This window comes from Daucus carota, chromosome 9, assembly GCF_001625215.2.
Source record: "Daucus carota subsp. sativus chromosome 9, DH1 v3.0, whole genome shotgun sequence".
In the NCBI taxonomy this organism is placed as follows: domain Eukaryota; kingdom Viridiplantae; phylum Streptophyta; class Magnoliopsida; order Apiales; family Apiaceae; genus Daucus; species Daucus carota.
The window spans coordinates 44,933,130-45,051,127 of record NC_030389.2 but is presented as its reverse complement, the minus strand read 5'-3'; the positions used below and the strand labels follow the sequence as shown (position 1 = coordinate 45,051,127).

At 34.1% G+C, this 117,998-nt stretch overlaps 16 protein-coding genes and 2 long non-coding RNA genes across 32 annotated transcripts in view; 9 read left to right on the top strand and 9 right to left on the bottom strand.

The window, feature by feature from the left end:
- The first annotated feature begins 241 nt into the window (after positions 1-241).
- On the top strand, positions 242-6,388 carry LOC108201776 (disease resistance protein RPV1-like). The gene is made up of 6 exons (XM_064084444.1): positions 242-350; positions 418-529; positions 1,641-2,185; positions 2,968-4,126; positions 4,427-4,729; positions 5,240-6,388. The coding sequence occupies exons 3-6, from the start codon at positions 1,650-1,652 to the stop codon at positions 6,050-6,052; spliced, it is 2,811 nt and encodes a 936-aa protein (XP_063940514.1). The 5' UTR covers positions 242-350; positions 418-529; positions 1,641-1,649; the 3' UTR covers positions 6,053-6,388.
- A 911-nt stretch (positions 6,389-7,299) lies between these two features.
- On the bottom strand, positions 7,300-15,218 carry LOC108201765 (TMV resistance protein N). 2 transcript variants are annotated; one of them, XM_017370055.2, is made up of 5 exons: positions 14,981-15,218; positions 13,274-13,818; positions 10,534-11,636; positions 8,935-9,236; positions 7,300-8,499 (listed from the first exon to the last, which is right to left on the bottom strand). In XM_017370055.2, the coding sequence occupies exons 2-3, from the start codon at positions 13,807-13,809 to the stop codon at positions 10,541-10,543; spliced, it is 1,632 nt and encodes a 543-aa protein (XP_017225544.1). In that variant the 5' UTR covers positions 13,810-13,818; positions 14,981-15,218; the 3' UTR covers positions 7,300-8,499; positions 8,935-9,236; positions 10,534-10,540. The 2 variants fall into 2 exon arrangements, with proteins under 2 accessions (XP_017225544.1, XP_017225543.1); XM_017370054.2 differs by having other exon boundaries at positions 8,935-11,636.
- LOC135149710 (disease resistance protein TAO1-like) lies at positions 7,477-9,204 on the bottom strand. The gene is made up of 2 exons (XM_064085511.1): positions 8,935-9,204; positions 7,477-8,499 (listed from the first exon to the last, which is right to left on the bottom strand). Exons 1-2 carry the CDS (start codon positions 9,202-9,204, stop codon positions 7,477-7,479), a joined length of 1,293 nt encoding a protein of 430 aa, XP_063941581.1.
- A 537-nt stretch (positions 15,219-15,755) lies between the features above and the next one.
- LOC108201763 (TMV resistance protein N-like) lies at positions 15,756-23,781 on the top strand (the record flags this gene model as incomplete). The annotated part of the gene is made up of 6 exons (XM_064084233.1): positions 15,756-15,846; positions 16,862-17,387; positions 19,886-20,396; positions 20,625-21,044; positions 21,373-21,669; positions 23,207-23,781. Coding segments are annotated over 6 exons (2,298 nt in total), but the record flags the coding sequence as incomplete, so codon positions are not given.
- Positions 23,782-24,377: 596 nt separating this feature from the next.
- LOC108201759 (TMV resistance protein N-like) lies at positions 24,378-29,865 on the bottom strand. 3 transcript variants are annotated; one of them, XM_064084230.1, is made up of 6 exons: positions 29,671-29,865; positions 28,459-28,957; positions 27,057-28,176; positions 26,659-26,940; positions 25,059-26,585; positions 24,378-24,903 (listed from the first exon to the last, which is right to left on the bottom strand). In XM_064084230.1, exons 2-6 carry the CDS (start codon positions 28,791-28,793, stop codon positions 24,523-24,525), a joined length of 3,645 nt encoding a protein of 1,214 aa, XP_063940300.1. In that variant the 5' UTR covers positions 28,794-28,957; positions 29,671-29,865; the 3' UTR covers positions 24,378-24,522. The 3 variants fall into 3 exon arrangements, with proteins under 3 accessions (XP_063940300.1, XP_063940301.1, XP_017225535.1); XM_064084231.1 differs by lacking the exon at positions 29,671-29,865 and adding an exon at positions 29,035-29,050; XM_017370046.2 differs by lacking the exon at positions 29,671-29,865 and having other exon boundaries at positions 28,459-29,028.
- Positions 29,866-30,038: 173 nt separating this feature from the next.
- Positions 30,039-33,721, top strand: LOC108201760 (TMV resistance protein N-like). Of its 6 annotated transcripts, none has more exons than XR_001802916.2 (6): positions 30,041-30,732; positions 31,248-32,349; positions 32,492-32,833; positions 32,915-33,037; positions 33,169-33,241; positions 33,384-33,721. XR_001802916.2 is itself a non-coding variant. In XM_017370048.2 (5 exons), exons 1-5 carry the CDS (start codon positions 30,221-30,223, stop codon positions 33,393-33,395), a joined length of 2,295 nt encoding a protein of 764 aa, XP_017225537.1. In that variant the 5' UTR covers positions 30,040-30,220; the 3' UTR covers positions 33,396-33,721. The 6 variants fall into 6 exon arrangements, 2 of the variants coding, with proteins under 2 accessions (XP_017225537.1, XP_017225536.1); XR_001802915.2 differs by having other exon boundaries at positions 30,042-30,732; positions 33,423-33,721; XR_001802918.2 differs by lacking the exon at positions 32,915-33,037 and having other exon boundaries at positions 30,039-30,732.
- Positions 33,722-36,095: 2,374 nt separating this feature from the next.
- LOC108201769 (ATP-citrate synthase alpha chain protein 1) lies at positions 36,096-40,372 on the bottom strand. The gene is made up of 13 exons (XM_017370059.2): positions 40,236-40,372; positions 39,969-40,084; positions 38,696-38,872; positions 38,421-38,582; positions 38,243-38,323; positions 37,997-38,048; positions 37,781-37,895; positions 37,592-37,673; positions 37,129-37,224; positions 36,917-37,018; positions 36,639-36,755; positions 36,404-36,520; positions 36,096-36,320 (listed from the first exon to the last, which is right to left on the bottom strand). The coding sequence occupies exons 2-13, from the start codon at positions 40,068-40,070 to the stop codon at positions 36,249-36,251; spliced, it is 1,275 nt and encodes a 424-aa protein (XP_017225548.1). The 5' UTR covers positions 40,071-40,084; positions 40,236-40,372; the 3' UTR covers positions 36,096-36,248.
- A 1,093-nt stretch (positions 40,373-41,465) lies between these two features.
- On the bottom strand, positions 41,466-46,798 carry LOC108201774 (uncharacterized). Of its 2 annotated transcripts, none has more exons than XM_017370066.2 (9): positions 46,657-46,798; positions 45,356-45,696; positions 44,872-44,905; positions 44,512-44,739; positions 43,968-44,057; positions 42,768-42,833; positions 42,558-42,649; positions 42,418-42,465; positions 41,466-41,864 (listed from the first exon to the last, which is right to left on the bottom strand). In XM_017370066.2, the coding sequence occupies exons 2-9, from the start codon at positions 45,679-45,681 to the stop codon at positions 41,768-41,770; spliced, it is 981 nt and encodes a 326-aa protein (XP_017225555.1). In that variant the 5' UTR covers positions 45,682-45,696; positions 46,657-46,798; the 3' UTR covers positions 41,466-41,767. The 2 variants fall into 2 exon arrangements, with proteins under 2 accessions (XP_017225555.1, XP_017225556.1); XM_017370067.2 differs by having other exon boundaries at positions 45,356-45,707; positions 46,657-46,793.
- A 294-nt stretch (positions 46,799-47,092) lies between these two features.
- LOC108201778 (uncharacterized) lies at positions 47,093-64,580 on the top strand. 3 transcript variants are annotated; one of them, XR_010287445.1, is made up of 8 exons: positions 47,093-47,276; positions 47,359-47,501; positions 61,704-61,777; positions 61,902-62,649; positions 62,751-63,239; positions 63,464-63,617; positions 63,701-63,840; positions 64,118-64,580. It is a non-coding gene; the product is annotated as an uncharacterized LOC108201778 (long non-coding RNA). The 3 variants fall into 3 exon arrangements; XR_010287444.1 differs by having other exon boundaries at positions 47,097-47,276; positions 61,902-61,998; positions 64,084-64,568; XR_010287443.1 differs by having other exon boundaries at positions 47,098-47,276; positions 61,902-61,998; positions 64,118-64,565.
- An 8,008-nt stretch (positions 64,581-72,588) lies between these two features.
- On the top strand, positions 72,589-76,217 carry LOC108201773 (BOI-related E3 ubiquitin-protein ligase 1-like). 3 transcript variants are annotated; one of them, XM_017370062.2, is made up of 4 exons: positions 72,589-72,771; positions 74,137-74,308; positions 75,001-75,359; positions 75,535-76,217. In XM_017370062.2, the coding sequence occupies exons 2-4, from the start codon at positions 74,203-74,205 to the stop codon at positions 76,072-76,074; spliced, it is 1,005 nt and encodes a 334-aa protein (XP_017225551.1). In that variant the 5' UTR covers positions 72,589-72,771; positions 74,137-74,202; the 3' UTR covers positions 76,075-76,217. The 3 variants fall into 3 exon arrangements, with proteins under 3 accessions (XP_017225551.1, XP_017225554.1, XP_017225552.1); XM_017370065.2 differs by having other exon boundaries at positions 72,614-72,771; positions 75,004-75,359; XM_017370063.2 differs by lacking the exon at positions 72,589-72,771 and adding an exon at positions 72,776-72,904.
- Positions 76,218-77,156: 939 nt separating this feature from the next.
- On the top strand, positions 77,157-85,707 carry LOC108201768 (RNA polymerase II C-terminal domain phosphatase-like 4). The gene is made up of 9 exons (XM_017370058.2): positions 77,157-77,216; positions 77,358-77,530; positions 79,605-79,687; positions 81,362-81,480; positions 82,716-82,896; positions 83,710-83,999; positions 84,316-84,504; positions 84,579-84,617; positions 84,842-85,707. The coding sequence occupies exons 2-9, from the start codon at positions 77,358-77,360 to the stop codon at positions 85,154-85,156; spliced, it is 1,389 nt and encodes a 462-aa protein (XP_017225547.1). The 5' UTR covers positions 77,157-77,216; the 3' UTR covers positions 85,157-85,707.
- Positions 85,708-85,769: 62 nt separating this feature from the next.
- On the bottom strand, positions 85,770-88,050 carry LOC108201767 (MDIS1-interacting receptor like kinase 2). The gene is made up of 2 exons (XM_017370057.2): positions 86,430-88,050; positions 85,770-86,319 (listed from the first exon to the last, which is right to left on the bottom strand). The coding sequence occupies exons 1-2, from the start codon at positions 87,640-87,642 to the stop codon at positions 85,976-85,978; spliced, it is 1,557 nt and encodes a 518-aa protein (XP_017225546.1). The 5' UTR covers positions 87,643-88,050; the 3' UTR covers positions 85,770-85,975.
- Positions 88,051-88,974: 924 nt separating this feature from the next.
- On the top strand, positions 88,975-91,764 carry LOC108201762 (putative pentatricopeptide repeat-containing protein At3g05240). 2 transcript variants are annotated; one of them, XM_064084192.1, is made up of 2 exons: positions 88,975-90,382; positions 90,477-90,616. In XM_064084192.1, the coding sequence occupies exons 1-2, from the start codon at positions 89,138-89,140 to the stop codon at positions 90,483-90,485; spliced, it is 1,254 nt and encodes a 417-aa protein (XP_063940262.1). In that variant the 5' UTR covers positions 88,975-89,137; the 3' UTR covers positions 90,486-90,616. The 2 variants fall into 2 exon arrangements, with proteins under 2 accessions (XP_063940262.1, XP_017225539.1); XM_017370050.2 differs by adding an exon at positions 91,437-91,764 and having other exon boundaries at positions 88,978-91,337.
- A 1,013-nt stretch (positions 91,765-92,777) lies between these two features.
- LOC108201777 (uncharacterized) lies at positions 92,778-94,248 on the bottom strand. The gene is made up of 3 exons (XR_001802919.2): positions 94,106-94,248; positions 93,533-93,607; positions 92,778-93,104 (listed from the first exon to the last, which is right to left on the bottom strand). It is a non-coding gene; the product is annotated as an uncharacterized LOC108201777 (long non-coding RNA).
- Positions 94,131-97,151, top strand: LOC108201766 (polygalacturonase At1g48100). Its single transcript, XM_017370056.2, has 7 exons — positions 94,131-94,541; positions 94,884-95,015; positions 95,306-95,533; positions 95,620-95,664; positions 95,751-95,958; positions 96,317-96,507; positions 96,636-97,151. Exons 1-7 carry the CDS (start codon positions 94,131-94,133, stop codon positions 97,026-97,028), a joined length of 1,608 nt encoding a protein of 535 aa, XP_017225545.1. The 3' UTR covers positions 97,029-97,151.
- Positions 97,152-99,734: 2,583 nt separating this feature from the next.
- LOC108201772 (galactinol synthase 1-like) lies at positions 99,735-101,448 on the top strand. The gene is made up of 4 exons (XM_017370061.2): positions 99,735-100,193; positions 100,300-100,617; positions 100,789-100,923; positions 101,021-101,448. The coding sequence occupies exons 1-4, from the start codon at positions 99,858-99,860 to the stop codon at positions 101,237-101,239; spliced, it is 1,008 nt and encodes a 335-aa protein (XP_017225550.1). The 5' UTR covers positions 99,735-99,857; the 3' UTR covers positions 101,240-101,448.
- Positions 101,449-102,810: 1,362 nt separating this feature from the next.
- On the bottom strand, positions 102,811-105,715 carry LOC108201771 (uncharacterized). Its single transcript, XM_017370060.2, has 6 exons — positions 105,563-105,715; positions 104,928-105,134; positions 104,691-104,849; positions 104,340-104,462; positions 103,824-103,967; positions 102,811-103,400 (listed from the first exon to the last, which is right to left on the bottom strand). Exons 2-6 carry the CDS (start codon positions 105,072-105,074, stop codon positions 102,939-102,941), a joined length of 1,035 nt encoding a protein of 344 aa, XP_017225549.1. The 5' UTR covers positions 105,075-105,134; positions 105,563-105,715; the 3' UTR covers positions 102,811-102,938.
- Positions 105,716-116,218: 10,503 nt separating this feature from the next.
- The window catches only part of LOC108202678 (probable nucleoredoxin 1), a 3,561-nt gene continuing 1,781 nt past the window's right edge, over positions 116,219-117,998 (bottom strand). The window contains exons 2-4 of the mRNA XM_017371193.2: positions 117,974-117,998; positions 117,388-117,867; positions 116,219-117,125 (exon numbers count right to left, since the gene is read on the bottom strand). The exon at positions 117,974-117,998 is cut by the window's right edge and continues 455 nt beyond it. Coding sequence (XP_017226682.1) covers positions 116,436-117,125; positions 117,388-117,867; positions 117,974-117,998 — 1,195 coding nt within the window. The 3' untranslated portion in view covers positions 116,219-116,435. The remainder of the gene's footprint in view (positions 117,126-117,387; positions 117,868-117,973) is intronic.

Genomic DNA, 117,998 nt, shown 5'->3' with positions numbered 1-117,998 from the left:
AGTTTTGAAGTAAAAAATTGAAGTAAAAATTATAAACAAGTTAAAACTTATAACTGATTAAAGTGTCTGGGAAAGAAGTAGAAATCATGAAACAAAAACTATTATTCCCGACTTTTTATAAGTGTTTTTTAACTTTTTACACAAACAGTATGAAATAAGAGTTTCAAACTTATAAACTCATAAGCCGACTTTTAAGCGGTAGACAAACGCCCGTATCCTTATTTTACTTGATTTTCACCGCAGCGTACAACCCAAATGCAAAGGTTTGGCGGGAGGGACCCGTTTTTGTTAATGGCCGTTTGGTGGGAGGGACGCGTTTTTGTTACTGCCCCGCACGCCGAAAGAGACTCGTATAACTCTAACCTAATCACTCTACTAATTATGTATTCACTCTACTGATTCAACTCTCATTCTCAGCTCTACTGAGTAGCGATTCACATTCACCTATCAAGACTCTCAGCTGAGTCAACTCTCATTCTCTCAAGTCGATCACTCAATTCTCAACTTCTAAGCGAATCAAACAATCGAGGTATATGTTTATATATTTAAATCGAGTTTGTGGCTTTGTAGCTATATGTTTGAATCTACTTGTGTATCTATGTCACTATGTGTGTATGTTACTAGTTGTTTGTGTGTCAATTTGGGTTTGATAAAAATTGGGGGAACTGCCCAATTGGGGATTTGATACATTGAAGAAGAGAGAGAGAGAGAGAGAGAGACTACAATTTATATTGGGGTATTTTGGTATATGTAAATTGTATTCGAATTAGAGATTGCTGAACAAAGAGAGAACTACATTGAAGAAGACAGAGTACATGAAATGACAGTACTGATAACAAATTTACCGACTACCTATCAGAAATAATCTCAAGAGTGACATCAGATATCAATTCTTTATGCTTTTCGTAGGCATGTACTTTCGTGGAATTTGGATTTGAAGCTTTTGGCTCTTCGATCCTGAAACCATGAGTCCATGACTACCCATAATAATATCAGTACAAGATATCAAAACTAACCAATCGATCAATCAATCAAAATGAGTGTAGCCTTTGACAAAATTAATACTCCCTCCGTCCCCCTGAGTTGTATACATTGGGGGACGGGGACGCGGCACGGACTTTAATGCTCCTGTAAAGTGTAGTTGTGTAATTTATTTTTAAAATTTTCTTTTTCTGAATTAAAGTTTGGATGTTATATTTTTATTCAGAAAAAGAAAATCTCAAAAATAAGTTACGGAACTATATTTTATAAGAGCATTGAAATGCGTGTCGAGCAGTTGAAAAGAAACGTATACAATTAAATGGGACAGAGGGAGTACTTCAGGATTATCCCTTTTAACCTCTAGTTTGTAAAATCCAAACATAGAAGAAGCAACATCTGAGCTCTCTCTAAACAGAGCTATATATTAAACCATTGACAGAACCCAGAGGCATACAGACAAACCAAAGGCCACCTAAATAGATCATTGTTAATATATTAATATAGTTGTTGAACTGTCCTGATTGTCAGTATTAGTGGACTTTTTTGGATTTATGCAAGCGATTAGTTTATCAAAACTTTTAGCCTATCTAATCATCTTCACCGCCTAATAATGTTTACAATCATTTCTAATTTTCTCATCTGATATCTTTGATCTGCAGTCTGAAAAAATGGCTTCACAAAGTTCTCCAACTCCAGTATCCTCTTCTGATCCATATTCAGCTCTTACTTGGGACGTTTTCTTGAGTTACCGCGGTCCTGAAACCGGGCCAAAATTTACGGCTCATTTGTACGCTGCACTAAATCGTCATGGAATTAAAACATATAAGGATGATTATAAGCTACGTCAGGGAGAAGTTATCCCAGAGGCATTGCTAAAAGCAATAAAATCATCCAAGATTTACATTGTTGTCTTCTCCGAAGAATATGCTTCTTCTTCCTGGTGCCTGGATGAGCTGGTAGATATTGTCCGTTTTCACGAGAAAGAGGAGAGGTTGATTATTCCTGTGTTTTACCATATAGATCCATCTATTGTGCGACGTGTTAGTATAGATAAAAAAGAAGAAGAAAGTAGTATATATGATAAAGCTCTTCAACTTCATGCAAAAGGGTATTACAAGAATGAAGAGCAGAGAGTGACAAGCTGGCTCTATGCACTGAAAGTAGCAGCTAACATTTCAGGAAATCACATATGCCAAAAAAACAGGTACCAGCTCCGTTTTAATTTACATTTACACTATTTCGAAAAGAGAAAAATGTTTCAAATTTTCCATTTCAACATTTAATGTTGTGTAATTTATTATTTTTCTTTTCAAGATCAACTTATATCAAATATTTCTAATTTATATTATCAAAATCAACTGTATTTTACATATTATACTTGATCAATGTAGTAAATATGACTCCAAATGAAGGTTTTTTTTTTATGAAAATTAAATCTCCATAATATGCATAATTCTGAAGGTGGACATGTATAAGAGTGGGGAGTAATTTTCTTTTACACACTCATGACTCAACAAGTCCCGCCCCATTTTCTTTTACCATGTATCTCTGTCTTTAATGTATATTATTGCATATCATCAATTATATTATAAATAAAAATATATGTTTTGTTGTCACATAAGTAGATCTTAAAATAATTTCTAATATTTTTGAACTGATTAAAATATGTGGTAATTTCTAATTTGATTAAAAAATTGTGGTCTCTACTGGATGACTATTATAATTTTATAACTAGTCCACTAGTTATCTTCATTACTTAGAGTAGTGGTTTTATATTCTCTATTTCTAATTATAATATAAATAATTCTTATAAAATATTTAATATATAAGAATTTTCTGAACATCCATTATAAGACAAATACATGTTTGTTGTTATAAACATATTCAACTTCTAGCTTTTGTTCAACTTCAGCAAAAAGTATTAATTAATAATACAGATTATATATTTAGCATATTCTATTTGATATAAGAAAGAATTCATTGCAGAGAGGAACCTGATGCAATCGAAAAAATTGTTGCTGAAATATTACCGAGGACAAAACCCAAGAGTTTTAATGAGACAACTGTAGGCTTGGATTGTAGTATTGAGAGGATAGAAGTAATGTTGAGCAGTGGTGCCACGAAAGTTGGTATATATGGTATGGGTGGAGTTGGCAAAACAACTCTTGCCCGAGCTGTGTTTGATAAAATACATCTCGGCTTCAAAGGCAGTTGCTTCCTGGCAAATGTAACCGCAAATTCAGGCACAGATGAAGGCATGAAGCGCTTACAGCAGCAACTTCTTAATGAAATTCTTCTTCAAAATGAAAAGGATGTTAATGATGTTGTTGATGGGAAAAGGTTAATAGAAACTAGATTAAAAGACCAAAAGATTCTAGTTGTTATCGATGATTTAACTGACTCTGGTCCATTTGAATCTTTGGGAGTAAATTCGTTTGTTCATGACAGTGTTGTCATCATAACTACAAGGCATAAAGATATCCTGGAATACTCTGGGGTAAAAACTGAACATCTACACATGGTAGATACGTTGGGTCGAATAGAGTCGCTCAAACTATTTCAAAAACATGCATTTGGATTTGGTTCTGAGCCAGACAACACTCTCAAGGAATTTTCTAACGATATTTTGGCTGATCATGGTCTTCCATTTCGATTTGATTCTGACACTCTAAAGAAATTGTCCAACGACATACTGGCATTGGCTGATGGGCTTCCATTGGCTCTGCAGATTTATGGCTCGGTTGTGCGTACAAAATACGAGGCTGACGAGTGGATAGAATACATTGAGGATCTGAAAGAAACTCCAGACAAAAAAATTGAGGATAGACTTGTAATTAGCTATAATGCTATTGATGGCTCTCAGCTGAAGAAAATGTTCCTTGACATTGCTTGTTTTTTCATTGGGTGGCAGAAAGAAAGGGTCTTTGAAATATTGGAGACTTATTATCCCTGTGTAAATGTGAAAATCAACAATTTGAAGGGAAGATGTTTACTAACAATTGATAATAATGAGTTGCATATGCATGATCTTCTCAGGGAGATGGGAAGGAAAGTTGCACAAAACAAGTCTCCAAGTAATCCAGCAAAACATAGCAGGCTCTGGCAGAATATTGATATAAAGCGTGTGTTGACAGAGGAGAACGAGGTAATTTTGGTAATTTTAATGTATGCATGTATGTGGTTCATTACCCTACTCTTTCTTAGTATTATAAATTTAATTATATATCAGTCACATTCTTCTTTTGAAGGAATAGTTAAAATCATTATTTTTAAATTTATTTTGAATGAAAATATATGATTAGTATTGTAAATTTAAAAAGAAAATTTTCAAAATAATAATTTTAACAATAAAGTCAAAACACTTGGAAATGTGTATCAAAAACAAAAATGGCATGTACTTCAAAATGGAATATATTAACATTTGTTCTCCAACATTAACATACAGTGTGCAGAAATGGAGGCAGTTGAAGGTATTTACTACCAAGAGGAAGGTATTTACGAGGAAGACGCGATATTAGAGGAACTCCAACTAACAACAGAAACATTCAAAAAGATGAAAAATTTAAGATTTCTTCATCTAATGGGTTTCCTAAATCCAACTGGAAGCTTTGATAAAACATTCAGAGATCTAAGGTGGCTATTTTGGCAGTGGTGTCCTTTACAACATTTTCCGCCTGATTTCAAACCCATAAATCTTGGAGTACTTACACTGAGATACAGCAATTTGATAACTATGGAGCTCCCTATGGTATGTGATGCAAAGATATTTATTTTAGTTTTCATATAAGTTATACATTAAAGTCATGATGGTACGGAACAATGAAGTTACGTAATCCTTCTTTATAAATTAATAATTTATCGACATACAAATTTATTATAATATTTTTTGAGTGACAAAAATAATTATAAAGTATAAATTTATTGATTATTAATATTATTAAAAATTCTTCGCATTACAATTTTGGAAAGCTAATGTTTTGTCTTCTTTTGGAAATAAGATTAATATATTATAATTTTCAGGGAGAGTTTAAAACTGCTTCCTCCATCTTAAATTAAATTAGATGAGTTAGTTAACTTTGTACAGAGTCTATTTCTTTAACTTACTTTTTAAAACTTTTTATAAATAAAATTTTCATACCAAATTCTTTTTTGAAAAAAATAATTTAAAAGTAAATTATATGGTTACTAGATCAATTCAGCACGCTCGAGTTTCATGTTTTTGGTTGGAGTTGAAACCTTCATTCATCGACTTTTACAGGTTTTCCAGAAGTTAAAGATTCTGAAAATGGAACGTTCTTACTATTTAGAGACGACTCCAGATTTCAACATGTTACCATCTTTGGTAGATTTAAGTTTTGGAAGTTGCGTAACCTTGAAGCAGATACACAGATCAATTGGAAGGTTGGCGGGGCTTCTTTCCCTAGATTTAGGGGGTTGTTGGGAGCTAGCAAGTCTTCCCGAAACTATTGGCAACTTGAAAGCACTGAAGCATCTTAATCTTCAGGAGTGTAGAAGGTTGGAAAAATTGCCTGAAAATTTGGGGAACATTGAATCTTTGGAAAGCCTCAACTTACGTAGTGCAGGTCTTAAAAACTTACCACAGTCGATCCATTTGCTAGGTAACCTTGTTGAGTTATATGCAGATTTCTCGGAACTTATAACTCTTCCGGACAACATTTGCAAGCTAAGATCATTAAAACTTCTGGATGTTACTGCATGCAAAAATCTGAAAGCATTGCCCCAAGATTTGGGTGATATTACATCCCTAAGAGTGCTACGTATGGAGAAAACAGGTGTTTCAGAGTTACCGGGTTCGATAGGAAATCTAAGTAACCTTGTTGAACTGAGATTAGATGGTAACCGCAACCTCGAAACTCTTCCAGACACAATATGCAGTCTGAGATCATTGGAAATCTTAAGTCTTGGCGGTTGTGAACAGCTTAAAGAATTGCCAGGCCAGATGTGGAAGATTACAAGCTTAAGAGAGCTAAATTTAAGCCGTACTACAATGTTAAAAGTGGAATCAAGCCAAATTCCAATATCATTAAAGACACTGGATCCTTTCTTATAATGCTTTCACCGCGCTGCCACTCGGTATCAGTCGGCTAGCGAACCTGGAATATCTTGATGTTGAAGGATGTAGTAAACTCTTGTCCGTTGAAGAACTTCCTCCAAATCTGAAAAAGCTATATGCACGTCATTGTCCATCCGAGTTTTAGTGGTCTAGAATTGATTCAAGGTTTATTTTAACGCACTTCTGTTAAAGCAATTCGTTTACAGAGTGCAGAAGACTTGTGCACTCTGTATATTGTGCACTAAATCAGTTACTGTACTTAATTAATCCTTGAATTTGATTTGTAAATTAGTTTCTGTTAGAGCAGTTGATTTAGTTCATTTAATTTTTAAATATAGCGGAGCTTTTATATTTTTCTTTGACTAGCGTAATCTTGAATATGATTTTCGTTGTTCAACTGTTTTTGTATGATAAATTCTACAACAGGCTTGTTCTAGATTCGAGAATGTTATAACAATTCATCTTGGGATCCATGGAAATGTATTTGCCAAAGTTGGATGGGCTAGTCCATTATATAATTTTGAATAAAGAAGAAAAGCTTGTTGACACCAAGTATGTGAAACAATTTTTTGGGTTCAATCCTCTGCTTATACAAAGCAACATCTATCATTTCGATAAAAGTTGAAATCTTGAAATGCTGATATTAAGTGATGACACTAATCTTGAAACTCTTCCGGACACTAAATACAATCTGAGATCATTTAAAAATTTTATAATTCTAAATTGTCGAAGCTTAACGTGAAATCAAGCCAATTTCATTATCATCAAAGACGGTGGATCAATCACAGTGAAAACATTCTGAGAAAGATCCAACGTCTTTAATGATAATGAAATTTGGCTTGATTTCACTTTAAGCTTCGCACAATTTCGAATTATTAAAATTTTAATTGATCCTCAGATTGTATGTTTTGTCTCGAAGAGTTTCAAGATTAGTGTCATCACTTAAAAATTAAAATCAACATTTCATGATTTCAACCTTTATTGAAATGATTGATGTTGCTTTGTATAAGCAGATGATTGTACCGAAGAATTTGTTTGATGTACTTGGTGTCAAATTTAGACGAGCTTTTCTTCTTGATTCAAAATTATATAATGAACTAACTCATCCAATTTGGCAAATGCATTTCCATCCCAAGATGAATTCTGATAATATTCTGGAATTCAGAACAAGTCTGTTGTAAAATTTATCCTAAAAAACAGTTAAACAACGAAAAACATATTCAAGTTTACCCTAGTCAAAGAAAAATATTAAAACTCCACCATATTTAAAATTAAATGAACTAAATCAACTGTTTTAACAGAAATTAATTTACAAATGAAATTCAAGGATGAATTAAGTTGAGTAATTGATTTAGCGCACAAATATACAGAGTGCACAAGTCTTCTGCACGCTGTAAATCAATTGCTTTAACAGAAGTGCATTAATCTACAATCACTTGTAGACCACTAAAACTTGTAAGCTTCAGTATCTCTAATTGTTTAAGAGTCATATATGGACAACCATATGCACATAGCTTTTCCAGATTAGGAGGAAGTTCTTCAATGGACAAGAGTTCACTACATCCTTCAACCTGAAGACATTCCAGGTTCGTGAGCCGACTGATACCGAGTGGCAGCGCGGTGAAAGCATTATAAGAAAGATCCAGCATCTCTAACGATATTGGAATTTGGTTTAATTCCACTTTTAACATTGTAGTACGTCTTAAAGTTAGCACTCTTAAGCTTGTAATCTTCCACATCTGACCTGGCAATTCTTTAATCTTTTCACAACTGCCAATACTTAAGATTTCCAATGATCTCAGATTGCATATTGTGTCTGGAAGACTTTCGAGGTTGGGGTTGCGATCTAATCTCAGTTCAACAAGGTTACTAAGATTTCCTATCGAACCCGGTAAATCTGAAACACTTGTTGCCGTCATCCTTAGCACTCTTAGGGATGTAATATCACCCAAATCTCCTGGCAATGCTTTCAGATTTTTGCATGCAGAAACATCCAGAACTTTCAATGATCTTAGCTTGCAAATGTTGTCCGGAAGAGTCATAAGTTCTGAGTTATGTGCTACATCCAACTCAATAAGGTTACTGAGCAAATGGATCGAATGTGGTAAGTTTTTAAGACCTGCCATATTTATGTGGAGGTTTTCCAAGGATTCCATGTTCACCAATTCTTCAGGCAATTTTTCCAGACTTACACACCGGCAAAGATTAAGATGCTTCAGTGCTTTCAAGTTGCCAATAGTTTCGGGAAGACTTGCTAGCTTCGAACAATCCACTAAATTTAGGGAAACAAGCCTTGCCAACCTTCCAATTGATCTATGTATCTGCTTCAAGGCTGTGCAATATTCAAAACTTAAATCAACCAGAGATGGTAACATGTTGAAATCTGGAGTCGTCACTAAATACTGAGAATATGCCATATTCAGAATCTTTAACTTCTGGAAAACCTGTAAAAGTCAGTGAATGAAGGCTTCAACTAAACCAAAAACATGAATATACTCGAGCTTGCTGAATTGATCCGGTAACTATAATTTATTTTAATTTTTGTTTTTACAAGTAAAAATTTAGCAAGAAACTTTTATTTATAAAAAATTTAAAAAGTAAATTAGGGAAATAATCTGTGTACAAATTTAGGGAAATAAGATGTAGTGCAATAAAAAGGTAACTCTTGTAAAAATTCAAATAAATATATAGTTATAAACAAAAAAAAATATCTAATCTACTTTGATATGTATAATATTATTATTTTTGAAATAATAAAAAATATTTAATTATCAATTAAAATCTATTTTATTTGTTAAGAAAAGATTGCATGACATAATAAAATTAAAGACACAAAAATAATCAAAAAATCAGAAAAAATATAATCTCTCATCACGTACCATGCTGAGCTCCATAGTTCTCAATTGGCTGAATCTTAATTCAAGCATTCCAAGATTTATAGGTTTGAATTCGGGCGGAAAGTATTGTAAAGGACACCGCTCCCAATACAGCCACCTTAGATCTTTGAATGAGTTGTCAAAACTTCCGTATGGATTTCGGAAATCAATTAGATGAAGAAATCTTAATTTTTTCATCTTTTTGAGAGTTTCCAATGTTAGTGGGAATCTCTGGTCCAAAATTGGAGCTAATTCCCATTTGAATTTCTCCATCCTGTGGTAAATACCTTCAACAGCCTCCAATTCTTCACATTATATGTTAATGCCCGATAACAAATGCAAATGTTAATAGGAATATTTATAAATATACTAACTTATTACAAATTATTTACAAAAATACTGTCTAGTTGAAATTTTTTTTAAAATACATTTTTTTTTTCAAATTATTTATAAAAATACGACTTGCAACTTCTGCAACCTCATTTGCAACATCAGTTTGCAACTGTTACAAATGAAGTTGCATAATTAGTTGCAAATGAAATTTCTCATTTGCAACTGTTGCAAATAGCGTTGCAAACAAGGTTGCGGAAAATGCAAGTCGTATTTCTTCCGGAAGTTGCAAATTAATTTCTCATTTGCAACTGTAGCATATGTTGTTGCAAATGAGGTTGCATAAGTTGCAAGTCGTATTTTTGTAAACAAATTTAAGAGGTTATGCAGTTATGAAAAAAGCCCTTAATATACTCCATTTTGAAATACATGCGATTTTATTTTTTAACACACATTTATAACTATAAGTATTTTGACTGTATTCTTAAAATTATTTTTTAAAATTTTCTTCCTTCAAATTATAATACTAATAATATATTTTCATTTATTTTTTAAAATAAATACTCCCTCCGTTTTCCTGAGCTGTATACATTGGGACAAGGACGCGACAAGCACTTTAATACTCCCTCTGTCTCATTAAATTCCGTACGTTTTTTCGTTGCTCAACATATAAAGTATAGTTTTATACTTATTTTTAAGATTTTTTTCGTGAATAAAAAATAAAATGTTAAGTTTTTACTCTTTTTTTATTCTAAATATAAAAGTTATGGAACTATACTTTATAAGAGCAACTCCAAGGGTGATATCCAAAATTATTAGCTATAATGATTATGTAAATTGATTATACAAGTTTTTTGCTAACAGGAGAGATATACACTCCAATGGTGTTATACATAGTAGCTTTCCTAGTTCAATAAATCTATTGAATCAAACATGATTATCTATATTCTTTTTGCTAAAGGGTGATGGTTGGAGTGTATTTTTTTTTTACATATCATTTAAAAGTGCCACTTAGATGACACATGGGATGACACATAGATATTTTGCTAAGAGTTTTTAACCCTTGGAAATGCTCTAAGAGCATTAAAATGTGTGTCGAGTCAAAAAAATGTATGAAATTGAATAGGACACAGGGAGTAATGATTTTAACTATACAGTAAAAAAGATAAATATGGGGCTTATATTTCAAAACGGAAGAAGTATTTTATAATTAAATCTAAAAAAGTAAAGATAGTTTAGTTGTTATTCTGGGTATGTATATATTGAAATTACCTTGGTCTCATCCGTCTAACACATGCTCTATATCTGTAGAAAGCCAGAGCCTGTTATATTTTTCTGGATTACCCGGAGAATTGTTACGTGCAACTTGCATTCCCATGTCTCGAAGAAGATCATGCATTTGCAATACATTTTTATCATCGATTGTTAGTAAACATTTTCCCTTCAAATCATTGATTTTCACCTTTACATAGGAATAGTAAGTCTCCAATATTTGAAACACCCTTTCTTTGGTCCACCCAATGAAAAAACAAGCAATGTCGAGAAACATTTTCTGAAGATCACTGTCAATAGCTTTAAAGCTAACTAGAAGGCTATCCTGAATTTCTCTGTTAGGAGATTCTTTGAGTCTTTCAATGAATTCTTCCCATTCTTCAAACTCGTATTTCGTACACAAAAAGGAGCCAAAAACCTTCAGAGCCAATGGAAGCCCATCAGCCAATGATAGAATGTCGTTAGACAATTTCATTAGAGCATCATCTACATAACCAAATCGAAATGCATGTTGTTGAAAAAGTATGAGCGACTCTTCACGACCCAACTTCTCTACCATGTATCGATGTTCAGTTTTTATCTCAAAATATTTCAGTATATGTTCCTCCCTTGTAGTTATGATGACAACACTCCCATGACCAAACGACTTTACTCCAAATGATTCAAGCTGATCAGAGTGGTTTAAATCATCAATAACAACCAGAATTTTTTGGTCCGCTAATTTAGTTTCTATCAACTTTTTCCCGCTGGCAACATCTTTAACATCCTTTTCATTTTGAAGAAGAACATCATTAAGAAGTTGCTTCTGTAAACACTTCATTCCTTCATATGTGCCAGCATTTGCCGTGACATTGGCCAAGAAGCAACTGCCTTTGAAGTCTAGATATATTTCGTCAAACACAGCTCGAGCAAGAGTTGTTTTCCCAACTCCACCCATACCATGTATACCAATTTTAGTGACACTTATTGAATGTCCGCTGCTCAATATTGCTACTATACTCGCAATACGACTCTCTAAGCCCACGGTTTTCTCATTAAAACTCTTGGGATTTATCTTTGGTAAAATTTCAGCAATAATTTTTTCTATAACATCAGGTTCCTCTCTGCAAACAATTTCCATTAATATCAAATATAATCTCTTAAAAAAATTTACCACGCTTTTAATGCTTTTTTCTTTATCATTATTATTTGTTGAAGGGGAAGAGAATTTGACACGTGGACAAAATATTTGTTTTATAAAAGATGTTTATAATTTTTCTTATATATAATTAAATATACTATGAAAAATTATTTTATGGCCGGTCAAACAAAAGCATTGAACTCTCATTTCATTTTATTTCCTAAACATTTAAATTCTTATATTAATTTGAGAATTTGAAATGATAAATCATATATTTCTAATTCATAAATTAAAATGAATTATATGTTTTCAAACACAATCTCATATTATTAAATTTTAGTAATAATTCTGGAGAGCCTACAATTTTTTGAAATTATTGTTTTTCTTTAATTAGTTTAGAGATCACCATAAACAAGCAGTTGCTTTTAATTTCTAAATGTAACACCATAAACAAGCAGTTACTTTTAATTTCTGAATGTAACAGCTTTGATATTAGAAAACTATTCATAATTATATTTGATATACAATAGAGTAAATTTCAGGGGTGTGGCTCCTTTTTACACCGATTCGCAAAAATGTGACTGAATTTTAAAATTCGCAAAAAAGTGGCTAAAGTTCGACTTCACGTTTCAAAATTTTGGCTGCCGTTAAATAGAGCTTAACGGGAGTAACGGAAGAGAGGGTATAATTGTAATTTATTAAAAAAATAATCAAAAATTCTTCTTCTGTGAAACAAAACTCTAACTTTCACATATTTCTCTCTCCTTCAATTCATAATTACACGCACAAGAGCAGAAGAGCTCACACACACAGACTTCAGCTCATATTCATCATGAATTTCAACTATTATAACCGAAAGAAACTCGACGCTCTGTCTCTTTTGTGGCATCTGTTGCGATAAAAAATCACCAAGAACAGAGAGGTGAGATGGGTATATTTTGTGGACTAATTGGGTATAAGGGAGTTGGTGGAAAGAGGAGTTCTTAATGTATGATTTGTGTTGTGGAGACATTGGGTGAATTGTGTGTGTAGGCGGCAAAGTCGCTGCCGATGGTGGTGATGAGGCAAGAAATATGAGGGAGTAGGAAGGGATAGCAAGTTGGGGGAAGACTGGGGGAGATCTCGTGTGTACATATCTGGGCAGAGAGTTCCATCCCAACAGCCGGCAGCGAGAAAGAGAGAAGTTGGCTGGGAAAGGGAAGAGAATTCCTAATTCTGCTTATTTTGTGTTTTTACGTAACTACCCATTTCAATTTTTGTTTTTTAAATGAGTTAACGGTTGAAAACTAACGGACTTAACGGTAGCCAAGATTTTAAAAGGCGGAGTTGAACTTCAGCCACATTTTTGCGAATTTTAAAATTCAGCCACATTTTTGTGAATCGGTGTAAAATGTAGCCACACTCCTGAAATTTACTCTATACAATAAGATATGTTTTTTTATTAAACTATACCTGAATTTTTGATATAGGTGAGAATCGAACCAAGACCTTAAGGACGAATGAAGTATAACTTTATCACCAAGTTACTCTCAACCCAATCAATAAGATATGTTTTAAAAGATCGAAAGAGATAGAGGGCAAAAAAAAAAAGATCAAACTTGTTGAGTGTGTAAAAAATACCTGTTTTTTTCGCATATATGATTTCCTGAAATGTTAGCGGCTACTTTTAGTGCATAGAGCCAGCTTTTCACTCTCTGCTCTTCATTCTTGTAATACCCTTTAGCATGAAGTTGAAGAGCTTTTTCATATACACTACTTCCTTCTTCTTCTTTTCCTATATTAGCATGTCGCACAATAGATGGATCAATATGGTAAAACACAGGAATAATCAGCCTCTCCTCTTTTTCATGAAAACTGACAATATCTACCAGCTCGTCCAGGCACCACGGAGAAGAAGCATAATCTTCAGAGAAGACAACAACGTAAATCTTGGATGATTTTATTGCTCTTTTCAATGCCTCTGCGATAACTTCTCCCTGGCGTAGCTTATAATCATCCTTATATGTTTTAATTCTGTGACGATCTAGTGCAGCGTATAAATGAGCCGTAAATTTTGGCCCGGTTTCAGGACCGCGGTAGCTTAAGAAAACATCCCAAGTAAGAGCTGAATTCAGAGCAGGAGAGGGTACTGTAGTTGGAGAACTTTGTGAATCCATTTTTTCAGACTGCAGATCGAAGATATCAGATGAGAAAATTAAAAATGATTGTAAACGTTATTAGGGGGTGAAGATGATTATATAGGCTAAAAGTTTTGATAAACTAATTGCTTGCATGGATCCAAAAAAGTCCACTAATACTGACAATCAGGACAGTTCAACAACTATATTAACAATGATTAATCTAAATGGACTTTGGTTTGTCTGCATGCCTCTGGGTTCTGTCAATCGTTTAATATATAGCTCTGTTTAGAGAGTGAGCTCAGATGTTGCTTATTGTTGCTTATTTTATGTTTGGATTTTACAAACTTGGAGGTAAAGGAATACAAGAGAACATAAAATAGCAAATGAAAGAGAACAAATCAGTGAAAGGTTCAGATGTCATGCTCTCTTGCCATTTACAAACTCTGCCGTCCAGATGAGCTGGAATTACAAATATCGTTGGCCGTGTTTGAAAGTTAGAGGTTTGGGGTAAAATTACAAGTTTGGGGTGTTTCAGAGATTTGACCATTTCAGTCCGTTAATGTTAGTGTTTAATACTTAGCAGATTGAAATATAGGTTTGGGCTCAAAAAGCTATTTTGAGGAGTTAGCAAACATTGCTAACTCCTGTTGAATGTCCGCTGCTCAACATTGCTACTATGCTCTCTATACGATGCTCAAACCATAACATTGCTAAAAGCTATTAGTTGATTTTTTCAGACTGCAGATCGAAGATATCAGATGAGAAAATTAGAAATGATTGTAAAGATTATTAGGGGGTGAAGATAATTAGATAGGCTCAAAGTTTTAATAAACTAATAGCTTGTATGGATCCAAAAAGTCCACTTGTACAGTCAATCAGGACAGTTCAACAATTATATTAACAATGATTAATCTAGATGGGCTTTGGTTTGTTTTTATGCCTCTTGAAGGGATACAAGAGAACATAAAATAGCAAATGAAAGAGAACAAATTAGTGAAATAGAGTGGTTCAGACTTGGTCAATTCTAAGAAAGACCAGTTATTAAAAACACAAACTTTAACAAAATCCCCCAATTCTTATCAAACCCAAATTGACAAACATAGTGACATAGATACACACATAGCTTCAATCATATAGCTACAAAGCCACAAACTCGATTTAAACATAAATACACAGTCGATACAAAATTGAATCGAGTTTTGTTTACCTCATTTGGCTTAGGAGTTGAGAATCGAGTGATCGACTGGTGGACTTGAGGGAAACAAGAGTTGACTCAGTTGAGGATCTTGATAGTTTGAAAGTGAATCACTACTCAGTTTAATTATAATTTATCAAAATATTTATAAGTTTTTCTTATTTTATATAAAACTTTAATGTTTAAATTTTTATTAAAAAGGAAAAATTTCAAAATAATTTATCAAATTAAATTTTATGATAGATAGGCGTAGTCTAATTACATCCCCTCTGTAGAGCAGTGATTCAGGTTCAACTAGGGATGTAGACAAACCAAAATTATTCGTGAGCTACTCGAGTTCGGCTCGAAAAATATTCGAATTTAATTCGGTAATAATCGAGCCGAGCTCGAGCTCGAGCTATTTGAATGTTTTACCAAGCCGAGCTCGAGCTTCAAATTACTCGGCTCGTAAGGTTCGCGAGCCTTATCGAGCCTCTATTATTTTTTAATTTTTTTATTATAAATATATTTTTACAAATATATTTAATATTTTATTTATAATTTATATATTTAATCGAATCGAACTCGAGTCGAACCGATCATATTTCGAGTTTTTGTCAATATTTGGTGACTCGATTCGAGCTTTCGAGCCGAACTCGAGCCTATCGAACTATTTACGAGCCGAGTTTTGAACTTGAAATTAAAAATTCGGTCGAACTCGAACTCGAAACCGAGCCCCGAACTTTTCAGTCGAGCTGAGCCGAGCCTGGCATGGTTGGACTCGGCTCGGCTCGTTTACGCCCCTTGAGTCAACTATCAACATTCTCAACGGAGTCGACTCTTGTTTCTCTCAAGTCCACCAGTCGATCACTCAATTCTCAACTCCCAAGCCAATCGAGGTAAACAAAAATCGATTCAGTTTTATAACGACTGTGTCTATATATTTAAATCGAGTTGTTGGCTTTGTAGCTATATGTTTGAATCTATCCGTGTATCTATGTTACTAGTTGTTTGTGTGTCAATTTGGGCTTGATAAGAATTGGGGAACTGGCCAATTGGGGGATTCGATGCATAGCTTCTGATTCTGACTTCTGAGCATTTGAAACGGTGATATTCGGCAGAGAATTTTGATAAATTTCGGTTTAGGTTAATCGGAAAAAAAATTCAGTTTCCGTTAGCAGAATGCACAACCTTGTATTAGTGGACTCTGTTTTTTGGATTGATGCAAGCGATTAGTTTATCAAAACTATTAGCCTATCTAACCATCTTCATCCCCTAATAGTATGCTCATTTAAAATGAATAGAACATGACATCTAAACCACTCTGCTTCACTGATTGGTACCCGTTGCTTTTAATCTAAGACTTCAAATTGCCCTTTTATTAAACCATGAGATGCTTCAAGGACTTGTCTAGTTGTGTATATTGTCAGTATTAGTAGACTTTTAGATTATTTGATTGTAATCAATCAAACAGTACCTTATAATTGACTATTTTTTTATTAAAAATAAAAATTAATTCTTTCTTATAATTTTTAAAAACTAAAATATTCATTTTAAAGCAGATCAAATATACTTCCTCATGATATGATTTATCATATAATATGTATAATTGTTGATCAATTTGATTAAGTCAAATCAAAACAAAACTACACCAAAATTATTTTGAGACAGAGAGAGTATTAGACAAAAGATAAACAGATGAGTCCAAAATTCATATCAGCACAGGATGCAACCATAAGATGCTTTAAGGAACTTGTCTTAGCTGTCTTCAATTTTAGTGGTAGTGGACTTTTAAGTTATTATTGGTAATCTATCAAATTTGTGCCTTATTTAATCATCTCCACCCCCTAATAGTGTTTACAGTCATTTCTTATTTTGATATCTTCCATCTGCTGTGTTAATCAATGGCTTCAGGAAGTTCTCAAACTCCAGCATCCTCTTCTGCTCCAAATTCAGCTCTTATCTGGGACGTTTTTTTGAGCTATCGCGGTCCTGATACTGGGCCTACTTTCACCGCTCATTTGTACAAAGCACTAAATGATCATAGAATTAAAACTTTTAAGGATGATTATAAGCTACGCCAGGGAGAAGTTCTCCCAAAGGCATTGAGAACAGCAATAAAAGAATCCAAGATTTACATTGTTGTCTTCTCCGAAGATTATGCTTCTTCTACCTGGTGCCTGGACGAGCTGGTAGATATTGTCAGTCTTCACGAAAAAGAGGAGAGGTTGATTATTCCTGTGTTTCACCATATTGATCCATCTACTGTGCGACATGTTAGTATAGATAAAGAAGAAGAAGAAAGTAGTATATATGATAAAGCTCTTCAACTTCATGCTAAAGGGTATTACAAGAATGAAGAGCAGAGAGTGAAAAGCTGGCTCCATGCGCTGAACGTACCAGCCGGCATTTCCGGAAGTCATGTATGCGAAAAAAACAGGTACTAGCTCCGTTTTAAAGTACATTTACCTTGTTGAAAAGAGAAAAATGTGTAAATTTAGTTTTCAGTTTCAACTTTCAATTTGTATAGTTCATAGTTTTATTTTCAAGATCAACTATATATACATATATCTAATTTATATTTACAAGATCAACTATATTTCACATGTTATATTTCATAAATATACTCCCTCCGTCCCAATGAATTGTATACGTTACTCTTTGACACGCTTTTTAAGGTTCTTTTAAGTTTTAAAGTATATAGCTCCACAATTTCTTTTTAATTTTTTTCTGAATAAATGCTTGATGTTTAAACTTTTATTCAAAAAAAAGAAAATTTTTAAAAAACATTATGGAACTATACTTTATTGGAATCTCGAAATGCATGCAAACAGTGAACGTATACATCCCATTGGGACGAGGGAGTAATAAATATGATTTCAAATTAAAAATTTATAAAAAATAATTTTTTTTAATATGCGTAATTTTGAAGTCGGACATGTTATCTCAAACAAACAACCGGGAGTAATTTTCTTTTACACACGCATGACTCAACAAGTTCGGTCCCATTTTCTTTTACCCTATATCTCTGTTTGTAATGTATATTATTGCATATCATCAATTATATTGTACCGATGCGGCCTCGATGTTTCAACTCGGCCGATTCAACCCTCCAAGTTTCACAAATGTACCTCTTAACCCTTATACTGGTATGATTGAAAAAAATGGTATAAATCTGAGGGTAAAGTAGACAAATCGGGTAAAGTTTAGGCATAAGGGTTGAAAGGTACATTTGTGAAACTTCGAGGGGTAAAAGGTCATTATGCCTTTTTGTTTTCAGAAATGAGACTGAAGCCGCTGGTAGTGACGACCCAGATTCTCCTTGACAATTGTTTTATTTGACTATTTCTATATTCTCTTTGCCAATTGTTTTACACACTATCTATATATTTAATTGTCTGACATTCATGCCAACAATATGTTTAACAAAAAATTATCAGCCAATCATAATTGGTTGTGATAACTAAATCATCAAGCTTTAATATGTTATAGAAACTTCTATGCACAGCTTTATCTTACAGCAATGTGCTAACCCAATGAAGTGATTCAGAACATTAGTTTGCAAGAATATAATACTAATTTGTACTCTCCTCGACAGCAAAGGCCATTAGGAAATATAAGTTGCACCTCAAACTTAGAAACTTACAGTAAAAGAGAGTGAACGGAGCACACTCCAACAAGAACCATGCAAACAATGCAGTCACCAAGTTCATAACAACCATAACGAGAAATTAATCAATTATTGATTCCTACACAACAAATTATATCTAAAAAATAACTAGTTAAAGATAACTTACCAGCCAAATTATCTGCCTCGTTTTCTTTCTCATCATCCAACAGATCAGTCTGAACCTGCAATTAAAGGAGCCAGATGAACATGTGTCACAAGATACATTCACTAAAATTCGGACAAGAGATCCCCATAGCACACCTGTTTCAAGCTGAAAATACAGAGAAAATCATCATCAGAAACAACTTTAGAGCATATTAAATTTGGGGGGGGGGGGGGGGGGGGGGGGGCGGCGGGGGGCACGGTTGCTACTGGCTCATCGGCAGGATCTTGAATCACAACTTTCTTCTTTTTCTTCTTTTTTGAGGGATCGAACGGGGCAATCTAAAATCAAGTGAAAAAATCAGTGGATAATAAGCCCACTTTTAATTTTAATCTAAGAAATACCAGCGGCTTTAGTTAAATACCAGCGGTCTCTTTGACCGAAGTCGCCGGTATTTAACTATATATTTACAATATAACAAATCATTTAAAAAAAATTAAAGTATTAAAAAAATCATTTTCTAAGAAAAATGAAGTATTAAGATTAGATAGTGTGTCAAAGTGTGTAAATCAATAGTGTGGCAGTTCTGAGCTATTTCTACACTCTCTTTGAAAATTGTTTAATTTGTCTGCTATAAATTCTATATCATTCATATTATTTCAGCATATCAGTGCTTCATTTGTGTTCTTTGATTAGTCATAAACCCCAGAACAAATCAAATCTCCAGACTACCACTATTTGTAACTTAGTCACTCGACCCTCGAAGTTTCACAAATGTACCTTTTAACCCTTATGCCCAAACTTTACCCACATTAGGATTTGTCTACTTTACCCTCCGAGTTATACCCTTTTTTCAGTCATACCGGTATAAGGCTTAAAAGGTACATTTGTGAAACTTGGAGGGTTGAATCGGCCGAGTTGAAACATTGAGGCCACATCGGTACAACCCTCCAAACTTTGAGGGCTAAAAGGTCATTAAGCCAATATTTAACTAAATATAAGAATTTTTTTGAACATCCTTTGTAAAACAAATGTAGTTCATATTTTTTTGTTATAAACATATCCAAGTTCTAGATTTTCTTCAACCTGAGCAAACAGTATTAATTAATAATAAAAATTATTTATTTAGGAGATTCTATTTAATATAAGAAAGAATTCATTGCAGAGAGGAACCTGATGTTATCGAAAAAATTGTTGCTGAAATATTACCGCGGACAAAACCCAAGAGTTTTAATGAGAAAACTGTAGGCTTGGATGGTAGTATTAAGAGCATAGAAGAATTGGTGAGCAGTGGTGCCACTAAAATTGGTATATATGGTATGGGTGGAGTTGGCAAAACAACTCTCGCCAAAGCTGTGTTTGATATGATACATCTCGATTTCAAAGGTAGTTGCTTCCTGGCGGATGTAACGGAAAATTCAAGCACAAATGAAGGCATGAAGTGTTTACAGCAGCAACTTCTTAATGATGTTCTTCTTCAAAATGAAAAGGATGTAAATGATGTTGCCGATGGGAAAAAGTTAATAGAAACTAGATTAAAAGACCAAAAGATTCTAGTTGTTATTGATGATTTAAACCACTCCAATCCGCTTAAATTTTTGGGAGTAAAGTCGTTTGGTCATGGGAGTGTTGTCATCATAACTACAAGGCAGGAAGATATACTGAAATATTTTGAGGTAAAAATTGAACATCGACACATGGTAGATAAGTTGGGTCCAAAAGATTCTCTCAAACTGTTTCAAAAACATGCATTTGGATTTGGTTCTGAGCTAGATGACACTCTTATGGAATTTTCTAACGACATTTTGGCTGATGGTCTTCCATTTCAATTTGATTCTGACACTCTAAAGAAATTGTCTAACGACATTCTGTCATTGGCTGACGGGCTTCCATTGGCTCTGCAGATTTATGGCTCGGTTGTGCATACAAAATACGAGGTTGAGGAATGGAGAGAATTCATTGAAGACCTGAAAGAAACTATCAACGAAGAAATTCAGGATAGACTTGTAATTAGCTATGATGCTATTGATGGCACTCAGCTGAAGAAAATGTTCCTTGACATTGCTTGTTTTTTCATTGGGTGGCAGAAAGAGAGGGTATTTGAAATATTGGAGACTTATTATCCTTATGTAAATGTTAAAATCAACAATTTGAAGGGAAGATGTTTACTGACAATCGATGATAAAAATGTGTTGCATATGCATGATCTTCTTCGGGACATGGGGAGGAAAGTTGCACAGAACAAGTCTCCAGGTAATCCAGCAAAATATAGCAGGCTTTGGCGGGGCAGAGATATAGAGCGCGTGTTGACAGAGGAGAACGAGGTAATTTTAATGTATACATATATGTGGTTCATTACCCTACTGGGCCTACTCTTTCTTAGTAATTTAGATTTAATTATAAAATACTTCCTCCGTGTTAAAATATAAGTCACATAGTTCTTTTGAAGGTATAGTTAAAATTATTGTTTTTAAATTTTGCTTTTCTGAATGAAAATATATGATTAGTATTGTAATTTTAGAAAAAAGAAAATCTTAAAATAATAATTTTAACAGTACAGTCAAAACACTTAAAAATTTGTGTTAAAAACAAAATTGCATGTATTTCAAAATGGTTTATATTAACATTTGTTCTCCTGACATTAACATCTAGTGTGTAGATATGGATGCACTTGAAGGTATTTACTACAAAGAGGAATTAGCCTGGGAATTAGAGCGGGAATCAGAGGAACCCCAACTAAAAACATTCAAAAAGATGAAAAATTTAAGATTTCTTCATCTAGTTGGTTTTCGGAAACCAATCGGAAGCTTTGACAAAACATTCAGAGATCTAAGGTGGCTATCTTGGGAGTGGTGTCCTTTGGAACATTTTCCGCTTGATTTCAAACCCATAAATCTTGGAATACTTGAACTGACAAATACGAGTTTGAGAACTATGGAGCTCAATATGGTACGTCATGCATTGATATTTATTTTACTTTTCATCTAATATTCTAGTGTTATACACTAAAATCTCTATAAATTAATAATTTATTGACAGACAAAGTTATTATAATATTTTTTATTGACATTATAATTATAAATTATTAATTTATTGATTATTAATATATCAAGATTTTATTGTAAATCATTTTATAGAGTTGTGATCAAGTAGTAACCCTTCCAAAACCCAAAACTTCCTCATTTCCCTTCATATCAGTCGTTAGTTTATATTTAATTGGAGATTATATTCTACTGATTTTTTTAAATCTCTTGGGTCTTAAATTTATTGTGCCGTGCAATCTTTTCTTAACAAATAAAATAGATTGTAATTTATAATTAAAACTTCTTTTTTTATCATTTAAAAAACTAGTATTATACATCTTTGGGGCATTTGGTTAAATTTAGAAAAAGTGTCATGCAATAAGTAAGAAAAGAATTTATAGGAAAGTAACTTTTAGTTTATGTTTGGATAAATTTATTGATATTTATAACTAATTTGATATAAAAACTATTAATATTATAATAACTTTTATAAATTATTTTTAGTGATCATATACATTTTTACGAAGTCAAGTTTTGAAAGTAAAAAGTAAAATCAGTATTTTCAATTTCACCAAAATTTCAGATTATAAGTCAAGTTGATTCTAATTTATTAGCACCAAGGGTTGGTTCCAACTTGTTATATATGATTAAGTATTTTATTCATATAAAACTCATTAATTATACAAAAAATTAATATTTTTAATATATAATCACTAACTATAAGGAGCAATGATAATTCTAAAGACCAAACATCAACACTAACATCAACAGTTTAGATGGTGTTCTACAACAAAGAAGAAGAAAACACAACGATACATCTCAAAAAAAAAAAACACCACAACGGCATATCTTTCTAAATTTTTATATTATAAATTAATATCTGATTATAAAATCTATATGATTATGTTAAATTTTAACTAATATTTTATATATTAATAAGTAAATGACAAAAACCAGATGATTTGGTACTTTAAATATTAATATTTAGAATAATCTTATAGTAACAACAATAATATAAAATATAAATTACAAATATATTTCTCTTTTTTGTTAACAAAATTCTTATTTAGGGAATTGTAGGAGTGAAAAATTCAATCTTATAAATTGAATTTTCTTTTCACTAAACTTTTGACCGGAAATTAAAAAATCCTTCTTTTTAAAATTTTGGGAAGATAATGTATTGTCTTAGTTTGGAGATAAGCTTAATAAATTATAATTTTCATGGATAGTTTAGTAATTACTTCCTCCATCTTAAATTTGATGAGTTATTTAAATTTGTAGACCGCCTATTTCCATAATTTATTTCTTAAAGTTTGTTATAACAAAAAAACCATACTAATTTTTTTTTTTGTAGAAAAAAAGATTTAAAAGTAAATTATATAGTTATTAGATCAATTCAGCAAGCTCTGAGTACATTCATGTTTTTGGTTAAATTTGAAGCCTTCATTCACCGACTTTTACAGGTTTTCCAGAAGTTAAAGATTCTGAAAGTGACATATTCTTGGGATTTAACGACGACTCCAGATTTCAACATGTTACCATCTTTGGTGAGTTTAAGTTTTCTAGCTTGCCCAAGCTTGACACAGATACACAGATCAATTGGAAGGTTGGCAGGGCTTGTTTCCCTAAATTTAGGGGCTTGTTGGATGCTAGCAAGTCTTCCCGAAACTATTGGCAACTTGAAAGCACTGAAGCATCTTGATCTTCAGGAGTGTACTTTCACTGCGCTGCCACTCGGAATCAGTCGGCTAACGAACCTGGAATGTCTTAAGCTTGAAGGATGTAGTCAACTCTTGTCCATTGAAGAACTTCCTCCTAATCTGAAAAAGCTATATGCAAGTCGTTGTCCAAATCTTAAACAATTGGACATACTGAACCTTACAAGATTTAGTGGCCTGGAAGTGATTGTAGATTAGCATAAAATATTCAGCATTTACAAAGTTTGTTGTTGGCATGTAAAAAGTTATGACATTGTGTAGTGCACAGAAGAAAAACAGCATAAAATCTTATGATTATAAATATAGTACTTTTTTCTAGATGTAAGTAGAGTAAGTATTTCTGATAAACAATAAGATAGAACAAACACGGCAATAAATTCAGCATTAGCCAGCTCACTTGTTCCTACAATTCTCTTCCTTTTCATACTCCAGTGTCCAGGTCTGCTCTGGATTCAGCTCTTACTTGGACGTTTTCTTGAGCTATCGTGGTCCGGATACAGATGCATTGAGAGAGGCTATAGAAGAATCCAAGATTTACATTGTTGTCTTCTCCGAAAATTATGCTTCTTCCTCCTTGGTGCCTTAATGAGCTGGTCCATATCGTCAAATTCAGAAGAACAGAACACAGGTTAATCCTTCCAGTGTTCACCATCTGTTGTGTGTCATGTCAGCAATGGTTTTAAAAAAGCTATCGAAGTTCATCAAGAACTACAAGGATCAAATGCAGCAGGTGGACAAATGGTGTGCTGCACTGAAAGAAGCTGCCAATGTTTCAGGAGAACATGTTTGTGAAAAGAACAGGCAACTTAAACTTCACTTCTTCAGTTATAAATACAATTTTTTTGTTTAATGTAATGTCGAAACTCTTGCATTAGAATCCATCTAGTCCAATTTCATAAAAATTGATCCCTAGTCAGAAAAGTATTAAATTCTCTATTGTAAAAGTTAATATTTCAATATAGCTTTCGGCTTTTTTGAAGCAATTGTATATACACCCTTTATTTTGAAATATAGATTCTCTGCTTCCGATATTTCTGTCTTCACCATTTTGTAGCGGATATTCAATCACTGTACAATAGATGAATAGCAAAAAATTCTCTTCCTGCTGCTGTGAATTCAATTCTGTGATCACTGTCTGTGACAGAGAAGATCGACTCTGGTACTATTATTATTAATCCATCAGTGTAATAGTTGTGAATGCTGCTGCTCCATTTGAAACCACTTCTGATGTTCTTAATGGAATAAGTGTTTTCGTTCCAATGGACAGATGTTGCTTCTTTGAAGCAAAGGATCGTCCCCAAAAAATTGTGTGACGTACTTGGCGTCAGATCCAACGACACTCTTCTTCTTGATTCTGAATCATGTAATTGACTTATCCAACTTGGCAAATACATTTTCACCCCAGGGTAAATTCTAATAACATTCCCGAATCCAGAGTAAGTCTGTTGTTTTATCGTGGAAAAACAAAGTTAGACAACAAAAGCCATGATAAAGCTTCTGACACAAAAAATTACTTGCGACTTCAGAAATTTATTAACAAAGTTTCTCAAGATGAAATCAAGGTTCGTCGTGCAACAATTTAAGAGATCAAACAAACCTGAAAGAAACGTTTTGTGAAAATGCGTTGAAGAAGAGATAAGCTGCAATCTTCCAAGCGAAGTTCCCTGATAGAAGAGAGTTCCTCTGAACCTTGAATCTCTGTCAAAGCACTACAACCTGTAAGGTCCAACATCTCCAAGTGTTTCAGATTGGATAGATCGGGTAAAATTTTCATAGACGAACAGCCATTGGCCTTCATCCATTCAATTGTAGAAGGAAGTTCTCCAATAGTCAACAAATTAGTACACATGTCGAGATCAAGTATTTTTAAGGAAGTGAGTTCCTCCAAGCCTTGAATCTCTGTCAAACCTACACATTTTCTGAGGTCCATTTTCTCCATGTGTTTCAAGTTGGATAGATGTGGCAGTCTTTTCAGAGATGAACACTGATATGCACTTAACAATTTCAGATTAGGAGGAAGTTCTGCAATACACCATAGTTGTCTGCACCATGTAAAATTAAATTCTTTAACAGAAGTGAGTTCCTCTAAACCTTGAATCTCTTTCAGACCACTGCAATATTCAAGGTTCAGTACCTCCAAGTGTTTCAAAATGGCTCGATATATTTTTACAGATGGACAATAAGATGCATTTAGCTCTTTCAGATTTGGAGGAAGTTCTTCAATGGACAACAGCTGCTTACATCCTTCAATATTAAGGTACTCTAGGTTCGATAGCTGGCTGATACCGGATGGCAGGGCAGTCAGAACACTCTTAGAAAAATCTAACCTTTTTAATGATAATGGGAGTTGGCTTAATTCCACTTTTGAAATTGCAGTACTACTTAAAAGTAGCTCCCTCAAGCTTGTAATCTTCTGCAGTTGGCCTGGCAATTCTTCTAGCCTCTCACAACTGTCAATCTCTAAAATTTTCAATGATCTGAGATTGCAAATTGTGTCTGGAAGAGTATTGAGGTTGGAATTATTACTTAATATCAGCTTAACAAGGTTAGTAAGATATCCTATCGAATCTGGTAAACTTGAAACTCTTGTCCCTGATATATCTAGCACTTTTAGGGATGTAATATTCCCCAATTCTTCAGGCAATGCTTCCAGATTATAACATAAATCAACTTTCAGAACTTCCAATGATCTCAGCTTGCAAATGTTTTCCGGAAGGGTTTTAAGTTTTCTGTTAAATGCTGAATCTAACACAACAAGATTATAGAGCAAGCCAATGGATTGTGGTAATTTCTCACCATTTAACCCCATTATTTTTAGTTCTTCTAAGGATTCCATGTTCCCCAATTCTTCAGGCACTTCTACCAGGCTCGGACAGTTAGAAGCATTAAAATGTTTCAGTGCTTTCAAGTGGCCAATAGTGTCCGGAAGACTTGCTAGCTTCACACAACCTCTCAAATTTAAGGAAACAAGCCTTGGTAAACTTCCAACTGATCTATCCACCTCCTCCAACCTTTTACACTCCTCGATATTCAAAGTTACCAAACAGGGTAACATATTAAAATCTGGAGTTCTAGTTAAATATATGGAATACGAGATATCTAGAGTGTGTAACTTCTTGAAAACCTGTAAAATTCAGTGAAATTAGGACAACTTTAAAAAGTCAAGCTCCTTGTATAAAGAAGCAGAGAGTACGTACCATGCCTGGCACCAGTGTTCTCATAATGTTACGACGCAATACAAGTATTTCAAGATTTAGGGGTTTGAATTCAGGTGGAAGACAGTGTAAAGGACATAAATCCCAATGTAGCCACCTCAAATCTTTAAAGGCTTGTTTAAAGCTTCCAGTGAGATCTTTGAAACCACTAAGGCGAAGAAATCTTAGCTTTTTCATCTTTTTAAATGTTTCCGTTTCCAATGTTATTTCGCAGCTGGAAACTCCCTTCTCATTGTAAAGAATACCTTCAATCGCCATTATTTCCTAGCTTCCATACACATATGCAAACAGTTGATAATCTATTAATCTTAGAAAAAATTGGAAGATACAGAAAAAAAGTATAGTTAAATTGTTTATCGATACAGAATAAATTTTTGTACCTCATTGTCCTCACTTAACACAGTGTGTATGTCTTCAGACAGCCAGAGCCTGCTATATTTTTCAGGCTCACCTGGAGAATTATTACGTGCAACTTCCCTTCCCATGTCCCGAAGGAGATCATGCATATGCAATACATCTTTATCGACCATATCCTCATAATGAACAGCCAGTAAACATCTTTTCTTCAAATTGTTAATTTTCACATTTACATTCGAATAATAAGTTCCCAATATTTTAAACACCCTTTCTTTCGACCATCCAACAAAAAAACAAGCAATGTCAAGGAACATTTTCTTCACTTGAGGATCATCGTCTATGGCATTGAAGCTAATTAGAAGACTATCCTGAATTTCTTTGTTGGGAGTGTCTTTCAGTTTTTCAATGAAATCTCTCCATTCTTCAATTGTGTATTTCGTACGCAAAAACGAGCCAAAAACCTTCAGGGCCAATGGAAGCCCATCAGCCAAATACAGAATGTCATTAGACAATTTCACTAGAGCGCTGTCAGGCTTAGAACCAAACTGAAATGCATGTTGTTTAAAAAGTATGAGCGACTCTCTAGGACCCAACTTATTTACCCTGTATCGACATTCGGTTATTACTCCAAAATCTTCCAGTATATCTTCGTGCCTTGTAGTTACGATGACCACACTCCCTTGAGCAAATGACTCTACTCCCAAAGATTTGTATTGATAAGTGTGGTTCAGATCATCGATAACAACCAGAATTTTTTTCTTTCTTAATCTAGCTTTTATCAAGTTTTCTCCTTGGGCAACATTATTAACATCCTTCTCATTTTGGAGAAGAACATCACTAAGAAGTTGCTGTTGTAACGCCTTCATGTCATTTACTGTGCCTGAATCTGAAGTTATGTTTGCTAGGAAGCAACTGCCTTCAAAGAGGAGATATATTTTGGTAAACACAGCTTTGGCAAGAGTTGTTTTGCCAACTCCGCCCATGCCATATATACCAATTTTAGTAACGCCTTCTTGGTTGCTCAACATTGCTTCTATGCTCTCAATGCTATAGTCCAAGCCAACAGTTTCCTCATCGAAAACTTTGGGATTTATCCTTGGTAAAATATCGGCAACAATCCTTTCTATGACATCAGCTTCCACTCTGCAATGCAATTTATTGAAAAGTATATGGAACCTCGTATATAGATTAATAAGACTATATTAATCAATCATGTCCATCTCTGTACTGTTTCTTGAGGCTTAAAAAAATTATAAATTTTCCGATGGACAATTTAATACTTTTCTGACTAAGGATCGGACAAAATCAGATCGAATGGATTCTAATGTAATAGCTTCGACATTACATAAACAAAAATTTAGAATTTATAACTAAATCTGATAAACAATATTTTGCATACCGATCAAAGAAGTAAGGTTAAGTTACCTGTTCTTTTCACAAACATGTTCTCCTGAAACATTTGCGGCTTCTTTCAGTGCAGCACGCCATTTGTCCACTTGCTGCATTTGATCCTTGTAGTACCCTTCTTGATGAACTTCAAAAGCTTTTTTAAAACTCTCGGTTACATGACGCACAACAGATGGATCAATTTTGTAGAACACAGGAATAATCAACCTGTGTTCTGTATTTTTGAATCTGACGATATCTACCAGCTCATTGAGGCACCAGGGAGAAGAAGCATAATTTTTGGAGAAGACGACAATGTAAATTTTGGATTCTTCTATAGCCTCTCTCAAAGCATCTGAGATATTATCTCCCATCCGTAGCTTATAATCATCCTTATATGTTTGAATGCCATGACGATTCAGTGCAGCGTACAAATGACCAGTAAAATTAGGCCCTGTATCCGGACCACGGTAGCTCAAGAAAACGTCCCAAGTAAGAGCTGAATCCGGAGCAGACGCAGATACTGGAGTTGGAGAACCTATGGAAGCCATTGTAAAAAAGTGAGGGGGTGAAGTTCAGAGATATCAGATAAGAAAATAAGTAAGGATCATAAACATTATAATAATGGTCCAGCCATGAAGTTTGCTCAGACTTTATCCAAAGTCAACAGTTGATTTCGTCTTGTTAGGCAATTGAGTGACTTGATATTGATTGGTCTGCTTATTCAATCCACAAGTATGAAAAGGAAGAGAATTGTAGGAACAAGTGAGCTGGATAATGCTGAATTTATTGCCGTGTTTGTTACTTTGTTTTATCTTATTATTTATCAGAAATACTTACTCTACTTATATCTAGAAAAAAGTACTATAATTATAATTATAATATTTTATGCTATTTTTCTTCTGTGCACTACACAATGTCATAACTTATTACATGCCAACAACAAACTTTGTAAATGTTGAAAAATTTATGCTAGAATTGCTTTGACAGAATGACAACATCAATTATCGAGAGCTTCGGTACAAATGGAATGGATTATGAAGCAATGAAAATCTTCCATTCCTTTGCATAAGCCAGAGGACTTAAGAGCATCTCCAAGGGGAGTAGCTAACATGGTTAGCTAAAAATAAAATATAATAACTATTAGTTAAAATTTGGGTGAAAATTATATATAGTTTATATAATTTTAGACAGTTAAGTCATCAAGTGTCTCGACTTTACACATCCTAAGCAAAAGTGTATAGTCAATACCTCTTTGAGCATTCCAAATCAACCCAAGAGATCAACAATGAAAGCATAATGCAATTGAATGGAAGATTTTCATTGCTTCATTAACCTTTCCATTTGTACCAAAGCCCTCGATGATAATCGATATCGCCATTCTGTCAAAGCAGTTCCAGCATAAAATTTTCAACATTTACAGAGTTGGTTGTTGGCATGTAAAAAGTTGGGACATATTGTGTACTGAGCAGAAGAAAAACAGCACATAAGCCAGATGCATCAAAAAATTCATTATTAACAGCCAGCAGACTATTCCCTACAACTGTCTTCCATTTCACACTAGTGCATTGGATAAGCAGACCCATCAATTCCAGAACTGGAACCACAGATTAATGGCAGGACCCTCTATTATTGTGTCAGTGTTAGTAGACTTTTTAAAGTCCACAGACAACTAGTTTAATTTTTTATTTTTTTTGTTATCTATAAAAATTTTACCCAATTTAATCATTATAATGGGTATAATTTTTCCTTCTGTTCTTATCTGATATCTCCGATCTTCACCTGCTTATTTTTTTTAAAAATGGCTTCCATAGGTTCTCCAACTCCAGTCTCCAGGTCTGCTCCGGATTCAGCTCTTACTTGGGACGTTTTCTTGAGCTATCGTGGTCCAGATACAGGGCCTAATTTTACTGGTCATTTGTACGCTGCACTACATCGTCATGGAATTCAAACATATAAGGATGATTATAAGCTACGCATGGGAGATGATATCTCAGATGCATTGAGAGAGGCTATAGAAGAATCAAAGATTTACATTGTCATCTTCTCCGAAAATTATGCTTCTTCTCCCTGGTGCCTTAATGAGCTGGTTGATATAGTCAAATTCAAAAGAACTAAACAAAGGTTGATTCTTCCTGTGTTCTACAAAATTGATCCATCTGTTGTGCGTCATGTAAGCAATGGTTTTAAAAAAGCTTTCAAAGTTCATCAAGAAGGGTACTACAAGAATCAAATGCAGCAAGTGGACAACTGGCGTGCTGCACTGAAAGAAGCCGCCAACGTTTCAGGAGAACATGTTTGTGAAAAGAACAGGTAATTTTTGTATATCCAGATTTAGTTATAATACTGAATTTTTGTCCATCAAATCCAATTTCTTAAAATTTGCTGATCCTTAGTCAGAAAAGTATTACATTCTCTATCATAAACATTAATATTGTCAATATGGCTTTGGGAAGCAATTGTCTATATATTGGAAAAAATTTATATTACTCATAATTTTTTTGGGCCGCAAGAAGACAAGAAACAATATAGATATAGACATGAATAATTTATTTAGGGGGCTTTTGGATTGTGAATGGGAATGAAGGGTATGAGAATGAGGGGTATTAGAATGGGTATCCCAAGGCGAGTATAAGGAATGATTTACCCTCTAAGTGGGATTGGGTTCCCATTTCATGTCACGAAATTGCTAATCCACACAATAACACATGGGTTTGAGGTTCCAATTGCCTTTAACCGGGCTCATTAACCATGAACCAAACTCCTCCTTAGTCTTACTACATCTATATATGAGGTTTTATATATATATTATAAAATTTGCATTGCAGAGTGGAAGCTGATGTTATAGAAAGAATTGTTGATGATATTTTACCGAGAATAAATCCCAAAGGTTTCGATGAGGAAACTGTTGGCTTGGAATTTCGCGTCGAGAGCATAATAGCAATGTTGAGCAACCAAGAAGGTGTGACTAAAATTGGTATATATGGTATGGGTGGAGTTGGCAAAACAACTCTTGCCAAAGCTGTGTTTACCAAAATATGTCTAGGCTTTGAAGGCAGTTGCTTCCTAGCAAACATAACTGATTCAGGCTCAGTAAATGACATGAAGTTGTTACAACAGCAACTTCTTAATGACGTTCTTCTCCAAAATGAGAAGGATGTTAATAATGTTGCTCAAGGAGAAAACTTGATAAAAGCTAAATTAAAAAACAAAAAAATCCTGGTTGTTATTGATGATTTAAATTACTCTTATCAATATAAATCTTTGGGATTAGGGTCGTTTGCTCATGGGAGTGTTGTCATCGTGACTACAAGGCACGAAGATATACTCGAAGATCTTGGAGTAAAAACTGAATATCGGCACATGGTAAATGAGTTGGGTCCTACAGAGTCGCTCATACTTTTTAAACAGCATGCATTTCAACTCGGTTCTAAGCCGGACAGCGCTCTAATGGAATTGTCTACAGACATTCTGTCTTTGGCTGATGGACTTCCATTGGCTTTGAAGGTTTTTGGCTCGGTCTTGTATACGAAACACGAGGTTGAGGAATGGAGAGAATTTATTGAAGAACTGAAAGAAACTCCCAACAAAAATATTCAGGATAGCCTTCTAATTAGCTACAAGGCTATGGACGGTGATCCTCAGCTGAAGAAAATGTTCCTTGACATTGCTTGTTTTTTCATTGGGTGGCAGGAAGAAAGGGTCTCTGAAATATTGGAGACTTATTATTCCTATGTGAATGTGAAAATGAACAATTTGAAGAGGAAATGTTTACTAACAATCGATGATAGAAATATTTTGCATATGCATGATCTTCTTCGGGATATGGGAAAGGAAGTTGCACGTAACAATTCTCCGGGTAATCCAGAAAAATATAGCAGGCTTTGGTTGTCTACAGATATTGAACGTGTGTTAACCGAGGAGAACCAGGTAAGTTCAGTGTATACAACTTATCCATCTTTACTTTTTGCTTCCTATTTCAGATTTATTTACAAAACATATCAACATTTCTTCTCGGCATTAACATATAGCTTGTTTATATATCCGTATGTCTGCATGTGGATGCACTTAGGAAGTAGAGGCAATTGAAGGTATTTTCTACGTTAAAGAGGAAGTAGCTGGCTTGCAAATTGAGGCAATTGATGACATTTTTTTCGGGAAAAGGAAATTCATGAGCACCAGCGGGCAAGTACCGTTGACAACAAAAATATTTAGAGAAATGAAAAATTTAAGATTTTTTCACCTAGATGGTTTCGAAACCCCAACGGGAAGCTTTGACAAAACATTCAGAGATTTGAGGTGGTTATGCTGGAAGTCGTGTCCTCTAAAATATTTTCCGCCTGAACTCAAACCCGTAAACCTTGGAGTACTAGTATTGCGTGGCAGCATCATGAGAACTCTGAAGCCAAGCATGGTAAGTGATGTATTCGATGTGTTTATAGTTGTGACAAAAGTTGTTTGATTGAAGTATTGTTTTCATTTACTATTTCTCCAGGTTTTCCAAAAGTTAAAGAATCTAGATATGGCATATTCTTCCTATTTAATCACAACTCCAGATTTTAATATGTTACCGTGTTTGGTAACTTTAGAATTTGGGATGTGCGTAAACCTGAAGAAGGTACACGAATCAATCGGAAGTTTGGCCGGGCTTGTTTACTTAAATTTGGGAAGTTGTGTGAAGCTAGCAAGTCTTCCTAAAACTATTTCCAGCTTGAAAACACTGAAGTATCTGTATCTTGGCATGTGCAGAAGTTTGGTAAAAATTCCTGAAGATTTGTTTAGGATGGAATCCCTGGAAGAGCTCGACATAAGCGGAGTTAAGGTAAGAACTTATCACATTCGATCAATTTGCTCAGTAACTTTTTTACCAAGTCGTGTCGAGGGTCAATTTGTTTGTTGTGCGTTTACAATAAAGCGTAGTTTGTCAAGCTGCTTAGTTTCGTAACATGATAGTTTTGTAACAGAAGCTAAACTAGTGGCATTGTTACCACGTCTGGTTACAGGGGCTCCAACTCCAACAAAGGCAAGTTGTGTTACAAAACATGAAGAATAAGCTGAAGCAACTACAAGAGATGAGAAATCAAGAATTAGAGGAGAGGAGATGAGAAGCAAATGGAAGAGATGAAGAGCCAACTTGCTATTGTTATTAGTAATCGGAATGCAAATTAGATATTGTGTACGAGACAAGCTAGCTTTTTATATGTTATGTTTGAATTATGTGTGACTTATGAATTATAACCTTGGATGTTGCTTTTAATTTATGACCTTTTCTTTTATCTAATGAAGTAATTTATTTTATTAATTGTATAATATAGGGATGTCAAAAAGATTTAAATGTATCAATTAAAATAAAAATATATAATTTTACCAACTATTTACCAACGGAATGGAATTATAAATAATTAAAATTTAACCTTTATTGTGGAATACAATCTGTAGGCACTAGGCATTCTGTTGGTAAAGTGCTATTACCAATGGAATGTCATTCTGTTGGCAAAGTTCTTTACCAACGAAATGGTGGCCAACAATTTTTGTTGGCACATTACCAACGGTTTAATGTCTATTGGCAAGTTACCAACGGAATATCCGTTGGGATATTGGATTTCTCTGAAAGTCAACAGCCTCCCGATCCGTTGTTAATCCATTGTAATATTATCATCGGAATGCATATTCCGTTGGGAAAACTTTACCAACGAGGATATTAGTAACAGTTTTTTCCGTTGGTAATTCGGTTGGCACTTCGTTTTAGCAAACGGGATTTTATCAGATTTTCTTGCAGTGTTATTATGCTGGAATCAGTATTTAAAAATAAACTTATAACTCTTCCTTACAACATTTGCAATCTCAGGATATTGGAATTTCTAAAGGTTGGTACATGCTATCATTTGTCGGCATTTCCCCGTACAATTACACCCCAAAAGTTGCAATGAAGAGCGTTCCAAAGTTATGGAATGTTCTTAAAACGGTGTATTCAGTTGGGATTATTTTGGACCTTTTTTTCATTCTCGAAAGTCGTGTATATTCAATTTGGATTTTGGAAAATGTATTATAATTTTAAGGTATTTAATTGAGATTTTTAATCAGCCTAATATTCAATCAAGATTTATAATCATGCTTAAAAATCTGATGTTATTCAATTAAAATTATTTAAAAATCATTAAAATCAGATGGTATTCAAAAGTTGATTTTTTTTTGTACTATATAATATGATGGATTTTGTGATATATATATTCGTTTCTAGAGATACCATCCTAATCTACGAGATTTTGAAGAATTGTGCTCAAATCTCAAGGACTCTGCATCAACTCGTTTCAAATTCGCTAGACACCGCAAAAAATATACAATTCCTCATTTTAAATTTTAAAAACAAAATATTCTACTTATAATTTATAATGAAATTACTATTGCTACTTCAATACGATAGTGTACACAACTAGAGCATATTACCTACTAATTAAATTAAAACCTAGCAACAGACTAAGCAATAAACTGCGAAATACATCAAAATTTCTATTTTTTTTACACATAACACAATGGCCTCAACCCAATTTACGAAACAGCCCTCTTGGTTTTGTCTAGACTCTGAAGGAAGTAACTAGAACTTTCCAAAGACCAAATCAAATGATAGTATGATACATGTCTTATCTCCTGTCGTCCCGGGTTCGATGCTTGGTTCCCTACTATGTAAGTTGTGATAATCATGATGTCTTAGATATCTTAAATAACTCACTTTTGATTTGAACATGCATAGTGCATAACCATTTGTATATTTTAGCTACGAATTTCTTTGTTCACAATTTCACATCCATAATTAAATAAGCATGCAACCAAACAAACAACAATGGACATAAAAGAAAGATAATTAAGTACCTGAGGAGTGGGAGCGGCGGAGGAGAGAAAGGCAGCTAGTGTCCCTCATAACATTGTTCGGGTTTCTTTACGGAATGAAACGATCCCTACCCCTGCTAATGTTGTGTTCAGGAGTCGGGAGATATAAAAGGGAAAGAGAAAAATTAATTTCTTCGAAACAACCGAGTGATATTTAGAAAGAAAAATAAATATAAAGTTTTGAAAGATTTTTTTTATATTTGTCTACTAAATTTAATTGAAAAAGAAAATTTACAAGTTTTTTTTTCTTACTCATAACCTGGGAAATAAAAATGGTGGGAGGCAAAAAAATCAAGTATATACCATATACATGTTATTTTAAATATTATTTAATTGCTGATATTAGATAGGTAATTGTATTGAGCAAGTTTGATATTTGTTATACTGAGTTAAAATTTATATTTAAATGATTCGATTCAGAGTTCAAGTCCGGCTTAATATATCCGACTCCATTAATTTAATTAATCGAGTTCAAATTTGTACATGACTTCTACATGAGTTTGAGTTGAGTCAAATTATACCAGTTCAAACTCGAACTAGTTATGAAGCCATTTAAATCAAATTACAATTCTAATTATTATGAAATTGTATGATGTCATATGTGAATGCGATGTTTAACAGCTTAAAATAGTAAATGTTAAGAGCCAATTTTAGACTTCCCTGAACTTAGTTAAAGATTTTCATATTTCATGTTGAGCATTTTGTAACTGCAGAATTAATTGATCTTTCACATAATACTCCCAGCAAAGTAGCAAAACAGGTACACCACATTTGTTAACAGAAAAAAGGAAGATAACGAACTGGCCCAATTTTATTGAACAAGAATTTGCATATCGAATCCAACACAAAGGTCACCGCAAGTGGCTAACACTGAATTAAACATACACGGATTACGACCAAAAAAAGAGCTCATATAAAGAGTGGTACAAGATTTGTGACATTCATGCAGCTGCGCTAATGCACTCTATTGCCTGTTTGCATATTCCCGTCATTGTTTTTTCCGGTCCATATACCTATAGAAGAAGATGGAACAGTTGAGATTCATTTGTGGCTCAGCTCAATAAAGAAATGCAAAATACCAGATTTGTGTTTATACCTCGATTGGAATGCCAATTTCTTCTCCAAGGGCCCTCATTTTTGCAAGACCTTTTTGGTAGTTTGGACCTCCTCTCCTAACATATATGTGCATTCTTGCGGCCTTAAGCTTTGATTCCTATATGATTTATGCACACAAAAATGAAGTTCACATACTGGGAAAGTAAATTGATACGCCACGGTAAAGTTATTTTCAATAAGCCACCCAACATGATCAGTAAAAAATATACACTCACCTTCTCCTTTAATGCACGGATGATGCCGTTAAATGTAGCAGCAACATCTGTAAAGTTGGCTATTCCACCACCTACTACAAGGGCTCTCTTCCGGCCATCAGGATCAGCGGTTGCACACTGAGACCAGAGACTCATGGGACAATTATCAGTTACGAGGGTAAAATTGAAAGTTTTCATATGCTTAAAACACATTCTGGAATTGATTGGTGTGCCATATAATGTACATGTCATTGTTTCCACAACAGTGAAAATTTAGACATTGTTAAGAGAGTCCTTACATCAATCACAACTCGAGCATATTGCAAAACCTCCTCTTCGTTTGGTGCTCCACTATATTCTGCATAGTTTCCAAGCTCTTCAGCAAAACCAAGATCTCCAACCTAAACAGAAAGATACTATGTCAAGGCTAGCTAATTTGATAGAATAGAAATTATTGATGGGATTATCAAAAGATCTCAACCACCCAAAAGCATCAAAATGGAAAACGAACCGTATCTGCATAGATGACACTGGCACCTCCTCCAGCGACCATAGTCCAAATACGTCCTTTTGGATTGAGAACAGTGAACTTCAGAGAGGCACTAGTCTGCAGAAGAAATTTATAAGGAATAATGTTTAGAACACCTGATTTGTCTACAAACAAAATTGCTCTACAGAGCTAGACCTTCGTAATAGTATCAGTGTATCACAGTCTTAAACGAGATTTGAAATTCAAATGCACTTTCTTCTCATATTCAGTATTTCAGTATTACTCTTATAGATATATATCGTCCCCTATTTAATCAATAAAACAGCTAAAGTACATGGTATTTAACATTATTTACATAGTCTAGTATCAAATTAACAAGAAACAGCTCAGATTAAATTGTTTTGAAGAAGAGAAAGAAGTTCTCCTCAACCTCAAGCAATTGTTAAGTACTGCTGGTTACAAAGGATGACACGACCTACAATACCTTTTCATCTAGCCCATGAATAAAGCTCTCGGTAGAACTCATAACTCTTCCGAAGGGCAATGGAAATTCAATATTGCCCCACCTACGAATGGAGACATGTAAGTTAACATTAAAAGACCTGATATTTGTCCAAAAAAATGTACAAGGATCCAAATCAGATCATCGCCAATATAAAAGGATGAAACACACTTCTTGAAGTTCTTGAAAGCAGCAGTGTCATCAAGCTCTCCTCTCATGTCTAAAGGATACGGCTTTCCATCAACCAGAGTGAAAGGATTCATTTCTAGGAAAGTGAAGTCCAAATCTAGCATAAGAGAAAACCCGGAATTTAGAGGGCAGAGGCCAACATGGGGGAGGGGGCAGAACATAAAACATTTTTATTATAGAACTTGTCATATATCATACCTGCAAATAGAATAAATATCACCTTGATAAACTCCTCGATTACACTTTTAATCTGCATCGTTTGAGAAGTCCAGAACAGCAAGTTCAGACACAAATTAAATGGGTGTTTTTAATAACCTTAAGCTCACAGACTACTACGTTAAGGGTACATTTACAGGCAAGGCTTCCTTTCATTCAAGGAAATCATAACTGATATTTAAAGAGTGAATGATAACAATTAAATGACGATTATGGTTTTAAGCATACCTCCAAGGGGAGAGTTGCAACCAGTGGAGCACAAATCTCAGGTGTCATGGACATGCCTGTCGGAACAAATATTGTTTTAACCTGAACAAGAGTAAGGTGCAGATCAAATTACAGCTTCATACAAATAATTAAATGCGGTTTTACCAAATTCTTTAGATCAATTTTACAGTCTGAGTACCTTATCCCAGTTCTCTTCAATATCAATTCCACCACACTCTGAAAAGCTTATGCTACATCCAAGTCGATCTGAGACCATATTTAGATAAAATTCTTCGTTGTGTGGAACAAATGGTTCAACAATGAATGTTGTAATGGGTCCTTTGCATCCTCCCATCTCGACCTAAACATCATCAATATAACATGATTATTATACAGATTTTTTTTTAGCCCTATCTATGTATAGGAAAGTAACAGTAATTCTTAAACTGATTGGAAAATGAGTGATACAGATACCTCCTTCCCAAGTCGCTCTTTCACGAAGTTGTCAACTTGCGCCAAATCCAAATTCAAAGCAACAAGCCCGCTTTTTCCACGCTTTCCAAATAACATATCTGGCTTAACAACTAGTTTGGAGGAGGAGAGCCAAGGTTCCTTTTCTACGAGCTCATTGATATTAGTTGATTCTGTAATCTGATTCAGTAAGATAAAAGTTATTATGTCATTCAGATACTAACTAAATACATATCCAACCCTAGCAATGTGGCATTAACATGTTTAAAATTAACTACGTAAGCTGATAAAATCAGCAAAGAGGAATACTGCCCTACAGTGCAAGGTTCTTGGCCAAATTTATTTTTTCCCCTTGATTTATAGTAATTAATCATTAGGTAATCCAGATGATCTGTGATCAAAACCAGATCTGTGATCGAAACCGATAACACATATTCACAGCATTCATAAAAATAACTTCATGTTACCTCTAGGCTCTAGATCATTACACTATTACCAATCCAACAAGTTCAAACATATCATAAATAAGGCTCACTCACAACAAGCTAGCCTTACATTAAGAATCCAATACACAAAGAGAAACCACTCCTTGACCAATTAATAACACTTCCTTGTCATAACGGATCATAATAATTTCATATATTATCCATAGATCATTACCCTATTACCACTTGTAGTCGCTCATTCGCTACAAGTCTTGAACAAGCTCGCATTATTAAATCCAAATCCGATACACAAAAAAAAGCCACTTCTTAACCACCTCAAAACCACTTCCAGATCACAAACAACGCCAATTAACAAATCAAACCGCCTTTACCTAATCAACTCTATCCTCATCAACTGCTCTGGCATTCAACATTATCAACAATCACATCCATTCCATCCCATTTATCGATACAAATACGATTTATCAATATAAAACACAAGAATAGAACATAACAGATCCAAACGCCTTTATTTAATCAACTCTATCCTAGTCAACTGCTCTAACATTTCACCACTATCACAAAAATCACATAATTCCTTCCGATTTATCTATACAACTCCAATTTATCTATTCAAACACAATAAGTGAACGCAACGAACCAAAACGCCTCTACCTAATCAACTCTATCCTCATCAACTGCTCCAACATTTCAACACTATCACAACAATCACATAATTCCATTTCCATCCGATTTATCGACACAACTACGATAAGTACACACATAATGCGATCTAAAAACAACAAAAACACGAAAGAACACGACACGAAAACTCGAATAAAACAACGTACCTGAGCGGATTTGATCCCGAGCTCATCACCACCAGTGATCCTCTTATAATGCTCCTTCAACAACCTCTTCGAATCGTACTCTCTGATCTTCTTTCGCGCCATTTCTCTCTTCACAACTACACAAATTCACACAAATCAATCACTCAAACACACACATTAACAAATCAATTGAGATCTATAACAATCAGTTGAATCACAAATCAATTGCATTGTTTCAGATCTGAGGCGTGTGCGTATATAAACATGTATGTATAGGTTGGAGATTACCGTTGAGGCGAGCACAGAGAGATGTATAAAAATGGTTGGTAGTTGAGAAGAGAGAGTGAAGCTTTGTATTTATAGTTGGTTGGTTTTGATTTTTTGTTTTTTTTGATAAATTTGTTTTTTCGCATCAAAGAGCTTTGAATTTGGTTGTTAGCTTTGATTCCTTTTATTTTCCTTATTATGTTACCGGAACTTGAGATTCCGAAATAATACGGAAATTATAAATTATTAATTGATAAAAGTTAGTCAATATTTTAAATTCAAATTTTTACTAATTTTCAACTGAAAAATATGTTTTACGGAATTTTTGAGAAATTCTAAAGTTAAAAAAAACTACACCAAATCGATAAAACGTAGTTTTTGAGAAAATTCTAAATGTATTACAATATTGGATTTGAACTAAAATTTGACATGTAAATCGAGTAGTTTAGAAATAACGTGAACATCGATTGAATATTGTAAACATTTTTTTAATGTCGACAATATAAATTGAAATGATATTTTTTTTTGTGATTTTATAGCAATTTTTTAGAAACAGAAAAGAGGATAACGAGGAAGAAGGCGCACACGTTGTACCTACCAACTATCCGTAGTAAAACGTTGTGTGCGTGGACGCAATGTACATAAGGTTTGTCTGGGGTCTGGCAGGCGCACATACTAAGCGCGGAATTTATATGTTTGAGAGGTTTGAGTGCGGAATTTATATGTTTGGGAGGTTTTGATTGGTGTGTTTGTTGCATTTGCGGGAGGTCCACTATTATTAAAATATGAGAGTCAATCAAAATCTCTCGAACTTCTAAAATTTCGCGCTTAGCATGTGCTCATGGGCACACATTAGAAAAACTGAAAATTTATTTAATTCACGTTCGTGTAACTTACATTAGTGTTTACAGGTCTGTTGTTTTCAAGAAATGCAGTATTCAATTGTCCAAGAGCTTGGATTTAAGTTGAACATTCGGTCTGGAAACTCTTTTTTCTATATCTGATAAATTAATGATTTTCATACGAAAAAAGTCCAAAAATGGGCATATTTTCATTGTTTGTGCACGGAATTCTGATTCCGCAACTGCCATTTGGATGCTAGTCGGGACTATAAATAAACTTTTTATAGATTTTCAGAATAATAATTTGGAACTAAAAGGAATTAAAAAAATATGTGTCGATGATTAGCCGGAACTAGAGCCTCGGAGAGCCGGAAACCTTCGTCCGGCCCTCCGGCATTGTGTAGCATGCTAAAAGAAAAGGTCATACAATTTATACATCGGATACTTTGCAAAAATAGCAACAAGTTGATCACCACTATACTTTGTTCATTCTTCACTGTACTTTAAAGTTTGAACCCCATATATTACAAGGAAGAAAAATAAATAAATGTAGTTTATGTGTTGCAATGTGAAGATTGTAAGAAATAAATTTTCACATATACAACAAATAATGATTTACAAGAAAAGGATGTGATGAATGCGGAAGAGTTGGGGGAGATAAGCTTGTTAGTGCTCAACTCTGAGGTGGTGTTGAGCCTACACTTCCCAGCTTCAACTAGGAAATCTCGACAAACAGGCCTTCTTGGTCCGAATTATCAAGAGGACGATGCCGTAGCATGGAAGATGAACCAAACCAATGCCCAAGTACCTGCAAAAAGTTTAATTGGCTAAGAGAACATGCAATGTATGTCGACCGTGTAACTCATGACATTTTACGTCTAAAATGGTGAGACCACTATTGACGGTATATTTTTATGTACACCGGCTATATATGTGTTAAGGTGGTCTAGAGAATGGAGACTTCTTGGATACTGGATAAAACCGTATTAGAACTCGATCTAAATGTCATCATGGTCATAAGTCAAAAGTGAGTTATTTGTGTACCATAAAATCTATTTTAACAGTAAGTGGCTGACAAATAACTCACTTATGTTATGGTCCTATGGATCAGATTTGCAAGTAGATTCTTTAATTCTAAACCGTGCTTTAGGAAGATAAAAAGATCCCGCAAGTGTTGCAATAAGTAATTTTTGCTTCTTTAAAAGTTGCATAAGCAAGTTTATATGTTACCATCATTATACAATTTTTGCTTCTTTAAAAGTTGCATAAGCAAGTCTATATGTTACCATCATTAAACAATTCAGATATGAAAGATGAGAAAGAAATTACAGAATCCTTGGAGACATATACATGATACATACCATAGTGGAGCATACGGAGATGACAAGTCAAGAAATGGATATGGCCACCTGTGAGAGAATGTATAAGGTGAATTTTTTAATAAAAAAAGTTGTGTCGTCTTGAGTAGAAGTGAATATACAACAAATAGGAAGCAACTTACCACATCGAAGCACAAGCATGTATAGTCCACTGGACAACAACAAATATACAAGTGAACTGGACAAAATAAGCAATTCTGAAGAAAGGGAACCTCTGGAACCAAAGACAATATTAGTTAGTCCTTCAAATACAGAAAGCATGTCCGAACATCCATATAAGATAAAACATCATATTCCTACAAATGAAGGATCATTGACAACCTACATCTTACCAAGTGATTCAAGCAGATATCTGCAAGCAGGAACACAGCATTTAGAGAATGCATGCAAACCTCAAGCTGCAGAAATTAAAGGAGAGGTGTTGAATATACATATGTGAATACATGTAATTCACCAATTCCACAATCAAAATTAACTATATTTTTAGTACAATATTTTTTTAAGAACAAATAAACAGTTGAGAAAGTAACATAACTCTGAATACGAAGGTACAAGCAAAGACATGTGACATAACCAAGGAAACGATTAGCAAATTATACACAAATAATATCCTGTATTGTATAGTGCAATATATTTAAGCATACAGGAAATAAATACCACAAACAGAACTAAACAAAAATTGGGTTTTCCATGTAGGGGCGGATTTAGCTCTATGACAGGGGGTGGACAGGACCCCACCAGAATTTTGGGTTTAAAAGGGATATATCCAACAAGACTAACGCTAGAATCATCGTATCAGAGCAGTGGGAGAGAGGTCACAATGAAGCTTGTGCAATCAAATTGGTTACTATAAGAAAAGAAGCTGTCACCAATGTTACTGATAAAAATGTAACAAATCATTTTCAAAAGATAAAAACACGGAGTAAATTTAGAATGCAAAATATTTCTTAGAATTGATATTGTTTTTTATTAATTATCATGGTATCTTTTTTGTTTTTGTTTATTTTGTATGAGGAACCCACTGAACTAAATTACTGAATCCACCACTGTTTCAATGTGCAACCAAATATTTTAAGAGACTAGAAGTGTCACGTCGAGAGACTAGTTGTACTTGGGAGGCCAAAACAAACCTAAATACTACCTCTCAACAGTGAAAGTATGGTTAATATATAGAGGACAAGCTAGGAGGATATTCTTTCGCCGTCCTATTGTTAAAAGTTAAAACCTCTCAGAAAGGAGAGTAATTCTTTTCAGTGAGTAGAACAATGGAAATACTTACTATCAAACTAAAAATTCTAAAAGCTTATGGACTATGAACTTTAACGAGCCAACTTTTTTAATATTACAAATCAAGCATATTTCTACGAAGGAAACTACACAAGCAATTAAAGTTAAGGAGCTTAAGGTGATATGTTTTCTACATCCCAAAGCAGTCAATTGCACATTATAATTAACAAGCTTCCTGCACAAATGACTTTAATATATGAAAAGGAAGCTTGAACGAATCTAAGGGTTGGATCGGTGAAACTTACAAAATGTAATTTATGATCTGCGGGAGTTAAAAAGGGATAGATGACAAACCAAAAGACGCTGTCAGTAAGCATTACAGCACCTGCAGAAGTCTATTCATGAAAAACAAAAACATGAGGAGAAAATAACTGAATTCATTGCAGCATGAGATAAATTTTATGACATTGAGAAGAAATAGTGATGGATGCAGGAAAAGAATTGTGTTTCCAAAATTAAATGATAGATGATATATTCATTAATTCAAAGCATTAGGGCGATATTGTGAGTAAAGTCACATACAAATTTTTTTGGAATACTAGTATGTTCTTGTATTTAAACAATAGGTCACAGGTGCGTTGTAATATTAGACAACAAACCATTTTATAATAATATTTTACTTAATCATAATTAGAAAAAAATATTATATAACAATTAACTTAAATTTCTGCTACAAGTATTCATTTTTTGATATTCTCTGCAGAAAGTCAAAACTCATAACGTAAAATAAAATCAACAAAAAAAAATAGTAATAACTTTGGATGGGGAAGATGAAAGAAGAAAACTTGCCTGAAAAACTACTTGAAAGACATAACCCCAAAAGCCTGCACTTCGAGGGTCATATTCTTCTTCCTGACTGGGAAAATTTATGGGCATGTTGCTGAGATCTGCATTTCCCTCGTACGAGGGAGCCACATAAGAACCACGCTCAGTGTCTACACCCGCAAAATCAGCCCTATCATCATCAACTCCATTGCAGCAATAGAAACATCCATAAATGGAGAATGAAGACCCAATCTAGAAGGGCATATTGACATAAATAACACTGAAAAACCATTTAACTCAAGCTTATGCATATCCATGCTATGCGTTTAAAAGTATTATCAACAGATTTCTGGAGGCCTGAGAAGAAAATAGCAATTAACATACCCCAAAATAGATTGTGACCAGTGCAAATGTCCACCTGTTTAGTAGCAATAAACATCAGAATGCTTTATAAAAAAAAGGAAGGCGCCATGTAATTTCTTTATTTTAGTGTGTTTCTGATCTAGGGATGTTCTCAGAATCTATAGGAATGCTGCTCAGATTCTATACAAGCTGCCATGACTGCTCAAAACTTAGTGTCAGCAGTTAAAAGACATTTTGCTAATTCAGAAAGCTAAGAAATTTTTGAAAAAATTTATACACAATGACCATGTGTAAAACTATTTATTAATATACAGAAAGGGATTAATATATATTTTTTTAATGTGCTAATTACACAGTCTCTACGAAAAAAAAGATATGTTCCAAACCAACTCTTTTTGTAATTTCAGAAAAGCTTCATCCAAAGATTAAAATTACAAAAATAAATAAATTAGACAGTCAGTCTAAATTAGTTTAGAAGTACCAAAACTGAAACCAGGAAACTTACAAAGTGTAAAAATAGAATATGTCGGCCCCACCAGTGATTATGTTGATAGCTAGCAATGCCAGGAGCACAGTAAAAGCAATTATGCGGAGAGCAAGAAGCCAAGCAGGATGAATTGCCTTTGAACATGTTCTCCATGCTTCGTCCTTGTTCAAACACCCGGCACTTTCCAGTCCATCATCTCTTCTCTGGATTTTGTCCAAAGTAAAACCTTCGTATTTCCAAATAAGCACTGCTGCTGCTACCATAGCTGTCAAAACCCATGTCCCACAAAGGAAGAATCTCCAGTTCAACCAGTAGTTTAGGGTATTCGTATCATTGTCAGTCATGACACACCGGCAGGTCTAAAAAAAAACTGTTCAGATGTTAAAGGTCACATGCTCTTGCTCAAACCTCAATACACTTAGCTAAAGAAGAATACTTGTTGTCTATATCTATCAGCAAATGATTTTCAAATGTACTGGACTTCACTAAGCTCTAGATATCTGTGAAAGGGCCAAAGGGAAACTGGCCAGTTGGCATAAAACTTGCAAATGATGAAGGGAAAAAATAAGCATATCATACCAAATTGCAGTCTGTTAAGGATTAATTGGCCCTAAAGTGTTCTACTAGTAGAAACCACTAAATGGATCTTATACTTTTGACATTTGCACGAATGGACCCACTAAGGGATACAACCCTGCTAAAGGGCACAATCTTACCAAAAAGTAACAAACAAACAGAAAAGGGTCAAGGGTGTCTGCATTTAGAGAGTATTGGGGGAGTGGACAAGTGTTCGCCATTCGACTAAAGGGAACAACCGCACCAAAGACCAACAAACAAAAGGGTGCAAACTCGAGACCTCGAGCTTGATACATAACCAACTTTACAAAAACCTTAACATTTCACTTGCAAACTGCTAGCAAAATTCAATCACTAGAGCACATACAACTAAATGAATAATTCAGGCAAAAAAAAGAGAGAACAAATCCAGATAAAATTACTTGCACCAACTAATTACCATATCCAACTGCCAATTTAAAAGGGTATGTATATTGAATGATCACTTAATTGCCTAAACAAGTAAAAAGGTAAATTCAGTCTCTTAAACAAGTAAATTCAAGACCAAACAACATCAAATAATCCAAAAAAATCAAGCACAACTAAAAAAATCCAATACTCATCATACCAGCTAACAATCATTAGTCTCAAACAACCAAATTTCATCAAAATCAAAGCTTAAAACTTGTAAGAACTGTAAATAAATCAAGATGGGTCACTACAAAATAAACAAGATAACTTTGAGTTAGACTTTTTTTTTTTACCTTTTTCGATGCTTAATTCAATCGTTCATTAGAATATTTCAAGAACTTTGGCAGCTGAAGAAAGATAAAGAGAGTTTGTTGTCTGTTGATAAAGAGAGATAGATACAACACAAGTATGTATGAAATCATGTTTACGTGAGCATAAAATTAGGACCAAATTCAACTGCCAAAACTATGTTCCGGGTCGTAGACTGGTAGTTTGTTTAATGTGTCCAAATGGATGTGATTATTGGGAAATTCATCTATATCTATATAATCCTAATCTGTGAATACAAAGCATCTTCCAATTTACTCTTTTTGCCCTTGCTCTCAATTTTTATTAATACTGGATGGGGGGTGTTTTCTGTAATTTACCAAGAAACTTGGATCATGCAAGTGTAAACGGGTTCCGACCCATTGCAAAATTGAACTGCTTTCTGCTTAACTTACAGTAGGATCCGAGATAATACGGGCGCTCCATCAGTTTTTTGAAATTTTTGGTTAGTTATGTCTGCCCATGATTTCAGGAGCCATTTCCTCCACCGCACAGTTATAGAGTTGCCTGTGAGTCTCAAACAGATAATTATGCTCTTTATTTTCTCAATCCGATATGAAACTCAGCAGAGATACCATGGACGGTGGTAAGTATCAATCTTCGCAATGTGTGCTTCATCGTGTGTAATATCTTTTGTTTTGCATTTATTTTTCCATCGTCTTGCCTAGGATATTGTTATCAGTCAGCAGAGAATTGCAACTTTGCTCCTAATCTATTCCTTATTCCACGCCTATAACGTCGACGGGTCTTGCTTGGGTTTCGAACTGGTTAGTCTTCTCGGTCGGATTTTGCTGCGGTATTATTGATCAAGGTGGGTTTCTTTGCCTGCAAATTTCTCTATTTACCGACTTTTCTTTAGCTTTGAGTTTGATTGGGATTATAGAGATTAGTTGTATTTAAATATTTGTATTAGCAGCAAAGAAACAGATAAATTGATTTTGTGTATTGGAAGGGCCATGGCCACAACTAGATGCGTTTTTTGTCTTTCCCGATTTACACAATTTCTTTACTTTGGCAGGGATGTCTTGAACTTTTGTCAATAAGTGGTATTAGCATTAAGGGAATGAAGGCAGTAGTGGTCGGTCAACGTAACATTGTTGGATTACCAGTTTCACTTCTACTTATTATTCCCTATTGCTTCTCATCTTTTTTTTTGTGGTGACATTTTTCTGATAATTTCAAATATTTGATTTTAACCTTTACGGGATTCTGGTCGTGCTTTTGTTGGTTTTTGCTCCTTAAATTTGATATGCAGGATTTTAGTGATGGTAATACTTCTCACTTGGCACCCTATATTTGGCTTAAATTTATAATACAGTAATGTGGCGCCCTCCAAACCCGGGTCAGAAGTTTGGGGTCCACAACATAACATAAACCTGTAATTAATAAAATATATGCAGTGACCCTTAGCTGTCCATGGATCGCAACAGGTTAAAGTATAAAACAAGCCACAGCATAACTTTAATTATTACAAACCCAATCCCAGAATATAAACTTAAATCTTACAAGCTTACACATTGTTTGTCTCTCGTTATTCAAACTAGTACATATATATAAAAAGCCAGGTGCCGCTGATAGCTTTCTTCCTCTCCTAGCCTGGAATCCTGGCCTTACCACTAGCCTGAGGGTCATCGTTACCAACTTTCTCTGCTTTCACTGGAAAGAACATAAAATACCGCAAGAGTGAGCTAACCAGCTCAGCAAGTATAACAATATCAATTTACAATATTAATCATAAGCTGAAGGAAACCAGTGTCTCAAGGAATCAATCTCAATACCAAGATTTGTTTTTAGAACATTGATTAGAATTGGATATTAAATTTATTTTCAAAAATCAAAGGTTAGGCTGCTGATCAGTCAGACACTAACCCCGAGCAGGTCCCACCATGCTCGTTTACTGGATCCAAGGCACACATTGGCCTAAAGCGACCACTCATCTGGTCTGACCATTCATTTGGTCCAAGTTTAGAAAACTATCCAATTCTATCAAAATCAAGATGATCAACAATATTATTCAATAAAATAGAAACATCAACATCATAAATAAATTTGGAAGCAGAAGCAGACTACTATTCAAAGTGTCTCAGATGGATCTCAAAGGAGGAATGAGAAATATCTTCATGGTTTAGCAAAGAATCAAACATTGCCTCATAGGATGGCAAAGCATATCAAAGTTTAGTGTTTATATGAAGAAGGGTTCTAGGTTCACAAAAAGAACCCAAGTATAAATGAATGCTGTTAAGATCAAGAAACTGGAGTTTATGGAAAGAATCAATCAACTGTAAGTTATATGTCATAACAGATGTTATTTGGGGTCGTTCAACTGGTTACGGTCTGAAATAAAAGTGATTGATAACTGGTTGAGGTATCGAGGGTATATTTTTGAAATGAAATTAGGTTGTTATGGTAATCATTTAGAAGTTTTAAAGATGGAAGGTTTACAATTGAAATAAGTTTCGTAGCAGGTATCAAAGAATCGGTCAAAGGTTCAAGAATCAATAAGGTAAGTAATCCATAATATAGTTCAAGAAATCTGGTTGAAGGTTCAAGAATCAATAGGATAAATAATCCATAAAATAGTTCAAGAAATTTGGTTGAAGGTTCAAGAATCCATAGGATAAATAATCCATGCGATAATTCAATAGGTCACAGGACTTCATCAGAAAGTTCACTAAATAATCACAACAGATACAACATATAATTGAAGGAAAGTCTGAGGGAACTTGCCTTATATAGCTGATCTCAAGTTTCAACTACGCTTGCTCGCTATACTACTCTATCACCACTTGCTTTCCCTTCCTACGTCTCGCTTCTTCTGCTAATCACAACAATTCTTTATCAATATATGATCTCATACTATTCTTATTATCACACCTTCGCAACGAGTTCCTAACTACCCTTCGTTTCACTTAAATCCGACTTACGGATCAAAAGATATGTCGAAACAATCCTATAATGTTCATGTAGACACGTAACACATCAATCAGATATGCCATTACACGTATCACATAAGATATTCAATGAAATTTATTTATCAAAGAAGGTTTGAAGTCAAAAGGATTTTTCTGGCATTTAATATGAATTTTTAAACATTTTTCGGAATTAAAACGGGTCAAAGAATCATTTTATAAATAAATAATCCATTGTTGGATACTCGAAATCAAGTCCGAAATAATTTAAAATCAATTAACGAGCTTCAATCATATTTTAAAATAATATTTTAAAGCTCGAACTAATTTTTCGGAATTTTAAAATCATTTAAAATTATTTAAAATAATTAAATCTAATTAATAAATCAATTAAAATCAATTAATAATTAATTAAAACAATTAATCAATTAATAATTAAATTAATTGACTAATTATTATAATTAATTACTAATTAAAATTAATTAATAAATTAAATCAGATTTATTTTTGAATTAATAAATAATTAAAAACAATTTTTGAAATTAAAATAAATGATTTTCGAAATTAAATTTAAATAAACAAAACTTTTAAAAGATTTTGAAAGTTCAGGGTTTAAAACGTAAGTTTGAAAACCTTCAGGGTGACTTAATTGCAAATAAAAAAACTTGGGGAAACAATTGCATCTTCTTCGAAAGTTGGGGGGTCAAACCGTAGTTTGACCCTCCGGTCACCACCTCCGACTGTAACCCGCCGGAGTTCCGCCGGAGTTACACCACGCCGCCCAGAACACCCTCAAAAGGTGCAGATCTGTTGTATTCACTCCCAGGAACTCATCCCCGTTGTTGTTATTGGCAAAGGACCGCCGTGAAGCCACCGGAAAAGCTCCGCAGCCGGCGACGGCGCGAGCTCCGGCGGTTCCATACGGCCTCCTTTGCTCAATCAAAACCCATCCACATACTCCTCTTTTTCCCCTCTTTCCATTCATATATAACACTACTTCCCAGAATTAACGGGTCGAAAATCCGACCAAAATCAAAGCTTTTCCGGCAAAACCACTCAAGAACACCAAGAACACCATTTCAACAATTAAACTGACTCTTCTACATGTTATTGAACTCCAAATCAAGCATATGATATACCAAAATGATCAGGAGAACATTATCTACAACATACAATCATCAAAACACATCAACAACTTTAAAATCAAAAATCTCTAATTTAAACTAAATGGCTTCGAATTTAAAACCTTAAATCTCTCCTCACCTGCGAATTTCTTGATGTTTTTGATGACAAAATCAGATTCTACTCCTCAAAACCTTCGATTTGAGTGCTTAAACGCCAAGATCCGAGTCCGATAACGCTTCCAAATCCTTGTTTGAATCTCAAGAACACGAAGAACACTCTCTCGATAAACCCGTGTTTAACTGAGATTATGATTTCCCCGATGAATTAAAGTGCGGTTAAGGCTATTTATAGTTATGAAAAATTAATACCCCTTTGGATCATATATGACACGAAAATACAATGTTTAATAGCTTTATATAATAAAACAGGTCCAATCGGTACCGGTTTTCGAGATAATCATCAAAACGGGGCTTTTTAATCCGTCATTAGTATGCGGGTCCCACCGCAATTATTAAAAGATAAGGATGAGTATAAAAATATCTAGTTTCACGTTTATCGAGACAAACAGATAATTATCGAATACCGAAAAACTCCGCCGGACCGGCTCCGGAACAAACCGTACTCCGGATCGAAAAAGTCAAAACATGAAAAGTGTCCGGAATACTCAAATTAGGCTAAAGGTGAGTTTTGTTGAAATTTTCGGGAAATAAAATCTCGGTACCGTTACAAGTTGACGGTTTTCGAAAAATTAAAATAATTAATAATTAAATATAATATACGTAATTAAATCCATAAATCAAATATAAAATCATACGACAACACATAAATCGATATGAAAATATCTAAATAAACTATATTTCGTACTGAACATATAAAAATTGATATTCCTCAAATTTAATCAGAATTGTATAACTAAATAAATAGAACAGGAACCAATTAATTCACAGAAATTCATATAATATTCATTAATCATTAAAATATTTACACGGATAATCCCAGATGTTACATCCTTCCCCCCTTAAAAGGATTCTGTCCTCAGAATCGCTTAGGTGAACAAATGAGGGTACTTTTCACGCATATCACTTTCTAATTCCCAGGTTGACTCTTCAACCTTTGGGTTTCTCCACAATACTCTTACTAAATTAACTACCTTGTTTCTTAACACCTTCTCTCTTCTATCTAGGATTTCCACTGGCCTTTCTACATACGATAAATCTGCCTCGAGTTCTACCGGCTCATACTCTATCACATGCTTCGAATCTGGATTATATTTCTTAAGCATTGATACATGAAAGACGTTATGAATGTGCTCCATTTGCGGGGGTAACGCCAATTCGTATGCTACTTTGCCTACACGCCTCAAGATTTCAAATGGCCCCACGTATCGGGGACTTAGCTTGCCTTTCTTCCCGAATCTGGATAGCCCTTTCCATGGTGATACCTTCAGTAACACTGCTTCTCCGTCTTCAAATTCTACGTTCTTTCGGAATTGATCTGCATAATTTCGTTGACGACTCTGTGCTGCAATTAGTCGTTTCTGAATAATTTCGACAACTTCCTTTGTTTGTTGTACTAATTCCGGTCCAAGTATTTTGCGTTCTCCGACTTCATCCCAATATACTGGCGATCGACATTTGCGTCCGTAAAGAGCTTCATAAGGAGGCATCCCAATACTTGCATGATAACTATTATTATATGCAAACTCCACTAAAGGTAGATGTTCGTCCCAACTGCCTTTGAAATCGATTGTGCAAACACGTAACATGTCCTCGATCGTCTGAATAGTTCTCTCACTTTGGCCGTCTGTTTGTGGATGATATGCCGTACTCATATTCAATTTGGTGCCCAAGCATTCTTGAAAACTTTTCCAAAATCTTGAATTAAATCGTGGATCTCTATCTGATACAATGGATACGGGGACTCCATGACGAACTACAATCTCTTTCAAGTACATATGAACTAATTTATCCAAAGAGAATCTCTCATTGATCGGAAGAAAATGAGCTGACTTGGTTAATCTGTCCACTATCACCCAAATGGCATCATGGTTTGCTTTGGTCCTTGGTAATCCTACAATAAAATCCATAGCAATATGTTCCCACTTCCATTCTGGAATCTCTAAAGGTTGCAATAATCCACTTGGTCTTTGGTGTTCTGCTTTCACTCTTTGACACGTATAACATTTACTTACCCATTCTGCAATCTCTCTTTTCATGTCTGGCCACCAATAGTTCTCCTTTAAATCTCTATACATCTTAGTGCTGCCTGGATGAATTGAATACTTAGAATTGTGTGCTTCCTGCAAGATATCATTCTTTAACTCTGTTACCGGTGGAATCCATATCCTGGAAGAAAATCTAAGAATCCCTTGATCATCTTTCTGTGTACATAACTCCTCTCCTACTAACTTGTTTACATCCTGATCCATTACTTCTTCCTGACACTTCTTAATCTTTTCTAATAGCTCTGGTTGGAAGGTCATGGTATATACTGCTATCTTTGATGGTTCATGAATTCTTACCTCGATTTCCAACTTCTGAAACTCTCTATATAACTCCTCTGGCACAGTCAATACGTTTAACCTCTCCTTTCTACTTAAAGCATCTGCTACAACGTTGGCTTTTCCTGGATGATACTTAATCGTACAATCATAATCCTTAATCAACTCTAGCCATCTCCTTTGTCTCATGTTAAGCTCCTTCTGGGTAAAGATATACTTCAAACTTTTATGATCTGTATAAATCTCACATTTTTCTCCGTACAAATAATGTCTCCATATTTTTAATGCAAATACAATAGCTGCCAACTCCAGGTCATGAGTGGGGTACTTTTGTTCATGAGGTTTAAGTTGTCTAGAGGCATATGCAATAACTTTATCATGCTGCATCAATACACATCCTAATCCTTTATAAGAGGCATCACTATAAATCACAAAATTTCCTTGATCATCTGGAAGGGACAATACTGGTGCTGACACTAATCTCTTCTTCAACTCCTGAAAACTTTCCTCACACTTCTCATTCCATATGAACTTTTCATTCTTTCTAGTTAACTTAGTCAGTGGGGTTGCAATTCTTGAGAAATCCTGTACAAACCTTCTATAATAACCTGCTAACCCCAAGAAACTCCTGATCTCCGTGGGGGTCTTTGGTCTTTCCCAATTCATTATAGCTTCAATCTTTGCTGGATCTACCTTGATTCCCTCACGACTCACTATGTGTCCTAGAAATTGAACTTCTTGTAGCCAAAATTCACATTTAGAAAACTTTGCATATAACTTCTCCTTTCTTAGTATCTCTAAGGCTGTTCTTAAATGTTCCGCATGCTCCTCAGCTGTCTTAGAATATATCAGAATATCATCTATAAAAACAATCACAAACTTGTCCAAATACTTCTTAAAGACTCTATTCATTAAATCCATAAAAGCTGCTGGTGCATTCGTTAATCCAAAAGCCATCACTAAAAATTCATAATGACCGTACCTTGTTCTAAAAGCTGTCTTAGGTATGTCCTCAGATTTGATTTTGAGCTGATGGTAACCTGACCTAAGGTCAATCTTAGAAAAATATTCTGCTCCTTTCAACTGGTCAAACAAGTCGTCAATACGGGGTAAAGGATATCTATTCTTGATAGTAAGCTTATTAAGCTCTCTGTAATCTATGCATAACCTCATACTTCCATCTTTCTTCTTTACAAACAACACTGGTGCTCCCCATGGGGATACACTCGGTCTGATCACTCCTTTTTCCAATAACTCTTGTAATTGTTTTGCCAATTCTTTCATCTCTACGGGTGCCATCCTATACGGGGCTTTGGATATCGGCTCCGTTCCAGGTGCTAAGTCAATTACAAATTCTATCTCTCTATCTGGAGGAAGTCCTGGTAACTCATCCGGAAACACATCTGGAAATTCATTCACTACAGGAATATTTTCAAGTTTTACGGGTTCCTGACTTTTATCAATTACATAAGCAATATAGGCTTCGCATCCTTGACGTAACATTCTCTTTGCTTGAATCATAGTTAAGAACTTCTTTACTTGCTTTTGTCCTCTAAACGTTATTATCTTATCGTCTGGTGCCTTTAATATTACCTTCTTATTTTTACAATCTATCTGCGCACTATGTTTAGACAACCAATCCATCCCTAAGATTACATCAAATTCCCCCAGCTTGAAAGGTATCAAGTCGGCGCAAAACTTACTTCCTAAAATCTCAACTTCACAATCAGAACAAACTTGATTAACGGGAATACGATCCTGATTAGCTAGCTCTACATTCATAACCTCATTCAACAATTCAACCGGACAATTCAACTTATCAACAAAAGCTTGAGAAATAAATGATCTAGTGGCTCCCGAATCAATTAACACCTTGGCATTTAAAGAGTTTACGTTAAGCGTACCTGCCACGACATCGGCATCCTGAATAGCATCCTTCACTGACATGTCAAAGACTCTCGCCCTAGGAGGCTCATTCACTTCTGGAACAGTTCCCATGATTCTAAGTGCATTACTAACTGGAGCTGATGTTTTGCAATCTCTAGCCATATGTCCCTGCTTTCCGCATTTGAAACATGCATATCCTATAGCTGGAGCTTTACTTGTTGAGCTCTTATTCGCCTGATCTCTTATTGCTGATTGGTTCTGGCATTCCCTAGAATAATGTCCTTTCTGGTTACACTTAAAGCACACTATGTTCGGCTTGTTACACACTCCTCCATGTCTCTTGCCACATATCTGACATTCTGGTATAGAAGACCTCTGCTGATTGGCCTGATTTCCCATAATAAAACGACCACTTTGTCCACCACCGCCTATGGTCTGCTTCTTAAAATTGGAACTCCTTCCTGTTTGAAATTTCCCTTTCTTCTGGAACCTCCCTTGATGGGATGGCCCTTCTCTATTGTCTGGCTTTCTCTTCTTATCCTCTTTAGACTTCTGAAACAACTCATTTTCAGCCTCCGCAATCATTGCCTTCTCAACCACTGCTGCATAAGTCTCCAATTGCAAAATAGCTAACTTGCTCCTAATCCAAGGCTTCAGACCTTGTTGGAACCTTTTTGCTTTCTGCCTATCAGTCTCTACATAGGTTGGCACAAACCTAGCCAATTCCGCAAACTTATTCTCATATTCAACCACAGACATATTTCCTTGTTTCAGCTCTAAAAAGTTCAACTCCATTTGATCTTGAAGAAACCTAGGAAAATACTTTTCTAAAAACAATTCCTTAAACCTCTCCCAAGTAATCTCAACTGTACCTTCCATATTCTTCACAGATTCCCACCAATACGTTGCTTCACTCTTTAAGTAATGACTGGCAAACTTTGTTTTCTGGTCCTCACTTGCTGGAACTAATTCAAAACACTTTTCCATTTCTTTTAACCATGTTTGGGCTGCAACAGGATCTGCTGAGCCCTTAAATTCTGGAGGATGAACTGCCTGAAAAGTTTTAAAAGTTACCCTAGGATTCTCTTGATGTTGCTGTTGTCGGGTAAGATGAGCAGTTTGTTGAGCCAAAATTTGAATAAGTTGGGCCACAGCAGGATCTACTGGGCCTATGTTGACATTCCGGTTATCATTGTTATCATTGATGCTGTTGGTGCCTTCAGGATCACTGTTGGCACGAGTATGTCTTGTTGGAGGCATTCTGTAAAGAAGAAACAATTCACTTAGTCGTTTCAAATCAAATTTTCTTTTTTTATAAAAGGTTTTTAAGAAAACAGAGTTATACATTTTTGAAAACATTTTTTTTTTTTTTTTTTTTTTAGATTGTTTAACTAAATAAATTGCATTCTTCTTTACAGAATGTAAAGTATTAAAAGAAAGGTTGCAATATTATCACAAGAGTTTATGATCGGTACTGAAAGTAAAGTAAAGTAAAGTAAAACAAGTGCGATAAAGTAAAGGACAAGACTGAAAAGTAAAGATGCTGATATATATAAGTCAGTGCTGGAGATACAAGCGTCAAGCGCTTCGTCAAAAGTAAAGTACAACAACAGCAACAACAAGGCTATCATCTAGTCAGCTCGGCTAGTCTATATATACATGTCAAAATCCGCTGACAACCACAACAACATACATATCATCTAGTCAGCTCCGCTAGTCTATATATACATGACAAAATCTGCTGACCTGATACATACTACTCACTACAAGCTGCATCATACACACTACTCACTATGATACTGATCATCTCCAACATCTGATATACTCCAGACCTATGGAAAGTCTGGTCCTCCAATAACCTCTAGCTGCTCCAAGACCCAACGAGCCCAGTCTATAATATCCCCAGGGGTACCAAACTCCGAAGTGGCTCCATGTAGTCTCGCTGCTGCAATCCTCCGGAAGACAAAGATATTCTCTCTCAACTGTCGCTCTCCCCTGTTAGGATCTAGATTCTGCATCGCCTGTGTCAACTCTCCAATCTGGCCCAACAACTCCTCTCTCTCCATCAAGAGTGCCTGATAGTAGTGATAGGGTACCGAAAGAGGGGAACACGGATAAGAGGGTCCGACACCTGAAAATCCAGAAGACTCATGCTCTGGTGGAGGTCCACGGATAGGAGGTCGTATAAAGGGAGCAGGTGGGGACATCACAGGAGCGGGCGGGGGTATAGCCCTAAGTGGTATAGGTGCAATAGGGGTCTGTCCACTACGAGGGTATCCAGGTGGACGTGAAGGTCCAGCTACAGGTGGGGGTGTAAGAGCCCTGGGTGAAGATACCGGTACAACTCCAGGACGGAGTGGAAGTCCCTCAACCGTCGACTCAGAATGATCAGAATGAACCGGGGTACTGGGGCCTGACATACCTGATAGTCTGAGAATCAACATAAACAAACACGCATAAGAATCTGTATCCACTACCAGAATCAACCCTACATCTATTACGAATTCCTCAACCTCTCAACGTTCTATCTACCTATCACTCCTTTCTAGTCCTAATCTTCTACCCAACCTAACAATCTAGGCTTGTTTCATTGACTTTAAACCTGTCGCTCTGATACCAACCTGTGGCGCCCTCCAAACCCGGGTCAGAAGTTTGGGGTCCACAACATAACATAAACCTGTAATTAATAAAATATATGCAGTGACCCTTAGCTGTCCATGGATCGCAACAGGTTAAAGTATAAAACAAGCCACAGCATAACTTTAATTATTACAAACCCAATCCCAGAATATAAACTTAAATCTTACAAGCTTACACATTGTTTGTCTCTCGTTATTCAAACTAGTACATATATATAAAAAGCCAGGTGCCGCTGATAGCTTTCTTCCTCTCCTAGCCTGGAATCCTGGCCTTACCACTAGCCTGAGGGTCATCGTTACCAACTTTCTCTGCTTTCACTGGAAAGAACATAAAATACCGCAAGAGTGAGCTAACCAGCTCAGCAAGTATAACAATATCAATTTACAATATTAATCATAAGCTGAAGGAAACCAGTGTCTCAAGGAATCAATCTCAATACCAAGATTTGTTTTTAGAACATTGATTAGAATTGGATATTAAATTTATTTTCAAAAATCAAAGGTTAGGCTGCTGATCAGTCAGACACTAACCCCGAGCAGGTCCCACCATGCTCGTTTACTGGATCCAAGGCACACATTGGCCTAAAGCGACCACTCATCTGGTCTGACCATTCATTTGGTCCAAGTTTAGAAAACTATCCAATTCTATCAAAATCAAGATGATCAACAATATTATTCAATAAAATAGAAACATCAACATCATAAATAAATTTGGAAGCAGAAGCAGACTACTATTCAAAGTGTCTCAGATGGATCTCAAAGGAGGAATGAGAAATATCTTCATGGTTTAGCAAAGAATCAAACATTGCCTCATAGGATGGCAAAGCATATCAAAATTTAGTGTTTATATGAAGAAGGGTTCTAGGTTCACAAAAAGAACCCAAGTATAAATGAATGCTGTTAAGATCAAGAAACTGGAGTTTATGGAAAGAATCAATCAACTGTAAGTTATATGTCATAACAGATGTTATTTGGGGTCGTTCAACTGGTTACGGTCTGAAATAAAAGTGATTGATAACTGGTTGAGGTATCGAGGGTATATTTTTGAAATGAAATTAGGTTGTTATGGTAATCATTTAGAAGTTTTAAAGATGGAAGGTTTACAATTGAAATAAGTTTCGTAGCAGGTATCAAAGAATCGGTCAAAGGTTCAAGAATCAATAAGGTAAGTAATCCATAATATAGTTCAAGAAATCTGGTTGAAGGTTCAAGAATCAATAGGATAAATAATCCATAAAATAGTTCAAGAAATTTGGTTGAAGGTTCAAGAATCCATAGGATAAATAATCCATGCGATAATTCAATAGGTCACAGGACTTCATCAGAAAGTTCACTAAATAATCACAATAGATACAACATATAATTGAAGGAAAGTCTGAGGGAACTTGCCTTATATAGCTGATCTCAAGTTTCAACTACGCTTGCTCGCTATACTACTCTATCACCACTTGCTTTCCCTTCCTACGTCTCGCTTCTTCTGCTAATCACAACAATTCTTTATCAATATATGATCTCATACTATTCTTATTATCACACCTTCGCAACGAGTTCCTAACTACCCTTCGTTTCACTTAAATCCGACTTACGGATCAAAAGATATGTCGAAACAATCCTATAATGTTCATGTAGACACGTAACACATCAATCAGATATGCCATTACACGTATCACATAAGATATTCAATGAAATTTATTTATCAAAGAAGGTTTGAAGTCAAAAGGATTTTTCTGGCATTTAATATGAATTTTTAAACATTTTTCGGAATTAAAACGGGTCAAAGAATCATTTTATAAATAAATAATCCATTGTTGGATACTCGAAATCAAGTCCGAAATAATTTAAAATCAATTAACGAGCTTCAATCATATTTTAAAATAATATTTTAAAGCTCGAACTAATTTTTCGGAATTTTAAAATCATTTAAAATTATTTAAAATAATTAAATCTAATTAATAAATCAATTAAAATCAATTAATAATTAATTAAAACAATTAATCAATTAATAATTAAATTAATTGACTAATTATTATAATTAATTACTAATTAAAATTAATTAATAAATTAAATCAGATTTATTTTTGAATTAATAAATAATTAAAAACAATTTTTGAAATTAAAATAAATGATTTTCGAAATTAAATTTAAATAAACAAAACTTTTAAAAGATTTTGAAAGTTCAGGGTTTAAAACGTAAGTTTGAAAACCTTCAGGGTGACTTAATTGCAAATATAAAAAGCTTGGGGAAACAATTGCATCTTCTTCGAAAGTTGGGGGGTCAAACCGTAGTTTGACCCTCCGGTCACCACCTCCGACTGTAACCCGCCGGAGTTCCGCCGGAGTTACACCACGCCGCCCAGAACACCCTCAAAAGGTGCAGATCTGTTGTATTCACTCCCAGGAACTCATCCCCGTTGTTGTTATTGGCAAAGGACCGCCGTGAAGCCACCGGAAAAGCTCCGCAGCCGGCGACGGCGCGAGCTCCGGCGGTTCCATACGGCCTCCTTTGCTCAATCAAAACCCATCCACATACTCCTCTTTTTCCCCTCTTTCCATTCATATATAACACTACTTCCCAGAATTAACGGGTCGAAAATCCGACCAAAATCAAAGCTTTTCCGGCAAAACCACTCAAGAACACCAAGAACACCATTTCAACAATTAAACTGACTCTTCTACATGTTATTGAACTCCAAATCAAGCATATGATATACCAAAATGATCAGGAGAACATTATCTACAACATACAATCATCAAAACACATCAACAACTTTAAAATCAAAAATCTCTAATTTAAACTAAATGGCTTCGAATTTAAAACCTTAAATCTCTCCTCACCTGCGAATTTCTTGATGTTTTTGATGACAAAATCAGATTCTACTCCTCAAAACCTTCGATTTGAGTGCTTAAACGCCAAGATCCGAGTCCGATAACGCTTCCAAATCCTTGTTTGAATCTCAAGAACACGAAGAACACTCTCTCGATAAACCCGTGTTTAACTGAGATTATGATTTCCCCGATGAATTAAAGTGCGGTTAAGGCTATTTATAGTTATGAAAAATTAATACCCCTTTGGATCATATATGACACGAAAATACAATGTTTAATAGCTTTATATAATAAAACAGGTCCAATCGGTACCGGTTTTCGAGATAATCATCAAAACGGGGCTTTTTAATCCGTCATTAGTATGCGGGTCCCACCGCAATTATTACAAGATAAGGATGAGTATAAAAATATCTAGTTTCACGTTTATCGAGACAAACAGATAATTATCGAATACCGAAAAACTCCGCCGGACCGGCTCCGGAACAAACCGTACTCCGGATCGAAAAAGTCAAAACATGAAAAGTGTCCGGAATACTCAAATTAGGCTAAAGGTGAGTTTTGTTGAAATTTTCGGGAAATAAAATCTCGGTACCGTTACAAGTTGACGGTTTTCGAAAAATTAAAATAATTAATAATTAAATATAATATACGTAATTAAATCCATAAATCAAATATAAAATCATACGACAACACATAAATCGATATGAAAATATCTAAATAAACTATATTTCGTACTGAACATATAAAAATTGATATTCCTCAAATTTAATCAGAATTGTATAACTAAATAAATAGAACAGGAACCAATTAATTCACAGAAATTCATATAATATTCATTAATCATTAAAATATTTACACGGATAATCCCAGATGTTACAAGTAAAGTATGGTTATCACTTATCAATAGAGTGTCTATTAAGTCTTTAATAATATCAATGTATTAGGTGAGCCGAGTAAAACTCTGGCAATGCTTTTGATGCATTTTGGCGTAATAGAATGGTTAATAGGATCTATAATAACATATCAACAACCCATGATAATTGTGTTTTTTTTATTAATGTCTTCTGATCTTTTATTTATTACTCCTCTCACTCAGTTTTGTTCTATTTGATCTTCCACACAAACAGTCTATGGACAACAATTTCTCACTGGTTCTAGCAATATTCAGGGTGGAAGTCTTCAACTGAACTTTTGCTCAAAAGTATACCAAAGCCATTATCTGGGTTATTAATATTCTTAATTATTTTATGGTATAGGCTCATATTTTTGTTTGTAATATGATTTGTAGTTTGTTTTACTTAATCTGTCACCCTGGGTTCCTACAGGGAGAACTTAATATTGCAGATTTTGGGTGGTTAGTGCACAGAATTAACAAAAGACAGATCATGTACGAAATTTTGGATTATTTACCACATGAGATAGGTATGTGCATTACATGTGTGTTTCTTGAGCATTTCATCCTCTAAAAGGGTCTTTTGGGTCGGAACATATGTTTGTGCAATTCACTGTATTGTATTTAATTGCAGGAAAACAAATATTAAAACACATTTATATTTGATAGTTAAGTTGCAACAAATGATCACACGATAGTTAAGTTGCAACAAATCACACGGCTTTTAATTTCTGCACAGATAAATGCCAATAATACCACGTTTGAACTCTTAGTTACGCATGCAGCCTCCAAATCAGATTTATTTTTTTTGCTTCGATTAGCACTAATTAAGTGTGGTAGCTAGCGAGTAGTCTCTGCACCTACTTGTGTGCTCATTCCATTAGTGATTTTTGTAATCAACCAAAAGGTCCAAATTTCATGTCCCACTTCCAGAAGATCAAATTAGGCTCTATTCCGTTAACCTGCGTTGATGTGAGACACGCGTGCACGACCTTATTTTATGAGCCGTGAACCTACGTTGATGCGAGAGACGTGTACACGACCTTATTTTATGAGTCGGAGAGTATCTTTGTAAGTAGTATTTCATCAATTGGATTAGTGTAGTAAAATTAACAAAATGATCATGATCCCGCGGTATGAGTTCCTGTGGTTAATGGATATTCCTTTTAATTGTGTTCATGGTAAGGGCGCAAACATTGGACATTCCTTTTACTTCGTTTATCACGGTTAGGACCTCGCTTAACTTGAAGACTATTAACAACAATTAACTTCTGTGTCTCAGCCAGCAGGAAAGGGAGATCAACCTTCAAAGATAGGGGGCCGGAAGCACTCCATGGAGAGAACTAACAAAGTTCTGGCACTTGCTCTACATTGGAAGAGCATGAGCAAGTATCGACATCTGGAGTCTTGGTGTACTGCGCTATGAGTTCCTTTATGGTGTCCCTCCGTTTGAGCAAAAGAACAATCAGATATCATCGTGACAGTTGTGTAGTTTGTAATCTAACTGTTTTGTACTTGAGCAGTTGCCTATATATATTAGTTTATAGGGACTATGAATAATTAGATACAATGAGTACCTGTTGTAATTACACATTGATGATCTGATGGAATTGCTAATACTAAATAGAGATGAAATGCTGAAGTTAGTCTCTGGATATTTTGTAGGTGAAAGTAGTGAGAGATGCTGACTTTGATAGTGGAAGCTTGAAGATAGATACCAGAAGCACTTATCAGGTTTCAACACTTTCTGAGTCTCAATCTTCTTCGAAAGGTATTGCCTTTCCCCTTTTTTTTTCTTCTGTAATTAGTAAATTATATAATATATAATAAATAAGAAGATTCATTTAGTTTGATGTCTACTGCACACTGAATTTGTGCTACTGCTGCTATCCTTTCAATATAGAAATCTGATTCAATAATATACTGCAAATGTGCAAAATATAGAAGTATATATTGTTACATTTTACCTGTGGTTTGCAAAACTGTTATATCAAGGAGGATTAGCTCATCAGCTATAAATGAAGATGAGGAACCTGAGCCCAGTGGGGGTGTGGCTGGTACAGTGAGGCGACACATGCCTATTGATACTCTTGATCCCCCTGGGGCTATTCTTCATTTTTTTGTTGGGGACTCTTATGATCCTAAGCAGGTTGGTGAAATTTCTAATTAGTGTTCAGTTATATTGCAGCATTTGTTTTGTATTGACGCTGACCATCTACATGTTCTGCACAGTTTGCAGCAAGTCTGATGATGATCATATATTAAGAAAGTTGCACCCTAAAGGCATCTGGTATCTAACTGTTCTTGGCACAACAGCAACTACTCAGAGAGAATATATTGCACTGCCTGCTTTTCGCCGTATAAATTTAAAGGTGAGATATAGGCTATCACAATGTGCTACAAATCCCACGACCCATAGTTGAAGCAAATGTGTGATTTTATAAGGGCATAATGCACACCTTTTTGTATATCAATGCCACATTAAAAAAATAATTGAATGCTGTGTTTAGTTTTACACATGGGGACTATCGCTAAAATTTAGATCCGGGCTCAGTAAGATGCCTGCTTATCATCATCGTGCATTATTTGATCTGAACTTGATGACTTTTTTATAGATGAGCCGTGACATGTGTGACTGGTTGATTACAGGAGAAGGAGGTTTACAAGTCAGTTGCGCATGATCACTCCGTCATCAAACTGGATGGGGAGCTCATCCTTGAATCCTTGATGTTTACTTTTCTTTCCTATTCATATTTTCAAACGGTTCGTAGTGATTGTTAGTTAAACTTTTTGTGTTATTCCAGACCTTATTGAATGATTCGGATTAATGTTTTATTCATAATTGATGACTCTGCGTTTGGGATGAAGTAATCTGTTTTTTGATGCTTATCGATTTAAACAACAGTGCTGCACATCCTTGAAACTTAGATGATCCTCTCAGTATCAAGAAATAAGCTAAAGAAACTTCAATGTATTGGTTCACAGAGTGATTAAGTCTGCAGGTTCTGTGCGGAGCAATGTGACCAGTTTAGATTATTTTGATCTATGCCTTATACTCTCATTAAAGATTATCCCAGAAACTACAGGTATATTAGTCTGGGTTCTTTTCTTGAAATGTGCAGGCAGTTGAATAGACTTGGGCTACATACAACCAGTTATTCCGTGTATGCATGGAATTTGCTTTGTTTCTTGGACTGGAATTAAAAGATTCGTGCTCAAAACGAGTCTCAAGCATCTGATTTCCAGATTTGTATAAAAAATTAAACTTGAGTTAATTACGGATTGAATCACTGAAAGTTTAATAATAAAATATGATTCAAGTTATAATAATCATGGCCCGCGCGTTACAATTTAGAAAATATTACAATCAATTAATTAAATATTAAAGAATAAGCATTACCCGTGTGCGAAGCACGGGTAAGATTACTAGTTTTAGTAATTATACTTGTTTTGTATAAGTTATATAATTTTTCATTTTTTAAACGCAGTAGCCGGCAGCACCTACAATTCAGGTGTGCGACAGCCTCGGAGGCCCCGAAGTCGAACATGTGATTAAAAAGATACAAGTCCCCTCATCAACCAGCTGAACCAATCCCTTCAGGTGTATAATTATATAATTTGAAAGTTATTTATATGAATTTTTAAGTTAAAAAAAGAGGGATGTTCTAGAAATAGTATAATGAGAATATAAATTAGAAAGAAAATAAATATTATATGAAAAGGAACTAAAATGAGCATCAAGATATATATATTTTCAAAAATATGAAAATTTAGTTGAGTAATTCTTTTTTATTATTATTTACAATGCAGGCTTATATACTTCACAAATTAGGACATCAGAGGATAAATTGCTATCCAATCGTACTCTACATATATATTCATGAAATTAAAATTCTAAATTGTATTTTGATAAACATCAAAATAACTCCTTTTCGCGTTAACTTCTCTGCATATATTCATCATATTAAAAGTTTAACTAAATAATATTATAGATATAATGTGTTATTTCTTTTTGGAATTAAAATAAACTTGGTAGTAAAAGATAAATTGGTTGGTGAATTTTTTTCTAACAATCTACATAACCATATATAATTTTACTACTAAATAACAATTAAATCCCCTATTCAAAAAAAACAATTAAATCCCTTAAAAATTCATCACACCAAATGGGAAAAACAAACTTATGTGTATCTACACAAGCCCACTCCATCCGATCCAAAGCCTCAAACTCAAAGCCCAGGCCTCACACTCAGACAAATTTCATATCTTTCACTCCTGTTGTTTAAGCTCAACACTAGCTGAACTTTATTCTGCAATAAGAGTTTTAATATTTGTGTTTTCTACGTTACATAGAAATGTTATTCCATGTTAACTGCTCCGAGTGCGATTTCACAAGCTCTAGCTACTCAAGTACATCTCAGCATTGGTCGTGGTCTCAATTTAACCACATTCAAGATATTAATCATAATGTGAAATATCCAAACTCGAACTCAAATTCTCTTGTGTCGTTGATATTCTCGTATTATTTTCAGAAGCGGATCTAGACACAAAATCTCAGGAGGGCACCAAGCAATTTTCGGAAAACACCTATAAATTTTTTTAATTTTGAGGACACTTCTGTACTTTTGTAAAATTTAGAATGGTAAAAAAAAGTAAAAAAAAATTAGGAGAGATGCGCGTTCTCTGTGCCTAGTTCCGCCTCCGATCATATTAGATGTTCCGTCTTCTAATATCACGGTAAGTAATCTGCCAGCTAAAAAATCTACTTTGCATGTCAATGTCAAGGGCAATTGGAGTTGCACGAAGGAAAGGGCAGTGAATAGATCATACAAATAATTCAGTACTAGAAAAGGAAGCCTAGCTCTATAATTAAGATGGGTTAGAGCAACTCCAGCAGCTTCCCTATTTGGAGTCTTAAACCAAAATATGAGGAATATGAGAAAATAATCCACTCCAACAGTATTTTAGTTATTCCCTAAATCACTAAGATCCACTAGCCATGCCTTATCTTTAGGTAACCTCTCTCCAGTCCTAAATCTTATTTTATAAGAGCATCTCCAGCAGTCCTAAATCTTATTTTATAAGAGCATCTCCAGCAGTGTCTTAGTGTCTTCCTTATAAATATTATAAAATATTGAATCCTAGTGATTTAGGACAAGATTTTGTATTTCAACTCCAACAATGATCCTTATAATTCATTCCTTATTATTATTATAATAAAAAATTTGGAAAGAGATTGATAAAAGATGGGAGGAAGAGAGAGAAAATAAGTTACAATAAGAGAGAGAACTGATTTTTTTATTAAAGAAATCAAATAAGGCATGGCTAGTGGTGCCTTATTAATAAGACATGGAAGGAGGATCCTAGTGATTTAAGGCACCTCTAGGACATTGAGCACTAATTTATGTCACATTCTTTATAATTGGACTTAGGACATGAAATAGAGAAGCTGCTGGAGTTGCTCTAATAAATTTTGAATACAAACGTGTTCTCTCTCTTCACCTATTGCAATAATAGTAACTTTTAATAATAAAATAGTATATAAGGAATGAATATAAGGAATATTGTTGGAGGTGAGAATAGCTATTATTATCTTAAGTCACTAGGATCCAATATTTTATATTATACTAGTTGAGAAGCCGCGCGCTGCGGCGGCCTATAAAAATTATATTAATGATTCAATATTAATATTTGTAGAATGTAATAATTTTGTGGCTGTTTATAAAAAGTATATTAATAATTAAAAATTAATATTTATAGGATAAAATAAATTTTATATTATAAAAATCTTGATGTAATACCAATACTAATATATAAAATTGCAAAATTGTATTATAATTCATGGTGAAAAAATGAAAATAAATTTCTACACGTAATTAACAATTTAAAGCACGACGAATCTTAATTTTATTTGTATTTTTTTAAAAAGTAATCATGTTCTTACATTGTCACCTTCCTCCAATTTTTTTGGATTGATTGTGCACAAAAACATCTAACTTAAATCCGTGAGATAGCGGTCTATAACTACCCTTGCTTGTAACAACCTTTATTTTTTAATAATGTATGAACAGTCTTCACTTAAAAGTTGCTTGAACGGAGCAAACAAATAATGCATTAATAATATTTTTAAGTGTACAAAGTAAATCATATAAAAATTAACAATAACAAACATGTCCGATAAACAAAACAAATATTATAAAAGAATAACCAACAAACATACATCACTAATAGTTAATTTATTGATATCATCCATCAATATCATGTCAATACTATATTCTTCTCTTGTGTTTGGATTTGTTGACTCCCATGTCTAAAACTACCTTTACTTGCAATAACTTTTATTTTTTTAATACCGTATAAACAGCCTTCACTTATCGTTTCAGAAGAACGGCATCACCGAGCTAGAAATCGAGCAAGAGAACTACTACCATAGAGAGATAGGGTTGGGTTGTGGTATTGAGAGAGTAGGTCGTGTTTAGATGATCCAAAACTCTACAACCTATAAGGTTATTCATAAGTGCAGGTTATTCATAAGTGCAGAGAGACTTGTGTGCTACTATTTCCCATAATTAAATAATCTGAAATAAAATCTGATTAAAACTTTCAAGCTGCTATATTCCATAAATAATCTTGTTAATCTGAAATAAAATCTGATTAAAATTTCAAGCTGCTATATTCCATAAATAATCTGAAACAAAATCAGATTCTGAGCTACTATATTCCATAAATAATCTGAAACAAAATCAGATTCTGAAACTTGCTTCTAATATATCCGAAACTAAAAAAGGTAGTTTTAATTTTTGATATTTTTCATCCAAAAATTCCAGAAAATTAGAAAAATAGAACGGAACGATGTGAGAGGCGCCACCTACACGCCCCTCGCTTCTCCTTTATATAAGTATATTGATTTAAGGAATGGGTTAAGATGGAGCTGGAGATGCTCTTATAAATCAATGTTAATTGTTGCAGTCAATGTTAATGGTTGCAGTCAGTTTATCTTTTCAAAATTAGATGCTACACTTGCTGCAAGTTGATGTTATTAGTAACGTCAAATGTGAATTTGACTCCATCTTTCAGAAACCGGCTGCACGAAAATCCGAAGGTTGAGTGCGGAATCGTAGTAATAGATTCGACCCAAATTCGTATAAAATTTAATGATTACGAACGGTTTGGCCACTTTTTAAAAATATATATATTTAAACTTTTTTTAGATATTAAAGCTAAAAAGGTGTCTTATATTTGTTATTTAATAAAAAATAAATATTTATTTCATAATTTTAAAATTATATCTTTTTTCCTCAAAATAAGTTATTACGGTATATCTAAAGTATAAGATTGATCAAACTTTCGCAAAATTCGATTTACGGTTTTTCTAGTGTGTGTTCTCTCATAACAACGGTTTAATTTGATTGGTGGAATTGATGTGAATGCATGAGGATGATCAACATTTAATATTCATCCACCAATTAAAAGTCAGTAATCTCATAAAAGTTAGTGACTATTTTGTGCCCGTGATCACACCATACAAAATTCGATTTATTAATCAATTTTAGACCACTTAAACACGACAGTCCAATCAAGAAGTTATACGCAACACCGAGAGGATTATGACATGGTTATATATATATACCAACGTTTGTGGCCAGCAAATTAACAAATTAAGCATCACCTAATACATCATAATTTGCTTAATCATTCAGTTGGTAATACAAAGAACTCAACGAATGTGCACGCGAAAATGAGCCTCTACTCTGGCTGCTAATTAACGTGTAGTCCTTGATATTCAACGTGAAGTTAGTAGTATCCACTTTTTCATTACTCAATCACTTAATTTACAATTAGCACGCTTAAATTAAATTAATCTATGCTTAGCTAATATAAAGCAAACCAAAACAGGTTACATGTGTTTTCTTATCCAACATCAATATTTTAAATTTCCTTTAAATATCTTCGACCACCTGCATGTTTGAGAATTAGATGTATTACATTATAATACAATTTATTATACATAATTTATGGTAAGGATTTAAAATAAAATTCTATACTTAAATAAATGCTAGATTAACCATTCTCTTGCGTTTTCCAACATTATTGTTTTATTATACGCATGAGTTATCAAGAAACCAGTCTTAACAAATATTTGGTAGGCCTATGTATCTAATTGTACGGTAAATTATACATATAAATGACTATTACGATGAATTATTATGCTGATGACGTTGGTTTCTACACGTGACCGATTTATGATCCATGACTTAACGTGAATTGTGATAATCGTGATTTATCTAAACATGATCGTAAATAATAAAAATTATTTTTCTAAATCAATAACAACTAATAAAATATAAACTAACTCCACTAGATTCACATATATATTAATAACAAATAAAACAAAATCAATATACTTATATAAAGGAGAAGCATGGGGCGTGTAGGTGGCGACTCTCATAGAGCTCTGTTCTATTTTTCTAATTTTCTGGAATTTTTGGATGAAAAAATATCAAAAATAAATATTACCTTTTTTAGTTTCGGATATATTTCTAATTTTCTGGAATTTTTGGATGAAAAAATATCAAAAATAAATATTACCTTTTTTAGTTTCGGATATATTGAAAAAAAGTTTCAGAACTACCTTTTTCAAATATCAAAATCAAATCAGAATTTGAAACTATCATCATATTTTTGAAAAAGGTGTATATCAAAAACCAAAAGGATTTTTGATATTTTCCAATTTTCTAGAATTTTTGGATGAAAAAATATCAAAATTAAAAATTACCTTTTTTAGTTTCGGATATATTGAAAGAAAGTTTCAAAACTACCTTTTCCAAAATATCATAATCAAATCAGTATTTGAAACTATCTCATATTTTTGAAAAAAGTGTATATCAAAAACAAAAAGAATTTTGATAAGCCGGTTTTTTTCTCAAATCAACCCTAAAATTTAACACAAAATTTTTTTTGAACTTATTTGTCTTCTTCATCTAATACAACAATGAGTTACACTATACTTGATGCTTTGAATGATGAAGAGATGATTGGCTAACGAGAGTAAGAGTTTGTCGGATGTGAGAGTCGATAAATCGAAACACCGAAGAACAATATAGTCTGTATATGATATTGATGGATGAAAAGGTCAATAAATTAACTGTTATTGATACATGTTTGTTGGTTATTTTTTATAATATTTGTTTTCTTTATCGAACATGTTTGGTGTTGTTAATTTTTATGTTACATGAAAATATTATTCATGCAACACATGATTAGTGTTCGGATTAATCACATATATAATCTTAGATATTTTCTTTTTCACTCTACAAATATTAATTTTAAATTATCAATATAATTTTTATAGGTCGCCGCAACGTGCGGTTTCTCAACTAGTGATAATCAATCGAAGATGGACATCTTTATCACCAGAGAAATTTTCTTCTCACAACAACACCACTTCTCATTTTTCTTGCGGTTATTGCTTGTATTTTCTTCACCGCAAATTTATTCCATCGTATTATTGATTTATTGTGGGCATATACTCCCTCCGTCTCAATTTATAGGTCCACTTTGAGAAAATTTTTTGTCCCAAAACACTTGTCCCTCTCTTTTTTCAATACAAATTTATCTACATATTAATTGTGATTTTTTTGAAACTCAACATTATTCTCATTTTTCAATGCACTATATCCCTATATTTATTGTGATTTTTTTGAAACTCAACTATATTCTCACTTATCAATGCACTAATTAATGATACATGATATAAGATTCCATCCAACCAACTTTTTTCTTAATATGTGTGTTTATTCCAAAATGGACCTATAAATTGAGACGGAGGGAGTAATAAAATCGAAATGGGGTCCATTTCATCTCGAATTTCGAGGAGTCGACAAGCACGTCGTTTGCTCACCCGCCAAAATTTACCCGCCAACTACAATGAAGTGCGTGGACCCCGCATATGTTCTTATTATTAATTCTTCCATTCATTTCTCGTGCACTGACTCAACCAATAATAATCTTGCTCATTCATACCTTACATTTATATTAGCATGTAAATGTTTTTAAAAAGTTATCTTTAGAATTATTTGATTCGAAATTTGTATTTTTGTTATTTGTTTGATATTCTTCACTATTTTCTCAACTACATTATCTCAAAATATATAGCTGTAGTTCAAAAAATAAATAACACATACTTGATGAAAACTTTTATATTGGCTGTTGATTCCACAATTAACAAATTTGAGAAATTAAATCTTTTAACTAATATTTTTTTATATGAAGAATCCTTTAATTAATACATAAAAATTTCAAAATGAGAAGTTCAAGTTGAACCTAGGGATGACAGTTTTACCCGACCCGATGGATACCCGATCCGTTCCGAATCGATTGAGTCTGAATCTTCATTTTCCAGACTCGGACCCGAACCGAAATATAATGAATCAGGTCTGAATCTTAAGAAACCCGACCCGACCCGACCCGTTGTCATCCCTAGTTGAACCAGATGAATCAATTATATTCTTAGAATTTCGTTCCATTCTCATTCCCATTCCCATAATTAGTTTTTCTCTTTCTCATATCAATTCTCCATCATGTAATAACTTTTAAAAAGTTAGACTAGTTAGTGTTCAGAATTTTATTTCCTCAATGATTGAGTTTTTAACAAAAATAAAAAAAAATTCAAATACATCGAAGTTACACTTTTTTCTCCACTATAATTATTGCAACTTGGAAACAGTGTTGGAACGTCAACCATATTTTTACAGCTAAATTTAAAAAAACAAGTCTTTTTTATAAATTTTTCAAAATAAAATCCGGCTAACTTTGTATATTTCGATATTTCATCAAAACATGTTCTCCTAACCATCATCTTAAATGTAAAACTTAAATGTAAAACGAATAAGCAAGTTTAGTAGTTTATTGACCAGAAATATAAATAGAGAAAGAAGTTGTTGGGTCATGGATGGGAAGAAAAGTGTAATGAGCATATACGATAACCTCTGTAAATCATATTTTATACTCCATGATTTGTAAATGTGGGGTTTTTTCAGAAAATCCGGAAACTTAATTGTATAAATAAATAACCAGCCAAAAATATATACGAATATCTTATATTCATATTCCACTAAATTTAAAAGATAAAATATAATTACACACTCACACAGTATATAAGATCATGAGATGGCATAATATTCTGTTCTGGCGTTGTCCACGACCACTGTCTTCACCACCACCTCATTGATACCATAAAACACACCACACCATTTTCTTCTCAATTATTTCGCACCTTTCCTCTTCACATCTCCCTGGACAAGGTATGTTCTTCAACTGTGTGTGTGTGTTTTTATTTAATTTTTTCAATTTTTTTTTTTTTAGATTTTGGATGAAGTTTTGGTGACCCTTTTAAATCTTGTGACGTGGGCAAGTGTTAGTTTCTGGATATAAGTGGTATGTGTTGAAATATATTGCATTTTGTTTATGGGTTCTTTATGCAAATGGTAGTTTTTTTTGTTGATTTTTTTTTGATTTTGGATGTAGTTTTGGTGACCCTTTTGAATCTTGTGATGTGGGTGGGTAAGTGATAGTTTTTGGTCATGAGTGGTGTTTTTTCGAAAAAATTTGCATTTTATTTATGGGTTCTTGACAAAAATGGTGTTTTTCTATTTTTTTTCTCGAGTCCTTGATTGATCTTAGCCGGTTGTTTTTGATGATATAGTTGTGATTTCTTTCTGTTCTTTCTTGATGGAATTGTGCAGATAGGTTAGTCATAGTTTAGATGTGATATGCAAGATTATGTGTGTATTTAGTATGTGTGATATCATTTAGTTTTGTTTAAGGAGTAATAAGTATATATTTTTTTCTGCTTCTATTCCACCTTTTCGTTTTGGTTGATATTATAATTTTTTCTGATTGAAATGCGTAATGATGGTGCATTTGTGTTGTTTTGCTAGTTTCTAAGTAATCTGTGGAATATAAGCAAGGAAATTGTTCTTGTAAAGCTAACAAGATTAAGTGTTTTGAGCTTCTTGTAGATAAATTTAAGATGATAAATTAACTGTGCTTATCTGAAATTGCTAAACTGAAGCACTTGCCAATTGTTTGATTGCCATCTCAAATAAATGATTTTAATGAATAATTTCCAGTTCGAATCTCCAATACATCTTTATATTGTTAGTATTGGAGCATTTCTAAATTCTAATCACTAAGATGAAAAGTTAAGTATACGAAGATGGTCAGGATCTTGGACTGGTTTGTTAACTAATATGTCATTCGTGAAAAGGCTGATGCGATCCACTCATCTCTCATAGAAATTAGATGATGGTTTATACTAGCTATTTAAAGGGTCTCTTGTAATGACATGTAAAGAGCTGTTTAAAAAGTTCACCAGCACCAGCCCTATACATGCCAAAAATTGGAATGGAATCTAAAGATGTTTCTTTGAAATTCATTGATGAAAACTGATAAGTAGATGATTCGCTCCTCCGAGGTTCTGACTACAATTTTTAAGCGATGCTAATTTGTTTATAGATTAGTCAAGTTTGAATGTTGTTTGATGCAAAGTTGAAATTTCCTGGTTGTATTATAATGGTTTATGGTTATCGTTTTTTTTTATCTTGACTTTCTGATAAAGGGTCCTTTATTGGATGTCTGCTTAAAATTACATTTATTTATTTCTGTAGGTGAAGCTGTTTGATTCTGTGAAGGAGACCACGTTAGTAAAAGTATAACTACTGCTTTTTGGGACGATGTTAGGAGGAGAAAATGGAAGTACAAAATTTTCTCTTTTTATTGATGAAAATCGCTTACAGTATCCTGCCATTGGATCAAGTCAGCTGCAGCTGTTTGGAAATAGTGAGTACTTATTTTTCTGGGAAGAATATATATAAGGTTACTAGTTTATAAACTTAAATTACCTTTCTTGTATTATACAGATTATCGATGTATGGCAGAATTTTTTAATTAATGTCTAATTTCATTATATCACTTTGAATTAGACCTTTTTCTAGTTACAACCTCCGTTTTTGGCAAGATGAATGATTATTCAGTGGACCGCTTCGGAGGTTCTAGAATTTAAAAATTAGTCTTTAGTTGGACAAGGTGTTAATGAACAATTATAAAATTATGACAATAAAGTTAGAAATTGGATTTAACTTTCTTCATGGACTTGATAAACCATATTTGCCTATCCATTGGTATCAACATTGACACTTTTGAGATGCAAAGCTTCGCATTGCTAGATACCAGTATTAGAGTATACATCGGTGGTAAAGAGGTGTCTATTTGACAGACGATATGGATGGCTTGTTCTTTCTGTTGCATTCTACTACTTGTTATGACAATGCTATTGTTTGTATAACTAATTAACTATATATGTTATGCCGAGATATATATGACTGCTTTGCAATTTACAAAAGATTTTGTTGTCTTTTGCTAGTTATATGGATATTTTGTAGTGAAAAAACTATATTACTAGATAACATTCTCGCTATCTAATTATAAAACTGATTGCTAATGTATTTTTTTTGGTGTTTTCGCCACATTAGCAGCCGGATATTCTGCTGATCCAGGTAATATTTCGGCAAGGGAGCATAATAATGCTACATTTGGGCCTAACAAACGAGGAAGGAAAGGAGAATCTTTGTCTAGGCGGCAAAAGCTTCACTTCTCCTTAAATCAGGGACCATATCATGATGAATGTGAACTAGCTACATGCTTTCCAGTTCAGAATCCTGTATCCACTGGTCTAAGATTGTCTTATGACGATGACGAGCGGAACTCCTCAGTCACTTCTGCTAGTGGAGGCATGACGGCTTCACCACCTGTCATTTTGTCTCTTGAAGAAAACCTTTTAAATGAACTTAATCAACAGAAAAAGGAATTTGATCAGTATATCAAGATTCAGGTATATGATGGCTGCTATTGCTCGTGCATAATGATCATAGTGTTGTGTTCATCGGTCATGGTTCATTATGTTAAATGTCTCAAATCATCAATTTTCTGTCATCTTTTCTTTGCAGTTTATACTTGTGTTATCCTTATTCTTTATAACTTAATTTAACTTGTATGCTCTATAACAGGAAGAAAACCTTGTAAAAGGTTTAAAGGATATCACGCAGAGGCAGATGGCATCTTTTTTGGCAGCTATTGAGAAAACTGTGGCTAAAAAATTGCACGACAAAGACATTGAGATAGAAAACATAACTGGCAAGAACAGGGAACTAATCGAGAGAATAAAACAGGTAGCAGCTGATACCCAGGGTTGGCACCACAGGGCCAAGTACAATGAGTCCCTCGTTAACATGCTCCAATCCAATCTCCAACAAGCAATATCACAAGGTGCTGAACCGATGAAGGAAGGATTCGGGGAAAGTAATATTGACGATACTGCCTCGTACATTGACCCGACCCACTCTCTTTGCATTCCCAGTATCCCAGTAAAGAAGTCTTCGGGAAACGACTCTAATATGATTTGTAGAGTGTGCAACATGAAGGAGGTTTCTTTCTTGTTGATGCCTTGTAGGCACTTGTGTTTGTGTAGTAATTGTGAAGGAATGGTCTTCTCTTGTCCAGTGTGTCGGTTAACAAAAACCGCTGGTGTTCAGGTTTACTTGTCATAGATATGAATCATATGAACTCTACAAGGAAAGATTATCAATTTTAGTGAACATGTCTTTCCATGTAACTATGAAATGTATGTCCATGACTTGTAAGTTGTTGCTTGAAATGGAGTCTCATTATCTAGTTGATATTGTTTTTTGAATTGTCTTGTTTCTAAATGTTTTTTGTCCAGCTGGTGTTAGGAGTTCTGTACATTACAATGTACTGGTAATATGCTTTCTCTTGGATCAAAAGACACTTGCTAGTGCTCTCTTATGGTCAAGTTGTATCATCCTCCCTTCTTCAATGTCAATATTCGAATTTTTTCAGAAATAGAAACAGTTTGTATATGCATTAATGATATTAAGAAGGCATGTCACAAAATTCACAAGTAATAAAAAAAATAATATAATCGGAGAAATGGTCCAAAATATCATTTATTAACGCGTTTTGAAAATATTAGACCATTTTGTATTTAAGTGTGAAAAGCCTTACAAAACATAATATGATTAGACGTTTGAGAGTAAAACGCTACATAAAATATTAAGAAGAAAAAAAAGGATAAACACCGCACATGATATTTTGAATTGCGAAATGATAGGTGCGGACCATGTTCTCCAACAATGATATTCGATATATTTTCTTGAAAATTGTGATCATAGGACCAGTAAATGTATTTTTTTCAATCTTGTAATTAACAATTCTTTAATTAAAAATTTAACGATTATGATGGAAAGAAACAAATTATAAGTACAACTAATATGCATGGGTTGAGAGTATATCGTGGTAAAGCTATACATCAGTCGTCCCCAAGTTCTTGGGTTCGATATATCAGAATTCACAGATACTATGGCTATTAAAATAGTTTTAAAAAAAAAATGAGGCATCAGTTTGATACTGTCTATGCAAACAAGTAATCCCATTATTTTATTTTAATTTTTCAAAAATTACATAAAAATACAATTTTTTATGGACACGCAGACGCAGGTAGATTATATTTTTACTTCTGGGCCCAATTCCTCACAGCCCATAAACCCCAACAAACCAAGCCCAATACTCCCTGTCCCTCAAATACAACTTCCCTCTCTTTCTCTCCCAACCTTTTCACACAGTTACACACAACTGCAAATCTCTCACAAACCAGACCTTCATTATCACTCAGGTAAATCAATTAACTCACCTCTAATCTCATTTCACAATTAATTAATCAATTTATTGCTCTAATTATCAAGTTAATTACTTTTACTGCTGGATTAGGGTTAGGGTTTCGTTTTTAACTGTTTATGTGCTTATGTGATTGTAGATGAGTGTTGTAAGTGATTCTCCGGTGCACTCGTCCAGCAGCGGCGATGATTTCGCGTCGTTTCTCGATGCGGAGTTGGATTCGGCTTCCGATACGTCTCCGGAGCCTGGGGACGAGGATGATGAGAATGAGAACGATGAAAATGAGAATGATTACGACTCGGAATTGTTTAGGTATTATTTAATTATTTTGGAGTTTGATTACGTTTTTATGGAAATGTGCGCGTTTCGTTGTTTAGTTGCTTCTCAGGAAATTTTGTGGTTTGTTTCGGGCTTAAAAATGAATTACATTGTGTGATATATGATTAGAACTATATAATTGTGAGTATTTATCTCATTTAAGTGTAATTTGCATGGGTGTTGGCCCTGAAAGGCACTTAGCGCAAGGTTATGGGCCTGAATGTCACTTTCTTACAAAATGGCCTTGTCTGTCACCTGTAAACGTGAGTTCGATTCACGTTCCGGGCAAAACGTGGTTTTGATTAGCGTCTTCACACTGAAAGTTGCGTGTTCACACCTGAACACAACTTTAAGTTGCGTTTTGTATATTTTTTTTTAAATTTTAAAAATAAATCTAATTTCAAGTAGAAATAAATCTTTCTAAAACTCAAATCTGTACCCTAAAATATTAAAAACTATTAATATATATTTTTAGATTAATTTTATAAATTGGTTCCTCGGCTTTAGGGCCTCACGGCCCTAAAGCCCCGAATTAATTAGGGTTTAGAATCGAGTGTTTAGGGTCTAAAACCGGTTTCTCGGTTTTAGGGCCTTCGGCCCTGCAGCCTCGCATTAATTAAAATTTAAGCTCGAAAGAGTAGGGCCTACCGGACCTACACCCTCCATCCTAAACCCTAACCGTCGGCCAATTTAATATACAGTACGAATTAATCATTCTGTAACCCAAACCTAAAGCTTAAATGTTAATGATTGTAAATTTATTTATTCCGCCGGTTTCTCGGCTTTAGGGCCTTCGGCCTTGCAGCCTCGCATTAATTAGGGTTTAGGCTCGGCCCTACACCCTCCATCCTAAACCCTAACCGTCGGCCAATTTAATATACAGTACGCATTAATCATTCTGCAACCCAAATCTAAACCCTAAATCTTAACGATTGTAAATAAATTTATTCCGCCGGTTTCTCGGCTTTAAGGCCTTCGGCCCTGCAGCCTCGCATTAATTAGGGTTTAGGCTTGAGAGATTAGGGCATACCGGCCCTACACCCTCAATCTTAAACCCTAACCGTCGGCCAATTTAATATACAGTACGAATTAATCATTCTAACCCAAACCTAAACCCTAAATGTTAACGATTGTAAATTTATTTTATTTATTTATTCTAAAATCCAAAAGTGAATCCTAAAATATTAAAAACTATTAAAATTATTAATTCTAAAGTATATATATATAATATAAAAACATATATTATAAACGTGACCGTAGGTTACCCTTTTTTTTAAAGTAGTATAACGTAACATAAAGTTACGTTTATACTTATTTAAAAGATAATCCTGTCAAAACGTGCATTAAATGGGCGTTTGGTTGGAAAGTTGTGAAACGTGACTTGAACCAGTGTTTTGAAGTGCCAGTGAGGGCCTTTTTTCTGGACAGTGCCATTTGGGGCATTATGTATTGAAATTGTGACCCCGAAGGCCTTTTCTCAATTTGCATTAATATGTTAAGCTTGTTAATTATGTATAATGTATACTGATATAATTTTGTGGAGTGTTGTGGAGAAGATATGAGGTGTATCACCATTTTTTTTTGGTTGCAAGTGGTAGAGTGTTTTTAGTGTACTTTGTGGGAGAACAGAAGGGCCTCGGGTGGGATAGGATGCACCGATAAGGTCTAGATGTAGTGGGTTTGACTTTTTCGGAGTTCTGTTTCTGCTTAGTTTTTTTTTTGTTTTTGTTAACGTAATTAGTTTTAAGTACCTGTAAAATGTTTGGTAAATGAATAGGATATTCTACAATGTAAGCCAGTCAAAGAATCTGTTTTAATTTTATCCACTGATTTCCAGTTCCTCAATATTTGTATAGTTTTAATACATAATGTAGGTACTATTATAAAACAGGACTAGCAAGAAGTAATTAATCCTAACAAATGAAGAGTCCAAAGTACGGTGAAACTATATATACAATTAGCTAGAAGTATATATGCTTACATTCTAGAATAATTTTTTTTTACCTATTGTTGTTTTAGTTAAATAAAAGTTCTGTGGGTGATATAATGTGTATGCAAATTGTTGCAGTACTAAAAAGCAGAAGGTGGAGTTATCTGATAAGGCTGTAGATTCTTATGGCTCTACATCAAGTGGAACCGGAACTAAATTGGGTAATATTATGGGAATAGTATACATGTTGATTTACATTACTGTATTCTCAATGTAGGACTTGTTACTAGAACAACAGTAACTAAGTTTATAATAACTTTTGTATTCACTAATTTTGTCAACTTCCGTATACACTGTCATGAACTTTCTTTGGATGAATAAAAACCATTAATAATAAAATACTTCTTAAGTTCACCAAGTAGGCAGATAACTCTCGGCATTGGACTACCTAGTCTCGAACTGGATTGGTCCATGTAGATGCTCCAAATGTTAAACCTATACTTAAAGAACATATGCGTGCAAGGAAAAAGGTGGAAAGTTGAAAAACGTTAGTTATCGAGTTTTGGGGCATAACTTTGGAATACAGGAAAGGTGACGAACTGAAATTGGATAGGTGTTGTTATTAACAAAAGGTTACTACCGGATGTGGCCAAGGTGAATAGAAGTGGAATATAATAATCTTGCAGTTAAACTCATTTTAGGATATATATTACTTGTATGCACCTTGGAGTAAGATACATAAGATTAGGCGACACGATTAAATGCCAGTTTTGGGAGGACTGAGGGAGAACTTCGGCGGGCATGTGGGATCTAACAAGGGTAGTATAACTATTTTCATGGAGTTCGTGGTCATTGGATATGATGTAGCTTGTTTAATTTGAGATTTCACAGTTGTTTTGACTTGTAGATAATGTCTTTTTTAAATCATAACTTTGTGCAATCCCTTTAAAGGAGCTCAGTGTCCGAATAAGGTACAAGTGGATATGGGTATTATCATGTCATTAAGTGGCTGTGGTTGCCAGATGTGGCCTATAAAAAATCCTACTTATTCCCCTTTGCTTAAGAAATAAATAAAATCAAGGTAAAAAAATCAGCATTCTTTTTTATCTTAGAAAAACTTGTACATGAACCCAAAATTTTTTTTAGCTTAGATTACATTTTGAGGGGATATATGATTATCCGCACATTGCATTTTTGGATTAATATTCCAGTTACCACACACGTCGTATTATTTTTTAGTATATTTGGAATTTGGCAGCATATTTGCCGTCAAGTAGTTTCTATGATTTCTGTTAACTGTATCGGTTTTTTTAGCATAGTAGTTTTGATCTGTGTTATTTAATAAATCAGGTTGGTATACTTTTTACCTTTTGTTAACTCAATTCTTTGTAATGCCTTTTTTTGGCCTTGATAAAGCAGGAAATAGAAAAAATTTATCACACTATGTTACGATTGGATGCCTCCCTGTTCCATCATCTTAATTCTAGTTACAGCTGTTGAGGCATTCGTAGCTGAGATTGCAATTCATTAAGAGGAATACTCATCCAGTATGGTCTATATAGACTTGTCAGTTTCTATATTCAAAGAAAATCTGAATGATATAATGAAAGGGTGTTAATAGAACCGATGTCATATTTAGAGGCTTTTATAATCTTCTCTTATTTACTATTTTTTACTAGTACTTCTTCCTCTCTCTGGGTAACCCTTAATCAGCTCCATGTGTGCCTTCTGTCTCATTAATATTCTTTACCTGTCAAAGTATCAATATACTCGCGGCTTGTTGTACTGTCCAAAATAGTATTGCTTGTCATGAAAACACACGTTGATTTCTTGTTAGGTTCCTTATTAAATTTGTCTGTATAAGAATGTCTTCTTTCCATATATGCTTTATGCAGAAGTATCTATCGAAGAGGATATCTGCACACATCCAGGTGTTATTGGAGGAATGTGTATAAGGTGTGGGCAAAAGACTGATGGTGAACAGTCTGGGGTTGCATTTGGCTATATCCACAAGGTTAGCCTCTTGAAAACTTTTCTATTGGTCACCAGCTATGCCCTTGCTGACGTAGGCAGAAGTTAATTCAGGGTCAGCTATACATATATTATTGGCGGAAACACAAAACCAAACCAGATTGTCAAATAAGCTCAAAACTCATGTCTAGTTAGTTTGAATTTTTTCTGTATTGTGGCCGCCTGTGTTTGACATTGTAAAATATGCGAGGATGGGGGTTAGTCTGTAAAACTAGATACTTGAGAAAACTAGCGAATTCAGAAAGTTTGGGGGTTCTTGTAAATTTAAGTACATGAATGTTTAAAATAAAAAAGCAAACAATCCCTAAGGTGCAAACTGAAGTTTTCCAGATATGAGTAAATTGTGCATAACATTACGTTTGAAAATATACCTTAGTTTTTTTGTTGCTGATTTCAGACCAGGAGCTATGATTCCTCTTGCAAGTTATACTTTTGTCTTGGTTAGACCAAGACAAAAGTATAACTTGCAATAGAAATCATAGCTCCTGGTCTTAAATCAGCAACAAAAAAAACAAAGGTATATTTTGAATGGTAATGTTGTGCCAATTCTGTCACGAATTTTGACAAATTGGTGAGGAGGTTAAAATGTTAAACAAAAGAGTAGAAGCTTTTTTAGATTTTTGTTACTCCAAAACAGGCAGGTTTTTTTGTTTCAGCCTTTCAGGGAACTCCAATTTTTTGCTTAGGGTGGGGCTTGGGATGCCCCCCCCCCCCTTCTCTCACAACAGAGGCACACTTAATCTAATACAAAATTTTAGAATATAAAGTCAATTAGGGAGACTAGAAAAGTGGACTGGTATGTAAATTTGAGCAAATATACTATATCTTATAAATTAGCAGATTTGAAGGAGAAAGTAAAACACACACACACACACACATTTATAAACAGCTGATAAAACCAAGTTGATGAACTCATAGTTGGTGCAGCATGAGTTACAGCTAATAATAACCTTGAAGCTGAGCTTTACCACGTAATATCTGAATTTTATGTGGGCACCTCCACTGTCCGGCGTCCACCCTTGGGTATCATGGCTCTTCCCCTGGATGTAGTAGTCCCCTTTCCTACTGAACTCACAGTTTCCGTGCATGTTTTGGAAGTTGGAACTTTCACTGTGAAACTATACAGATATTTTTGGATTTTCATTGAAGCATGTCCCACCTCTTTGTTTGAATATTGTCACTTGTCAGTCAGTGAACAGTGTCATTTTGCCTGCACAGGATTTAAGACTTGCTAATGATGAAATTGCTCGATTGCGCAACAATGATTTGAAGAACCTGTTCCGCCATAAAAAGCTAAATTTGGTTCTTGATCTGGATCACACACTTCTTAACTCAACCCAGTTTAGGCATATTATGCCAGAAGAGGAGTATCTAAAAGTCCCGCCCGATTCTCTACCAGGTATTGTATAATTGAAGGCTCATTGGATGTTTCTGCAATTAAATTGCATGTGCATTCGTCACGAAGTTCTGTATATTGTAAAAGCATTTTTATTAAAAGTTACCGTATCATTGCCATTTTCTGCTATTTTCTGCTTGGAATATATTAATTTTTTTGTGGAGGCATCACTTAGCAATAAACAGATAATTAATTATTAAGAAGGCATCCACAGCTCAGATTTGCTGTTCCTAGCTGTCATTTGTCTTCACTGATATATATTAATATATATCTTGCGAACATCACAAAATTTTTCTCCTGGTGTAATTATTACATTTTTGTCTGCCTAGTGCCTTTTGAAATTTATTTTTATCTCACACACTTCTCTTCCTATATAAATAGGATATTAATATATTCTAGCAGATAACTTGCACAAAGCACTTGCCATAATTGTATAATGCATTCATATATCAGAAAAAATCAACATACATGTGATATAATAAAATATTAATTTCTTACTTGCTTAATTTTAGACCTGTGGTCTCTTTTCTTTCTGAGATTTCTTAGATCATCCCTGTATGATCCAGGTTCCAACTTCTATGATCTTTGGTTTCTATCCCATGGCCAAATATGCACAAGGTGTTAGTTATTCTATATGATAGGTTGTCTATTCCATCTTATCTTACTATTGGTTGCTTTTGGCAGTTTCTGCGTATGATATTAATATGCATTTTGTGCCTAATGATTTTTCCCGTTGTTACTGAGCATTTTTGTTGGTCATCTATCAGCCGTTTCAGTTCTGTTCATTTATGTGGTCTCATTTATATATATTAACAGATGCACTGAAGGGAAATTTGTTCAGACTAGATTTTATGCACATGATGACCAAATTAAGGCCTTTTGTGCGGACGTTCTTAAAAGAAGCAAGTAAGTTGTTCGAAATGTACATATATACAATGGGTGAACGAGCCTACGCTGTGGAAATGGCAAAGCTGCTTGACCCAGAAAATATCTACTTCAATTCTAAAGTGATTGCGCAAGGGGATTGCACCCAGAGACATCAAAAGGGTCTTGATGTGGTTGTGGGGCAAGATAGTGCTGTTTTGATCCTTGATGATACAGAACAGGCAAGCAAACAAGCTACCTTATATGTCAATATTGTATGTCATGTCCATTAGCAATGGGACTTGCTGTACTAGTCCTTTAACTTCTCTATCCATGCTGATTAAATACTCTGGTGTCTTTGGAGTACTCGTATTTGCATAACATTTTTTTTTCCCATGAAAATTTGTTGCACGATCTGAAACACTATTTAGCACACCTCAGTTTCTTATGCCAATGATTCAAAATTTGGTTACGTTTAAAAGATGTGAATAGGTCTAGATTTTAAACTTGAAAATGAAGTTACCAATATTATATTAACCTAGTTTACCACTGCCTTAGGTTTGGGCGAAGCACAAAGAAAACCTGATATTGATGGAGAGATATCACTACTTTGTTTCAAGTTACCGACAATTTGGCTTTAATTGCAAATCACGTTCTGAACTCAAATGTGATGAAAGTGAGGAAGATGGAGCCCTTGCTACTGTTCTTGAAGTTCTCAAACGAGTTCACTCAATTTTTTTTGACCCTGTATGTCCTTTTCCTATTTAATTAAGTTCTATTTGCATTATCGATCTTACTATTGTAAATCGATCTTATTACAGGAACAAGGGGCTGATATTACTAAGAAGGATGTTAGACAGGTTAGAAAAGAAAAATAATTCCCTTCATTGTCTGCTATGATTTTCCTGTCAAAATGTTGTTGCTTCATTTCTAATAGCTGACTTCTTCAAATAATTTGTACAATTAACTCTGATAATTTGTCGAAAGTTTTATAATAGAATTTGTTGTCTAGAGAATTTATTGTGTTACCGTTTGCCAAATAAGTACTGGCGTTGATCTGAATTCCCTACATGCATCATTGCAGGTGCTGAAAACTGTCCGAAAGGAAGTTTTGAAGGGCTGTAAGCTTGTTTTCACCAGGGTTTTCCCGGCTAAATTTCCTGCTGAGAGTCACCACCTTTGGAAGATGGCAGAGCAATTGGGAGCCACATGCTCGAGAGAAGTCGATCCCTCAGTGACCCATGTTGTCTCCATGGACAAAGGAACAGAGAAATCTCGATGGGCTGTCCGGGAAAATAAGTTCCTGGTTCATCCGGGGTGGATAGAAGCTGCTAACTATCTTTGGCGTAAGCAAGCAGAAGAAAACTTTCCTGTTGACGAAGCGAAGCAGACAAAATGAATGCAGATCCAATGTTGTAACCTTCAAGTTAGAAATAACAGAGTAGCAATTAACCTGGTACACCTTTTTGAATACCATTATTCTTACCATATAGTCTGATCTAGCCCATATATATCTTACTCCCTCTGTCCCATCCAATTCTTATCATTTGAAATGGAGTACTCGGCATGCATTTTAAAACTCATAAATAATATAGTTTCATAACTTATTTTTTAAATTTTCTTTTTCTGAATAAAAATTTAAACATTAAACTTTTATTCAGAAAAAAGAAATTTAAAAATAAATTATAGAACTATATTTTTCATGAGCCTTAAAATGCGTGTCGAGCAATCCCGTCCAAACGATAAGAATCGGAGGGGACGGAGGGAGTAGAAGGCAGTGTATTTCTGAAAGCACTTGGAGGCTGTAAATATTTATCACCTTGATCCCAAAGCTTGTAGACTTAAATGACAAGTTTTACACTTGCATCTGTGTACACAAGTTTCCTTGTCTTACTCTGTGATAACTAATTTAAAGCTTAAAGTTAAAAATATTCTTTTGTACTCGTTTCATCCTGCCCATTTTTATACAATTTTTTTTTATTGTTTCAAAAACAAAAATGCCAACGAATATATTACTAATAAAATCTTTCATCCATTTCAATACCTGTCTTACATGCATAAATAATTGACAAATACATTTCTGCTTTAAAATAACATGCTGAATATACAAGATAAAAACACCAATGAAAGCTTTCCATGAACTGAGATTTGTTACCAGACCACAATTGTTGAATCAGATCATGTCAATTGTTGCAATGCTTTCAGTTACTATCAGAAATCAACATATTTGTTCAACTGACATGGTATAAATAGAGTTTGCTGTCAGCATCTTTGTAGTCTGTGAAATCTCATGAGATAAAGTATTCATTGATGGCCGAAATTTTGGATTTGAGCACAAACACGCAAATGATTGCCTCAAAATAAGAACAATGTCATGTTCTTGTTGTCTTGTTGGGCGCGGGAGGCGTGTGTCCAATAGATCATTCAGCATTCTATTGGAAGTGGATCCGGGGAAAGATGTGAGGAAGTCTCCTGGATGGCTTCCCATCATGATTTCTAGCGCCACCACACCAAAGCTATACACATCACATTTTTCCGTCACAACCATCGTGTATGCAAGCTCTGCATAATAAGAAACCATAAAGTCGGTTATAACATATTTCACTACAAAATAAATGACTCAACATAAAAGACTGGAAGTTAAAAATTCTGAAATAATGAGAATAGATAACCTGGAGCAATATAACCGAAAGTGCCTGCAACCAATGTTTGATTAGATGAATCAGGCTCTAGCAACCTCGATGCACCAAAGTCAGCGACAAACGCCTCCATCTCAGAGTTGAGTAGTACGTTATTACTTGATATATCTCGATGAACAATAGGGGGAGTGCAGTCGTGGTGCATGTATGATAAAGCATGTGCTATACCTTTCACAATGTTTATCCTCTTATTCCAATCTAACTCTACTGCATGGGCGTCATCTCTCACGGCACAAAATAAACTACCCTTCTCCATTAATTCATAGATAAGAAACATGGATCGGTTGTGCAAGCAGAAGCCAAAGAGCTTCACGATATTCTTGTGTCTAATATTGGACAACACATGCACCTCATTTCTAAAACTTCTGTCAAAAACTGGCTCCTCAGCTTCAAGGCGATGAAGTTTTTTGAGCGCTACAGTCTTACCACTTGGTAACCTGGCTTCATATACACTGCCGTAACCACCAGTTCCAATGCAGTATCTAATGTCAAAATTATTTGTGGCTCCTATAATGTCCTCATATGCAATGTGCCCGTCAAAGTTCCATATTGAACAGAAATCACCATTCCTCGTATTGATGTTGCTTTGATTTTCTGCATGTTTATGCCGGCAACAGAACACGGAGGCTAGTATGAGCAAGAGAATGCCGATTGTAAGGGGAAGAACTATGTAAATGATGGGCAAATGTGTCTTTTTACTACACAAGAAAATGAATTCACCATCATTATATGCATAACGCTTATTTGGATCTGGAAGATAGTCGGAAGAAAGGATTGGGCCAGAAATATTGTTGGAGGAGATATCTATGAAACCTAGATTTGGCAAACAAAGAATTTTGTAAGGAATGCTTCCGGTCAAATTATTATTATAAGAATCCACTGATTCCAGCGAAGGGCAACGTCCAAGTTCTTCTGGGATGTGGCCACTAAACGAATTAGTGGAGAGGTGTAGATATTTCAGCCTGCTACAGTTTTGAAAAACGGGTATGGAGCCTGTGAAAGAATTGTAAGATACATCAAGCTCTTCTAGCAGAGTGAGGTTACCCAGGGAAGAAGGTAAGTTACCAGTGAGTCCACCGTGAGATACATCAAGCACCTGTAGCTGAGTGAGGTTACCCAGGGAAGAAGGTAACTTACCAGTGAGATAGTTGCGGCTGAGGGATAAATATTTGAGTTCTGAAAGCATGCCAATCTCGTAAGGTATGCTTCCATTAAGGCGACAGGATGAAAGATCAAGTGTTTGGAGGTAGGGATAGTAGTGAAGTCTATGGAAATGACTCTACCAGCCTTATTGCATTTGACGCCTTTCAAGTCGCAGCTTGTGATAGATGAAGACACAGGATCCCACCACCCCCAGCTGAGCAGAACATCTGTTTCTGTTTTAGTTGTTTCTAACAATGATGATGAATTACTAAAGGCCTCTGCCACAACTAAACCTACAATTAGCAGTAGGTTTATGCAAGTACTGAAACTGCATGAATAAGCCATGTTTAATTTGTTAACTCATCATCAATTCTTCTCATACATATATCTCTCCTATACTACCAATGTGTGGTGCAACTCGCAGGAACAAAGTCTACGACGAGTCTTCTCCCTGCCCTTCTTGTAAGGCAGAGAGAATAAAGACACGCTTTCGAAACTTTTAAGTAATTACGTTGGGGCCCAGAGTGTGGAAAATATAAAAACTGATGGGGCAAGCTTAATGAACATTGGAAATCTGGGATTTTTTTTAGCGTTTTATATCAAACTAGCAGCTCATTACATCAAAATATCTCACTTAACCCACCCATCATCGACTCATTTAAGACATTATAAACAAAATATATATCATTTTACCCATATTACTATTCATATCTTTATACTTAATCATTTATAAAAAATTAACCGTTTGTTTTTTTTACTACAAAACCACTTTGAGTACCTTCATAATTGTCTCTAGTATTTACCAAAATAATTTGGGAATTAATAAAGCAACATAGCTATGTAATTAAAAAATATTTAGCTATAAATATATATTTATGTGATCATCCTAACTATTTTGTTTTAGAAATTCCTAATTCATTTGATAAATACTAGATACAATTATGAAGATACTCGAAGTGGTTTGGTAGTAAAAAAATAAACGATTGATTTTTGATAAATGATTAAGTAAAGAGATATGAATAGTGATGGGGCAAAATGATATATATTTGGTTTATAGTGGCTTAAACGAGTCCCGATGAGATGTTTTGACGAGATTATATCCCGTTTGATATATAACTTCTTCTTTATATAACTTCTTGCTACTTGTAAGTCATAAATATTGTAAGTTATAAATATTAAGCCAACACTAAATTAATTTACATATATTCTCCATCTTCTGTGTAATATCAAAAGAAACTTATTGGAATAACATATATTAGTAGGTGTCATTCTAATTATAATTAAGGATAATCGAAACTATAGATAAAATTGGTAAGAAAAAATACATGCAGTTTTTTTTTAAATAAAAAAATACATATACTTAAAAAGCATATCCTTTACCTGAAAAACTTAAATTGATGAAAAAATCAATTGCGTAGCCAAGACAATTATAAACTGTTGAACCAACTCATTCATGATAGGGGCTAAATTACAATGTTTCATTACATCATTACAGTAAAAAGAATTAGGCGGGCTAAACTGCAATGAATGAATGAGCTATGAGAAGCAAAAAGCTTGTAAATTTAACCAGAGCTATCTCAACAATTGCATGCAAAAACAACCCCACGACAATTCCACTCACTTCGTTACAATTAGACACATACATCCAACCCAGTGATCGAGACACTATATATTCATACAACAAAGCCATTGATTATCAAGTAAAGTACGGGTCTTTAAGCTATGCACACCAACTGTTTGATGAAATGATTGTGAGAGATGTTGTGACTTGGAATGCAATGATATCTGGGTATAACAAATGTGGGTTTTTTGAGGAGGCTGTTTGGTTGTATAGACAGATGGTTGTTGAGGGGGTTTGTGAAAGTTCGAGTACTTTTTCGACTGTGTTGAGTGTGTGTTGTAATGCAGGGTGGTGTCGACGAGGGCTTGAGGTTTTTTCGAGGGCGGTGGTTCTTGGGTTTGGTTTGAATGTGTTTGTGGTTAGTGCAGTGATTAGTGTTTATATGGGGATGAATTTTTTTGATGTTGGGTTTAGGTTGTTTAGTGGTTTGAGTGAGAGGAAGTTGGCTGTTTGGAATTTGGTTTTGAGGGGGTGTTGTGATTCGGGGCGGTCAAGGGAGTTGTTCGGGGTTTTTAGGAGTATGGGAGAGGAGGGGGTTAGGGGTAATGCGCTTACGTTTTGTTATATGATTCGTGGGTGTGGAAATGATGAGCTTGTTGAGGAAGGGAAACAGGTGCATTGTCATGTAGTGAAGAATGGCTGGTGTGAGGTGAATATATTTGTTAAGAATGCTTTAGTTGATTTTTATTCTGCTTGCGGATGTCTGCTTGATGCTGAGAAATCATTTGTAGTTATTTCGCCCAAGGATTTGATTTCGTGGAATTCAATGGTTTCTGCATATGGAAATGGTGGTTTGATATTTGAAGCACTAGAAATATTTTCTAAAATGCAATATTGGGGGAAGAAGCCATCTGTGCGTTCTTTTGTGGGATTGTTGACTTTATGTCGTGAGGAGAAGAATATTGTATTAGGGAATCAGATACATTGTTTTGTCAAGAAAACAGGGTTTGATGTTGGCAGTGCCTATGTGCAATCCGCTCTGATTGATATGTATGGAAAATGTGGCGAGATTGAGACTTCAGTGTCTATATTTCAAGGAGATCATGAAATCAGTCTTGAATCTTGTAACTCAATGATGACATCTCTGTTGCAGTACGACATGTTTGATGACGTTGTTGAGTTGTTTGCTATGATGCTTGCCAAGGGAATCAGATTTGATGAAGTTAGTATCTCTACCACACTAAAAGCACTATCACTTTCCAATTGTGCTAGCTTGATGGGCTTCCTAATGCTTCATTGTTGTGTGATAAAATCAGGGTTTGTGATCAACTCGGCAGTTTCATGCTCTTTAATTGATGCATATTCTAGATCTGGCCATGTTAAATGCTCTCACCAAATTTTTGAAGAACTGCCCTCAGTAAACGTCGTGTCATTTACATCAATCATTAATGCATATGCGAGGAATGGAATGGGAATGCAAGGCCTTGGGATGCTTAAAGAAATGACCGAAAAGGATGTGAAACCTGATAAAGTTACATTCTTGTGTGTATTAAACGGGTGCAACCATTCAGGACTTGTTGAAGAGGGGAAAATGGTGTTTGATCTAATGAAAACTGTTTATAATATACCTCCAGACCTAAAACATTATTCATGTATGGTGGATTTGTTTGGACGTGCAGGGTTGCTGGAAGATGCAGAAGAGCTTCTTAAACAAGCACCAAGAAAGGACGATTCTGTCCTTTGGAGTTCGTTGTTGAGGAGTTGTAGGATCCACCGAAATGAGGATGTCGGTAGGAGAGTGACAACTATACTGATGGACCTTGAACCTGAGGATCCTGAAATTTGGTTGCAAGCTTCCAACTTCTATGCTGAAATAGGAGAATTTGAAACTTCATCGCATATTAGAGAGGTTGCAGTAGCAAGAAAGATGAGGCTGGATATAGGTAACAGTTTAATTGAAACGAGGGGTCATTTGTAAATCGGTCTAGACCCTGCAGATTGGATGTCGTAGACAATTTTTAAAGTTTCTACTTCTAGTCTGAAGTCTTGCTATCATGCATCCAATTTTGTGTGTGATGCATGGGGATGCTAGAATCTGCTCCAAATCTGCTCCACAACAATTGCAATACGTTGAAGGAAGTAGAATCAAGATATTGTTATTGATGATGAAACAACAGGTACCAATGATATTCTCATCTGTCTTCACTTTTCACTTTCTCTGCACAGAAACATATCATATTTATGCAGATTTTATCAAGGCATGCTATGATTTGCAGAAGTGCATGTAATTATAGACTTTAAGCATGCGATCTTTACGGGGATCTGCTCGATAATATGATCAGGCGGTGATCGCAGCCATACGTAACATGCCATACGTAACAAAACATTGATGCACGGCGACTGAGAGAGTCCGAAGAATTAGGGGTTGTTTGGTTGACGGGAATGTGAAATATTTTGTTCATTCCAAACCCATAGCTGGTGTTTGGTTTAAGAAAATATACTTTCAAACTCATACTTCAAATTCACAAGATATGGGTTTGATACCCAAAGGAGTAGTGAGTAGGTGGGTATGAAATGGTGGGAATAAATTTCATTTTTAATTTTTATCTCTATTTAAGTAATTAAATATTAATATTTAATACAAGAATAATCAATGATACAAAAATATATAATAGTAATAATATTTTTTTTATTACTATAAATGAGTAACTTAATGTTTTCTAATTTAATATATTTATTCCAGCACTCAACCAAATAGATGATATCAGATATGACACCTTAAATCTATACCACCTGGACCGGATTTCTCATTCCAACCCCATACCCATGGAGCCAAGACTATCAAACCCTACTTTTTAACCTGTGGTCAAGCCTGCTATTTTTATTTATTTTTTGCCATGACCCATTGAGCCTATTAACCCTAAAATTAAATTTTGAAATTAACTTGTACAACGCCGAAATATAAGTTAGCTGGTGCTGGAAGTCCCAAGCTAGATTAGTGTAAAATACACCAACAACAAATGATTCATCTGTTTTTTCTACGAGATAAACTGACAAATTTACACGAGTATATATGCACATCATCGAAAATACAAACAAATAGAAATGGACAATCTGCCAAATTGTTGTCGCCAGTGTTGGCGAGAAAGAGGAATGTTGATCACGGTCCAACTCTAGATTCACATGCACAATACAAACATCAAAATCACCAACATTTTACTACTGTGACACTAAGAGACATATTCCAAAAAACTTGTTTAAATTGTCGATGCACAAATAAAATTGAACTCGAAAGTATATTATAACGACACACCTCCCTATGATACCACTTACTGGCCAGTTAAGTTTCTTTTGACTCAACTTGCATGGCTTTGTTTTTGGATATCTCACAAAAAGCTTAATACTATTGAAGTTATTTTGACAGTTTATATTTTACCTATATGTCATTCCCCATCCGATGTGGGACAACTAATATAGTAATATTTTTAGCTTTTGAGTTGTTCTGTTTGATCCGTCTCAGAGTCTAATTTTCCAAGTCAGAAACTAACCTCTAAATTTTACCTTTTGAGTTGTTCTATCATATCCGTCTCAAAAGTTTAATTTTCCAAGTCGGAAACTAAGCTCTAAATCAAGCGGGACCAGAGTCTCAATTCATCGCCGCAATGCGTATCCTCCATACTTATCGTTTTCTGTTACAAACAATTAACTAGCTACTGATCTGCATAACACAATAATGTGCAGTTTGTGTATATGTTGGTGTATTAGAATCTGCACCATGGTCATATGAGCATATGATGTGAGTTAAGTTCACGAGATAAATAGACAAAAGAGAAGAAGTTCACGAGTGTGTTTATCACAAAAAGACAGGTTCATTCATAAAGGGTCTTTCTCAATCAATTCTTTCCTTCCAAATGTCTGCTCCAAGCACATTGATGCCACTCTCACTGCATTAAGAACATCAGAATTTTGAGGAATTCGATAAGACGTAATTACTTATGACTTATAATTGAATACCAAAACAGAGCAAGCGGTATTGCGATCAGGGGCGTATCTACTAAGGGGCCTAAGCTCCTTCTGTATTTGCTCACCATTCTAAATTTTATAAAAAAAACATTCATGAAATTTGAAAATATAAAGGCGTTTATCGAAAATTCGCTTGGTGCCCACAATCATAGCAATGTCTGACAAGTGGGAATACACGACCACATTATAAATTTGTGTTGAAATATAATCAGAAAAGAACGACCAAGGGATTCTGTTTTAAGAAGAACGACGATCAGTTAAAAATTTTGACGAATGTGATCACAAAAGGTAACCAAATATGAAGATACCATGCCAAATTACTAAAATGTCGGCTACTATAGTTTAGTACCTGGGTTTAGTCGTGCTGCAAGTACTCTTAAACTTATGCACAAGTACTCAGACTCTGAGAGTGTTGCCCCGTGATCTGCAAAGCAGTGTTTGCATGTGATCATATTTTCATTATTTCATATATACACGAGCTGCTATGATCAGTTCTTTTGACTAGCTGCAGACCCACTGATCACATGCGTACCTTCTGTTTTGCTTATTATGTAAAAACTAGTAGCAGAAAAATAATAGCAGAATGTGGCAGTTACAGAAACATATAACGAAAACTCGAAAATGAGTCAATTCAGATAATACAAGTCATGCAAACATGTTCATAAGTTGCGAACTCTTTTTAAATCGAGCCAGTGAAACTAACTCGAGTCATATACATTTAAGAATTTTTCACTCAAAAGTCCATTTTTCAAAAGGTCTCCTGAACAATCTTTATGTTTCAGCAGTTGTAACTTGTAAGTCACATGCAATACTATTTTGTTTTACCAGTGGTGGGCCAAATGAAAAACGCAACTAAATTATTACAAAAGGAAATAAAATAGTAAATAATTATGATAATGAGGTAGAATAAATACAAATTTACCTCGATTCAGTGAAGACTTTTGTTCATGTCTGCACAGTTGCATGGCTTGGAAGAACTCATCCTATTTAAGCTCCAAATATCTCCTCCGTTGTCTGCAGAAACAATATTTTTTTCTTTCAAAATGAGTCCTTTTACCTTCAAAAGCCTCACATTAGTACTTCTAGTGTCCTTATTGATCTGGTCTGCGACGTTCGGGACTTGCAATGCTAGAAGAGGCAAGCACTGGAGGCAGAGCAGAAGATTTAGAACTTCAATGTACAAGAAAAAAGAAAAAAATCATGGCAGCAATCATCAACACAACCATGGCAGCAGATCAAAACCGAAAATTTCACCTCCTGCGACTCCAGGGCCTCCAAAGACCGGTCACAATTCAGCTGTCATATTTGATGTATTACATTTTGGTGCCAAAGGGGATGGGAAAACAGATGACACAAAGGTAAAGCCTAAGTCTTTTTCAAATTTGTTCTGCAAATGCAGTTTTAAGTTTTATGCTTACAGTTGGCAAATATGCATGCTATCCCCCAATTCCACTCTTAGTGAAGGCAAAGTGTTCATGAGTACTTAAAGTTTCTCTTATTTATCATTCCCCAATTAAGCAGAACTTAAGGCTGGCCTCGGTAATTTGAGGAGTACCATGTTTATAATGTATTTAGAGAACAATTCACAATAATGTCTTAGTGTGCAGCAGAACAATTATGATTTAGTCACTAAATAAAGCTAAAGAATACAAGAATTACAGAGCGAAACTTACAGTAATGTCTCTCATTCCAAATGACAGGCATTTCAAGCTGCATGGGCTGCTGCTTGTAAAGTTGAGGCTTCCACCATCATTATCCCATCTAAGTACGAGTTCCTTGTGGGGCCCATCTCATTCTCTGGTCCTTATTGTCAACATAACATTGTTTTCCAGGTAGACAATGATACTCTTCTTCTGAAAATATCTCATTAGTCACTTAACAAGTAAATAGAATAGCAGTAATATGTACTTGTACCTTTTCATCCAAAAACAAGCTGCTAACATGGAGTAGCTGATGCTACTCTGCACTCTAATCCAACTTCAGTAAACACCTTCTCTGCCTAAAGTATCGACTTCGTGATTGGCCTTGTATACATTCTCATTGTATTTACATATTTCATCATGGAAAGGGCTGTCAACTAGCACCTAGCAGTTTAGTATGCTAAAATTGTGTATTTTTACAGCTTGATGGTACAATATTAGCTCCAACAAACTTCAAGCCTTTTGGCTCTGGTCTTTATCAATGGCTTGAATTTACGAAACTAGTAGGAATCACAGTTCAGGGGAAGGGCTTTATTGATGGCAGAGGAGCGATTTGGTGGCAAGACTACTCATCAAATGATCCTCTAGATGGCGAAGTTGAACTAATTGTTCCATTGAACAACTCAGTTGCAGAGAATCTACAAACTCCTGTAACTACTTACCTGATCTTTCATAAAAAATTATCTAAAATCTACGAGCCATTTGATATATATTGCTCCCATATAATTTGTGACAGGTAAGCAGCTCACTTGTTGGGAAGATGCCAAACATCAAGCCAACTGTAAGGACTGCTCCAGCCTATTCGTAGTGCAGTTTTTTGAAAGTTAAACCTTGTCAATAAACCTAACAGATCCTTCTGCTGCACAGGCACTGAGGTTTTACGGGAGTTTTAATGTGACAGTCACTGGAATAACAATTCGAAACAGCCCCCAGTGCCATCTCAAGTTTGACAATTGTGTGGGAGTTTCAGTGTACAGCATGAACGTTTTGTCTCCAGCAGATAGCCCTAATACTGATGGAATTCACTTACAGAACTCAAGAGAAGTGGTAATCCACAATACAAACCTTGCTTGCGGTAAGGCACAACTGTTGTTTTGTCTGTGTAACACCTCATTCGATGTCAAATTATAGTATGATAGGCGTCAATAAGCAAATTTCAGTGTGATTAGTACGTATATAAGGATCAACTCTGCGACATATTACAGTAAAATAAGTAATTTTAACAAATCCCCCAGATATCATCAATACTGTCATTCTTAATCTACAACTTACCAGAATCTTGTGTCACTTGCCAAGGTTAAAGTTTCAGCCATATTCATCTCTTAGCAATTCAGGGAACATAGAACTAATCTCATGTGTCACAAACAAATAATGTGCTTGCGCATGGAGACTACGATAAGCACGTATTATGATACCTTTTATTGTGTGTGCAGGAGATGACTGTATCTCAATACAGACTGGATGTTCAAATGTATATATTCACAATGTCAATTGCGGACCAGGACATGGGATCAGCATAGGAGGGTTAGGAAAAGATAACACAAAAGCATGTGTGGCAAACATTACTGTTAGAGACGTCAACATGCATAACACAATGAATGGTGTAAGAATAAAGACCTGGCAGGTATGAATGTAAACCCTTTACAGTTTATCTAAATATTATGAAAATAGCACATAATTTTTAGATCCTTCATGTACAAATTGCCTCATTTTTGAATGACAAGCAATTTAGCTAACTCGGCTACTATACAGGGTGGTTCGGGTTCTGTGCAAGGAGTATTATTCTCAAATATTCAAGTTTCCGAAGTCCAAGTTCCAATCATAATTGACCAATTCTACTGCGACAAAAGCAAGTGCAAGAACCAAACAACTGCTGTGGCTTTATCAGGAATCACATATGAAAGGATAAGAGGAACATATACAGTAAAACCTGTGCACTTTGCCTGCAGTGACAGCCTTCCGTGTACAGAGGTTACCTTAAACACCATAGAACTAAAACCTCTGCAAGAACGCTACCACATGTATGATCCGTTCTGCTGGCGTACATTTGGAGAATTGTACTCCGAGACAGTACCTCCAATAGATTGCTTAAAGAACGGCAAGCCACTGAAAAACCAGATTCAGACTTATCATGATGTCTGTTAAATCTTCACTACTATAGAATATATATGGTCTTTTTTTCCTTGCTAGGTAGTAAACATATAAACACAGTAGCCAAGAGACTGATAAGGAGTGTTGCTTGTAAATTGTAAGAGAGCATGTCTGTAACAGTATAGAATTCTACAGTGATGCACGCACACAAACTCCAAGTTTAGGTGTGGTAATATATTTTTCCAATAATCTAGTTATTAAATTTACATAAGTAATACCATTTATGTCTGCCTAGTAATTTTCATGCAGTGGGAAAAAATTGTGATAATGTATGTTTCTCATATCAACCAAAGGTGATGAATTTCAACTAAAGTCTACATGCTTTGCATGTAAGGATGTTTCAGTGACCTGAACTCTAAAAGAATGGTTGGCTGGATATAAAGACTCTGATACTTCAAAAAGGCCGCCGTGTCCGTGTCCGACACGGCCGACACGGCGACTCGGCTGAGTACGTGTCCGACTCGCCGTGTGGCGTGTCAGCACATGACACGCGGCCGACACACGGCCGACACGCGGCCGACACACGGCCGACACGCGGCCGACACACGGCCGACACGCGGCCGACACGGCCCTTTAAAAAAACCCTAACCCATATGTTTTTTTTAAGTCAGCCCAGCCCATATCTTATTTAACCTAACCCATCTCTTTTATAATATTGCTCAGCAGTCAGCTCTTTTCATCTTCTATCCGCATATATACACAATCAGATATACGTTTATATACATATCACTACATCTCCTACTTTCTTATATATATATACAGAATATATATATACAAGATGATCATTCAAATGAAAATGCAGAATAGATATGTGTCTCATCATGAAAGAAACTCTATTATTATGAATATAATCCAATATTTAACATATATAAATATTATGTTTTTTTATGATTATTTTTTTTGCCGTGTCCCGTATCCAAGACTCTTTGAGAATTGGAGAATCCCCGTGTCCCGTGTCGACGTATCCGAGTCGGTGCTTCCTAGCTGCAGACACTTGCTCTGCTGAATCAGATATTACTGGCTTACTATTTTTTGGGGGCTATGCACTAATACAAATACGTGGTTCTCAGCTATCTGCGATCAGCGCACATTTTCACCGCTATTTATTAGCCTAAGAACAACAAAAGTAATAACATAACATTTTCAATCTAACATTCTAAGTTACTGACATATAATATTTGCTATACGCCAAAATCCAAACAGCATACAAATATTTTGGACTTAAAACCTCCTTTCACAAACAGTACACACTTACCACCTGCCCTCGATATAACCTTGTTCCAACTTTGTTGGGATATTTCCATAGGAATATTACATATTATATATTTAGAATATATAACTATAAAAAGCTCATATAAAATTCCAAGTCGACTAATCTATGCTACAGACAAGGGGTTATGTTTCTAGAGCTGTTGGAAGTAAGTATAACCAAGGATCCTATAACCAAGTGGTTAGTGAAGAAGAGGCTGAGCTTCACCCTTTCTTTTAGCACACAAATCAGGTACTGTATTTCAATACACTTTTGTTGAATAAATCTAGGCCATGCTACATTTAGTAGAAGGAGAGGAGCACATAGATACACCTGTATAGAATATAGGACCCTAACTCCTTTGGTTTTTCTATTCTAGTCACTCTCTAGATTGTGACAGGCACCAGCACCCATTTCATTTGGTCCACACCAAGGCTGGGGAAAGGGGTATGGGTTATGGACAGGTTATTCCCATATCTCTGCACATAACACACCATTGTACACAGAGATATGGGTACTCTCACTGAAAACCATAGCCTGTAAATTAGAAATATACATTCAACAGGTTGGTGTGAATGATTGACAAAAGAAAAGAGTCTGCACTGACAGGATCATGTCTCCAAAGATGTTAGAGGAGCACATACACATTAAAATCTATGTTAGGTAGTCATTAAGACATCATCTTTACTCTACAACGTATGACTAAGTTCGGTACATCTCACCATACTTAAATGGAAGATATGTTCGCTGTATGTGAAAATAAATTTACTAATTTGCAAGCAATTTCTTGCTGTGTGTCCAGTCTAAGATCTCGAAAGTAGAAAGACAAAATACAGAATTACATAGTATGCAATATCATAATACGTGTAAGCTGCACAACTTTTCTTCACAAAAAAGTCTGAAGGAAGACGATTGTAGTCTAGAAGATACCACGGGAATATAACTAGTGGTGAAGATAAACTTGATGGTCAAATGCTAATTAACCTAAAATATCTATCTTATTTTCCACAAACCAATCAAAAAACAAAATCTTATTATTCTTTCTGAAATTTAGTATTTTGTATTTGCTAATGTGAAGGTGTCAGTGATTATACTTCAAGGATGTGACACTTGTTCGTCTCTCTCCCCCGTTCTCCCTTCATACCATATAATATAAATTCGTATAGTATAGTAAAGATATATCAATATCCATCTTCATCAGATTATAAAATCAGCATATGAACTCTCGGCCGTTTACTCTAGACGATAAGGCTAGATCAATGGTTGGCTGAACAACAAATTTGTGTTCATTCATTTCCAATTCCCTCCACATCCAGCCCAAAAAGGACTTAACACAAAGTTGCTTCATCTAAGAAATAAATAAATAATAATTGACTTGCTATTTAAATCTCATTTGAAGTTCATTTGGTGTGCATTTTACTTCCATTTAAGCCCTATATAAACCCTAAACTGTTCATTGTAGGACCTAGGAACAAAGGCAAGTACGGCGGCAACCTTAGAGTTGTTGGTTTACTTTCCCACACTCCTCCATATAAGCCAACTTTAGCATTTAGTAAGCTTTAAAAAGCTACTTAATGGCTCCAGGAGTACCTGTAGACACCTTTGCTTGTACTAGAAACTTAGCTACTCAGAAAATAGGCTACGAGAAGAGAGCTTACGTGACATTTTTAGCAGGCAATGGTGACTATGTCAAAGGGGTGGTGGGGCTGGCCAAGGGTCTAAGGAAGGCGAAGAGTGCGTACCCTCTGGTGGTGGCAATGTTGCCCGATGTGCCTCAAGAACACCGTGAGTTATTAAGCTCTCAGGGCTGCATCATACAAGAGATTGAGCCCATATATCCACCAGAGAACCAGGTTCAGTTTGCGATGGCTTATTATGTGATCAACTACTCTAAACTCCGTATATGGAATGTAAGCAAATAGTATCGCCTTTGTATCTTAAACCAACTCTTCATGTACACCTTACAAGTTGATTATGTTAACTGGTACTTAATAAACCTTGTATGTGTAATTTCAGTTTGAATATACGAAGATGGTATACCTTGATGCCGACATCCAAGTGTTTGAAAACATCGACCATCTATTTGAGACACCAGATGGGTACTTCTATGCTGTCAAGGATTGCTTCTGTGAGAAGACATGGAGCCACTCCCCCCAGTATTCAGTTGGGTATTGCCAGCAGTGCCCAGAGAAAGTGAAATGGCCTGCTGAGATGGGATGTCCTCCTCCCTTGTACTTTAACGCCGGAATGTTTGTATTTGAGCCTAGTCAGTTGGTTTATGAAAGCCTTCTTCAGAATCTTCTTATCACTGCCCCGACCCCCTTCGCTGAGCAAGTAAGTAATTCATACATATAATATACGTGTGTGTGTGTGTGTGTGGCACTCATGCATGCAAATATGTAAATAGCATCTAAATAAGCATCAATTGAATATCTACATACTTAAGGTGGGACACAAAAGTATACGCAAGTGATTTTGCATATCTAACTATTCTCTTATTCATAGGATTTCTTAAACATGTTCTTCAACCACATGTACAAGCCCATTCCTCTAGCATACAATTTGGTTCTAGCAATGTTGTGGCGTCACCCAGAGAATGTCAAACTAGAAGAAGTGAAAGTCGTGCACTACTGTGCTGCTGTAAGCTCTCTTTTGCGATAAAGTCTTATCTCAATAAAATAAAACTAACCTATAGGTGCTAAAACTTTGACCTGATTGGTTCAACTTGCTATTAAAGGGATCAAAGCCATGGAGGTACACAGGCAAAGAAGCTAACATGGACAGAGAAGACATCAAGATGTTGGTTGCCAAATGGTGGGATATTTACAATGACGAGTCACTGGATTTTAAGGCCGAGAACTCTGCCCAAGAGGGAGAGATCTGCTCAAGATCATCAGTAATGGCTTCCATACAAGAGCGTGCAATTTCTTATGTCCCTGCACAGTTGACTGCTTAAGGACCAGGATAATATAGCTAAAGCTAAGTCTTGAGTGTTAAGTCGGTGTACCTATATTGCTAGTAATTTTTTAAGACTACTCACTAGAACTTCTGCTAAGATATTTGTTTTTGGGCATGAAGCTTCATAAAGTATATACAAGTCTTCAATGACATAATTCATGTACAATTATTGGCAAAGAACTCAATAAACCCTATAATCTATACCAATCGATATCTAGGCATCTAGCTACTGATGAGAATAATAAGAATCTCATCAACCACAGTACCTTAAAGATTCATGTTAGTAATCGTGCTTAAATTTATTTTCTCACTAAAGTGACTTCTTTTCACATACTTCTAGAGTACCAGACCAAGAACTAGGTACATAAATTCTGCAATTGTGAAAATAATACATTGAAGTCAAGGTAATATATGGCAAGAAAATAAATGGTCAAGGTAATATATGGCAAAAAAATTAGAAATTTCCATAATCAGAATAATCTACTGACACGTAATACAAAGAATTAGGATAATATTTTCTGACCAAGAAAAAAAATAAAATATATATTCTTCATTCCTTAGCTTACGATCACTATTGGGAAAATATCATAACACTTGATAAATAATATGCTAAAATACATGCAAAACACCTAATTCAGTCAACCAGTATTCATCATGCATAATTAACAGCAAAGGCGTTTGAGGTTTACATAGGAAGTAGTTATATGTTCTGAGACAATTAATTAGCTAGACTGGCTTAAGGTCAAAAAATTCTGTCTAAAATTTTACAAATTTCACCAACATGGTATTGGATGTTATATGATTTAGGCAAATACCCCCGGCCTACAGGGCTCGAACTGTGTACGAAAAACTTATCCTATATCATATGAGTTGGGGAAAGCAAAAGTAATCAGTCCATCTGTTGTCGAACACTTGACACTCAGACATGTGTCTGGATAATTGGACAATTATTTTAGGTAAAAACGAATATATCCATGTTGGACACTTCCAACCGGATTTGGAACACAAAGGACTTGTCCGCAGTACTAAGTACTAACAAAGAAAACATACAAGAGCTCATAAACCCAAATTGTCCAGCATGAATAAAGCCCAACAAGATCCTCTAATTCAGATTACAAGGCAATGCTTGTCCATGCATTTAGTAACGGTCTTTTGATTGAACAAGGTGAAAAGTCCCTTTTACATAAAACCCAAACGTGGAAGTAAAATTTGATATTTATACAAAACAAATTAGCATTTGAGTAAAATATAAGCCTAAAAGACAGCATAGTCGTGTATACATCCGGTCTTAAGTAAGCACTAAGCAATATATGTCGTAAATCATATGTAAGTTTAGCATTAGGATCAATTCTATTATAAACAAGTAGAAACATGAACCTAGACATCAATGATACAATATACTTGTATAAGCTGAATGTATTTAAGACATTTTACTCCAATTGTAAACAGATATACATACATATAATTTTTGTGTGTGTGTGTGTGTGTGTGAATAGTGATGCTCATAAGCAATTCAAATTTGAAGAAGATTTATCAGTTAAATTATGCTAAATACCAAAACAGAAAAAAAACACAAAGAGCCCAAACTATATATTATGTAAATAGAAACAGATGGGATTCTTGACAATATATAGCTGAATAATGTAAAATGTCATATACAACAAGCTTAACTACCAAAGGAAGATGGCACATGAATATTACCCTTGTATCTTTGTAGCCAAAAGCAACCTTTTATTAGATTGTCTTGAAATTTTTCTTCGCATTGTCCATCTTTCTTTGATGTCAGATAATTCGTCTAACTGGCATTTATCATATATTTTCTCAGATATTACATGCTCAATAGTGTTTTCATTGCTAGAGAATCCTCTAATTCTGGCAGCTTCAGCAAGCAAATCATTTATCAGCATCTCTGTAGTTCTAGTTGTAATTCCTCTGATATACCAGGAAATAGGTGGTGGAGGGACTATTGCCGGCTCGATAATTTGCTCCAAGCTTAACTTTGATCCGATTCTTCCTTTGCCTTTGGTGTATGATACATAATCCTTCACTGTTTCAGGTTTAAGGGGATGACAGAGTTCTGTGTCAAGTAGCAGTGGCTCCATTTTCCAGCAGCCTTCGAATCTTTTCATAAATCCTGCCTTCAATTGCTTGAATTTCATCTGAACCGCACAGGAAATAAGTTTACATAATTGCCATCTCGAATATAATAGCAGATTCTGATTGTTTATCAGCAGCTATGATCAGTTCACAGAATGATAATTTCAGGGCAACTAAATTAGATATCAATGCAGATGCAGCTTATGGTAACTACAATGAATGCATGTCAAGATCCAACCCTTATATCTAGATGATCTGATACTGTGATAGCTAAACTTAAACTTGCACTTATTGTAGCTATAATATAAGACTAGTAAATAACTTGTAACATCCTTATTTCTCCCATCCTATTTGTTAATAGAAGGTAAGAAAGATTTTGATGAAGAAAAGTAGATGGATCAATACTGCCTAGAATCCCTAGATCATTCATTTTTTATCAATCACGTATACAAAACACACACGCAACCTGGTTGTAAAGTTTGTACCGTATAATCTTCCCTGTTTTGATCAACTAATACATGAACTGAGATTGTCCCTGACCACCAAAGAAATCTCCATAAAGCTGCTTGCTCCACTTCAACCACTTGCCTCGTACCTTCATCAACCAAAACTTTTCTGGATATTACTTCCTGCCAGTGAAAAATATATAGACATAAACAACATTCAAATAAACATAGCAAATGTGCTATCAGGTTACTCTTATGTGCAAACTAACAAAAAAATCTGGGTCCGGGTCCCTGACATACGTATGTTACAGCATACTATTAAAGGTTTTCTCCACTGGCCTTGCCCCTTAATTTTTGATGTGTATGCTGGGGGACTACAGTGTCATCCAGCGAAGATATCACTCACTCAGGGGTTTCTTTCATCCGGCGCTTTTTTCTGCTGGATGTATGCTAGTAACATTCGACTGTTCCGGACCAGTTGCCAAAAAATATAGTGATACAGTGATACTTACAGAAGGAAAAGCAAATATTTTTTAATGATTAAAACTTAAGTACCTTTATATTTTTGAACACCCTCTTATTATCAGGATCCGTGACAATGTTAAATAATGCATCAGGTGGCAACCCGACATTTACATCAAGATTCAGATGGCTTAAAGAACCTTTAGGAACAGTGACCTGCGAGAGTGACTTTTCTTAACAAGATGAATTAAGTAAATATTATCCTTTTTCAAACATTTAGCATTCACGAATCAAACAGATATACAGATCAAATACATGCTATCCTGAACTATCTATTACGATAAGCTGAAAACTCACATGCCGGCTTGAAAGTTCAGTAAAGTCTTTATTTCATGCCAAAAGTTCAAAGTGCTTGAATCACATAAACCGTAAGTTTTTGCCTACCTTGATATCAGGGGGTTGTTGAATCCAGAAAGGATTTTCTTTCCAGGCACGAAGTTGTTCTTCTAGACTAACATCTACTATAGACGATGAAGCTTTGTGCTTCCTTGTCAAGGTTCCCGAAATTCCATCCTCTTCTTTATTCGACCTTGTGAATTGCGACTACAATACCACAAGAAAATGTTACTGCCATTCCACTCAAAATCATATCAACACCTGTTGTTACCAAATATTGCTCACCTTTAGTCTTCTACTAAGCTGTTCAGGAAGCTGAACCAAGAAGCTACACATGGCCGGAATATTCACACCTGAATCTTCCTTCTCGCCATTCTTCTTCGAATTTAAGCTACTCAAAATTTCTTTCATCTTATCCATAACATCCAACATTTGTTGCCAATGTCAATCAAATGGCACTTGTCATCAACACCTTCCTTTCAGCCACAACTCCTAATTCAAGAATTTCTTTCAATACAAACATTCAATTACATAAATTGAAACTTACTATCTGGGTCACACAGACTATAGATACCTCGAACCCCCCAACCAAAATCTCTTTCATCTGACCATAACATCCAACTTTTGTTGCCAATGCTAATCAAAGGTTACTTATTATTTATACTTTTCTTTCAGCCACAAATCCTAACTGAAGAATTTCTATCAATACAAACATTCAATTACATTAAAAATCGAAACTTTTTATCTGGGTCACACACACTCAAGATACATAGAAACCCCAACTAATAATTATGTGAAAAATCAAGAAATGACAGATAAAAGCATGGTTCTTGAATTAGCAAACACACAAATAACATGAACAAAATTATTAATTATACAAAGATAAAGAAAAAGAAGAGGTATTGAAAGAGTTGTGATACCAATACAGACAAGAGTTCTGGTCAGCAAGATTTAAGAGTTGAAGAAGTCTGAGATGGCCCAGTTCAAAGATTCAGTCACCAGGGTGTTTGATTCTAATTCACTCATCTATTCTTGTTTATTTATTACAGAATATAGGAAGTTTAGAACAAGTAAATGGGAGATATTCACTATCTTTTTCTTTAATCATATTTTCGTTTAAGAGAAATTAGAAGATTCTTGATTATCATTAAAAAGATTCTTGATTATCACCGCTTAAATAAAATAGAAAAAATTGAATAATACAGAGTACTCTCTTCTCTGGTCAATTTTTACTGGCAAAGGGGTGTGATTCAATAATTATTTATTTATTTTTAAATTGATAAAACTGATTTTTGTGTTGTAAAATTTATTATTTTTAAAAGATATTGAGAGTGCAAGAGAAAAGTGTAAATAAATAAATGATGGAGGGAATAGTATTTTTTTATTTTTTTTATTGTGTACTTGATTAATGTTTTACATCCCTCAAAGAGCATTTCAATCAAATTCATCGATCTGTTACTCCATCTTTGACTTTTTACACGTAACTTTAAGTGCTTGACCACATAGCAAGTATTAATATTTTTGTAATTTTTTTTTCTAAATAAAAATATAATATTTATATTTTTATTCAGGAAAAGAAAATTACAAAAATATTAACATGTCTTATGTGGTCAAAGCACCTAAAGTTAAGTGTAAAAAATCGAACGACTTATATTATGGATCAGAAGTAGTAGTTAATTAGCATGAACACTAATGAACAATTTGTTAATTGAAAACTATAAATATATATATATCAAAATCATAAAACTGTTTCATTATTAAATACTCAGACTACACTCGCCCATTTGACCAATTTTTGACCTATTATATCAAAATCAAAATATTTGTAAGTTACAATATAAAATAACTAGTGAATAAAGCCGCGCTTCGCGGCGGCGTTATGATTTTTTTATAATTTTGATACAAATTAATATTATAATTGTATAAAAGTTATTTTGAGTCATGTTCCCGTTAAACATATCATTAATAAAGAAAATATTACAATAATTATAAAAATTTGTTTAAGTGACCCTCTTGTCAAACACAATACTAATAAAAAAAATAGTTTGCACCGCCCTCCCATCAAAGATAATATTAATCAATAATTATTATAATTATGATAAAATTAAATATAATAATATGATAAAAATAGTTTGAGCTGCTCTCTTGTCAAACACAATACTAATAACAAATAGTTATAGCATAGATATTAGTTTGAGTCGCCCTACCCCTACCGTCAAACATAATACTAATAAAAATTATTATAATTACGATATGATAAAGTTAAAGATTATAATTGGATAAAAATTATTTTCAGTTGTGGTCCCGTTTTAATAAAAAAATAATATTATAACTTAGATAAAAAATTATTTTAACCGCTTCTCCGTCAAACATAATACTAATAGAAAATATATTATTATTTAGATAAAAATTAATTTGGGCCGCCCTCCCCTCAAATACAATACTAATCAAGAATCATTTACATTATAATAAAATTATAATTATAATCGGATAAATATATCCAATTTCATAGATTTTAGCTACTATAGTTTTTTTAAGATTTCTATTTTTTAATTGTTTAGAATTATCTCTCTTTTCTTTTAAGATTCCTATTTCTTACTCCCTCCGTCCCAGTTAATTGTATACAGTTTCCTTTTTTAAACGTCCTATCAATTCTATACATTCCCAAAATAGCAACATTTTATAATATAAAACACTATTACACCCACTATCTTTTTCCACCATCTTCATTCTATAATAATAAAAACACTATTACACCCACTACTTTCCTCCACTATCTCAAATCTATTATTAAAAATAAGTGGGACCCACCACTTCACCATCTTTCCATCTAACTTTACTCATTTCTTACACTTTTTCTTGATCTCCGTGTCCAATCCCAATGTATATTATTCATTGGGACGGAAGGAGTACAAACTTAGAATTTCATAGATTTTAGCTATTATATTTTTGTTAAAATTCCTATTCCTTAACTACTTAAAATTATATCTCTTTTGCGATTATTGTATTTTAGCCACTTTACTTATTTTCTCTCTAAAAAATAGAAAAATTAAATGGAGAGTCTATAGAGACGCCACCTAAAGCCAAGGTTCGCGGCGTCGTTATAAATTTTGATATGAATTAATATCATAATAATATAAAAATTTGAGTCATCTTCCCGTTAAACATATTACCAATAAAAATTATTATAATTAGTATAGAAATTTGTTTAAGTGGCCATCTTGTCAAACACAATACTAATAGTAAAATTAGTTTGAACCGGCCTATCGTGAAAGACAATATTAATCCATAATTATTATTTTTATGATAAAATTAAATACTATAATTTAGATCAAAATTAGTTTGAGCCGCTTTCTTGTCAAAAACAATACTAATAACAAAATATTATAATTTAGATATTAGTTTGAGTCGCCTTACTGTCAAACACAATACTAATAAAAATTATTCAAATTATGATAAAATTAAAGATTATAATTGGATAAAAATTATTTTGAACCATGGTACCGTTTTAACAAAAAAAAATATTATAACATAGATAAAAATTATATTAGCCACTTTCCCGTCAAACATAATACTAATAGAAAAATTATTATTATTTAGATAAAAATTAGTTTGGGCTGCCTCTCGTGCCCACGTCAAACACAATACTAATCAAGAATCATTTACATTATTATAAAATCAATATATGATTCCTATTTTATATATCTTATTTTTTTTGTTAATTATTTTTATTTTATGATTCCTATTTATTGGTTAAAATTTATTATTCTTTTATGGTTCCAATTTTTTTGCTATTAGTTTTTTTAATGATTAATATCTTGACAATCCATTATTTTTTATACGAAATTTTAAAAAAATTATAAGACTAAATTGAAAATAAAAATTGTATGTATTACCCTACAAATGCTAAATATAAATTGTATCTTATCTATGATTGTTAGTTTAAATAAATATTAGTTTAAATAAATATAATCATACTCTTTTTAAAATTCATAAATAAGAAAAGAATTGCATTGCCTTTAGAATCCAAAGCGAAAAGAATTGCAATAACTTTTGAAATCCTTGAACCTGATTTTTTAAACATAATCCTATTTCTTTTAGGATTACTAAATAAGAAAAGAATTGTATCATCTTAGAATTCAATAAGAAATACTAAATAAAAAGAAAAAAATTGTATTATCTTTAGAATTCAATAAGAAAAGAGTTGTATTACTTTTAGAATTCTTAAACCTGATTTTTTGAATTATAATTATAGCCGTGCTTCGCGGTGGCGTTATAAATTTTGTATAAATTTTTATATGAATTAATATTATAATAACATAAAAATTATTTTGAGTCATCTTCCGGTTAAACATATCACTAATAAAAAATATATAATAATTAGTATAAAAATTTATTAAAGTGGTCATCCAGTCAAACACAATACTAATAACAAAATTAGTTCGAATCGCTCTCCCGTCAAAGACAATATTAATCCATAATTAATATTTTTACGATAAAATTAAATATTATAATTTAGATCAAAATTAGTTTGAGCCGCTCTCTTGTCAAACACAATACTAATAACAAAACATTATAATTTGAATATTAGTTTGAGTCGCCTTACTGTCAAGTACAAACTTAGAATTTCATAGATTTTAGCTATTATATTTTTGTTAAAATTCCTATTCCTTAACTACTTAAAATTATATCTCTTTTGCGATTATTGTATTTTAGCCACTTTACTTATTTTCTCTCTAAAAAATAGAAAAATTAAATGGAGAGTCTATAGAGACGCCACCTAAAGCCAAGGTTCGCGGCGTCGTTATAAATTTTGATATGAATTAATATCATAATAATATAAAAATTTGAGTCATCTTCCCGTTAAACATATTACCAATAAAAATTATTATAATTAGTATAGAAATTTGTTTAAGTGGCCATCTTGTCAAACACAATACTAATAGTAAAATTAGTTTGAACCGGCCTATCGTGAAAGACAATATTAATCCATAATTATTATTTTTATGATAAAATTAAATACTATAATTTAGATCAAAATTAGTTTGAGCCGCTTTCTTGTCAAAAACAATACTAATAACAAAATATTATAATTTAGATATTAGTTTGAGTCGCCTTACTGTCAAACACAATACTAATAAAAATTATTCAAATTATGATAAAATTAAAGATTATAATTGGATAAAAATTATTTTGAACCATGGTACCGTTTTAACAAAAAAAAATATTATAACATAGATAAAAATTATATTAGCCACTTTCCCGTCAAACATAATACTAATAGAAAAATTATTATTATTTAGATAAAAATTAGTTTGGGCTGCCTCTCGTGCCCACGTCAAACACAATACTAATCAAGAATCATTTACATTATTATAAAATCAATATATGATTCCTATTTTATATATCTTATTTTTTTTGTTAATTATTTTTATTTTATGATTCCTATTTATTGGTTAAAATTTATTATTCTTTTATGGTTCCAATTTTTTTGCTATTAGTTTTTTTAATGATTAATATCTTGACAATCCATTATTTTTTATACGAAATTTTAAAAAAATTATAAGACTAAATTGAAAATAAAAATTGTATGTATTACCCTACAAATGCTAAATATAAATTGTATCTTATCTATGATTGTTAGTTTAAATAAATATTAGTTTAAATAAATATAATCATACTCTTTTTAAAATTCATAAATAAGAAAAGAATTGCATTGCCTTTAGAATCCAAAGCGAAAAGAATTGCAATAACTTTTGAAATCCTTGAACCTGATTTTTTAAACATAATCCTATTTCTTTTAGGATTACTAAATAAGAAAAGAATTGTATCATCTTAGAATTCAATAAGAAATACTAAATAAAAAGAAAAAAATTGTATTATCTTTAGAATTCAATAAGAAAAGAGTTGTATTACTTTTAGAATTCTTAAACCTGATTTTTTGAATTATAATTATAGCCGTGCTTCGCGGTGGCGTTATAAATTTTGTATAAATTTTTATATGAATTAATATTATAATAACATAAAAATTATTTTGAGTCATCTTCCGGTTAAACATATCACTAATAAAAAATATATAATAATTAGTATAAAAATTTATTAAAGTGGTCATCCAGTCAAACACAATACTAATAACAAAATTAGTTCGAATCGCTCTCCCGTCAAAGACAATATTAATCCATAATTAATATTTTTACGATAAAATTAAATATTATAATTTAGATCAAAATTAGTTTGAGCCGCTCTCTTGTCAAACACAATACTAATAACAAAACATTATAATTTGAATATTAGTTTGAGTCGCCTTACTGTCAAACACAATACTAATAAAAATTATTCTAATTATGATGAAATTAAAGATTATAATTGGATAAAATTTATTTTGAATCGTCCTCCGGTTTTAACAAAAAAAATATTATAACATAGATAAAAAATTATTTTAGCCACTTTTCCGTCAAACACAATACTAATAGAAAAATTATTATTATTTAGATAAAAATTAGTTTGGGCCGCCTCCCGTTCCCGTCAAACACAATACTAATCAACAATCATTTACATTATCACAAAAACAATATATAATTCCTATTTTATTTTATTCATTAGTTTCATTTTATGATTACTATTTATTAATTAAAAATTATTATTCTTTTATGGTTCTAATTTTTTTGCTATTAGTTTTTTTTAATTATTATTATCATTGCAATCATTTATTTTCTATTTGAAATTTAACAAAATAATAAGACCAAATTGAAACTAAAACTGTACGTATTACCTTACAAATCTTAAATATAAATTATATTTTATCTATGATCGTTAGTTTAATAAATATAAAAATTATTCTAATTATGATAAATTAAATATTATAATTAGATAAAAATTATTTTGAACCGTGGTCCCGTTTTAACAAAAAAAATATTATAACATAGATAAAAAATTATTTTAGCGGCTTTCACTTCAAACATAATACTAATAGAAAAATTATTATTATTTTGATAATAATTAGTTTGGGCCGCCTCCCGTGCCCGTCAAATACAATACTAATCAAGAATCATTTACATTATTATAAAATCAATATATGATTCCTATTTTATATATCCTATTTTATTTTATTAATTATCTTTATTTTATTATTTCTATTTATTAGTTAAAATTTATTATTTTTTTATGGTTCTAATTTTTTGCTATTAGTTTTTTAATGATTATTATCTTTACAATCCTTTAATTCTACTCGAAATTTAAGAAAATTATAAGATTAAATCAAAAATAAAAATTGTATGTATTACTTTCCAAGTATTAAATATAAATTGTATTTTATCTTTGATTGTTAATTTAAATAAATATAATCCTATTCCTTTTAGGATTCCTAAATAAGAAAAGAATTGTATTACCTTTAGAATCCAAAAAAAAGAAAGAATTGTATTATCTTTTGGAATCTTTGAACTTGATTTTTTTAAATTATAATTATATTTTCAATCCAAAATTTAAGAAATTATAAGAAAAAAATTTTATTACTCGAAATTCAATAAAATTATAAGACTGAATCAAATTATTGTTGAAACCGGTCGTAAGTCCATGCATACTATTTGAATGAGGTTGCGAAGATCTCAAAGATGTTTTCATGATTGAGATGTTATCTTCTTAGTCACGATGGAACGACGTGAGTTTAGTGCTACGAACATGTTTAGACAATTAATAAAATAAGATTATAAATTTTATAACTTTTGAAAATAAGAATTGTATTTTTTAATTATATTTGTTCAATAATTGTTATTTTGAATAAATATAATTCTACTATTTTATGATTTCTAAATAGTTAAAAGAATTGTACTATCTTTGCAATCATTTTATCTATATAATATTTGAACATGATTTTTATATTATAATTCTATTTTCTATTCAAAATTTAAAAAAATTATAAGACCGAATCAAACAATTCTAGAGACATCACGTCACCGCCCTACATCCTCTATTAAAATTGCGGTAGCATTAAGGTACATGAGTTTTTGTAACATGTACGATGATCTATTTAGTGGATTACTTATAATAAGAACGGTACTTCTTTAGTAATTTGTATATTAATTTACAAACAAATAATTAGGAAAATTAAATGGAGGGTTTCTAGATTTTTTTAGAATTGTAATTTTTTAATAATTTCTATATTAATATATAATTAACAATAAGAAACGTATTACGTTTAGAACTCTATTTATAGAATCTAGAGTATTACCTTTAGAATTTAATAAGAAAAGAGTCATATTACCTTTAGAATTGTTGAACCTGATTTTCTGAATTATAAATATATTTACTCTCCGAAATTTAAGAAAAATCAGAAGACCGAATCGAACAATTCTAGAGACGCCCGCATCCTCCTTTATATATATATTGATTGATGATTGATTAATTATATAAACTATAACATGAAATATTGCATAATTAATTATATAATCAAGGGCATGCATAACTGGATCCTATATTCATAACTGGATCCTATATTCATAAGAAGTTACCATAAAATAATTATATTATATAAACTATTTTAAAAAAATATTGCATAATTAATTATATAATCAAGAGCATGCATAACTGGATCCTATGGATCCTATATTCATAATCCCGATTATTTAAAAAGATTTTCAATTCTGAATCAAATTATCTATTTTCGAAGTTATTTTCTGATCAAACTCGAATTTTACTTCTCGGCATATTGATGTCCTCCATGTTGTGCTAGCCAGAGATCTTGTGTTATGCTTCATGGTGCTGCAGCAGAACCCTTTACAGATGAAGCAGCAGCTGGAGGAATCGAGGCAAAGTTACTCGTTCTCAAAGTTATGGTTGTGATCAATTCTGGCCTGTTGAACAATTTTTTTTCTTCCAGTATTCTTACTTTACAAAGCCTTTCTTTTAAGTGACCAATTCTCCAAAATTTCGGACCCGAGCCTTCCATAAACCTGAACTTTGATACCACGTTAAATGAGTAATTCTCCCAAAATCTCAAGCTATTGAGAGAGGGCTTATCAAAATCATATTATATTTTAACACTTTCAACTAGTTCAGTTATCAAAATATTGGGTATCCAGCAAAATTATATACAAAAATTATTCACTTTAATCGACAATCACAAACATTAATCATGCTGATTGGAAAAAAAAAATTGTAACAAAAATTGATAAGCCTAAGAGTAGAATGCATATCAGATGCTTTTTCCATCCAGCGCCTCTAGCAGACCTCTCTGTTCTTGTTTTTTCACAACGAATTGCCTCGTGTTCTTCAGAATCAGTACTTTCCGCGGCATCTTCAGCAAATCTGACATCCTTAGATCACCCATTATGAGCTATCTCACCTTCTGAACTGAATTCAGAACTTCAGAACTTCAAACTCTCTTCAAATCCACCTCCTTCATAAGGCTTCGAATATTTAATTACCATACTTTTCTTCCATAAACTTCCTAAAATAACGCGAATTAACTTTTGCACTTGAAAGCCTCTTGTCATATCCATGTACCATCTCGGCCTTATTTTTCTTCCCACTTCCCTTGACGTCTTTGGCAGAACTCATAAACTGTCTTTCGGCTTCAAATTCAGAATCAATCCTCTTACCATCTAGTCGCGATTCCAAGTCTCTTCTAGAAGTACTACTTTTCCTGATACCTTCACTCTGTTTGCTCTTCGAATCATCGTTGGAATAATTTTTTTTCTTGTAGCAGTAGTAATACCAGAGCAACCAAACCAAAGCACCCAAGGCTAATACAAGAATGACCGCCAGTATTGCCACCGCGTAAGCACCGGCATGCGATTTTTCGGAAGATTCAGGCATTGATAATGCTAAATCTGCAGGTGATTCAGCCATCAGGATTCAGGAGTCAGGACTCAGGACAGGTTGCATTGATGCACAAATAGACTGGGGATTGGGCAATGGCTTTTGTCTGAATTTGCATTGTTATGTTCTATTTATAGAGCCAAAAAATAATTAAATTAGCTAAATCAAATAAGAATTAATATACCACGTGAAGGAAGATAATTAAAAAAAATTGAAAATATTTCCATACACCAGAGTTACTTGCTCACAAAGTATAAAGATAACTGAAAAAACAAATTTTGGAAATATTTCCATACACCAGAATTACTTGCTCACAAAGTATAATAAATCTTCGAATCCCAGTTGAATTTTATTATCTTCATTCAATTAGCTAAATCCAACTGCTAATCAAATCCTATTATATCCTCTATAAATAGATGATCAGCCTCTCTTTCTTGTCTGAAAAACTCGTTCTTACATTATATCATTGAAAATCTTCTCTGTCAATTTGTTGCCACCAAAAATCATGAACGAACCATCAGAAGATCACCGTAAGTTTTTCCCTACACTCCCTCCTCCTCCACCTCCTCCTTCTGACATGTTCACCGTCCCGCCACCTCGAGAAAAATCAGACTCCAATGGATCAGTTGTCGTAGTTCTGGTGGTTATCGTCGTAGCTGTTGTTTTATTATTCTGTTGGGTGTTATACAAATTATCTTTACACGAAAAGAAGAAACGAGAGGACTCGAAGAAAAATAATGTCTGTAAAGTTGAGGCATTTCATAATGAACTTAAGAAATCGCGGTCTGGTAAAATTGCAGATGTACCTGTGTATGGACCTGACAGGAGAGCTGGAAAATATAGCGGAAGATTTTTGGAAGCGAGGTACAATGAAGAGATCAGTTATGCTTATGAGGGAGACGTGGAATCTGGATTGGACAACGTAGATTCAAGTCCAGGAGAGGAGTTCTTTAAGAATAAACCTAAGAAGTTAGCGAATGCTGCTAAAGATGACGCGAAAAGTAATGCTAAGAAAGGAGAACAAGACATGTCTACAGGTTCGAAAAGTGAGAGTGCTCATAATGGGCAGTCTAAGGAAGTGGAATCAGTTGAAGATGATGCGAACAGTAATGCTCCTGACAGAAACTTGAAAGCTGGAGGTTTCGAAGAGGGACCTTCAAGATCAAAAGATGAGATGACTCGGAACGCGAGAGCTACTAAGAAAGGGAAGCGCTAGAGCTGCAGAACAGCAGAACAGAACAAGTATCTTGTATCAGTTTAGGCCTGTGTGCATTCTATTGTTAGGTTTATCAAGGTTTGTTTCGATTTTTTCATATTTACATGACTAATGTAAGAGATTCTCAAATCATCAAATGCAACCAAAATTTACAATGATAACTGTATGCTGCACAACTCCTCTCTTGCAATCAAAAATTGACAATGATCCCTGCAGTATACCATACAATCACCACTCGACTCGCCACACCAAATTGAGTTAAGTTTTAAACATAGCAGTATAAAATAAGAATACCAGGAGATCTCTGTCGTGATACTGTGAAGAAGGTTCAGTATCTGTATAGAGCTATATAAAAAGGCTTCAGTGACACAATAGATGAATCTAAAGGGATAGGCAAATTTTAGAAGGCAGATCTATGTAGCAATGTCAATGCAGCTACCCAAAAGAATTAACGACAAAAAAACGCAACGCTCAATGTGTAATATTCTGATCTGTGAGATTCATGGATGACGCATATAGAGAATAGGGTTGTCGAATACAGAAATACACGAAGAACTATAAATACCAAACATAAACCTTGTAACTTAAGTAATAGTACAGGGTTTTGTGATAACCAAACATAACCATTATAACTTAGGTAATATAGTACATGCTTTTGTTATGCAAACAAATCATGTATCAAATCTCAATAACTCACAAGCATTTATTATGGATAAAGTAAGAAGGCAAGGTAAAGATATGACAGGATGGGAAACAAACTTTTAAGCTTTGAAGCAAACATCTCCATCACAAACCCATCCTTCTTTGGACTTCTCTTCATTCTTGATATCATCCTCCTCGGCTTTAGCAGCAGCAGCATCCATGTTGTCCTTGTCTTCTTCCAAAGCACATTTTGGATGAAGATCAAAGTTGCATTCTTCACAGTTGAATGCCCAAATATGTCCTTCCTCGTTGCACTTATCACAAACGTAAATCCGTGAACGGGTGAGAACCAGCTCATGTTCGTCGTGAAGTTTATGCTTCACCTTCTCAGGCCACCCCTTTGCCATCTCATCGTGCTCTGCCTCAATTTCTTTTAACCGCTGCTCTGTGAAGGGATAAGCTTCAGCGCCATGAAGCATAACAAGGTCCCTAGCTTCTGTTGTGACGGTTTTCCCGGATGGCCCCAGTGCCACTAACTTGGGAATGCCACGGACCTTAAACAGACCACTTAATGATGCCTTCCTTGTGTCACCAAATGGAAGTGCCAACCATGGCATTCCAGAAAAGTACTCGTCAAAGGAAGTTTGATCTCTGTCACTGGAGATGAAGATTAATTCAAAGGCAGCATCCTTTGACTTTATCTTGTGGTACACTTCAATAAGTTTTGGTGTGAAAGCACGACATGGAGGACACCAGTGCGCAGAGAAATAGAGTAGGATATTTTTCCCAACAAGATCAGACACAGGAACCTGCAAGAGGAAATTTCAATAGTAATTTAAATATAGCTTTCTTCTCGAAAAGTTACATTATTTAAAAAAACTTGGCAAAGATATGTTATAGCTTTCGGCTCCCCATTTTTTCTTCCTTGGACTGAAATGGTGACTAGGAAGTCTGTGCATCACCAATTTTTTTAAAGTTCAGTATGCAACATCTACAGCTTATACCAAACAACAAATATATTCATAGTATAGAAAGTATAAACAGAAAATGGATAAATTTTATGAAACTCACCTTGACTCCATCTTTTGCGATTACGAAATCTTGCGCTCCTGAAACCAGAATAGACTCCAATGTTTGCTTTTCTTGCTTAGCCTTCTCTATCTCATCAAGCTCAAGAAACCTCTTAGGGGTAAAAGGGTATGCCAAGATCCCATGTTCTTCGATCGCCTCAGCCACATTTGGATGGAGAGTCTTCCCATCTGGCCCTAAGATGACAAGAGTGGGTAAGGTTGAAAGCTCGAAGTACCTAATCAGTTTCTCACAGCTTTTGTCCTTGAAAGGCAAGGAAAGCCAAGGGGCACCTTGCAGCCCTTCTTTAAATGATTCTTCATCATCATCAAGAGAGATAGTCACAATTTCAAAGCTCTCCCCTTTCTCTTTCAGTTCTTTATAAACTTGGACAAGCTTTTCAGTGAAGACAGCAGAGACCCTGTATGATGCCAATGAGAAATAGAGACCTATAGTTTTCCCTTCAAGCTCAGCAATAGGTACCTATAGTTTTTTCAAGATGAAACAAGATATAAAATCAATTTGGTTAGCAAGAATTACGTTAATTGAAGCTTGCAAGCATGTAAGAACTCTAAGCATTTTAACTCACTGTATTTCCATCAGCTGAAAGAACA

Excerpts from the sequence above, each read along its gene's own strand:
- LOC108201776 (XM_064084444.1), top strand. The coding sequence starts at position 1,650 with ATGGCTTCACAAAGTTCTCCAACTCCAGTATCCTCTTCTGATCCATAT. Across the intron at positions 2,186-2,967 it reads CACATATGCCAAAAAAACAG|AGAGGAACCTGATGCAATCG; the intron begins GTACCAGCTCCG and ends AATTCATTGCAG. Across the intron at positions 4,127-4,426 it reads TGTTGACAGAGGAGAACGAG|TGTGCAGAAATGGAGGCAGT; the intron begins GTAATTTTGGTA and ends ATTAACATACAG.
- LOC135149710 (XM_064085511.1), bottom strand. The coding sequence starts at position 9,204 with ATGGAGAAATTCAAATGGGAATTAGCTCCAATTTTGGACCAGAGATTC. Across the intron at positions 8,500-8,934 it reads GAACTATGGAGCTCAGCATG|GTTTTCCAGAAGTTAAAGAT; the intron begins GTACGTGATGAG and ends TGACTTTTACAG.
- LOC108201765 (XM_017370054.2), bottom strand. The coding sequence starts at position 13,809 with ATGGATTCACAAAGTTCTCCAACTACAGTACCCTCTCCTGCTCTGAAT. Across the intron at positions 11,637-13,273 it reads CATATATGCGAAAAAAACAG|AGAGGAACCTGATGTTATAG; the intron begins GTATTTTTTACA and ends AATTGTTTGCAG.
- LOC108201759 (XM_017370046.2), bottom strand. The coding sequence starts at position 28,970 with ATGGCTTCCATAGGTTCTCCAACTCCAGTATCTGCGTCTGCTCCGGAT. Across the intron at positions 26,586-26,658 it reads GAACACTGGTGCCAGGCATG|GTTTTCAAGAAGTTACACAC; the intron begins GTACGTACTCTC and ends TGAATTTTACAG. Across the intron at positions 24,904-25,058 it reads TCACAAAACGTTTCTTTCAG|ACTTACTCTGGATTCGGGAA; the intron begins GTTTGTTTGATC and ends ATAAAACAACAG.
- LOC108201760 (XM_017370047.2), top strand. The coding sequence starts at position 30,221 with ATGGCTTCCATAGGTTCTCCAACTCCAGTCTCCAGGTCTGCTCCGGAT. Across the intron at positions 30,733-31,247 it reads CATGTTTGTGAAAAGAACAG|AGTGGAAGCTGATGTTATAG; the intron begins GTAATTTTTGTA and ends TTTGCATTGCAG. Across the intron at positions 33,242-33,422 it reads TCGACATAAGCGGAGTTAAG|GGGCTCCAACTCCAACAAAG; the intron begins GTAAGAACTTAT and ends GTCTGGTTACAG.
- LOC108201769 (XM_017370059.2), bottom strand. The coding sequence starts at position 40,070 with ATGGCGCGAAAGAAGATCAGAGAGTACGATTCGAAGAGGTTGTTGAAG. Across the intron at positions 37,896-37,996 it reads GATATTTATTCTATTTGCAG|ATTTGGACTTCACTTTCCTA; the intron begins GTATGATATATG and ends CTCTTATGCTAG. Across the intron at positions 37,225-37,591 it reads TTCATGGGCTAGATGAAAAG|ACTAGTGCCTCTCTGAAGTT; the intron begins GTATTGTAGGTC and ends TTTCTTCTGCAG.
- LOC108201774 (XM_017370066.2), bottom strand. The coding sequence starts at position 45,681 with ATGACTGACAATGATACGAATACCCTAAACTACTGGTTGAACTGGAGA. Across the intron at positions 44,740-44,871 it reads TGGTCACAATCTATTTTGGG|ATTGGGTCTTCATTCTCCAT; the intron begins GTATGTTAATTG and ends ATGCCCTTCTAG. Across the intron at positions 42,834-43,967 it reads CAGATCATAAATTACATTTT|CTTGAGGTTTGCATGCATTC; the intron begins GTAAGTTTCACC and ends TAATTTCTGCAG.
- LOC108201773 (XM_017370062.2), top strand. The coding sequence starts at position 74,203 with ATGTTAGGAGGAGAAAATGGAAGTACAAAATTTTCTCTTTTTATTGAT. Across the intron at positions 74,309-75,000 it reads GCTGCAGCTGTTTGGAAATA|CAGCCGGATATTCTGCTGAT; the intron begins GTGAGTACTTAT and ends TCGCCACATTAG. Across the intron at positions 75,360-75,534 it reads ATCAGTATATCAAGATTCAG|GAAGAAAACCTTGTAAAAGG; the intron begins GTATATGATGGC and ends GCTCTATAACAG.
- LOC108201768 (XM_017370058.2), top strand. The coding sequence starts at position 77,358 with ATGAGTGTTGTAAGTGATTCTCCGGTGCACTCGTCCAGCAGCGGCGAT. Across the intron at positions 77,531-79,604 it reads TACGACTCGGAATTGTTTAG|TACTAAAAAGCAGAAGGTGG; the intron begins GTATTATTTAAT and ends AAATTGTTGCAG. Across the intron at positions 82,897-83,709 it reads CCCGCCCGATTCTCTACCAG|ATGCACTGAAGGGAAATTTG; the intron begins GTATTGTATAAT and ends ATATATTAACAG.
- LOC108201767 (XM_017370057.2), bottom strand. The coding sequence starts at position 87,642 with ATGCTTTCAGAACTCAAATATTTATCCCTCAGCCGCAACTATCTCACT. Across the intron at positions 86,320-86,429 it reads TTTCGGTTATATTGCTCCAG|AGCTTGCATACACGATGGTT; the intron begins GTTATCTATTCT and ends CTTATTATGCAG.
- LOC108201762 (XM_017370050.2), top strand. The coding sequence starts at position 89,138 with ATGAGAAGCAAAAAGCTTGTAAATTTAACCAGAGCTATCTCAACAATT.
- LOC108201766 (XM_017370056.2), top strand. The coding sequence starts at position 94,131 with ATGTCTGCACAGTTGCATGGCTTGGAAGAACTCATCCTATTTAAGCTC. Across the intron at positions 94,542-94,883 it reads GGAAAACAGATGACACAAAG|GCATTTCAAGCTGCATGGGC; the intron begins GTAAAGCCTAAG and ends TCCAAATGACAG. Across the intron at positions 95,016-95,305 it reads AACATAACATTGTTTTCCAG|CTTGATGGTACAATATTAGC; the intron begins GTAGACAATGAT and ends GTATTTTTACAG.
- LOC108201772 (XM_017370061.2), top strand. The coding sequence starts at position 99,858 with ATGGCTCCAGGAGTACCTGTAGACACCTTTGCTTGTACTAGAAACTTA. Across the intron at positions 100,194-100,299 it reads CTAAACTCCGTATATGGAAT|TTTGAATATACGAAGATGGT; the intron begins GTAAGCAAATAG and ends GTGTAATTTCAG. Across the intron at positions 100,618-100,788 it reads CGACCCCCTTCGCTGAGCAA|GATTTCTTAAACATGTTCTT; the intron begins GTAAGTAATTCA and ends TCTTATTCATAG.
- LOC108201771 (XM_017370060.2), bottom strand. The coding sequence starts at position 105,074 with ATGTTGGATGTTATGGATAAGATGAAAGAAATTTTGAGTAGCTTAAAT. Across the intron at positions 104,850-104,927 it reads AGCTTAGTAGAAGACTAAAG|TCGCAATTCACAAGGTCGAA; the intron begins GTGAGCAATATT and ends GTGGTATTGTAG. Across the intron at positions 103,401-103,823 it reads AAAACAGGGAAGATTATACG|ATGAAATTCAAGCAATTGAA; the intron begins GTACAAACTTTA and ends TGTGCGGTTCAG.